Raw genomic sequence first — 127,423 nt, 5'->3', positions numbered from 1 at the left:
AACATGAACAAATGCTTAAAAAAAACCCCCAAAACATGAACAAATGCTTAACATAAAACTAATAAAAGAAAAGTAAATGAAAACAAGGGGGGATTGCATTCTTGATTATTTTTTGAAAATTCATAAACACTGATAGTGTTATTAGAGAGTGTGCTTTTTGAGAGCTTCCCATGTGCCAGGTATGATGTGGGGCACATGATGTACATCCTCATTCCACTCAAGTCTCACGATAAGTCTATAAAGCTGGCACATTCGATCTTTGCAATCTACCGGTGTTTAAGCTTTATCTCTATCAGGACCAGCACGCATCAGAGAGGGGAGCACACGGCACCCATGGACACGATCAGTGAAGCAAAGAGAGAAGTTATCAAGGGTTTCATTTTACTTGAATCTACAGTCAATGCTCATGGAAGTAGCAGGCCCAGAAATCAAAAACCTATGGCAACAGGCCCATCTGCTGCCCAATTTTCCCCCTTTAAAAGGGTCAAAGAGAAAATATGTCTTATTGAAAACTAAGGTGTGCCTGACCCAAGCCATGGTATTTCCCAACACTTCATATGCACATGGAAGTTGAGCAACAAATAAAGAGGGATCGTTCTTCTATGAGAGGCGAGGCTTGCTCACCTACGTGTCCCTAGTGGCTTGTGCTGTCCCTGCTCTGCCATGGCATTCTGTTCCCTGTTTTCACCGACTGAGTAAGCAATAGAGTGGTTACAGGTGTGGCCCAAGGTGAATAATCCTAAGACACAGCAGGCATGCTCCTATTTCAAGAGGATTGGTTGTTGATGACATCTCATGGGTAATAATAGAGTTGGAACAATTTAACACGTTAACAATAACTTGATTGACTGAGTCCTACACCCATATTTCTAGATTCTTTAAGATCGGGGACACATAGTAAGAATATTCTCTGCCCAAGAAGTTGTCTTTGAATGTACGGGAATCGAAAACAAATCAGTAAAACTCTGGTTTTTCAGGGCGAGTAACTGCAAGCAATCAAGCTATAACATTATTTGAACTGAAGAGTACCATTGGAAACCCCTCTGTGCCCAGTTTAAAAAGGATCAATGAAGATGGGTCACATTTGTTTATTAATATTTAGTGATTGATTTTTGTCATTGCTGCCACAGTGTTGGTTACCCTCCATGGGCACTCTAGGCTTCACAGAAGAACATGTTGCCTGATCCTGCATCGCCTTTATGGCCACTAGCATTCTAGGTCCATTGGTGTGGCTATTGTGTTCACCAACCTCTTTGAGGTGCTCTGCTATTTCTACTGGCTCTTGACCATGGTGAGCTTCTCTAGAGATTGGTCTTTCCCAATGGAATGTCCAAAGTCAGCAAATTGGAATTTTACCATCTTTTCTTCCAAGACTAATTTCTTCCTCTGGACTCCATTGCAGTCTATGGTCTATTCAATAGTCTTCACCAACATCATGGTTTGAAGGATAAATTCATCTGTTTTCTTTTTGCTTATTGTCTAGCTTTATCATGCACGTGTGTCCATTGAAAAGATCGTCTAAATCAGAAACATCCAGTCAATAAAGTGACATCCATGTTTTCCAAAACTTTAAAGAGGTCTTTTTCAGTAGACTTGCCCAAAGCAATACATCATTTGATTTATTGACTGTTGCTTCCATGGATGTTAATGTTTGATCCAATTTGAATGAGGTCCCCGATGACTTAATTTTCTCTCCAGTTATTAATTTTTGACCAGGGTGCCAAGACCATACAATGGGGAAAGAATTGTTTTTAACATCAGTGGCAGGACGCAGGAATATATATATATATATATGGCCTTTGGGATAAAATAATCTCTCTGATAGATAAGCTTTAAAAAGGAAAAATTGTATTGGTTGGGACTTAATAAATACAACATATCATTCCATATTTCAAGCAGATCAAGCAGAACTGTACAATTTAAAGGAAAAATATTAACGCTATCCTTGCTATGACATAGCAGTAACCTAATGCTTCTACACTGAACACATGCATTAGAAAGAGAGCTGATACTCTGGATTTAGATTGGATCAATTGGAAAAAAATGAATAGGTCATAAGGGAACCGAGGGATTTTAGAGTTCAAGGTTCAACTGAAGTGTTTATCACAGGCCTTCCAAGGTACATTAAAAGAAAAACTAAAATATCTACTATCCTTTGCTCTAAGACATTTAAAGGGATTATGGTTCAAAGGGGTAAAGAAAATTAAATTCAGATTCCATAAAAACCACGAATTATGATGGAAGGATAAAGATGCAATGCATCCGCTTAGCCTGGAGCAGAACCCACCTGGAGGGCTCACTGTTTAGACAGACAGTAGGCCTATTGAACGGGCATACCAGGGAGGACTACACTCCTCAGCACGACCCTCGCAGCTGACCAAGACAAAACTCAGAAGGCAGGGGGGAGCAGGAAAGGAAACACAGAGTCCGTGAGGGAAGTGAAAGAGCGCGGTTATGCACTGCAACTGATGCTATGAAACAAAATGCATACACATTGTTCTGTGGAAAGCCAACACGCGCCATACACCCCCCCCCCCCCCACTACAACAAAGCGTAGAAATCAAAGCAAAACAAGGAAAGAGAGCAAGAGATCCTGAGAAACATGGGCAGCTACAAAAGGGTGGCTCACCTCAGACAAAAGGAAGCTCATAGAGCCCAAGGTGAAGGTAACACAAATTTATGAGAAACATTTCTGAATGTCTAGACCCTGGAATCAACCAAAGAGTGCAGAAATGACAGAGGAATGAACCTGGTGTGCATTCTCAGAAAAAGTACAGAAAGAGCGTCAGGTAGCTGGTGAGTCTAATTGAGGATGCGTATGAAGTGCTGGATCACTAGGAGTTTACGAAGAACATGTCGAAACAAGGGAATCTAATTTCTCTTTGTGACAAGATTGCTTGATGGCAGTTTTATCTGGGCAAGGCAACTGGTGCAGGCTCTCGTTGCATCATGGAAGACAGAAGAGCCATGTGACCTTCCCTGACTCCTTGTGACCTGAAATTGCAACCTTAGCCTTCATTTGATGGCAGCACCCAAATCTCCTGAGGACTTGCAGTATCAAGTACCTGCTTTGTGCACCTCTGTTACCTGCAGAAAGTTTGAAAGACTAGGTCAATATCACATGATTAAGAAGTCCGATTGTTTTCCATAAATACCCTAGTGCTACCCTTACATTTTGGGCATACATATTGGAGTGATCTGATACACGTACTTTTTTCCTCTTGTGGTTTTGTGGGTATGTATTGTGTGGCTAGATTTATTGGCTAGCACCTGTGGGATCCATACTATCTAAAATCAGTGAGTTCACTTGGGATGAGCGAAGTCAATCATTGGCTCGACACACAGTTCTGTTACTTTCCTCAAAAGTCCAAGGTCACGGGATTGTGTTTTGTGGGAATAGCTTTTCCTTGAGACATTCCATTTTCTTTCTGGGACCATGTTTGAGCTATGGGGAACCCTCTGGATGACTGAGACCACCAGCCATTTTCTCTCTAAGAGGAAGAGCACACAGGTAGCCCTGATACAGCACAGAGTCCTCTTTCCTGCTCTGCCCCATCATCTCCTTCTCAAATTCATAGTCCTTCTCCAGCCTCAGCAGCCAACAGCCAAGACTCTTCCCAAGGCTCAATCAGATAAAGAGGTGTGAAAATAGAAAGTTTGCCCCACATTTCCACTCTTTCCCAACAATATGAGTGATGTCTTAATTCTCCATAGCTGCTATAAAATAAATAACACAGGTGGGTGGCTTTCGGAAACAGAAATCCATTTCTCTGTTTGTTCAGAAGGCTGAAAGTCTGAATTCAATCAGAACCCCGTTCTCATTCCATTTAGAATTCCAGAAGTCTGAATACAGGATACAGCTCTAGGGCAGTGCTTTTTCTCTGTGTCGGTCCAGGGGAAAACAGATACTTGCCGTTAATCCTTCCCTGGGTCTAGGAGTTTCTTAGAAATGGACCCTGGGCCCAAACAACTCTTTGTGGTAGGAGATCCTTTTGATTTCTGTTCACTTCTTACTTTCATTTATTTATTTTTGACCCAGATAACAGCCTATTCTTGAAGCTTGTTTACTGCCTCCTTAACCCAACTCTCTCCAATCCTGCCTCACTGACATCATCAAAAGCAAATGTCTCTTTACTGCCATTATATTGCCATTGAGTGGAGTTTGACTCATAGGGTCTCAATATGGACTTTTGGAGAATATAAATGCTTCTTTTTAAAACAAATAAATTTTTTTGGGGGGGCTAGTTCAACTCTTATCACAACGCATCCATCCATCCATTGTGTCAAGCACATCTGTACATTTGTTGTAATTATCATTCTCAAATCATTTGCCTTCCACTTGAACTCCTGGTATCAAACTCCTCATTTCCCCCTCCTTCTTTGCTCCCCACTCCCTCTCGAACCCTTGATAACTTATAAGTTATTATTATTATTTTGTCATGTCTTACACTGTCTGATGTCTCCCTTCACCCACTTTTCTGTTGTCCATCCCCCAGGGAAGAGGTTATATGTAGATCCTTGTAATCAGTTACCCCTGTCTACCCTACTTTTCCTCTACCCTTCTGGTATCGCCACTCTCATCACTGGTTCTGAAGGGTTCATCTGTCCTGGATTCCCTGTGTTTCCAGTTCCTATCTGTACCAGTGTACACCTCTGGTCTAGCCAGATTTGTAAGGTATAATTGGGATCATGATAGTGGGGTGGGGTGGAGGGGGAGGAAGCATTTAGGAACTAGAGGAAAGTTGTATGTTTCATCGTTGCTACATCGCACCCTGACTGGCTCATCTCCTCCCTGAGACCCTTCTGTAAGGGGATGTCCAGTGGCCTACAAATGGGCTTTGGGCCTCCACTCTGCACTCCCCCCTCATTCACTATGATAAGATTTTTTTGTTCTGATGATGCCTGATACCCGATCCCTTCGACTCCTCGTGATCGCACAGGCTGGTGTGCTTCTTCCATGTGGACTTTGTTGTTTCTGAGTTAGATGGCCACTTGCTTACCTTCAAGCCTTTAAGGCCCCAGACATGATATCTTTTGATAACCTGGCACCATCAGCTTTCTTCACCGCATTTGCTTATGCACCCACTTTGTCTTCAACAATCATGTAGGGAAAATGAGCATCATGGAATGCCAGTGTAATAGAACAAAGTGTTCTTATATCGAGGGAATAATTCAGTGGAGGTCCAATGTTCATCTGCTACCTTAATACTAAACCTATAAATATATGCACATAGATCTATTTCCTCATCATCATATATAAATATATTGACATATGTATATGCCTGTATTTAGACTTCTATAAATGTCCTTTGCCTCCTAGTTCTTTCCTCTTGTCCCACTGTCATGCTCAGCCTTCATTTGGGTTTCAGTAATTCTTTTGGTTACATTGCCCTTGAACAAGCCCTACTAGACCTCTTACACCCTCCTCACCACCGATTTTGGATCACTTGTTGTTCCCTTGTCCCTGAGTTTGTGAGCACTACTTCCTTTGCCCGCCCCCTCCCCATGTTCTCCAGAATCATCAGTCCCATTGTTTTCTCCTCCACATTGTTCATCCAGCCTACCTTATCAAGATAGACACACAAACAAAACAGAGCAAAACAGAGCAACAAAACAACAACAAAAAGTGACACACACACATACACACACAAAAGAAAAGAAAAGTGTGTAAATAGTTCAAGGTCTGTTTGTTGACCTTTAGGAGTGTTTTCCACTTGAGTCTGATGGAGTGCCATGCCCTGGCCCCAAAGTTTATTTTTGGTATTCCTCAGTACTCCTTGCTCTGCTCCCCTTACTGTTCTGTTGCACGTCCTGAGTGATTTGCCTCAGTGTTGTGGGGGCAGATCAGGTGCAATTCCCACACTGCACCTCCAGTGTTGTTCCCTGTAGGGCCTTGGGTCAGTGAGGGATGTGTCTTGTCATGGGGCTTGCCATATTGTCCTTTCTGTACATCGGCTTCTCTGAGCAGGTATATCGTTCTGAAGACTTGTTGGTCCAGGATGTGCTGAAGATAGCCTCATCTTTCTCCCATGAAGTGACTGGTAGGTATGAACCCTGGATCTTTTAGCGAGCAGTCCAATGTCTAACCCACAGCACCACCAACGTGCCTTCATTAACAAAGAGTTAGGGTTTAAAATACAAAGGATAATTACATCAGATAATAAAATGGAGGAAAAGTACATGATACTGAGAATCCTGGCCTGGGTACATTGACAAATACCTTTAGGGGATACAATTCCAAGCAGAGCTGTAAGCTCAGGAGGCACTGCCCACCCTATGTCCCCCTACAAGAACCCTGGGCCCTGCTATCCAGATAGTTCTTATCTTATGGGTCTGGATATCTGAACTGAGAGTGGTAATTATAGCAGATGATGTCAGTCTGTCACCCCACAATTCCCAAATTTATCTGAAGCTGATTACTGCTCCCCTCAAGCTCTTTTGAATCCACAGACAGAAAAGAAACACTTTATCCTTGGCAGGGCAGGGCTGAAATACATGGTACGTTGCTCCTCAGATCCCAGAGGTTTGGGCTCCAAATACACAGCATTCAGACATGCTTCCACCCTTCACTGGATGTCTCTCTCCCTTTCTCTCTTACTCCACCGGGCTCCCTCCACAGGGTCAGGTTCTAGAAACACGGCCTGCACCCATGGTTTTGCTCTCATCACAGTTTTACATCACTGTCATTTCCAAAAGGAGTCCTGGTGGCATAGTGGTTATGTATTGGGAAGCTGATCCAAAAGTCAGTAGTTCAACCCCCACAGTCACTCCTCAGGAGAAAGATGGGACTTTCTATTGCAGTAAAGAGTTACAGTCTTGGAAACCCAGGGGGAAGGTCTGCCCTCTCCTATAGCGTTGCTGCGAGTCGCTATGGACTCACTGGCAGTGAGTTTCCTTTGGTTGGATCATCTCCAGAAGGAGCGGGAGCAGGGCTCTAAGCTGTGGAAAAGAAAGGATGATAAGAAGGCGTATGTCAGGGTGCCAAAGACTTTGCTTTTTTGTTTGGCTTACGGCCCTTATTCCCTTCGCTTTCAAATGCAACACAGCAAAGTCTTGTCCTGTTTGGCCGCTGCCATGATGCCTGACTTAGGCTTTTATGAAAATGAAGTCGATCCCATAAGCCCACTGGGAGAGAGATGGGGTGGGGCCCATTCACGCAGAGTGATCGGATCACCTCCATGTGCAAAGTTTCTCCTCAGCTTCTATTTGGGGTGCTGACATACCCAGATACATTAAGCATTTGAGGTGTGTCTTCTTTCTAGGTTTTGTCATTGCAATCTTATTCCCAGATGTGTGTCACTGCTGGCGAAATCAGTACTGGCCCTAGAATTGCAACAGGGCGAAAGAGCCAAGGGGAAAAATGCGAGGGAGGGAGGTTCTAGCTTGTCTTTGGTGCTCTCTGAAGAATACTTGGAAAATTAGAAGGTCGCACCCTGTCCCCACCCCACAGTGAGAGACTCACTTGAAGGATGCCCGAAGCTGGACTCAGAAGAATTGTAGAACTTGCTAATAGTCACTTGTCAAGCTGTGCAGAGCAGTGATTTATGCTAGAAGAGTGGGAAAGAATGCTGATCTTCGTATTCCATTCCCAGGGACCTTGCTGAGGAGAAAGGAAGTTGGTTAAAGACGCAGAAGGAGAAGCTGGTTAAAGAACACGGTGGGAAGCTCCCCCAGCTCCCCACTCCTGGTGGGTATCTCTCTGGGGTGCAGTTGGTTAAGTCTTGGTTAAGATGTGTTAAGTCTTGGAAACACACACGTGTTTTACCCATGGTTCCAACACCTACATATCTGTTACAAGAAAACACTTTGAGGTGCAGATAATAAGGTCAAAAATAAAAGGTTTCCAGACCATTATTTTATATAAATTGGAGAACTCAACTAAGAGGGGAATGAATACCGTGGGACCCACTCCATTGGTGGTGACAAGAAATTTTTATGAAGAGATTTGCAAGGGTGGGAAATGATTCGGACTGAGGTAGGAAACAGAGAAAGCAGGAAGCAAAATGACAAATGTATCTATGAACTCCACTATGTATAAAGAGTTTTAGGGAAAAAAATGAAGTCAGGAATTTTGACGGGCTTAGAAAGTATTTGTATTTCTGAATTGTTATTTCCTAATATTTGCACTTTCTCCTTCAGCATTTTCCTGACATAAACCTCCTCTTGCCTTTAGATTTGTGCTTTCTCTTATATGAGTCTGAGGACTTACATGAAACGTCAGGTTCCCTTAGATGCTGTGATCCTCTGTCCCTCAGGGTCGGAGCTCCCTCACCTCCATTGCCCTTCACTCCCTTGGCATCCACGGATCCAGGATCGTCCTCCTGGAGCGGGGTAAGGTCTGCTTTTGTGATGTAACTGCTTGTTGTCTTGGCTGCTGGAATCATGACCTTCACTAGTCACGGCCCACAGATGGGCTTTCTTAGGACACGGAGAGAGCGTGACACGGAGAGAGCCTGACACGGAGAGAGCATGACAAGGAGAGAGTGTGACACAGAGGGGAAGAGCCTTCCAGTGGAAATCACACTGCACTACTTTTCTCTCAGGCAGCCAATCAAACCCCATGATTTTCGGAACGCTCAAAAACACTAAAAACCCAAACCAAAAAATACAATGACAAAAAACAAATGCATTGCCATTGAGTCGGTTCTGACTCACAGCGATGCTACAGGACAGGGTAGAGCTGCCCTTGTGAGTTTCTGAGACTGTAACTCTTTATAAGATGCGAAGGCTCCTCTCTCTCCTGAGGAGTTGGCTGGTAGCTTTAAACCACTGACTACCACTGAGTAACCACTATGCTCCTGAAAAACCCTAGAGTTGTGTTATTTTCCTTAAACAAATTATGCACCAGTAGTTTACGGTAATGCTTAACATCTGATAAGTTTTACAGGTAAACGTAATTCCACTGACATCGAGATGAATAGATGTTGATGTAGACGTAGTCATCCATATATATCTATGAGGGGGGCAGGGAAAAGAGGACGGGATAGAAGGATACGGAATGGAGGAGATGAGAAAGACAGAGATGAGGGGAAGGTAGGAGGGCGACCAAGGAGAGAAGAATGGGCAGAGTTGGGTGGGAGTTCCGTGGCATCAGCTTGCTCTAATATTGCCAATTGAACCACGTGACTTCAATTTGATGAGCATCAAGCACGTGACTGCCAAGTTCATGGAGGCTCAACGAGGTCGAGACGAAAAGAGAGGGAGGGCTTGGTTTGGTTCTGAAATGAGATGCCAGGAGAAATAGTCTTAACAGGCGAGCATGCGCAGTGAAGGGTCTCAGCGGAGCAGTGGCCGCATTGAAAAGGTAAAAGAGACACAAAGACAATGAATGATTCCTGATCTCCGACATCTCTTAGCTAGACTTGGCTCTGCCACACTCAGAACCCCAACGGTCTGTCACTACCAAGCCCGGTTATTGGTAAAGGTGGATTGGTGAAGGACGGGTTGCCAAAATCCCTGTTGGGTTTCACGAGTCCATTTACCAATGGTGAAAAGCGGCAGAGCAGCCCCACATTCAAGGGCAAGGAGAAGCACAAGTGCCCAGTCTGGACTGCCTGGCACCACTGGACCTGTCTTCCTCTCCAGCTGGGCGTGTGTAGGGCACCGGCGGGTGGTATGAGAACTTGGGGTTAGAGGCTTTCTGGTGGGGTGCTAAGGGAGTGAGAAAACAAATACAGGGATAATTGCTTTAATTTAAATCTGGTCCACTTGAGGAGCTTTGTGCATGTTGCTGCCAAGTTACCTGAGATTCCTGAGGACGCCCCTCCCTCCACCGTGTGCCTCATAGACCAGATCCTTTGGGGCTTCAAGGCTCTGAAGCAGAGAGCCAAACCTGTCTTCAGAACCCTCCCTGGGTGAGTTTGACTCACCAGCTGACGTGCTGAATGATTCTGACTCATGAGCATTATTTGAAAGTCACAGCGAGAACCCAAAAGGTGAATGGACTCCCTTGTGATGGGCAGTAACACAATTAGGAGGACGCATTGACTAAGGCTGCACTGGAGGAAACGACCCCCTAAGTAGAGCATGCTGATAGAGCCATTTTTTTAAACCTTAATTTATATAGCACTGTCAGCCAGACACACACACACACACACACACACACACACACACACACACACACAATTGCTTGGTCAGGCTAGCTGACCTCAAAGACTAGTCTTCATTCGATAGCGCTACTGTGACAGAAATAACTCAAGCGGGTGGCCATAGCAAACAGAAAGGAATTCTCTCACACAGTTCAGGGGGCTGAAATCTTAATTCAGAGTGCATTACCTAGGAGAAGGTTTCTGCCTCTGTGTTTTCTGGTTCTAGGAGGTTCTCAGCACAGGGACTCTGGTTTCAAAGGACATGCTATTTTTCCCTCCTGGTTCTTCTTTTTTGGATGCAAGCAGGTTCCTCTCAGCTTGCCTCTCTCTCCTTCTACCTGTTGTAAAGTAAAAGATGTTCCTCAGGAAATTCTCCTCATATCAGATCCAGGCTGAGATTGGATTAAACAGATCAAATCCCACCCTAACACCTTTGCGGTTGATTGATTTATCCTATCAGATCACATCCTGGGGTAATCATTCTGGATATGATTGATGATATGGCCCACCCAAATAAACACACATTTAGGGACACAGTTCAATCCCTGACAAGTCTCTGGTGCAATTCTGACACTTGAAGTCACGGATACTAGAGATACTGTCTTTCTTTAGTTTATTAAATGAGATTATGGATGCAAACTCCTTGATGATACTTGGGACCTAGTAAATGTTCAATTAACTCCCATTCTTTCTTCAGCGACCTGGAGTCCCTGGGCTGTGCAATGGTTAAATCACTTGGTTGCTAATAAAGAGTTGGAGGTTCTGGTGCTGAAGGGATCAGCGATCAGGCATCAAAGAACAAAAAATCATATCATTGTGTGCTCACCTTCCTGATACGATCACTGAAGACAAATGGGTGCATAAGCAAATGCGGCGAAGAAAGCTGATAGTGCTCAGCTATCAAAAGATATAGCGTTGGGGTCTTAAAGGCTTGAAGATAAACAAATGGCCACCTAGCTCAGAAGCAACAAAGCCCACATGAAAGAAGCACACCAGTATCAGGCATCAAAGAACAAAAAAAATCCATACCATTGTGAATGAGGGGGAGTATGGAGTGGGGACCCAAAGCCCTTCTGTAGGCAACTGGACATCCCCTTCCAGAAGGATTGTGGGGAGATGAGCCAGTCAGGGTGCAGTGTAGCAACAATGAAGCATACAACTTTCCTCTAGTTCCTAAATGCTTCCTCCCCACCCACTATCATGATCCCAATTCTACCTTACAAATCTGGCTATATCAGAGGATGTACACTGGTACAGATAGGACCTGGAAACACAGAGAATCCAGGATAGATGATCACTTCAGGACCAGTTCCAAGGGTGGCGATACCAGGAGGGTGGAGAGGGTGGGATAGAGAGGGGGAATCAATTACAAGGATCTACATATAACCTCCTCCCTGGGGGAAGGACAATAGAAAAGTGGGTGAGATGTCAGACTGTGTAAGACATGACAAAATAATAATTTATAAATTATCAAGGGTTCATGAGGAGGAGGAGCGGGGAGGGAAGGGAAAAAATGAGGAGCTGATGCCAGGGGCTTAGGTGGAGAGCAAATGTTTTGAGGATGATAAGGGTAACGAATATACAAATATGCTTTACACAATTGATGTATGTATGTGTTAAGAGTTGTATTAGGCCCCAATAAAATGATTTAAAAAAAAGCCGGAGGTTCCAATGCCTCCAAAATTCCCTTGAAAAAAGAGTGTGGTACTCTGTTTTCAATCAACTCTCAAACCCCAAGGAAGCACAGTTCTACGCGGACATGCGAGGGTCACCCCGAGTGGGAATATCAGCCAGTTCCACTCTGAAACACATGGGGTGGCCACCACTCACAGTCCGCTGGCTTACAGTGTTCTTTAGTGATTTAGCAAGCTTATGTAGTATTGAGCTATAGTCAGTGCCTGCTGTCATCATTTTTGCTTGTATAACCACATCACACCACAAACCACACCACACATACCACATACCCCACCCACTCCACCCCGCCCCACCACACACTGCCCCACCACACACCACACCACATCATCATATCACACCACACCACATACCACACTCCACACCACACTCCATCACACACCACACCACATACCACACTCCTCAGCACACACCAAGTTTTAGGCTTAGTGTTGTCATGTGTTGTCTGAGCATTGCTGGGTTACTTGAGTAACATGCAATCCTAAATTAAACATAGCCAAGTGGTGAATCTGCTCAGGTATCTGGAAGCCCAATGCCATGGAACACCAACAGCCAACCACAGTAAGCAAGGCCAGCAGGAATCTGGTGTTCAGGCAAGAAGACACCATCCTGATTTGGGTGTAGAAGACTCCCCTCTGCCAGCCTGTAGCGGGGCTGCAACCACATTAGGTGGCATGCAGTGTCAACATTTTCTCACTTCTTGCAAATCAGAACCACGGGCCAGACGCAAATTAAAAACAATGGGTTTCGGCATTTGGGGGAGGCATTCAGAGATAAAAATGAAGTAATTTTAAATCACAGTGGAGAGAAGAGAATTCACAGTGGATTTATTTCCTGTGCCTGTTCTTGGAGAACTCATGCTAATTTCCGTTGCTTACCATCTTGCCTTATGAAAATGATCTTTACTTGTTTCAGTTAGACTCTCGCCATAGGAGGGGACCCCCCGCCCCAAACTGGAAAAAAACTCTGCTGGGTGGAACTTTTATAGTACACATTTTTTCCTACACTCGAACACCAAGCAACTTGCTCTGAGTTAGTGCATCCAGCCAGTGGCATCGCCTGGGAAGGTTCCTTCTGGTCACCGTGAATTTTTTTTTCATGAAAGCAGTTTAACTTGAACCTCATTTTTTGTGATGGCCAATTTAAGAGACCAGCAAGTGGCTGTGAAATTTTGTTTCCTGCTTGGGAAAAAATGTTGCAGAAACTGTTGTGATGTTGAACACAGCTTAAAGGACAGCCCTATGAGAAAAACTCAAGTGTATGAGTGGTTTCCTCGTTTCAAAAAAAGGTGTAATGTCGATGAATGGATGAAAATGTCAACAGAATTCATGTACTTGTGCTGGAAGGCCAGCAATGGACCGTTGAAAAGATGGGGAAGTTATTTGGACTATCTCAGAGCTCAGTTCAGCAAATTTTAATGGAAGATTTGGGAATGAGATGTGTAGTTGTGAAATTTGTGCCTTGGATTCTGGCTGATGATGAAAGAATGTGTGAAAGAACAGCTCCGAAAATACCCAGTTTTCCCAAGGTCATTACTGATGATGAGACATGACGCTATTCTTATGACCCTGAAAGCAAACATCAATCAAGCCAGTGGAAGACACCATCATCACCTCACCCCACAAAGGCTCCTTAAGTGAAATCAAAGATCAAGACCATACTCATTTGTTTTTTTTTTTTTTTTTTGATGTAACGGAGATGGTACATTGGGAGTTTGTTCCACCAGGTCAGACTGTTAATCAAGCTTTCTATTTAGAGGTTCTGAAAAGACTGCATATGACAGTGTCTGACAGAAAAGGCCTGATTTGTGGTAGATGGGGGACTGGCTTTGCCACCATGACAATGCACCTGCTCTCGCAGCCATCTCAGTGTGCCTGTTTTTGTCAAACTTTCCCCAAAGCAATGTGATTTTTTTTTTAACAAAACAACCTTATCACCTTCAAAGTACTATCTGTTGTACTTAAAACATTTGACAAATGTGCCATTCCATCCTTGGAATCATTTTTCAAACTCATGTTTGGATGGTTGACAGCACCTCACTCATTTTTTTCTTCACCGCTTTTATGCAGTCAAACCCCTGTCCTTTCACGCCCTTCTGCATTCATGGGAACAGAAAGAAGGCACATGGAGCAAGGTCAGGAGAGTCAGGTGCATGAGGCAAAAGAGGCATCTGTTTTATCCAGTTTTTTTGGGGGGGGGGTGGTACCCCCTCGTATAAGAAGCTTATATTTGCTCTAGAGAAAATCCCAGTTGCTCTCTGGTGGATTCTGTGTCATGGTAGACCTGTGTTCCCTAGGGCTTTCAATGGGTGATGGTTTTGTTGGAAGCAGAGTGCCAGACCTTTCTTCCAAGTGCCTCTGTGTAAACTTTAATGTCCAACTTTTCAGTTGGCTTGTAAGCACATTATCTGTGTACATCATGCATGGACTCTTATAAAAGCAATATAATTCCTGTGTAGAATGTTTTCTTTTGAATTTACTTATGCCTAAATTTCTCTAGTCCATTGAATTTCCTCTGTGTGGGATTGGAGCCCAAGAAGTTAGGAAAGGAAGCCAAAAGGATCAAAAGGTCCTTAATCAAGTCAATTCCCTGACATTCCACAATTCCTGTCATGCTTCTCATTGGTGGCATAGTGGTTACATATTGGGCTGTGAACCACAAGGCCAGCAGTTTGAAACCACCTGCTGCTCCATGGGTGAAAGATGAGGCTTTCTACTCCCATGAAGGGTTATAGTCTGGGAAAACCACAGGGGGCAGTTCTACCCTGTCTCGTAGGTCACCATGAGGCAGAATAGACTCGGTGGCAGTGAGTGTAGTGTTTTGAGCTGCCAGTAACAGTGCTTAATATATTAACATCATAGAGTATTGAAATTGAAAGGAACATTGGAAGTTATTTGGAATTTGAAAACTTGTTGTTTTAGTGGTGGGATGCATACCTATCCTATAAAAGATTCTTCAGAAGCAGAATAAACACACACACACACACACACACACACACACACACGAATCAAGCAGGGGATGTTTGAGAATCTAAAGTCCCTTAAGGAAATAAATAGGTGAGCAGCTCCTGCTACCCAGGAAGCCAAACTGATAGACTTCCGGGTGATACTGGTTCCTAGTTGACTGCTTATTTGGTTCCTAGAAAATTTGTTTCTGCTTTAGGAAGTATTTCCTTCTCCCCTTCTTTCTCTCTGTAGGTCTTGATATTTCCATCCTCTGCTAGGCATTCAGTTATTCTAGCATATGATTACATTGTATTATTGATAGACTGTTGATCAAAAACTTTGATAAAGGCTTGGCACACTTTGCAAGTCCTATGTAATGAGTTACAGACAGAGTAGAAGAGCTTAGCTATTTAGAGATCATCCACAGCAATGCGCACAGGAAGTGCAATAGGCTTCAGTTTCTCTGTGTATCTCACACAAGCATTTGCACTGAAGGGTGTGGGGTAAAGACAATTATGAGCGTGCTGAAAGAAGCTTCATTTGAAAGAACTATGAACAGTTCAACAGAGTAAGTTGGGCCTCCACGCAAGTACTCCCTCAATGCAACAACACTTTGTTCTATTAAACTGGCATTCCATGATTCTCACCTTCCCGACACAAACGCTGAAGACAAGGTGGGTGCATAAGCAAATGTGGTGATGAAAGCTGATGGTGCCTGGCTCTCAAAAGAGATAGCATCTGGGGTCTTAAAGGCTTGAAGATAAACAAGTGGCCATCTAGCTCAGAAGCAATACAGCCCACATTGAAGAAGTACATCAGCTTGTGTGATCATGCAGTGTCGATGGGATCAGGTCAGACATCAAATAACAAAAAAGATTATCATTTTGAATGAGCGGGAGTGTGGAGTGGTAACCTAAAGCCCATCTGTAGGCAACTGAACATCCCATTAGTGAAGGGTCGTGGAGAGGCGAAAAGCCAGTCAGGGTGTAGTGTAGCAAGGATGAAACACACAGCTTTCCTCTAGTTCTCTAATGCTTCCTTATCCCCACTATCATGATCCCAATTCTACCTTAGAAATCCAGTTAGACCAGAGGATGTATACTGGTACCGATAGGAACTGGAAACACAGGGAATCTAGGACCGAAGATCCCTTCAGGACCAGTGGTGAGAGTGGAGATATTGGAAGGATGGAGGGAAGATGGGGTAGAAAGGGAGAACCGATCACAAGGATCTACATATAACCCCCTCCCTGGGGGATGGACAACAGAAAAGTGGGTGAAGGGAGACGTCTGACAGTGTAAATTATATATTTTCAAAGGTTCATGAGGGAGGGGGTGGGGGCAGGGGAAAAATGAAGAGCTGATACCAAGGGCTCAATTAGAAAGAAAATGTTTTGAGAATGATGATGGCAACAAATATACAAATGTGCTTGACACAATGGATGTACATATGGATTGTGGTAACAGTTGTACAAGCCCTCAGTAAAATTAAAAAAAATTTAAAGGGGGCAAAGCAAACAAACAAAAATTTAATTTGGCTGGCAATGTACTTGTTATTGGATTCCTACAAAACTATTAAATGATTTTTGAATATTTTGCCTGTAAATAAAATCTAGTATTTTAAAAAGAATCAAAAGAGGCACCTTTGCTGAAAGAAATACCTGCCTCCCCTTTCTTGTTTTCTCATCATCCCCCACCTTTCTTCATCGCCACAGTGGGAGGAGCCAAGGTTATATATTTCCATTCCTGAGAGGGTGTGGATGGAAACTTACCTGGCCAGCTGGTAGCAGCAACTCTGAAAGCAAGAAGGTAAATATTGGCACTGCCTAATAGATTTAACAATGAAGATTGCTCTTGATTTTAAAAGGACTATACGTTAATAGAACATGCAAAGAGATGTGATTCAAATAGAAAGATATGGTATTTTTATTCTCTCAGATATCTTTAAGGAAAGAGGAACTTTAAAAATGATGCCTTAAATCTTCTACAGTTGTGTCAAAACTTCTTAGGGCACTGCAGACTGACACTACCTTTAGCTTCTCTCAGGTCTATGCCACCTGGTGAGATTCCAGATGGGTTTTTAAAAAATGTGTGGGTCATTCTGTCCTTCACCTACTTGATATAGGTGTGTTCTCTCACTCAGTGGTTTATTTCTGAAATACGGAATGGTAGAATTGTCTAATCTACTTGCATATCTGTATTCCAAATGACACGAATTTGTATTTTGCAACATAAGTTGGAAAACACCTTTGATTATTATACCTTTTACAAATATGTCTTTGTTTTCAGATGTGGATTATCATTTGGCTTTTTAAATCCATAGTTTTTTTTCCTCCCCCAGCAGAATCACATTTTCCTATGTAAACTTTGAATTACATTCCTGATTTACTGATCACTTCAGGGAAATTATGAAGAATTCGAGGAGTCTTCCAAAAGTTTGTGGAAAAATGGGATCCAAAGAGGATGGAACTTTTCCATGAACTTTTTGAAGGCTTCTTGTAAGAATGTTTTGTGGCTATAGATTTTTTTCTTATTATTATATATGGAAAATAATTTTACTCACAGTACTTTGAATTGCTAGAACATCTGTCTAGCTTAAATGTGTACATTTTCATATAAAGGAGACCACATTTTAATAAAGTATTTCTAACAGTATAAAATGAACTGAAAGTTGATTCTACTATGCAACTTCTGTACCAATTATAGCTGTCAGCAGAATATATACTAATGTGATATGCTGCATTATTATTAAACATTCAAAGCATTAGAATCATTTATAGTGAAAAGGGAGTAGATCATAGCAAATAAGTCCTTCATGTATCTATTAATTGCTCTTACACGCCATCATTTATGATTGATCACTACTAATGGGATACAAATAAGAATAGAAAAGACGTAGAACCTACAATCAAGAGAATTATATTTGGGAATAAAATACAAAAAATAGTTATCTTACAGTATTCATCTAGTGCATAAGATAATAATAAGCAGAGTGTTGTTATTGTATGGTGGTGACTACTGAATCCTCAGGTGTGAGGAGAGGAGCGGAGAACCAGAGAGTTTTGTGCTAGTGGCAAAGCTAGAGAGAAAGAGAACTGGCACAATGGATGGTGTGTGAGTATCGACACTTCAAAAAGAGCAAAACAGGAAGAACAGGAAAAGAAAACAAATACCACCACCACCACACCACCATTTTTCTAAGAAAAATACACGAATCATTTACGATAATCACCCCTTTGGAAATTACCTTAAAAAGTAACATGTCCCAAGGAAGATTTCCTTTCTTATTAAAGAATGAAAGCAGATGGTCTTTTAAAACGGAATTCTAGAAGAATGTTGTGCCCAAAGTGTTGAGGTGGGAAAGGACATCAAAAAGAAAGTGTCGATGATTTCAGTGACGGAAGAACAGGGACCACGCTGTCCAACACCGCAGCTGGGAAAGTGACTTTTAGCAAATGTGACAAAGACATTTTATTGATATAATATGAAGCGTTCACAGTAATAAATCAGCAAGTAGTGAGGCCCCAATAGATAGTTTGCACACGGTCATAAGGAGATCACGGAGTGTGCAGCTTCATCTTACTTCTGTGCAGTGGCTGGTGGGTCTGACAGCTGCCTTGTGGTCAGCTGTCCAACCTTTGTTCCGAGTTATCAGCTTGGTTCCAGCTCAGAGCCCCTACGCACACAGAAGGGCAAGCCGTGCCCCCACACTGTTGTTATATTTGAGCTCATTGTTGCAGCCACTCTGTCAACTCATCTCATTAGGGGTCTTTTGATCATTTGAAAAGGAAAAAAATGGAAAATCGGTATTATTCTTAAATTCTGCAAGAAACCAGTCGTCGAAATCCCATGCAGAGCCCAGTTCTAGTCAGACCGACTTGCTGACAGTGGGGCATTTGGTAGCTGTGACTCTCAGACTAGCAAGCACATGGAAAAATACCGACCGTTGATTTGCCACTTTTGAAAGAGTGAAAGAACTCATCACTGACATTTTTTTCCATGGCTAAAGTAAATTCAACCCACAGCTCACTGCCATTGAGTTAACTCTGACCCCTGGGGACCCTCTAAGACACAGGCACGTTGCGTGCCCCAAACCCCCCTTTGTGGGGTTCCAAGGCTACGCATCTTTTTTTTTTGGTGACAATTTCTACATGTACGATTAAGTGACATCCTTCAAGTCGTGTTACCTCCTCGAGATCCTTTCTCAGATGACTCCATCTCCTTTATCTGAAATCCACTGCCCCGCCCCACCCCTGCTCCCCATGTAATCTTTTGAGTTGCCGTTGTCAATTCAATCGCACATAAGGAACCCTTTCTTTAAAAAAAATCATTTTATTGGGGGCTCATACAACTCTTATCATAATCCATGTATACATATATTTTAAATGGAAGCAGACAGCCTCATCATTTCCCTTGGATTAAGTGGTGAGTTTGAACTGCTGACCTTGAAGTTAGCAGCCCAAAGTTGAGACCCACTACTTCATCAGGATTCCAAGTTCCTTCTTTTCCTCCATTAGAAGTTAAATAGTGAATCACTTGGGAGACAGACAAACACGATACCAATTGTGTTGATATAAAAATAAATGAAGGTTCTTCTTTGGTTTCCCCTCTGAATGCAAATTCAGAAACCTCCTCCTGAACACTGCTTACAGAGCAAACAACAAGAACTTCACTGCCCTCGAATCAATTAGGACTCATCGGGACCCTACAAGAAAAAGAAGAATTGCCCCTCTGTGGGTTTCTGAGACTTTCTTTGGGGGAATAGAGCCTTGTCTTTTTCCCAACACCACACATCTGTGGTTAATAGGAGGTAAAATTAAAACCCAACTCAAACCAAACATGGTGCCCCTGAGTCAATTCTGACTCAAAGGGATCCTCAAAAACTCTTTGGGTTTTTGACGCTGTGAAGATGTACAGGAGCAGAAAACTTTGTCTTCCTCCTGCAGAGCCATCGATGAAGTCAGACTGTTGATCCTCTGGTTAGCAGCCTAACGCTCAATCCATCACTCCACTGGCTCCACCTGATACCAAGAACAGGAAGTATGAAATTATGTCAGTCGACCCCAATGTGAGGGAAAGTTGTTCCATGCAATCTTGGAATATCAATCTAGCTCTGTGATATATTTGCAATTAGAAGTAGATTTTTGAGTAAATGTTTTGTCTAGAGATTTGGCCTCCACATCGACCACAGGCATCTTGGGAGGCGCAGTTGGTGTCTGAGTTGTAGAAGCAGTTTGGGGTCGTGCTGAGCCTCTTGTGCTAGGAGGTCCAGCCAAAAATCCAGGGCTATTGGTGAGAAGTGCAAATGAGCCACAGACCAGTTGGAGGTGCCTTCCCATCCCATGACTGGGACGTGTGACGGGTTGGACATACACACGGTCCTCTGAGCAAAGCAGTGTCCTCTGGGCTAGGAGGCAGCATGGAGGAGGAGGAAAGATTATGGCTTTGAAATCAGGCAGAAGTTGAACGCAAAATGAAGAAAATATCCAGGGCACAGGATTTTCTTGAGAACTTTTGATACTCTGTGAAATGTTAGGCACAGCATAGGCACCAACTCAATGGTAGCTATGTTTATGAGGTCATCACAGGAGGTGGTAGGGCCAATTACTTACTGTGTCAAAATATGGTTGTAAACCTGTTTGAAAACGCTGATAACTAACTACAATGGATGATGTGCACGTTGCTCAAGTCATGGCTTATGAGGAAGCAGCCGGCATTGGCAATTCACCCTTAGACTCAGCCAAACAATGACTTCTTTGTTCAGGGTGATCCCAAGAGCAGAGGCAAAATACTTCCTGCCAATGTTGAGGGATGTGTGTGTCCTCACGGCTTCTGGAGACAAAATAACTGCTATGTTCAGTCACACACCCACAGTATATTTCTAAATAAATAGTTTATTGAAATTCCATCTACCTGTCATCCATCCATCTTCTATCTATCATCTATCTATATCCTGTTACTAAGTGACATTGAATCACATCGGATCCACAGTGGCCCCCAGGCACAAGAGAAAGAGACACTGTCTGGTTTTGTGTGGTCCTTACAATGGTCCCTCTGCTCACGTGCACTGCTGCAGCCACTGAGCCGCCCCAGCCCTCTGAGCGCCTTCCTCTTTTCCGCTGCCTCTCCACTTTATCATACTCGGGGTCCTTCTCCTGGGGTTGGTCTCTCCTGACATAAGATGAAGTAATGCATGTAATCAACTATATAAATACACACACAGATATAAACATATATCCCTGTTGGAACAGAGGCTCAGTGGCTTAAGGGCAGGCCTGCTAGCCCCCTCCAGCTGTTCCTCGGGAGGACCATCTGGCAGTCTGCTCTCATGAAGATGACAGCTTTGGGTACCTTGTGGAGCAGTTCGTGATGGGTTGCTCTGTAAATTCAAATCAACTCAGCAGCAGAGGGTTGGTTACATAGATACGTGTATTGTTCTGTGCTGCTAAATCACACCCTGTATGACTGAACAGAATGGCCCCCTTGGGTTTCGTAGGCAGTCATCCTCATGAGTGCACATCACCAGGTCTTTTCTCCCAAGATGCCTCGAGCGGGTTTAGTCTGCTGAACCTCAGTGTTGAACAGTGGTGTCACCAGGATTCCTCTCTCTCTCTCTCTCTCTCTCTCTGGTCAGATGCTTTGAGTGAGTCCTGACCCACAGGGGCCCCACGCAGCACAGAAGGAAGTACTGCCCAGGCCTGTGCCGTCCATCGTGTTGTCATGTTTGAGTCCGTTGTTATAGTGACGGGTCAATCCATCCTTTTTACCAAACCTCTCCTTTACCAAGCATGATGTCCTTTTCCTGGGACTGGTTTTTCCTGACAACATGTCCAAAGTAAGCATGAGATGTCTCCCCATCGCTGCCTCCAGGGAGCATGCTAGCTCTCCTTTTTGCTTGTTTTCCTCACATCCACTTTAGGTTCAATATTCTTTCCCAGCATCATAATTCATGTGCATCACTGTGGTTCTGGTCTCCCGATTCATTGTCTGGATTTCACACACATGAAACGTCTTGTGCAGCAGATTTGCCCAATTCAGTAAGATTTCTTGACTGCTGCTTCTATGGCCTTGACTCTGGATCCAAGCAAAATACGATCCTTGACAACTTCAGCCTTTCTCCCATATATAATTATGCCTTTGGCTACAATTGTGAGAATTTTTTTTTACATGGAGTTGTAATCCACACTGCATTCTCTGGTCTGTGATTTCTATTATCAAGTTTTTCAAGTCCTTGATTTTAGCAAGCTAAGTTGTGTCAGCTGCATATGGAAGCTGGTTAATAAGCCCATTTACAATCCTGATGCAGCATTTTCTTCATGTAGTCCAGATGTTTTACTTAATTGCTCAGCATGCAGATTAAATAAGCATGGTAAAAGGATACAACCCTGACAAACACTTTCCCTATGCTAAACCATACAGTAGCCCCTTGCTCTGCTTACATGACTGTCTCTGGGTCTAGGTACAGGTTCCACATGGACACAATTGAGTGTCTTCGAATTCTCATTCTACCCAATGTTATGCATAGTTTTCTGTGATCCACACAATTAAATGGTTTTGTGCAGTTAATAAAATACAAATCCTCAAGCAGAAAGAAAACATTTTGAAAATGATGATGGCAGTATATGTACAAATGTGCTTGATACAATGATGTTTGGATTGTTATAAGAGCCCCCAATAAAATGATTTATATATATTAAAAACCCCAAAGTAACAAAACACAATTCAACATCTTCAAGTCAAGATCCATTAGACATCAGTACTGCTGCAATTGTTGTTTACTTATCTTCAGCAACATTTTTTTTAATTTTAACAATTTATTGGGGCTCATACAATTCTTTTCACCGTTCATATATATACATACATCAATTGTATAAAGCACATCCATACATTCCCTGCCCCAATCATTCTCAAGGCATTTGCTCTCCACTTAAGCCCCTTGCATCAGGTCCTCTTTTTTTTCCCCTCCTCCCTCCCCATTCCCCCCTCCCTCATATGCCCTTGGTAATTTATACATCGTTGTTTTGTCATATCTTGCCCTATCCGGAGTCTCCCTTCCCCCCTTCTCTGCTGTCCCTCTCCCAGGGAAGAGGTCACATGTGGATCCTTGTAATCAGTTCCCCCTTTCCAACCCACTCACCCTCCACTCTCCCAGCATCGTCCCTCACACCCTTGGTCCTGAAGGTATCATCCACCCTGGATTCCCTGTACCTCCAACCCTCATATGCACCAGTGTACAGCCTCTGTCCTATCCAGCCCTGCAAGGTAGAATTCGGATCATGGTAGTTGGGGGGAGGAAGCAACCAGGATCCGGGGGAAAGCTGTGTTCTTCATCGATACTACCTCACTCCCTAATTAACCCATCTCCTCTCCTAAACCCCTCTATGAGGGGATCTCCATTGGTCGACACTTGGGCCTTGGTCTCCACTCTGCACTTCCCCCTTCATTTAATATGATATATATATACATATATATACATACATATATACATATACACATATATACACATACAAACACACACTTATATCTTTTTTTTTTTTGTATGATGCCTTTCAGCAACATTTTACTTGCATGTGATGGTAATAATATTGTTCAGTATTTTCCACATTCTTTTGGATCAACTTTCTTTGGAATGGGTCAAGATTTGGATCTCTTCCAGCCTGTTGTCCACGTTTCTTGGCACAGATGAGTGAATGCTTCCAGCACCGTTGTCATTTCCTCATTTGGCATTTCCTCAATTCCCTGAGCCTCGTTTTGTTGTTGTTGTTCATGTCTTCAGGGCAGTGTGGACTTCTTTCTTCAATGTCACTGGTTCTTGATCATTTTCTACCCTTTTTAATGGTTGATAGTCGATCAATTCGTTTTGGTGCAGTGATTCTGTGTATTTCTTCCATCTTCTTTTGATGCAGCCTGCACCACCCAATATTTTGCCCAAAGAATCCTTCTTGAATTATTTTTCTTTTCCCAAGCCAAAGACCAATTTTATTTACACATATTCCCAAGCACATGATCTGGGGCCAGGAGACAGGTCTGAGGGATGAGGAGGCTGAAGATCATAGTAGACCAAGGAGAGCAGAGTAGGGACAGCTAGGAGGGGCCTGGCTTTGAGTGTCCTTGACGAGCCCGCCCCTTGGTAGGCTGCTTCAACTCCTCTGAGTGCAGGCCAGGAGGGTGCCCTGGGAAGAAGCGGTGCGGGTGTGCTCAGGATTTGTACTTGGATACAGCCAGTCCGATGAGGCCAGCTAGTCCTGCCACACCCAAGGCCATGCCGCCAACCATGGCCATGCCCACCGGTCCATCTTTCTTCATGGCCTTGTCAATGAGCTGCTCCAGTTCCTTGGCCTGGTTGTTCTGGGGCTCCGTCTGCAGCAGCCCACGCACGTACCTTAGGGCCTTTTCATGTTCCTTGAGCCGGTAGTTCCCCACAGCCAGGTAGAAGACGTAATCCCGCTGCTCCTCCTTGCTTCCTTTGGGCAGCAGCTCCTCAAGCAGCTCAGTGCCTTTCCGGATGTCATCGTTATACTTGCTTCGAACCAGGCACTAGGCATACTCGAATTGGGTGCCCTTGGACACTGACCTTGCTGCCTGCTGCCTCCTCAGATTGAAATTTCTTTTCAAATCTCAGCTGGTCATCCTTAGACACCAGATCGTTCAGGACGGCCTCCATGGCCGCCGCCCCGGCAAGTCTTGCACCAGACACTACGGCGCCACCGTCTCCATCGCCCACCGACCGAATTATTTTTCTTCAGTTCTTTCAACTTTACATACGCTGAACATGTCCTTCCCTTTTGGTTTTGTTGCTCCGAGTGCGCGTGCGTGCGTGCACACACACGTATGTGAATTTAATGTGTAAGCAACACTCAATCAAGAAACTCCCATCCCCAGCCTCCTAGATGCCTCCTTCCTGCCTGGGTCCAGAGGGGTCCAGAGCCTCCCAGCTCATGAGAATAGACCGGCTTCAGTTATTCCCAGCCCCGGTGCAGTGATTAGGTTTGTAAAATCATCCGCGGTTGGAATATTTACCTGGACACTGGCAACTGCTCGGAACCAGGGCTTACTTTGTGTTTCCGAGTCAGTGTTTCTGCCCACCAGCACTCCCGCTCGTTCCCAGTCTCTTCCCCTCGCCCACCCCACGGGTAATTGCTGCTCTAACTTTGAACACAGCAGGTATTCCGTTTGCCAGTTTGGGAGCTTTGTACAAATGGAATCGACAGATGGGAATTTTTCAGATGTGTTTTCTTTCACTCAACACTGTGCTGTGACCACCGTGCACATTGTTAGGCACCGGCGGCAGGTGTATCCAATCTCATTGGGATACAGACCCCACTGCATGACTGAACCACAATGTACTTGGCACTTCTGCTGATGGTGGATGTTTCTGTGGGCAGTGAGTCTTCTCCATTATGAAAGTGCCGCATACGTCTTTAAACTGGAAAGCCATGTTACTATATACCCATGTATAAGCAGAGTTTTCAGCACATTTTAAATGCAGTTTTGTGGTAAAATTAGGTGTCTCAGCTGATAGTTGGACAGGCTTATACTTGAATATATACAGTCCTTTAGAAAAGATCTTATTCTTACATTTTATTTTTTTTATTAAACATTTTATTAGGGGCTCATACAAGTCATCACAATCCACACATACACATACATCAATTGTATAAAGCACATCTGTACATTCTTTGCCCTAATCATTTTCTTTTTTTTACATTTTATTAGGGGCTCATACAACTCTTATCACAATCCATACATATACGTACATCAATTGTATAAAGCACATCCGCACATTCCCTGCCCCAATCATTCTCAAAGCATTTGCTCTCCACTTTTATTCTTACATTTTAATATGATGATGATTACACAGAGATTGCTTCTCTTTATTGACAAGTGCTTGCAAACCCAATGGATTGACAGCGTGTCTGTCATTTAGTCATTGCTATTTTTACAGTAGTACAGGTACATCATGCTATATATATCGTGACACATTTTATATCGTTTCAAGTTGTGTTTTTATTTATTTAACAAATCGAAGGCTTATGACAATCTTGTGCCAAATAATCTCTGGCACCACTTTCCGAACAGTGTGTGCTCACTTCATGCCTCTGTGTAACATTTTGATAATTCTTTAATGATTTCAAAAGTTTTCATCATGCTATTTCACCTTTCAGCGACTCCACCAATTGTAGTGCAGGTATAATTGCACTGGGAAACCAAACAACATGTGTGCTCACGTGATAGAAGTAGTTCCTTTATTGCAGTGGTCTGGCACTGAACCTGTGCTGTCTCTCTGAACAGATGTAAGAGGATTTTTGGCAAGGACTAGCAAATGTACACATTGCTCTTGCTGCTGAATTTTAAAAGTTGAAGCAATCAATCAGAACCTGGCTTCTACTGACCACCTAAGCTATCTTGAATGATTACAGTGTTAAAAAACTTAAAAGAATAAAAGGTTTTTCAAAGTGCAATATCTTTACATTACATATTTAAATCTGTACTGTTAAAATAAGGCACCCTGGTGGTACAGTAATTAAGTGCTCGGTTGCTAGTGCTTTTAACTTATCAGGTGCTCGATGGGAGAATGATGTGGCAGTCTGCTTTTTAAAAAAATCATTTTATTGGGGGCTTGTACAACTCTTATAACAATCTATCCATCTACCCATTGTGTTAACCACATTTGTACATTTGTTGGCATCATCATTCTCAAAATATTTGCTTTCCATTTGAGCCCTTGGTATCAGCTCCTCATTTCCCCCGCCCCCACCGAATCCTTGATAATTTATAAACTATTATAATTTTTTTTTCATGTCTTATGCTGTCTGACATTTCCTTTCACCCACTTTTCTGTTGTCCATCCCCCTGGGAGGAGGTTATATGTAGATCCTTGTAACCGGTTCCCCCTTTCTACCCCAAATTCTTCCACCCTTCTGGTATCTCCACTTTCACCACTGGTCTTGAGGGGTTCACCTATCCAGGATTCCCTGTGTTTCCAGTTCCTATCTGTACCAGTGTACATCCTTGGGTCTAGCCAGATTTGTAAGGTAGAATTAGGATCATGATAGTGGGGAGGAGGAAGCAATTAGAAACTAGCAGAAAGTTGTACGTTTCCTCGTTGCTACACTGCACTCTGACTGGCTCGTCTCCTCCCGAGACCCTTCTGTAAGGGGATTTCCAGTGTGGCAGTCTGCTTTTGTAAGGATCTCAGCCTCAGAAAATTTATGGGGCAGCTCTGTTCGGTCCAATTGGACTGTTAAGAGTCAGAACTGATCCCACACAGGTGGGCTTGGCTTGGTTAGAACAGCTCAATATGGATGAGTGCTAGAACATTATTTAAGATTCCTTTGCCACTTCCATTTTTATCTCCCATCAACTTTGCATTACTTCCCGAGGCCCCCAGCACTCGTTCCATCTGTTGCACTATCTGAGCTGTCAGGTTGGGGTTTCACCACAGGCAAACCGTGTCTCATCCAGGCTGTAATGACTGGGGCGCATCATACATGCTTACTGAATGATTAGGTTACTGTCAGGATTAAGTGGCATGGTGCTTTAGGTGCTGGATTACTAACAGAAAGGTTAGTGGTTCAAACCCATTAACCACACTATGGGAGAAAGATGAGACTGTCTGCTGCCATAAAGATGGATAGTCTGGGAAAGCCTCCAGAAGGTGGTTAAGAGTCAGCATGGATGCCATGATTATGGGTTTTGTCCTTGTGGGATGACGGCTGCCAGATGACATCTTAATATAATGATTAGATATTAATTTTCCCCTAAAATCTGGACTTCTGTAGAGAGCCAGAAAAGATTTTCCAAAGACACCAATTCCCATGTACCCTTCCAATATTAGGAACAGCAAAAGCGGAGACTCAGTCTGTTCCATCAGGTTAAACACTGTTTAACCTGTTCTAGTCTGACCCTTATCGCGCCTCCCTTGGAAGGAGAGGCTGTGCTGCAGCGACACAGAACTTTAGTGGAAATTGGGCTCCAGGCTGCAGCATCGAGACAGAGAACACTCGGAAAAGGGGCTCTTTCTGCAGGAACAGGTGGAGAGTGCCTGGGGCCTGCACCCACAATGTGAGTCAGGATAGGACCGGATTTAGAACCAAATACATCACCAGTCAGTTCCAGGAGGAAGCAGGCCTGGGCATGGAACAGTCTTTGCCTTGCTTTGCCTTTGGCCAGCTGGGTGCTTGGGTGTAAGCCACCTCACCTCTGCTGGCCTCAGTTTTTCATCTTCAGAACAAGGGAGTTGGCCTACATGAGCAATCATGCTCTTTCCAAAGCAGCCAAGACTCTGAACACTCAGTTCTGGGTTTGCTCATGCCAGAAAGAAACACCTTTCTTTCCCAGTGCCAGCCACACAAATCCATGGAGGAGACAAGGGGCAAGTGGCGCCCACAGCTAGAAAATGTACATTTTGTTAGTTTGGTCTTTAAGTCCAAATCCTTGCTGTCCCTTCGATATAGTTCACTGCCAGGCTTCCTTTAATGTGGCTGTTACTGGCGAGTTGGTTACAATGTATAGCGACCCGATGTACAACAGAAGGAACCCAACCTGGTTCTGTGCCCTCCCACAGCTTTGATGTTGGCACCCATTGTTGCAGCCATTGTGTCAGTCCATCTCGTCCAGGGTCTACCTCTTTTTGACTCGCCATCCACATGCGAAGCATGCAAATAGCCAGACCGTCCAATTTGTCTTCTTTTCCTTCGATGGCAAAGGTTTTGGTCACATGCCAATCGTATATCTGCACTCAAGTCTTTCTTTGCAAAAATCAGATTGTATTTTGCTTAATATAAAATTAAGCAAAAGTCTGTGAAATCGCTCAGCTGAGACCATCTTTAATTTATTTGCTTTCTTTGCTTCTTTGTGTCACTTAATTGTGAAGGCAAGTCGTGGATGGTGGAGGTGAGAACAAGGGGTCTGGAGGGAGTTTGCAGTCTGTCTACTCTGTGTCTTTGTCACAGACCACTGTTGTTGCTATTAGCTGCTCCAGAGCCGACGGCTAGAGCAGGCCAATGAATCCATCCTCAGGGAAATGGCTCCATCACTTCAGCTGTATCACAGCCATTGAACACCCTCCGGAGTAACTTCTACTCAGCCACACATGAGGTTGCCAGGCGTTGGAGCTGACTTTTCAGCAACTGTTTTTCATGTTGCCTGTGGTCCGATGCCCTTCAGGGAGGGAGTTGAAGCAGATGCCTTGTAAATTCCCACCATCTTTCAAGACCTATTATTATCTCTTGACCAATATTGATGACCTACTAAGGTGACTCATGCCATGTGGGTTGCATATGAAATAAAGGAAGTCCCATTCTACGTGAAAATGGACTTCTATCTTGATCAACATCAGTGTGGATGTCAGCATCTCTATGTCAGGTTGGAGATGATAATAGTCTTGCAGTCTTTAATAATAACAACACACTGGATTATTCTGTACGATAGTATCTTGGGCATTTCAAAGGAGAGCACATTGACTTTCCTCCAATGACATTTTTTTCTGTTTCTGGTTTTAGCTTGTTACCAGTTTCACAATGGACTCCCTTGTTGCAGCAAACACCAAATTTTGCTTCGATCTTTTCCAAGAGATAAGCCAAAACGACCCTCAAAGGAACATCTTTTTCTGTCCTCTGAGTCTCTCTGCGGCCCTCGGCATGGTTCGACTGGGGGCCAGAAGCAGCAGTGCTGATCAGATCGATAAGGTGAATATCCACGGAGGTGCCTCGGTTTTCCCGGGCCCACACCTAAAGGGAGCTACTGGTCCCCTGCGAAGCCGGATTGCTTCCTGCACCTGGGGCTTGCTAGAGCCTGCTTCTGCCTCTGGGTTTCAGAGTTTTGCTTTCTACCCTTCCAAATTCTGTCATTTGTCAAGGTGCACTCCACTATGATGCCTCCAGTCTCCCTGGGTTTCCCAGTTACCTTCTACCTCTCTTTCTCTTTCTGCCTGCATGTTTGCCTTTCAGGCCATAATGATCACTAATACTATTTCCAGTACTTGGAGTCTCTGTATGTTTGCTTCCGTCTTTCAGGAAGTCAGTACTTCCTAAGCACTAATGATGGCTGCAGAGACTTGGCTAAAGATCCTGGCGTCATCTCGATCCCTCTCTTTCTCACTCATCTCGCATCAAATTGTCATAACATCCCATGAAAATTTCTTTTGAAATTTGTCCAGCATCTAGTCCCCTCTTACAGCCTCCTCTATCTAAAGCATCATTACCTTTTTAAATTAAATGCTGCCATCACCCGCTGATGGTGTCTTTGCTTCCACAGACAACCCAGCTTCTGGACTTTAAACGAAGTCTGCCACTGTTTCTAATCTGTTAAAAACTTCCCGACACTTCCCTAACAGTAGAAGCCTTGCAATTATCCATGAGGCTTTGAGGATCTGAATCCCTTAACCCACTCCTCGGCACTGCAATCCAGGCACCATCGTCTCCACGGCTTCCTTAGATAAGCCACACACATCCTCCCTTAAGGCCCTCCCTAGCGGTTTCCTTTGCTTGACTAGCTCTTCTCTGAGAGAACTGAGGGGCTAACTTGCTTTCTGTTGAAAAATTGAACGCAAGTCCACCTTCTTGTTAAAGTATACCACGTTCTCCTCATCTCCTGTTCAACTCTATCCCTTGACCTTGTCAACATCCCTCTGATCCTAGCTACTTTCCCCCTGCGCATGATTGGTTTCTTCTAACAGAATGCCTGCAGTAATTAATCACGGTATGTTTGGGTTGGTGCATGGTTTTCTCACATAACCTACTAGAGGGCAGGAGTCAGGTCTAGAAAAATGCTTGGCTCCTAACAGTCACCTAATAAATATTTGTAGAATGAATCAATGGGAGTGACAAGAACAAGCCCCAAATAAATTTTATGATACCAAGGTTGGCTTCTGATTTCCTTGAATCCAGCATATAGCTCACATGTTTATGCACAGCTATGGCTGTTGAATCCTCATAGAGATGAGTTGGATTAATGGATGAAGGCATTGAATCCTCGTAGAGATGAGTTGGATTAATGGATGAAGGCATTGAATCCTCGTAGAGATGAGTTGCATTAATGGATGAAGGCATTGAATCCTCGTAGAGATGAGTTGCATTAATGGATGAAGGCATTGAATCCTCATAGAGATGAGTTGGATTAATGGATGAAGGCATTGAATCCTCATAGAGATGAGTTGGATTAATGGATGAAGGCAGAGTTTGCTTGAGATGATTCTGCTTTACTCTGTAACTTTGATTTGATATATTATTATTTTCTTCGTCCAGTCATTAAAACAACTTTGGAATGTGGTTCACATCCTCCAGTTTGGGCTTCAGGTTCTTCTTTTTCCGGACACGTGGGTGTCACCTGCCAACACACCTGCTCTCCCATCTTTCTGTGAAGCTTTGGACAACTGGCCGTTGTTGTCCTTTCTCTCCTGCTCAATTTGATGCTCTAGATCAGTGCTGTCCAACACACATATAATGTGAGCCACATAAACAATGAGAAATATTTTAGGCACTATATTGAAACAGTGAAAATAAATAACTGATATGAGTTTTTAATGGTATATTTTATATAACTTAGTATATCCAAAACATTAATCTTATCAGCCTGCTCTGGGTATAAAATGTGGATGAGATATTTGAAATTCCATTGTTTTCTCTGAAACTCAATCTTTCAAATTCAGGGCGTGTTTTATACCTTTGTTGGTGGTGCTGTGTGCCGCCATATTGATTCCAATACATTTCCAGTCGGACTGGCCCCCTCTGCACACTCTATCAGGACACGCGTCTTGTGGATCCTCTGTGGAACCCACATGACATTTGATTCTTCTAGTTTGGTCACAGGCATCATTTCACGTGGTCCTGAGGGAGGAGCATTTGGTATGATTGTGGTTAGCTGTGGTGGAGTGGGCCCACAGCTCCTGGTGACCCCGTGGTAAAGGAACCATGACTCAGTCCGTTCCTGCACCATCACCTGGATCAGCTGTAGGTCATGACTTTGGAATGTAGAGTGGCAGGCTTTTCTCCATAATCTGTTTTAGTCTGTTAGGCTGGCTTAGACCTCTTCAGTCTCATAACAACCCCCAGACCTCCACTCACTGATGCGTGGTGGCTGAGCATGAGGTGCTGGGAATGGCCCTCTTGGAAGAGCATATCCCACTGAACCACCTCAAATCTAATGACTTCCCTTTTAGTCTACGTCCCAACCACAGACCGAAGAAAGCTCCACTTTGCTGTAAACCATTGGTTGTTTTGCTGGACTCGGCCATCCTTGTTAACACACTTTAAATATTCTTCTGTTCAGATTTCCTAGCACTGATATTGCCTGAAAGACCCCATGTCATCCCACACAGGTGCTACACTTCAATGAATTTTCCCAGAATGAGAACGAAGAGCCTTGCCCGAAGAGCAACACCCAGGAGGTGGTGGCTGACAGTGGTGTGGAAGGGCAGGAAAGGACGAAGGGGGCTCTGAATCTGCCGGTGAGTTCCACAAGCCACTGCCCCACATACCAACGAGCCAATACTTGGCTGTGTTTGCTGCCTGAAACATGACATCCAGTGAACAATGACTCCCATTGCAGGTCATCTGTCATTCCTTTCTGATCATGCAGCCTCGTATAGAACCCTGGCTTGAAACCAGTTTCCTAAAGAGCTGAATCTAGTATCTTCAGTTCATGATAAAGAAACATAGATGTTTTCCCCACGAACTCACCTGCTTTTCCAAGACACAGGTTCCAAAAGGGAGCCTGGTCCAGCATGAATGGTGGCGAGAGGGGGGCCAGCTGAGGGATACTTCTCAATCCCTCTAGCCTCACCTGTTTCCCTTCATGCTGAAAGCTGTCCTGGCCCTCAGGACTTTCAGAGGCCGTCTTCCAGCAGTTACAAAAGGATCTGCAGGTTCCAGGTCACCCTATCCAGAAAGCTTCAGAGGAGAATGGAGAGAAGATTGTCTCATACTCAAATAATTTTGAACATAGAGATAAATGGGAGTTGATCTTTAATATACCTAGCCTCCAGAAACTGTTCCCCCACCCCCCTACCGAATGTCTTGGTACAATCTAGGAGCCATGGTGTCTCAATGTGTCCGTCCTCCCCCTCCTTCTGAGCTTCCTCCCTTGCAAAGCAACATCACATCTCGTTATGCAGAATGTTGGTAGCTGCTGTCGAGTCTGCCTCCAGCTGACTCATGGGGGCCTGGTGCCCAGTGTGATTGGATCCTCGTGATCCACAGGGTTTTCCCAGCTGCTCTTTGGAAGGAGATCACTGGGTCTTTCTTCCTAGTCTGTGTTAGTGTAGAAGCTCTGCTGAATCCCAGTTAGCCTCCCAGTAACACACAAGCCTCCGCTGATGGAGCAGCCCTGGCCACCTGGGATGTGCACTGGCTGGGAAGTGAACCTGGGTGTCTCTCCTGGAAGCTGAGTGTCCTACCACTGGGCCACCGGCCCCTCTTCAGATAATGACATGAAGATCACACATGGCTTCTGCTTCTACTAGGCTGAGCCTTCTGGCGACGGGAGTGGAGTTCTCAGCTGCTGCTTCGGGAGGCTTCTCTCTAAGTTGGACCGAATCCGAGTTGACTACACTCTGAGTATTGCCAACAGACTCTACGGAGAGCAGGGATTTCCCATCTGCCCGGTGAGCTACGCAGGCCTGGGGATTAAAGCTATACCTCAGCGCACACTTGCGGTATTTTAAAAGGATTGAGTAGCCGGGTCACTTGCCTGCTGAAGGCTGTCCTGTGAACCGTGGAGGGGTGGGGGCGGGAGGGTGGGGTCCTGACCCACCTCTTTCTCTTCCACACCTCCCAGTTTCCTCCTGCTTCAGCCCACCCAAGTCTGTCGTGAGTGGCACAAAGGATCAGGGGACCCCAAATCTTCAGAGCATTCATGGGTTTGACCCTCTTTCCCAGTCAAAGTCTAGGTAGATGTACTTGGTAGCTCCTCTTGCAGTGGGCTCTCCTCAAGGGAATTCACTGAATTACCTTTTTTTTTTTCTCACTGAATTACCTTTTGTGCCACAAGCAGACCACCCACAATGAAACTGTGCTTGCTAGGCTACGAGTCAGAACCGACTCCTTGGCAGTGCACTTGGGCTTATGCTCCTGAGAACAGAATGGTGTAGTGGGAGGAGACGCCAGTCTGTCAAAAAAAAAAAAAAAAAAAAGCTGAGGTCTCAGGATAAGCGGCTTTGTGTCTGTTGTGACCTGTTTCCTATTCTGCCACTAGAGGGAGGCACAGCCTTAGCAATAAAAGTGAGGTGCGCCATCAGGGGCATCTAGAGCACACAGTTAGTTTGCGGGGAGGAGGAGCGGGACCCTGCGTTTGACCAAAATAAGTATATTCTCTTACTGTGGAAATGGGAGTTTATATGTTGGGTGTTAATTCTTCAAAAACGGTACAGTTAAATCTTCTAAGTTTCTTTTCTTCTTAAAAAAGCATGATTAATTGGGAGTTAATACATTTATCATTCCAGAGTTCAATCACAAGTTGAACTGTACAGTTGCTACCACAATCAGTTTCCACACATTCTCTTTCTTTGTGGACTCCTTGACGTTGTCTCCCTTTTACCCCCCGCCCCCCAGCCACACACTGCAGCCCCCGCCCCCCAAGAACCCTTATCCTACTTGCTGTCCCTATAGGTTCACCAATTCTGGGTTTCATATACTGAAGAACAGAAAAACATATGATACAGCTTCATGTCAGTGCCCTCCAGTGACATAACACCGCCGAGACACACCTTAATATGAAGGGACAAAAACAAAACAGAAATATAGAAAATTTGGATAGTTGCCTTGTGACCTCTCATGTCGATTGCCTCAGGAAAAGGACACCTGGCAGGAGAGGATCCTGTCTTTGAAACCCTGTTCTATTTTATGAATAAACACTCTATATTCTAATCTGTCAGTGCTTCTGTCTAATGAGTGCTTGGAATGACACCTCTGGGCGTCAGTGACAGGGATATCTTTCGCAGTAGGCTTTTGGGCGACTCCTGGTTGCCGTGCTGCTAGTAACTCAGCAATGGCACTTTATCACACTGCTTCCTGCTTACTCCGATGTCACAGGAATACTTGGATGGCGTGATTCAGTTTTACCACACCACGGTTGAAAGTATTGACTTCCGGAAAGACACCGAAAAATCCAGACAACAGATTAACTTCTGGGTTGAATCTCAATCACAAGGTAAGAAAGAAAACAGCACATCATGGCAGGAATTCCTGTACATTGAAAAAAGAAATCCCTCTAGTCCAGCTCTTCAGGCTGCTGGTCTGTCAGGGACCAGAGATGCCTGTGTGTGAACCAGGTTCAAAGTGGGTTCTACAGGTGTCAAGCAGGTTACAGGATGTAGATGCTGCTGCTACTGCATCTCCTTCAGGACTGCTACTCTTTCATGCCAAAGTTGAAACATCTGTCAGTCAAGTGCAGAGTCAGTACTTGTCTCCTGTGTTTTAAAAGAATCAGTAAAAGTTAATATTACAAAGAAATTCGATGCGTTTGAATTATGATGTTCGTGAGGAATATTGACTATACCACAGATGGCCAGAAGACCGAACTCTCCGGGGAGAGGCATAGCGAGAGTGCGCCTTACATGCAAGGCTGGTGGGACTCCGTCTCACATACTTTGGGCGTGTTATCAGGAGGGACCAGGCCCTGGAGAGGGAGATCATGCTTAGTCATATAGAAGGCCAGTGAAAAAGAGAACGGTCCTCCCTGAGATGGATGGACGCGGTGACTCCAGCAATGGGCTCCGGCACAGTGAGGGCTGGGAGATGGGCCCAGGACTGCGCAGTGGTTTGATTGGTTGGCCATGGTGTGGCTATGGGCTGGAATGGACTTGCCACCCCCTCATATCCACAGTAAATACGAGAGACAGACTGTGTGATGATTGCGTGTGTGGCAGAGAGTTGAAGCTGTAAGAGGGCCGTTCTGGCCTGTTGTACAGGACCTCCGTGAGGGGCCTTCTAAAGCGGCCACCTTGTGTGTCCCAATCCTACTTAAGATAATCTGGCGCCACCCTTGCCTGCAGGAATCCCAGCTCATCACAGTGGCCTGAGTGCCTGCTGAGGGGCCACTCAGGTGAGCCTTTCTGTGACCTAGCTTCTCTCAGGGCCCTCCGCCCCAATATGCTCCCTTTAACCTTTTCCTCGTTGCTTACTCCGTTTCATATCCCTTCCAGAAAAAAAATATGAGGGATCGTTGCTCAAGAATGACTTGGTGTTTGGCGGAATGCCCACCTTTGCCTGGTTGTCACCTGGCAGAGCCAGAGGCTCCTCACTGCTGAGGTGCCTGTCCTGAAAGCCAACAGGAACCACATGGACTAGGGGTCTGCTGGCAGCTACCTAACCACCTGGGCTCGGGACTAGCACCCTGTTCTCAGTAGGCACTCGTGTAAAACAGCGCAGCAGAAATGAGATGAGATCTTGCCTTCAGGGAATTTCTCCTCCGTGAATGGAAGTCATCCTCTCATAGTTCTCAAGAGCATCTTCCCATCTATAAGGTTCCTACCTTTGTTCCAGCGTTTGTAAGGCTTTCACCATAGGTTTGGTCTTCTTTTTATTTCTGCGGATTGGTCCCTATCTTAAAAAAATTTTTCTTTTTAGATCACACCAATTTTCAGTGTTGCCTGTCTCATTTGCTCATAGAATCAAAACTTATATTATCTAAAATCCATCCATTGAAATAGCTATTGTCCCGTCATATTAGGGATTCTTACGGCCTATCCCTTAGACTTACAACATCTACCACACAACAAAAAGAACACAGACCATTAAAACAACAAACTCTTTAGGTGAGCTGTGGAGAGTTTTGCACCTACAATCATTGTCTCAGTGTCTTCTGCTTATTTGTAATTAGCATCTAAATTCACGTTGCCTTAAAAAGAACCCATCCAAGTATTGATGCTTCTGGTATTGAACAAAGGGAACGAAGAGACGCTCGAGAGGGGTTCATCAGGCCAGGAGTGTTTTAGAAAGGTGGTTCTATCACACGATGAGGAGGGCAGAGGGGATATGATGAAGGTGGTCCAGAGAAGGTGCCATTGCAGAGGGCCAACAGGAAGGCACTGGTGGTTTGGCCTGGTTGGTCGTAGGGAAGGTGGTCAATGGGTTTGAGAGGAATTTGGAAGCAGTTGTCAGGGAAGGCCAGTAGTTGTGGGAGAAGGCCACGATGCTTGTAAAACGCAGAGGCAGCAGAAAAGAGGAAGACCCTCAGCAAGGTGGACTGGCACAGTGGCTGCAACAATGGGCTCAAACAGAATAACAGTTGTGAAGCTGGCGCAGGACTGGGCAGCGTTTCATGTTGGACGTCGAGACCCCATGAGTTGGAACGGTCTGGATGGCACCCAACAAGAGTGACCCCAAGCAGCCGTAGAACCAGGACTTCATCCAGATGTTTAATGACTGCTGGGGATGCTTTAAGAAGGACTCAGTGATGCTACGACCTAAACCTTTTAATTATTCAAAAATGCAAATCTGAGTCTATATTATTACTCATGCCTCTGAATAACATGTCTAAATTATCTTAATATAATGATGAAAATATGAGGGGTACCCCACCCCCACCCAAATGGATTTTTTCCAAAGCTATGTATTTCACTTTTTTCTTTTTTACAAAACAGCCTTATCACTTTCAAAGTACTCTTCATTGCACTTGATGCATTTGTGATTGTGATTCCATTCTTGGAAGCATTTTTCAAACTCATCTGTTTGGATGGCTGACAGCACTTCCCTCGTTTTTAATTCCCACTTCTACATCATCAAATCACTGTCCTTTCATGCCCCTCTGCATTCACAGAAGCTAAAAGAATTCACACAGTGAGGTCAGGTGAGTAAGGTGCATGGGGCAAGAGAGGCATGCTGTTTTTGGCCCCATACTGGCACATTGAGGTGGCTACATGAGCAGGTGCATTGTCATGGTGGAAAAAGCAGTCCCCCATCTGCCACACATTAGACTTTTTTTTGGTTGCACACTGCTATGCAATCTTTTCAGAACCTCTAAACAGAAAGCTTGATTAACAATCTGACCTGGTGGAACACGCTCCAAATGTACTACGAGTCGACATTTTTGTCCATTCAGGAAGTTGATGAATGCACAGAGCGAGGTTTGTCATCAATCAACAGTTCACCTGTTTTGAAACAAGAAACCCACTCGGTCACTTGAGTTTTTCCTATAGTGCTGTCCTTGTAAGTTGTGTTCAATAGGACCACAGTTTCTGTGACATTTTGCATAAGCAGGAAACAACATTTCACAGCTGCACGCTGTTCTCTTCAATTGACCATCACAAAACACAAGGTTAGAGTGAAACTGATTTTATGAAAAAATTCACTGTGACCAGATTGACCCTTCCCAGGCGATGCCACTGGGTGCACTAACTCAGAGTGAGTTGCGGGATGCTCACCTAGCAGGAAAAATGCATTCTATAAAAGCTCCACCCAGTGGAGCCTGTTACTTGTTTTTGTGTTTTGGTTTGTTGCCTCCTCATACATATACACATAGATGTATGTATGTACATAGAATCTGTGATTGATGCTTGAGATCGGAAATTTACTCAACAGTTCTTTCCTCCAGCAGCTTATAACAAAATCAAGCGTGATCGGTCCTTGGCAAGACATGCCATTGGTGTAAGATGTCTAGTGAGAAGTGTCCAACCACTCCTGTGACAGAGAACCAGAGAGGCACCTTGAGCTTTAGAATTGGCACCTCCCGTCCTGGGTGGTGGGTGTTCCTTCTCTCACCCCAGCTCCAGTATGACCACCCCCACCCAGGACTGTGAGTGGGGAATGACGCCCTTTCCAGCGTGGGTATGACAAACTATTATTTTTCACGCTGTCTACGTGAACGCCTTGGATAGCAGGCTCTTTTTTCTTTTAGGTAAAATCAAGGAGCTCTTCAGCAAGGACATGATCAGCAATGAGACCGTGCTGGTGCTGGCCAATGCTGTGTATTTCAAGGCCAAATGGGAGAAAAACTTTGACATTCAAAACACCATCGATGCGCCTTTCTTTTTGAAGGAGGTACACTGTTGGAACACATGGGTTTCTTGAAAATCCACGCCTAGTGTCCACTCAGAGTCATTTGGCAGTTGTGTATTTACATCTAAAATGTAGGTCTGCAGGTGGTGGCTTCTGTTTATAATAAGAACCTAAAGTTCTTGAACATTTTGGTGTCAGGCACTAGACTGAGCGTTTTCTAGCCGCACTGAAATGTGCCAGCCACCATTGTACAAGAAGCTGGTGGTAGGTAGGTTGGTTGGCTTAGTCAGGGGTGGGGGTGGGACTTTAGTCAGTGGAGGTGAGACTGTCATAGGTCAGCACTTCTGATCCAGAGCCTTTCCCATCTTAATGGCACTTTCAGGGGCGTTGGGGCCAAGAGGCTTACTAATGCTTTGTGAGTCTGTGAGTGCATCATGGCCACTCAGGACTCTCTCTCTGTCAACTGCAGAACGAAAAGAAGACTGTCAGGATGATGAACCAAAAGGGCCTCTTTCGAATTGGCTTCCTCGAGGAGCTGCAGGCACAGATTCTGGAAATGAGGTATACCAAGGGGAAGCTCAGCATGTTCGTCCTGCTCCCACCGGCCTCTTCGGACAACCTCAAGGGACTGGAAGAGGTAACGATTTTCCCATCTCTACAACGTGTTTAATGACAGACATTTAGAACACCACATTCCCTGCTACCTGTTGTGCTGAGGAAGGCTGAACTACCAGAGATAGACAAGAATATAGAAATCAGATATCCAATCAACTCTGACTATTGGCAGCACCATCCGGCCCCCCCCCCCCCACTTGTGTGTGCCAGCGTAGAACTGTGCTCCGTGGGCTGGTGCTGCACTGTATTTCAGAAATAGAGACCAGACCTTTCTCAGCAGTCTGAGAAGCCACTTACACCTCCTGTGTGGAAATCTAAAGAGGGGATTTTCACTGGAACTTCATAGCGTTTTGCAAAGGAATCAGCATGCTGAGTGGCTTCCTGTTGTCGTCGTTAGATACCTACAGGTGGGGTCTGACACGTCACAGCTCTATGCACAGCGGAACAAAACGCTGTCTGGTCCTGCACCATCCCCACGGTCATCGCGGTGTTTGATACCCTTGTGGCAGCCACAGTGTGAATTCATCTCCTTGAGAGTCCTCCTTTCTTTTCCTGACCTTCTACTTTACCAAGCAGGATGTCCTTTTGCCAGGGATGAGTCTCTCCTGATAACCTGCCCACAGTAGGTGAGGTAAAGACTCAGCATCCTTGTTCTAAGCAGCATGCTGGCTGGTTTACAGAATGGGAGGTCGCTTTCAGAATGTGAAGGTTCAGGTCCCCCAATGGATGAGCTGAGTGCTGCTGGCTGGGTGCACTAGTAATTTGCAGTCACAGCTCACTGGAGCCCAGGATGTTCTATAACTTCTTCTGAAGGGAGAGAGATTAGGTTGGAGGAGCTTTAAGTGAAATCAAAGCACTTAGCCAAAGACCCAAATGCTTGTTAACAAGTGTTGACATTGATTCAGTTGCTTTGGAAAACTTGGGCCTTCCTTTCAGGCCGTTCGGCTGATCCTGTGGCTGTTATTGGTTACATGGAGCCAGTTGTGAATCTGGCAATCCTCTGTGCCACGGAAGGTGGTGGCTGTTACTGCACCACCCTCACAATTGTTACTGTGTTTGAGTCTATGACTGAAGCCACGGTGTCAATCTACCTCATTGAGAATCGTCTCCCCCCGCACCCACCACACGCCGCCTGCCCTCTGACTGCCAAGCAGGATGTCTTTTTCCAGAGACTGGTCCATCTTGATAATATGTCTAAAATTTATGAGATGAAGTCTCACCATCCTTGGAGAAATCTAGCTGTATCTCTTTGAAGACATATTTGTTTACTGTCCATGGTTTCTTCAGGATTGTTCACCAATATAAGAATTGGAACACATCAAAGTTTCTTCTCTCTTCCTTACTCGTGGTCTAGATTCGCAGGCGTGTTTTGTGATTAAGAAGAACAGCATGGCCGCGTCAAGAACACCTTAGCCTCTTAACTGATATCTTTGCTTTTTAACACTTTAAGGAGATTGTCTGCAGCCAAGCTGACCCTAAATGTTATTTTTTTTTCTCCCCTGTAGCTTGAAAGTAAAGTGACTTATGATCAAATAATGACTTGGACTAGCTCTGAAAAGATGTCTGAAGAACAAGTGGTTGTATCCTTCCCCCAGCTTACCCTGGAAGAGAGCTACCACCTGAATTCTATTCTACAAGACATGGGCATTGTGGACATCTTTGATGAATCCAAGGCAGATCTTTCAGGAATCTCTTCCAGCCCCAACGTGTTCCTGTCAAAGATAGTCCACAAGACATGCTTGGAGGTGGATGAAGATGGCACCGAGGCAGCTGCAGCCAGCGGGGCAGTCGGTGCTACAAGATCAAAGACGAGCTATGAGACATTTAACGCCAACCGCCCTTTTCTCTTTTTCATCAGACACAACAAAACTCAAACCCTTCTCTTCTATGGCAGGGTCTGCTCTCCTTGAAAGGAGGATAGCGTCTCATATTGGGAGCTGGCGGAATATGGTAATGCGTGCTTTCCAGGTCATAATTCAGGTACCTGTGTAATTGCTAATACAGAAAGCTGACTGCATTGCTTTCACAGCTCCACCCTCTCTCCAATACAGGCCCCTGTCTTCTTCTTTGTCTCATTCTAAAATTGCTTCTCACATGAGGCCATTAGTTTTGAAGTGTCCTTGCTCCTTCCCTATCCTCTCCACCACCCACAAGTTTCAAGCATTCACATTCACCCCCGTTGACCTGAAGGCCAACACGATTCAGAATGGGGTTGATCTGATTGAAGTTACTTATGTTCTCATTAAAGGTTCTTGAAAGCTCATGAACCACTGCTGAGTGATGGCAAGGCCAGAAAACACTTTAATATAGCCAGTTAGAGGAAATGCTTCCGTGAAAGTCCAACTGTACTCCTACAGCAGTTTAATAGAGCTGAGACTCCTTCCTCTCCCTCCTCACCTTCATGGAAGATGCCCTGTGAGGTGCTTTTCACTTGGGAGGAAGCAGGACTTGGGATAAAGTCCATATAGCCCTCACTTTTAACAGGGCAGGAGAATGGCACTTGGCTTGTGAATTTGACATTGACCCAAGAGTGGTCAGTGGATTTACAGAGATTGGCCTCAGTTTTCCTTATTGAGTCCCACAGGGCAGCACCAACAAATACACCCTCTGTCCCACCTTCAACTCCTTCCTCAAGGTATTGCCATCTCCAATTATTCTTAACTACCTAGCTGCTGAGTTTGGGGAGAGAAGACTGCCTTCTCTATAAACTGATGGGTCCCCACTCCCCTCTGTATTCTTATTCTCCTGAATTCATTCTCTTAACACATTTTCTTTATACTCAATAAATATGACATGAAATAGTTACCTACTCCTCATTTATAGATATGGTTAAGTTCTAAATACCAGGTTGTTATGTGAAAATTGACATTATATGAAAATGGAGGATTACCACATCAAACCATGAGATGGAAGATGATCATTTCATTACATAATTGTCAAATGGCATCATTATATAACTGCCAAACCATTGAGAATCATGGACCAGCCAGGTTGATATATAACCCTAGCCATTACAGTCTCAGGCCTTGGTGTTTGTTAATGTATATATTCTAATACAGTGTGTTTCCCTTCTAAATGATATTTTACATCATGTACGACAAAGAACACTTTAGCTATAGATGGGCGAAGATTACTTAAAACGCAAACAAACGCACAAAGTGTGATTGCACCCCCCACACTCTGCAGACGCATGTAGGTTCCGAATTTTTCTATGTTCAAAATGAAATAAATGAGAAAAATGATAGGGTTATGAAAAAATATAGGGCCAAGTAAGGAACGGTTACACAATGCTACAGATGAGAAATAGAGAGTTCAAAAAAGATTTATGGCAAAAGAAGGGGACGAAATTTGAAAAAAAATCACAATTATGACATCTATGATATTTTAGCAAAAATCCATGAAGACAAATTGTCATCAAGCTTTAAGGAACTGAGTGAGAAATACAAAGACTGCTAGGAAATGAAATTGCATCTAGAGGCTGTAAATAGATGTTGGAGATGCTGATCATTTAACCACTCATTTCTTTCTTACAAACTCGAACCTTGTTGCAATGCATAGTAAACAACAAGAAGGAAGTTGCTAGATGTAGGTCAAGAGCAGAAAGTAAACTCAAACTTAATCATTGGCGCTTCTGAGAAAGAAGGCAGATTGATTAGCATGAATTCAATAGTCAAAGACACGATAGAAGAAAACTTTCTTAGACAGTCATATGATTATGCTGATAATTTTCCAAGAGAAAGAAATAAAAATAGAAATCTCAAAACCTTTAGAATGAAAGACTGAGAAAGTAATCTTCCTTGCTTTTAGGCAGACAAGGACACTTGGTAGGTTTGAGGGGAGGAATACATGACTAAGTAATCTGATATCCACTCAGCTTTTGGGTGAGAGCATGCTCAGGTATAACTGGACTGTGAGTGCAGGTAGGCTGTATTCTCAGCAACCAGCACCAGGCTGATATTACTTATGTTTCGTTGTTGTGTGCCATTGAGTTAATTACAGCTCAGAGCAATGATTTATAACTGAGTAGAACTGCCTCATAGAGCTTTCTAGGCTCAATCTTTAGGAACTGATTGACAAAGCCCTTCCCTCACAGAGCCAGCCACTGGTGGGTTTGAATTAAATGCCTGCAGTTTTGAGTAGAACCCGATGCAAAAAGGTCTATAAAGAAATTTCTTCTGTAAAAATGTGATTTCAATATGACAGTCAAAGGAAGAAGATAAGCTCCTCATTTTGAATTCTCAACATGCCCCAAGATTTCTAGCAGTATGACTCTTTCTTAAGCAACACACACACACACACACACACACACACACACACACACAGTGTTGGCTTAAGGCCTAGGGCATTTTAATATCCAGAAGAAGACTGTAGTCACCAACTCTTTGAATCAGATTATTTCCAAGTAACAGTAGTACAATGCTTCAGGACTAGGCTCCTAATCCAAAGACTGGTAATTCCAACCTGTCCAGTGCCTCTCTGGGTGAGAGAGCTGGTCATGTTTCTGCAAAGACAGCAGCTTGGAAAACCCGATGGGGCGGTCGGACTTTGTGACCTGGAACCTCTTTGATTTGGAGGAACTGTCTCGACAGCCCTTAATGCCATGACCACAACACTGCAATGGGGTGTTTGTGTCTGCCAGCATGGCCTAAAAACATTAGATGACAGGGCTTCAAAAAATTTGAAGAAAAATCCCATAATCTTTCAACTTTGTTTTTCCATGAATTTTTTTGAAGAACTAATATCTCAGTCATCCGGAGAGGTTGTTGTCCTTAGTTGTCATTGAGTTGGTTCATACTCATGGCAACATTATTCTTAACAGACGGACGCATTACCTGGTTCTGTGCACCCTGATCATTGTTGGTATATTTGTCCCCATCGAAGCAGCACTGAGGTGTTGTTGCTAGGTTCCTGCTCATAGTGACCCTATACACAACAGAATGAAACACCATCCCGTCCTATGCTAGCCTCACAATGATTAGGTTTGAGCCCATTACTGCAGCCACTGTATCCATCCATCTGCTCGAGGATGATCCTCTTATTCACGCCCCTCCCTTTACCAAGTGTGATGCCCCCTTTCAGTGACTGCGCTCTCCTGACAACATGTCCAAAATCTGATGTGAAGTTTTGCCATCCTCTCCTCTGAAGTGTACTTTATCTAGGACAGATCTGTTTGTTCTTTGGGCAGTCCAGGATACTTTCAATATTCTTCGCCAGCACCATGATTCAAAGGCATCCATTCTTCTTTGGTCGTCCTTATTCAATGTCCACTTTCCACCCGCATCTGGGATGATTGGGCCCAGTGCACCTTAGACCATCTTTGCTCTTCAGTACTTTAAAGAGATGTTGTGCTGCAGATTTGCTCAATGTGATGTGTTCTCTGATCCCTTGACTGCTACTTCCATGGGCATTGATTGTGGATCCAAGCAAGATACAATTCTTGGAAGCTTCAAATTTTTTCCCCGTTTGTCGCAAAGTTAGTTCAGCTATGAAGATTTTGGTTTTCTCTGATTACAACATTGAGTTGTCATCCACATGGAAGGCTGCAAATCCTTGATCTTGAGAGGCGGGTTATTATTATTACCCACTCTTCACACATGGGGAAACCAAGGCACAGAGGGTTAAGTTGCTTTCCTGTCACCCAGCTAGAGTGGCTGAACTAGAGTTTGAACTTGACGGTCTGACTCCAAACGAAGTCCAAACTCTTAGCTGCTATCTTATCCCCCCTAAAAGGAAATAAAGAATCTCAATGGCCATTTGTTTCCCTTTCTTTACTGGCAGAGATGAAGTTGGAGGGCATGGGTTTACCTGAGATAAGCAGTTCTGAGTGGGGGAGCAGGTCTATAGTTGAATGTTCTAGTGCTCTTTCAGATTGGAGGAGGAGGACTTGGGGGACAGAGAAGCATGAGACAGGCCACTAATGTGGCACCAGGTGGAGCATGGCAGTGGCAGCCGTGTTTCCCTGCCCCTGCCTTGGGCCCCACTGTGGGCTGCACAGGCAACTGCCAGTGTGCTTGTCTGCCTGAGTCATGGAGTCCTATCAAGATTTGCCTGGCAACATCGGAGAGGAAGAGAAGTTTGCACACTAGGTTTTTGAGCTACTAATATGCCTGAGGGCTCATCCAACCCCCTCTCCCAGCTGTCAATTGCCAAAAGAAGATGTGGTAGCCCCAAACAGCATTGGCAGACAGTCCACCAAGGAATCCCAAACACAAGCAAAAAGATTCAACCTAGAATCACCAAGAAATCCACCGCAATGAACGAAGGGAATCAGCCTCAACACAGTCAACAGGCCAAATGAGGGGCTTCAAAAACATCAACGGCATAATTAATGACATCCTTAAAACAAGAACAGGCCAGTATGGAAAGACTCATTTAGAGCACTTTGAGATAAAGTTAATACTTACAAAGGACCAGTAAGTGGTCAAATAGCCCAGTAAGCACAGCTGACGCGTCCATGGGAACCTGAGCTACCGAATTTGACAAAACACAGAGCCCAAGGATAATGAGTTCGGAGACATTTAAAAATCCCCCAAACAAACAACACATAAAGAAAATAAATACACATCCCAAGAATCATGCTTGATCGATTAAGAAGTCCCAAGATTCGTTAGTGGGTAATTCTGGAGGACAGAACGGAGAACACTGAGCTCAGGAAATACCCAAAGAGATAGTACAAGAAAACAGTACAGAATTGGAAAAAATCACGTATGCTTTGATGATAGGATTTTCACCAAACTATAGAAAATCAAGGGAAAAAAAAAGGAAATCACACGGAGATTCTTTGTGAAAGTAGAATATTCTAAAGCACCCGTATCTGTGGGTGGGTGAAATGGAAAAGCCACACACATACCCAGGGAGCAAGGTGCATGCTCTTGAAAAGACCTGAGACAATCCTGAGCTTTCACCAGGGGCAGGTCAACATATGACAATCAGTCTATGCAATACACCACCTTGATAGACCAAAGGGGGGAGGAGTCACGTGATCATCTCAACCGATGTTCATCAAACACGTGGTCTCAGCTAGAGACCAGCTGCAGTCTGACCTCAAGGGCAGCTCTGGGGCACACTGGGCTGCTCAAAATTTGTGCCTGGTGCAAGGGGGCTGCCCTTCCGATACCCTGAGTCATGCAGTGAGGAGTGAGCTGCTACACAGCTTCTCAGGCAGGTGGCTCCCACCGCAGTGAGCACAGTTCATCTGAGGAAAGGACAGCTGTAAATGATGAGCTGACATGACATCTGGGTGGCCACGCTCTGACCAGGAACGGGAAGCTGGTTAGGGTACTGACAACACCCATTGCCACATAATGGGCTAGCGGAAGGAAAATGTCCCAAGCCAGTGCCAGTTTCCGGCCTGCAGAGGTAGAGCCAGGACTGTGAGTTCAGGGCAAGGGCAGAGAACCTATCAGGACTGGGGTTAAACGACAAGACCATCCCTGCATTACTAACCTGTGATTTGTGGAGAACTCTTCGTACAGGCCCGTATAGACATCAGTTCCACGTTCATGGATTTAATGGACTCTCGATTGAAAATATTTGCAGGAAATATTTGGGTGGGGGTAAAACACATATAAGAGGTCAAAGCCATCTCCCAAAGGCTAGGGAGGAAGCACAAAGTGATACTCTCCGAGGATTTACCTGGTACAAGCTATATTACGTAACCTAGGGATTCTTTGAGAGGCACTCCGTTGGTGTGGTGGGTTAGACACCGGGCTGCTCACGGGAAGGCCGTGTGTTCCAATCTGCCAGCTGCTCTTCAGGAGAAAGAGGAGGCTGTTGGCTCCTGCAGGGAATTACAGTCTCTGAAACTCAGCAGAGGGTCACGACAAGTCAGAAGAGCCCTGCTGGTACTGGGTGTTCGAGGTGATGGAAAGTGTACAGGAGGATGCGCTAGGTTTTGTGCAAATACTAGGCCTTTTTAGGTAAGAGCCTTAAGCCTTTTGGATTTTGGCATCTCTGAGGACTTGGAACCAATCCATTCCATCAGACTATTCTTGCCCTTTGATATGATGCAAATTTGCCCTCACTTTGAAAGGCTTGAACCAGCCACTATTTACAAAGAATTCTTCCTCATATTTGCACATGAGGCTTTTAAGTCATGAAAAAACGCTAGAACCTTTTCTTAAATTCAAGAAATGATAAATAAGAGCTGTTTGGACCTACTTAAACTTAACTACAGATTCGATTTAGAGAGGCACACTTTAGGACATCTCGTTTAGTACTCAGGGATTGGCTGTATTAGTTATTTCGGAGAAACTGCTCATAGGCTTCATCTCATCTGAGGCTCATCCCAGGGAGCTTTCTATTTCATTGTCATGGAAACCACAACCCAGGAGGCACTGAACTAAGAATGTCTTGAAGTTGAAAGTGCAAATAGTTGAAACAGTGTTTTCATTTTTTTGATGTTTCAACATCAGGTCAAGTTTACATAACAATAAAGGGCAAGTGTGCCTTTTCCCTGAACTGGAGGCATGTTACCTGGGGACCTACTGTCTCAGAAGCCTGCGAACCGATGCTGCTGTTGCCAGGTGCCTTGGAGTTGGTTCTGGCGCACAGGGACCCCGTAGGCGCACAGCACAACAGAAAGAAACACTGCCCAGTCCTGTGCCATCCTCCCAATTGTTGTGTGTGTGCCCACAGGTGCAGCACCCCGTGTCAGTCCATCTCTCTGAGGGGGTTCCTCTGACCTTCTGCTTGACCAGTCACGGGTCATTTTTTTCCCCTGACGACTTGTCCAAAGCACATGAGAGAAGCCTCCTCACCTAGCTTTCAAGGAGTGTCTGACTTTTCTTCATTCTAGACTGATGGGTTTATTCTTCTGGCAATCCACAGTACCGTCAATGCTCTCAGCCAGCACCGTAATTCAACAGATAGGGCTATTAAAATGCAGCATTGTTGTTGATGGGAGTAGAAAACCCAATCCATCTCCCGCAGAGTTTCAAACTGGTGGTTTTGAACTGCCCACTCTGTGGATTGAAGGAAGTCCAACACGGAACTGCACCACCAGGTCTCCTTTCACGCTTTTTCAGGGTTAACACCAGAACTAACGGTTAATTCTTTAAAAAATCATACTTAATTTCATTTTTATTAAGACAATTCAAAACTGAAGTTAAATATTTTAAAGCTTTGGATTTGCTTAAAGAACCACAATAAGAAATTTGGGGTAAAGAGTAGGGGGGAAAGGGGGAGAGGAAGGGAGAAAGGGGCAACCGATCGCAATGATCGACATAACCATACCCCCCTCTACAGGGGGAATAACAACAGAGAACACGGGGGAAGGGAGACAGCAGTCGGTGTGAGATATGAACATAATAACAATATACAATCTATCGGGGCTTATGAGGATGGCGGGGTGGGGTGGGGGGGGGAAGAGTTCAATAGGAAGTAAATGTCTAGAGAAGAGTGAGGGGAACAAATGTACAAACATGCCTGATTCAGTTGATGTATGGATTGTGAAAAGAGTTGTTTGAGGCCCCAATAAAATGATTAAAAAAAATTGGGGGTGAGGAGAGAAAATTTTGATCCTGTGCTCTTACCCGTGACATGGCAGCTGGTGTATAGTGGGGGTGGGGGAACAGCTGTGGGGCCCCTTCTAGCACTTGGTGCTTAGCAACCAGCTAAATGGACACACCCTTTACTAGAGACTTCGGTGTAGACTAATGCTTGTGATCATTGTTTAAATGAGATAGTAGAGTCAGAGGGATGCTTCAGGGCTGGCAGGAGCACTGAAATTTGGACAGGCGTGTCCCTACTGAGTTTTTATTTTGTTTTTCAACACACACACACATGCACATATATACATGTATCGTTTTGTTACTGTTTTTCTAAGGGCAGTGAGCTTCTTAGATGAATGAATTTCAGGCTCTTAGCATGGAGAAGTTGGTCTGGAACAGGGAAGGTTCTCAACAAATGCCTACTGAATGATGAAAGCTAGAGATTTCCCAATTCATGAAGTACTTGAGAAGAAGGTGTGTGTGTGTGTGTGTGTGTGTGTGTGTGTGTGGCTTCATGGCCATACTTTTCTCAAACTTCCTCCTTCTTGTCTATTAAGATCATTTCCATTATTTCCTTCTTCCGAGTTGACATCCCTAAGCCATGCAACTGCTCAATGGGCTTTACTACGGAGAACAGGTGTGTCAGGATGTAAGTCTGCCTGTCTCAGGTCAATTCAGTATGAACTTAATTCTGGTTTTCATGAGGTTATAAACCATGGCTCCAATCTGGTGGCTCATTGCAATCACCTGGGCAATAAAAATATGATGCCTGGTTCTCACCCCAGAGATGCTGATCCAGTTGGACTGGGTTGGGGCCTGGTCACACATAGGTTTTAAAGTCTCCTAGGGGATTCTAGAGCCCTGGTGGTGTAATGGTTTCATCTTGGACTGCTAACTACTAGGCTAGCAATTCAAAGCCACCAGCTGCTCTTCAGCAGGAAGACAGGGTTTTCTACTCCTGTCGTGTCGCAGTCTCAGAAACTCACAGAGGCAGTTCTCCTCTGTGTGATAGGGTTGCAGTGGGTCGACAATGACTCCGTGGCAGTGAGAGGGGATTCTAATTCTAAGGGTGGGAATCACATCACAAAATCGTCTTTCCAGATGGCGTCCCAAATCATTAGGGATGAAGACCTCTCATGGATCTCATGCTGACTTGGGTCAAGCTCCTTTGGACAGGTACATTCTAACGATCTATTGACCAAGATGGAACTCCTATTTTTAATCTTGTTTTGGCCTCTGCTTTGTTTAGGTCTCTTCTACTTGGCTTCCTCTTTCAACAACAATGACAACAACAACAACAACAACAACAAACTTTCTAAGAGAGCTTGAACATGGCTTTAAACTGGTTCACATCAGTTTGAACCCCTCCAGAGAATGTTCATTTTCACCCCCAGAAATACGGAATCGAAATCTACATCGTCACAAGATTCCTGGGCGTCTTTATGGAATTCCATGTGATTCTAAGAAGCCTCTAAGACTTCTTATGTAGAGGAGAATTCTTGTCTATGGGGACGTATAAGACATATTTTTTTTAGGGGGATGCATGTTTTTCTGTATATGAAATCCAGGGTAGGACAATCTAAAGAGACAGTAACTGGATTAATGCTTCCTTGGGGGTGCGGCAGGGGAAGTCGGACACTAACAACAATGGATACAAGAAAGAAGAGTATGTTCTAATATTGATTGTAGTGATGATTGTCTAGGGCTTCTTGTTATGATTGAAACATGGAACTATACGACATGTAAAATTTATGCCAATAAAGCTGTTACTAAAAAGATTTGTAGGTCACTTGCAGAATCTGGTTAAAGCACAGATTTGGGTCCACCCACTCCTGGAGCGGAATTGCAAACACCCAGCAGGCGACTTCGAGCCAGTGTGAAGCCCTGACGTTGGAGGAGTAAAGCTTAAACTTTCTGCATCCAGAGACAGAGAGAGATGTCTAAGGTGTTTACTGTCTGAGCCACAGCTCCCAGCCCATGACTGGCAAGGTCAAGGGCACAGCTTCCTGGCCACAGTGGGGAGCAAAAGCCTTCCATTTTGTCATAAAGCTGCCGTACTCATTTTATTAGGGCGATTATCATTGAGAAACTCAAGGTTGTTTCACTGGAAATGCAGACTCTAATGAATAGGGAGAGGCAGGGAGCTATAAATTCAGGACTTCAGCTGCTCATTTTACATATGCTTCCTAGCACCCTGCCCAACTACCCGTCTGTCTGAATGCCAGGTAAGTCAGCCTGAGGCTCCAACATAAGGACTCCTGTGTATGGGGCAGCGATATTCATGGATCTGTGCTTTCCTTTTGGGTGGTTTGATTTCATTCAGTTCCTACCTGGCTGATCACACGTCTTCTTCTTCTTGGTTGACACCAGCTTCTTTCACTGTTCTGAATTAACCTACAGGCACTCAGGCACCAGGGGCTGAGACACCATCTGGCGTGGCAGATGTGGGGGTGCCTTCGCAAGGGTAGGCCTAAGAGACCCAGTCCCCCTAAGAGCGTGGGCTTTTCAGAAAATTTCCCCTGCAATAATCTTCTGCTCTATTAAGTAATTTTAAATTAGCTGGTGGTGGATAAACATAAAATAATGTTCTTGTTCCTTTTTGGTAAAAAATGAATTAATTTTAAAAAGTTATTTGTGTGTGTGTGTGTGTGTGTTTGAGAGAGAGACCAACTTATAGTGAAATCCTGCAACCCTATATAGCAACGTATAAAAACGAAAATCTTTCTCCCCTCGTGCCACCTCCCACCCACCACCTGTAATTCTTGGCCAGGCATGTGGCATTGCCCTTTAAGGAAAACTCAGCCCAAAGCAAGATGTTCATGTGGTTGTGGTTAGGAAGTGAGGCTCGAGAGAATGAATCACTCCTGCCGCCTCTGCATTAGGTTTGGAATCAACTGAGAAACAGAAAGTACAAGACCAGTGCACAAATGCTGTCTCTGTATTGTTCACGCTGCATCTGAAAGCACTGCTTGGACTCGAGGCTAATGGGAATTCCTTCCCCTCCCATGCCCAGTTGTAGGCAGTTCAGCTGGACAGACTGGACATTCCAGGACAAGGGACAGGGACGGGGGTGCGGGGGTGGGGTGGGTGTGGGTGTGGAGCTCACTGGTGGCGGCAGCCAGACTTCTAGGCAGGTTCTGACAGAGCGAGAGACCAAATACAACCATGGGGGCTTCAGTCCTGCTCCCTGGGGAGATGGGAAGTGGGAACCCTCTGAGGTTCCAGGACTCCGGATGTGCCTCCAGGAGGGCAGTCTGAGAGAAGGGGTGAGGGGGAGCAGGGGGAGGCAGCACTCGGTCTCTGAGAGGGTGAAAAGTCCTTACTTTTGGAATCAGAGTAGGAAGAGGGAAGATATCCCCTGAGGACAAATGAAACAAGTCCAAGCATCTGCTGCTCTCCAGTCAACGTTGACTTGTGGCGACCCCGGGGGTGTGAGCAGAGAGTGGTGTTCCACTGGTTTTCAATAGCTGGGTTTTTGGAAGCTGAATGTGGGACCTTTCTTCTGAGCTACCTCTTGGCGAACTCAGACCGCCAACCTCAGCTTGTTCACCGGTTGTGTCCCCTGGTACTCTCGCCCACCCGGAGCAGTTCGGAGGGGCAGTGGGAAGGGCCTGGCTGCTTTGACAGTCGCTGTTGCTATTCTAGACTTCTTGGAGATGACCATGGCTTCCTTCGGGGCGGCAAACACTCGGTTGGGGCTTGGCCTTTTCAAAGAACTGAAGAAGTCCAATGACGGCAACGTCTTCTTTTCTCCGGTGGGCATCTCAACGGCCATTGGCATGATCCTTCTGGGCACCCGCGGGAGCACTGCCCGCCAGCTGCAACAGGTAGGGCGGCTTTGCATGCCTATCCTTCTTCCAGGGTCCTCTGGCCTGACCTCTGCAGCGCTCAGCTTCAGGTCTGGGCCAGGACACCGAGCAAGGCAAGGGCTGAAGTGTCTCATGAGGAGCCTCTTCCCTACCCAGATGCCCTCACGCCCTCTGCTCCCAGATGCTGAAAGTCCTTTGTCCAGGGGCTGTGGAGTGGCCCTGTCTAGGTCATTAACCTCACAAAGAAAGCTAAACCAGGAAGAGCAGAAACTGCCAGGAGAGGCGACATCATCCCGACCAGGGTCTACACAAGAGGCCCTGGTTAGGGACAAATGACTAAGCCTTGGGCGATATGCTGACAAGATGATGGGTGAAACCCACCCAGGGGTGCATTTCAAGACAAGAAAGGAAACCCTCTGGAGCAGTCCTACTCTGCCCAAAGGCGCTGCCAGGAGCTGGGGCTGACTTGACGGCAAATAACACTACAGGGGTAGGCATATCACATCCAGGCATCAGCAACAACCCAAACCACTGTCCTGAATCAATTCTCCGCACAGTGACCCTATTTAAGGGATCGGAGACTCTAAGTCTTTTTTTTTTTTTTCAAAAGAAATAGCATAATTGACATGCACTTCACCTATCCTACAGTTTCCATCATCCTAAGAAAACATGTGTAGTCATCAGCAAGATTAATTTCAGAACACAATCTTCTCCTGTTCATGGTTGTTAGCTCTGATACTGTCAATCGGAACGGGAGCAAACAGCCTCCGCTTTCCGCCCGGGAAGGACTGGTGGTTTCAACCACCAACCTTGAGAGTCGCAGCCCATGCTTCCCTCGCTCCACCACCAGGGCATCGTTCTGATACGACACTGGAGATGGCTAAATGAATGCATGGGCATTTCGGTACAGCTCCTCTGAAGAGACCAGGGGCTGGCCCAGGGCTCCTCATGCTTTTCTGAGGGGAGATCAGAGCCACACATGTCCGCTCTCCCTCATGGACTCTGTGAGAAGTGTTCTCTGCTCTGTCCGCAGCCATAACACATTCTGTTTCTTCCAGGTGTTTTACTCTGAGGAAGATGCTGGAAACCCAAGAGCAACAGCTGAAGAGCAGGTGAGGGAGCGTGTCTTGAAACTTGAACCATGTGGTTGGCTGATGATATGTGGGCTTCCTGGGGAAAGGTCAGGGAAGAGGCAATTCTCCATTCCTCTTAGCAAGCTGCAATGATCTCCGTGGCCGAACAATGCTAAGGCTGTACATTAATAGCAAACCCTGAATGTTCAGAGGGAGGCTAGCGCTAAGAGCCGTGGATACACTAACCCCAGAGCTGGAGGTTCCAGCCCACTGAGAGGAGGACAATCCAATCTACTGCTGAGAAAAATCAGTCCCTGAACACCCTGTGGGGCCCAGGACCACTCTGACCCACAGGGTCGGCAGTGGTGAGAACTGACTGGAAGCCACAGGGCTTTTTCTGGATTGTTACGCGGCTGCCCTTGGAAGCTGTGAACAGTTAACACACTTCACTGCCAACGGAAAGGCTGGGAGTTTGAGTCCACCTGAAGGTAGCTTGGAGGAAGGGCTTGGAGATCTACTTTCAAAAAATGACTTGGTACTGACTTGATGCCCACTGGTTTTTACTGTTTAGACACTTGACTGACAAGGGCGGTGGCCACTATGATGCCCACTGGTACCAGTCCAATCGCATGAGAAGCTGCCACACTAGAGTTGGATGGGTTTGGGAGCTACACCGACTTTTGTCCAACTCCTGGTTCAGTCACTTAGCAGCTATGTTACGTTAAACCAGTTGGAAAGTGCTCTCTGTGTTTCTGGAAAGACAGTAGATCGTCTTGAACACACTGGAACGCACCTCTCGGTGGTAGATATCTTTGTGGTCAGTCGGCTCTGCTGGTGACAGTGAATATTATCCCTGCCCATCTCCGTGGAGTTGATTCCAATTCATAGAGACTGGAGAGGGCAGCATAGAATTGTCCCTGTGGGTTTCCGAGGCTATAAATCTTCACAGGAGTAGAAAGCCTCATCTCTTTCACTGATCTTCTCCTTTACCAAACAACAATAACAACAACACAAACACGCACACACACCCCATTGATACTATATTTATACAGAATTATTAATGCAGGGTAAATGACCTGGAATGTCTTCCAGTTGAGGATTTGCATATCGCTTACCAGCATGAGCATCTGCTCCCAGTGGAGAAGGGAGTAGAGTTCATGAGTCAGAGCTGAGCCCCAGGGCTTGGTGGGGGCTCTCTCTGTCCAGCTCCTCACCAGATCCTCATAAAATCACCATTCCAGTCCCCTGGCTGTCTCATAATCCTGCGGGGTCAACTTTGGGCAGCCCACGTGGAGCCCCAGATGTCCCTTCCAGGGTCTGTACAACAGCTCTGGTCTGAGAGCCACTGTGTTCTCCAGCTCCGAGAGTGCAGTGCCTCCCTCCCCAGTGTGGAGGCCACACAGCTACTGGGAACATCAGAAAAAGGAACAGTCCTTGGACAGATGCCCCTCTCCTGGGTGGAAAACTTAGTACCCATGAGCCATAATCTCTTTTACTAGACAAGGAAACAGATGAATAATGTGATTGTCCCCAAGACAGGCAGCGCATGTCCAGATTTGATGATCACATGCACTCAGAATTCAGAACCTGGCTTTATACATCGATTGTGAAATCAAAGCATGCATGTAAAAAGTATAAGGAGTTAGGCAACCAGCCCCTTTAGCCCGCTCCCCCCCAGGCCTCAAAACAAACCATTACTGAATCAGCTGAGGTCCCTCAGTCCCCATCTGGGCCACACCCCATTTTCTCCCCAGAGGACATTCCATTATCCTCAATTTGGCATTCTTGATTTTCCTATACTTGGTTTTTTGGCTATGAGCACACATTAACTTATTTGTTAGAATATTCCTTCCTTTGATTTTTTCATTTATATTGACAAAATTAATCTCTTTTTGGAGGGATGCTTGTTGTTCTAGCTCATTTTCACAGACGTTCATACATTTATCCCGTTGAAAGGACAAAAGTACTGCTCCCTTCTTTTTCTTCCTTCTTCTATGACAAGACGGAAATGAGCCTTTTTCCCCCTTCTCCTTCCAGTTGTTTGGGAGTAGCTCACATACCATAATAGCAGTGAACTTAGTTTCAATTTTACTTCCCCCCTCTGTAACCACTCAGACCATGCTTACATCTGATGGGGAAGGAACTGGAGGGGTTTTAAGGTTATGACCCTCCTGTCTCTCTCTCTTTTATAATGAATTATTTTTCCTTTCTGTTTGTGTAGTATAACACATAGGAAGCAAAACATACTAGACACAGTCGCACGACCTGTCACATCAGGACAGGAGCAGCATCCCAGTAATCCCCGAAGTATGTGGCTCCTCCTCCTTCTTCATCTTTTTTTCTTCTTTCTTACCTGGAAGTCTTTTCCTTTCATGTAAAAACAATTTTTCTTGTTTTCAATCCCTTATAATAAGGTTATCATGAAATATTTATCTTTACGAAGTTGACTGACTTTGCTTGACATAATGTCTTACAATTTTGTCTCTGTCATATGGTGTACATCAGTCTTATCATTGTTTTTCAGAAGTGCCTAATATTCATTCCATTGTACGTATATGCACCAGAGTTTGTGTGTTTGTCACAGTTGGGCTTTCCACTGTTTCAGTATGTTTGCAGTTGTAGACACTGTTGTGACCAGCGTGGGTGTGCTCACAGCCGTTCACATTTTGCTCTCTAGTTCTTTGGAGTATATCTCAAGTCGAGGGACTGCGAGGCCATGTGGGGTTTCTATTGGCGTTTGTTTAGGGACGCTCCATCCTGTTTTCCACACTGGTTGCATGATCCTGCAATCCCACCAGCAATCAGGGGTGTTTCAACCTGCCCACATCTTCTCCAGCATTTGTCATTTTGTTTTTTAAATTTTTACCGAAAGTGTCAGTGTCTTAACTTTTATTTCTCTTGTAGCTAATGACCAAAGGCATTTCTTCATAGGATTGTTGGCCACTTGAATGTCATCTTTAGTAAATGGCTTATTCTTGCTTTTTATCCATTTTTGATTGGATTGTTTGTGTGTTTTTCTTATCAATGTGTTATAGGCTTTTTAAAACAGATTTTTCAAATTAGCTCTTTATCTGATATATCACTGCCAAATATTTCCCTCCAATCTAGGGGTTCTACTTTGATTCTTTTGATGTACACCAATGTCATAATTTTAGAAGGTCCTAGTCCTCTTTTTGTTTTCTATAGTGTTGATACTTTTCATAACACTTAGTAGTGTATTTATGCCTTGTTTCAGGGCCCGTAAGTTTCTGCTTATTTTATCATCGATGAGCATATGGTTCTAGGGTTTATAGTTAAGTCTTTAATTCATCAGTTTACTTTTGCACATGGTTTGAGGTATGAGGAATGAGACAGGCTTCATTCTTTTGCAGGTGAAAATCCAAAAATTCTAGCATCATTTATTTTGTTTTGTTTTTCCCTTTGCGTTCTCATAGCATGTTTCTTTAAAGGATTTTTAAATAAATCATTTTATTGGGGGCTCTTACAGCTCTTATAGCAATCCATACATCAATTGTTTCAAGCACATTTGTACATATGTTGCCAACGACATTTCCAAAATATTTTCTTTCTACTTGAATACGTGGTGTAAGCTCTCTTTTACCCACTCTCCATCCTCTGATTCTTGAAAACCCTTGATAATTTATAAATAATTTTATTTTCATATCTTAACCATCACTGTTTCTGTTGTTTGTCCCCACTGTGTGTGTGTGTGTGGGGGTGTTGAATATCAGTCTTGGCGATCAGTTCCCCCATTCTCCCCACCTTCCTACTACCCTCATGGTATTGCTACTCTCATTATTGGTCCGGAGGGGCTTATCTCTCATGGATTCTGTGTGTTGAGAGCTCTTATCTGTACCAGTGTACATGTTCTGGTCTAGCCAGATTTTTAAGGTAGATCTGGGATCATGATAGTGGTGGGGGCACACGGGGAAGAAGCATTAAAGAACTAGAGGAATGTTGTGTGTTTTGTCGGTGCTACACTGCATCTTGGCTGACTTGTTCCTTCCTTGTGATCCTTCTATGAGGGGATGTCCAATTGTCTACAGATGGGCTCTGCGTCTCCATTCTGAGCCCCCTCGTTTGAATAGAAATGGTTGTTTGTTTTGGGTCTTCTGATGCCCGATACCTGATTCCATTGACACCTTGTGATCACACAGGTTGGTGGTCTTCCATGTGGGATTTGTTTGTTTCCCTAGCATCATTTATTGCAAAGGCGATCCCTTCCCCATGGAATGTGTTTTTGCCCTTTATAAAATAATCAGGTGTCTGTAGGGGTTTGGTTATATTTCAGAATACGCTGTTCAAACCCATTGGTCTGCATATCCACCCTTGTACCAATACTAAGCTGTTTTGATTCCCATGGCTGTATATGAAATGACTCTACTTATTCAAGCCTCTTAGTTGATCTGAGTGTTTCTTTAGCCACGAGCTATCCAGCATGGTAGTTCTTCAAGTGCCTTCTGAACATTTGGGTTGGAATTAGTTCAAATTGAGATGTGCTGTTAGTAGATTTCAAAGATGTGGTGCCAAAAAATTGCAAAGTATCTTATTAATTTATATATATAGTATTGATATAATATATGCTTGCCATATTGATACATAAAATATTGAAATGATGACATTCTAGATATCATGGGTTCAATAAACTATATAACTAAGCCTAGTTTCATCTATTATTAAAATGGAGTTACTAGGAAATTTAAGATTATACACGTTGCTCACCTGCTTTTACTATGGAGAGAGCGAGTCTAAAGTCCTGTCTGAGAGGTAGGCTCTTTGACTTTATCAACTCCCCCACTCACTGTCCTGAGTAGATTCTGACTCCTGGGGACCCTACAGGACAGGGTAGGGCTGCTCCTGAGGGTTTCCAAGATGGAAACTCTCTATGGAAGTAGAAATCCTCATCCTTCTCCTGAAAAGCACCTAGTTGTTTTGAACTGCTGACCTTGGGGTTAGTAGCCCAATGCATGTAACCACTAGGGCTCCCATTGACTTTATTCAATATTATCAAATTGTTTTTGTAAATATATATATATATATATATATGTATATATATATATATTCCCCTTAGCAATAAATATCAGTGCATTTCAAACATTTATCTAGAGAGAGTGGGCCTTAAAATACTTCTGATATTATCTGTCTATATTTTGTTTTAGGTATTTTGTTATTGATTTCTAACTTAAGAATGTGTTTTGGAAGGAACCACTTCTTTGAAAGTCGTTAACACTTGCTGTATGGTCTAGCATATGATCAGTTTTCATAAATATTCTCTGCATGATTGAGGAGAATGTATATTCTCTCATGGTTCTTTACAGGGTTCTATATATCACTTAGAGTACAACTTGCTTATTTTATTGACCAAGCTTCCTACATTCCTTTCACTAATTTTGCCACTTTGATTGTTAGGAGCGATACTAAACATCTCCCACTCTGACTGTTGATTGATTATTTCTACACATTCCAGTTATCCCTTGGTCTATTTTGAGGTCATGTTACTTGGTGTATTGCATTTTTAAAATGTCATCTCTTTCTGGTAAAGTAAATGTTTTTGCAATATTAGTCATATTTTGGGTTTCAAGCATTTTTGTTGCTTATAAATATATCTGTGCAAGTCTTTTTTGACTGCTGTCTTTTTCTGGCATATCTTTATCTTATATATTTGACCATTTTTTGTTTGTTTGGACTTGGTAATCTTTTTTGTCCCTTTTTATTGTTATTCTGAGAGATTTTAAAAATATTTTTATTGGGGGCTTGTACAACTCTTATCACAATCCATACATTCAACCATATGTCAAGCATATTTGTACATTTGTTGCCATCATCATTCTCAAAAAACACTTTCTTTCCACTTGAACCCTTGGTATGAGCTCCTTATTTTACTCCCTCCCATCCCCACCCTCCCTCCCTCACGAACCCATTATAATTTATAAACAATTCTTTCTTTCTTTCTTTCTTTATTTATAAACAATCTTATTCTGTCATGTCTTACACTGTCCGATGTCTCCCTTCACCCACTTTTCTGTTGTTCATCCCCCAGGGAGGGGCTTATATGTAGATACTTGTGATCAGTCCCCCCTTTCTCCCCCACCTTCCCCTTCCCCTCCTGGTATCACAACTCTCATTATTAGTCCTGAGAGATTCATCTGTCCTGGATTCCCTGTATTTCCAGTTCTTTTCTGTACCAGTGTATATCCTCTGGTCTGGCTGGATTTGTAAAGTAGAATTGGGATCATGATAGTTGGGGGTGGAGGAAGCATTAAAGAACTAGAGGAAAGTTGTATGTTTCATTGATGCTATACTGCACCCTCACTGGCTTGTCTCCTCCCCGCGACCCTTCTGTAAGGGGATAGGTCTAGTTGCCTGCAGATGGCTTTGGGTCTCCACTCTGCACTCCCCTTCATTCACAATGATATTTTGAACATTCTTATGGTTTTAATTAAATGTACGTGTTTAAAAAATGAAATAGAAAATATTCTTGCTGGAAATTTGCCTTTTAATGGGAAAGTTTAGTCCATTTACACATATTGTGATTGCTGATGTGTTCAGGATTATCTCCATTAGGTATTTGGGAGGTACTGCTTCTATTGTTCTGTGGAAAAGTCAGTTTAACTGGCATTTCCACAGGGGCTTATCCCTCTCTGACTACATTTAATGTTTGCACTTTGCTTTTGTTACTCCTGAATTTTACTATGATGTGTTCAGATGGGCAGTTCTTTTTTAAAAAAATTATAACCTTGATTTACTGTATGTTTTTAATCTAAAAATTCATCGTTGCTGTTGTTAGGTGTAGTGGAGCCAGTTCTGACTCATAGTGATCCTGTGCACAGCAGAACAAAACACTGCTCTATCCTTCACCATCCTCACAATCATTGCTATGTTTTAACCCATTGTTGTAGCCACTGTCTCCATCCATTTCTTTGAGGGTTGTGTTAGGCTGGGTTGACTAGAGAAACAAATCCAGTGACACTCACATATGTGCAAGAAAGAACTTTATATAAAGAACTAATTATATATCGAGATAACATCTCAGTCCAGTCCAACTCAAGTCCCCAAGTTCAATACTAGTCCATAAGTCCCTCTTCATTCATGCAGAATGCAGGAAGATCACAGGCTGGTGGGTGCAAGGTCTTGTGGATCCAATGGTGATGGCACTGGCAGCCATCAGGGTCAGCCAGCAGGAATGTGAAGGCAGAGAGAGGGAGGGGAGTTTCCCAAAGCCTTCTTTATGAAAGAGCCACAACAACAAGAGGCATCATTGGGCTGTGACCTGATTGACATGCTGCACTCCACCCCTACATTTTAAATATCTTCAAGTTGACATGGAATTATGTAAGTACCACAAGGCTCTTCTTTTTTTTCACTGACCCTCTACTTTAACAAGCATGATGCCCTTCTCCAGGGACTGGAGACCCTCTCCTGACAATGTGTTCAAAGTACATAGGACAAAGTCTTCCCTCCTTGCTCCTATGGGGCATTATTCCTTGCCTCTCTAGGACATTCTGGCTGTATTTCTTCCAACACAGATTTGTTTGTCCTTTACATAGTCCATGGTATTTTCGACATTCTTTGCCCAATGCCACAGTCCAAATGCATTAATTCTTCTTTGGCCTTCCCTACCCAGCGTCCAGATTGCGCATGAACTTGAGCCCGGGGGGTGCTTGTTAGCCGGGAAGTCAGGACAAGTGATTCAAACACAGCAGCCATTCTGTGGGACAAAGACCAGACAGTCTTCTCCCACAAAGATTTACAGCCTTGGAAACCCTTCCTGGGGCTGCTATGACTCAGAATCAACTTGATGGTTATCAGTGATGAAAACCCATAGGTTTCATCAATTCTGGAAAATTCTTAATCACTTAGTTTTTTGAGTAATGCATTTTCCCCTTCTTACCTCTGTTGTCCTTTGCAAAGATGGATAGAATTTTGAAGTTATTTCCTAGATTCGTTCACTTGTTTGACATATTGTAAATTATTATTTTTGGCGCCATATTCTAGAAAAATTGTCCAGATCTAGATTAATTCTTTTATCTGGCAGTGTCTAATCTACTTTCTAGGAGCTTGGGTGGTGCTGTTGGGTAAGTGTTGGTAGTTCAGATCCACCGGCTGCTTCATGGGAGAAAGATGGAGCTATCTGCTCTCATAAAGATGCAGCCTTAGAAACCCTACATAGCTTTGCTGTGAGTCAGAATGGACTTAATAGCAGTACGTAATTTACTGTTTATCCACCCATTGAATTTAAAACTTAAATACTTATATTATTTTGCATCTAGAAGATCACAGTTGATCATTAAACCTACATGACCATTGCTGGCAGCAGCTTGTCACTTAGTCATATTCTCAATGTCACATTTAATCATTTCCTATTAATATTCTCAATATACTGATTTAAAAGTGTGGGACTAATAATATCAACATTTACATTTCACGTAGGTATAATATAATGTTTGGTTTTTTTCTTTCTTGATTCATCATATGGAGTTTGTTTTCTCGTGTTTGTGATGTCCAGAACTCGACTCCTATTTGGCTGATAGCCTATGGAACTCCAGAGAAACCTTTCTAATAAAGAGCACTTATTTTCTGGAATAGGTTCCTAAAGTATTACCATTCTAGGGTCACTTCATAGTTCTAAGCTTCCTTGGAGTTTCTCAGACTACAGAGATGTCATGCAGACCCCAAATCCATTTGTAGCAGACCTTCTCCCCCGCTCCCCTTTTTCCATTTGTTGGCCAACTCCGTCACAACTGACCCAATGGAGATATAATCTCACAGCATCCTTCTCTTTATATCAGTTATTATTCCCAAAGGCTCTCACATTTTGATTTGTACACACCCTGTCTTCATCAGCCTGAGTAGATATTGAATCATCCCAAGTCAGTCAGAGCTCACAATAGCCAGGAGACAGCTCCAAGGTCAGAGTCAGCCTCAGACATTCTGTTCAAGTGACAGACTTGTACATTTTGCGTGGGAAGGTCTTCAAGTGCTTATTCATTAGTCAGAAGATCAAGTGAGTATCGGTTATGTGTCAGGAATGAGTCTTGGTCCTGGGAAACTGATGGGAAACAGAGATCAAAGAAACAGGCAAGTAAGGCCCTGGGTCCTTACTCTGGAGGGAGAGGCCTTTGAGTTGACAGGGCGATGCGAGTAGATGCTCAATTCAAGCTACGTTGCCTCTCTCTTTCCCCAGTCTTCCGTGAGCCACCACGCACCAGTCCCTCTGTTTCAGGGGAGCGTCGGGTCAGCTGGGTCAGCCGGGGAATGCTTCTCCACCTCAGTCAGGAAACTCTTGGATCGCACAGTGGAGTGTGGAGAAGAATGTGTATAGCTTCTTTCCTCAGAGACATGAGTGAAATGTACTTCATCTCAAAGTGTAGCGGTGAGAACTGACCCTTGACACCAGCAGAAGTCACTTTTCTCATCTTGTCTAAAATAGACATTTCCAAGCCCCACGGTGGCCGAGGATGATCTGGGGCATCATGACACTTCTCAAGAGCTTCAAGTTTTGTGAGGAGCAAAAAAAAAAAAAAAGTCTGGTGGAACATTTACAAGTTAATTTATGTGTGAGATCAAAACTGGGAGATGAGTCAGAGAAGAAAGATCTCTGATGTGGGCCGGCAGAGAAGACTTCTTCGTGGAGCGCAGTCTACCTTTAATGTCCACAATCACACGAGTTGCGTAAATGCCGCCTGTCATCTGGGGGCCTCATGAGGAAGCTGTCAAACCAAGGTGTTTAGGTCCAACAGCCGTGTCCATTTGGGGAAGAGCCCAAGCTTTGTTTGGTCAGGCTAACCCATTGAGTTTCTGTTTTGGTTTTTAAGACCGAGAAGACAGAAACAATACATCTGCAATTACAAAAGGTGTTAACTGAGATAAACCAGCCCACTGATGGTTATGAGTTGAACATTGCCAACAGGCTATTTGGAGAGAAGACATACCTCTTTCTTCAGGTAAGTTTTGTGTTGTCGACTATGTCCAGGAGCTGTATTTGTCAATGGCTGCCCACAGTGGGCACCCACTCTGCCCACATTCCTGGTGTCTCTCCCCACTACCCTGCAACAGACTGTTGGCTTGTTTCTCTCCTGTGGACTTGAACCTGATCTCTGCCTCAGCCACGTTCTAAAACTGTGCATGGTGATGTGCTCGGGCTCTGAGTCCCTGCTTACAACATTAGTCACACGGAGGTAAGCCACCTTATTTACGACGCTGGCAATCGATACACTGACTTTTCGACACTTCCTTTCCTGCTTCTCTTAAAGAAATACTTAGATTATGTTGAAAAATATTACCACGCTTCTCTGGAACCTGTGGATTTTGTGAATGCAGCTGATGACAGTCGAAAGAAGATTAATTCCTGGGTGGAAAGAGAGACACATGGTAGAGTATGAGTGTGTCATTCATTCTAAGAACACTTCCTAAGTACCTGCTGTGAGTAAAACCCTGTGCCTGAGCTGCATGGGATGCCAGGGTGGAAAGGCGTTGGGAGGAGGCTCCAGATGGGTTTTGCTGGGAAGGAAGGGTACAGAGGGGAAGGCACCTCAGATGGTTTAGTGGAATGATCTGCCTAAACGTGCAGAGACCCAAAGGAAGTCAGGGTGGGCGTCACAGGAAGCCGAGCACATGGAAACGGCCGTGAGTTCTTGGTACGTGATGGTGGGTCACAGTAGCTTGTAGCTGCTAAATCTGGGCTCAGGCTTGTCTGGAGTTCTCCTCCTTTCTTTTACAGGCGAACCTTACTCCCTGAACCCTTGTTCTGGGGGAGAGCTGCAGCGTTCCATCAAGACCACCTTTGCTGCCCCTTGCCCCAGGGCCACCGGGGCTGTTCTTTCAGGGAAAGGACAATATTTATGCTCATTTACAGCAGAGAACTTGACAAAGCCCTCAGCCCCCAGCCAGATCCCAGCGCCTTTTTGTCCCCCAGTGTGAACCTCACACAAAAGAAGTATCAGAAAAGAGTGTTGACATGTAGATGCATTCTGGGGAGCAATAGTTGAGAGCTCAGTGTCTGAATTTCAGAATACCTTTTTAATTCCAATTGTCCTGGAAATGCCTGTTATTTCAGAATGAATTAAAATGAATGCTTATCCGAAGGCATAAACAAACAAACAAACAAACAAACAAATAAATAAATGAAAAGAAGTAGAGAAAAGTGGGGCTCTAGCAAAGAGTGGACCGAAGGTGGTATGGTCTTCAATATGTAGTGTGAGAGGGGCTGAAGACACCTAGTCATGAGAAAGCCAGTTCCTTCCCTGGGGACAGAGTTGAGTTGCTCACCACGGCCAGCCGATAGAAACCACCAGCTGCTTCATGGGGGAAAGATGCGGCTGTCAGCTTCTTTAACGAGCTACAGCCTCAGAAACCCAAAGTGGCAGTTCAATTCTGCCCTACTGGGTCTCTATGCGTCAGAACCGACTCACTGGCAGTGAGCTTAGTTTCGTTTCTGAATTTTTCTAAATGCCCGGTGGTGACTCTCTAGAATGGGTAAGAATTATATTAACACTCACCGTGTACTTGTTAATGGAGTCCTAGTGGCGCAGTAGATTAAGTGCTGGGTTGTAAACCACAAGGTTGATGTTTCAAACCCACCAGCTGCTCTGCAGGAGAAAGAAGAGGCCGTCTGGTCATGGAAAGCTTTACAATCTCAAGAACCCTCTACAGGATTGTCCTGAGTCAAAATCGACTCAACGGCAGTGGGTCTGGGTGTGTGCTAGGCACCAGAGAGTGTTGTAGGCACCTTTCGTGTCTGAAACCATTCCTTCCGTTCGACGACTCTATGAGGGAGGCAGGTTTTGGTTCTATTTTACAGTGTGGAAACTGAGGCACAGAGAGCTGCAGTAACTGGTGTAGAGGGCACCAGTAACTGGTGTGAGGGCACCAGCTAAAAGGCACTTCTGGAGGCTAGTAGAGGTGCTGTGACCCCAGAGCCCCACCTCTTGCCCAGCACACGCTCTGCTCTCCACGGGCTGAGTGCCAGATGGAGGGAGACACTGGGGCACCAGTTCTTCCAGCACGCCCTTTGTCAGCCAGACCTGTATATGCTGACCTGGCAGAGTAGTCAAAGGTCACTGGACGCTCTGCATCACACCTGCCCTGCACATCGCTTGTCGTTTGACAACACCACAAAAGTTCATTGTTGTTGTCGTCCCATTGGCAGAAAAAATCAAGGACCAGTTTCCAGCTGACTCCCTAGGCAGCTCGACCAGGCTGGTGCTGGTGAACACGGTGTACTTCAAAGGGCAGTGGGCCCAGGGCTTTAAGAAAGAAGACACCCAGGAAGAACAATTCTGGCTGAATAAGGTACGGTCCTTCTTTATCCAGGGATGTGCTGGCACACAGGGTGGAGAAGCTAGACTGTGTTCAGGCAGAAGCGTAGCTGCACTGCTGCTGTCAACTGCCACGGGGCTAGACCCCACGCTTGACCACGCTGTCCGCTGTGGAAGGAAACAGCCCCTGGTCCTGGATCCTTCCTACAGGTTTTTTGTTGGCTTAATTTCAGAAAGAGATTGTTAGGCCTTTCTTTTCAGTCATTCTTAGTCCGGAAGCTCTGCCGACACTTGTTCAGCACCCTTTCAACACATCAAGCTCCCCTTCCAGATGGGTGGTGGCTGAGCAGGAGGCATGGTGATTGAATCCAAGCCCCTGGCACGGAGGGCAAGAATTTGATCTCTGAACCACCCCTTCCATTAACAACCGAGAGCAATGGCCACGACTTAGAGAGCCTAGAACAAGAGACCTTTCCTGCTGGTTGCTAAGACCTGCTGCTGGTTCTTGAAAGGCTTGTCTTGTGTGTGACTTCAGGGGGAGCTCCTTCTTTGGGGGGGGGTGCCTGCTTGGTGATGGGGAGCCCCCTGTGACTCCTGGGTGCCCCGCCGTGTGTTGCAGAGCACGAGCAAACCCGTGCTGATGATGAAGCTGTGCCACTCCTTCCCCTTCGCCTCCCTGGAGGACGTGCAGGCCAAACTTCTGGGGATTCCATACAAGAACAATGACCTGTGCATGTTCGTGCTGCTGCCAGACGCCATCGACGGGCTGCAGAAGGTGAGCCTTCCTTGCCCCAGACCTGCTTCCCTGCCCTCGAACTTTGAGTCGCAAGGCTTGTCCTGGGCGAGTCTAGTGACCGGGTTTCCACGTGGGAGCTGCTGTCTGGCAGGGACATGAGGAAAGTCTTTTTAGGTACAGCAGCTGCTCAGGACGGAAATCGCATGGTCTCAGGCTCCTGGAGAAGAAGCAATACCACAAGTATTTCAGATGAGCTGAAGTGCGTCTTTAAGATCACACAGGTGTTCCAAAGACCACTGACCATTTTGGGGAATGGATGGTCCATATCAATGGACTCCCCCTTTCACAGAAAGAGGGAGAGAAAAAAGAGGAAAATCACAGCAAATTTTACATTCTGTTCACTGGACTCATGAGCCTCCTGACTTATTTCTTCAGTTCTCTGTTTGAAGCCCAGATTAAGTGAGCCACTTTCCCATTACAATATTAATGTGGCTATTATACCGTGCTTATGAAATCAGGGAGCTTTGTTTCAGATTTCCCTTCTGCTTGGGAGATGTTCGTCCTTTGATTCTCCCGAATGTCTAGGAACCTCAGTCTCTTTTCCTTTAGAAAATGGGCTTCATCATGGATAAGAGACTGTATTATTCAACGATAAGAAGTAGTGTGTGCGTGTGTGTGTGTGTGTGTGTGTGTTTGTGTGTACAGTCTCTAACAGGTCTGAGACATACAATGGGTTCAATAAATGATAACTGTTGCATCCTTCATTGAATGTTGTATTCTTACTGGATTCCAAAATAGTGGAAATTATTTTGGGACAATGAAATGACAACCATGTCCACCAGTATGAGAGCTTTCAGAGTATTTAGACCATTGACCCCAACTCCCCAGTTTGGGGAATTATACTAAAGAAATGATTCACCAAAAAAGAGAGAAAAGACTTTTCTAAGCCCTGTGGGTGGTTTCAGTATTAGATACAATAGAGCACCCGGTTTTAAGTGCAGGAGCTCAGATGTTGTATTTTTTTGTTACTGTTCCATGTGATGGGAAGCTGTCATAGTCCCTGGCAGGCACTAGGCATTGGTCCCATGAATGAATGGACAAATGGTGGGTGAAGTGCAAATCACCTTGATGGCAGTATCACTTGCCAGTTGGAAGACCTTTAGTAGAGGTCTGCAATCGAGTGAAAAAAAGTGACATCAAATAAAATTGGCCATCCATGGTGATTGCAATGATGCCCAAAGTCTCTGTAGACACAGTCTGTTCATCACCCTCCTCAGAGTATTGAGCCCTGCTTTCCCCGAGACTTCTGCAGCTAGAAAAATATGTAGGTTGAAGGTTATTATTGTTTGTTTTTAAAATGGTATACATTTTTGAATGATAATATATATTTTGTACTTAACAGATATATTTTCCTACCAAATGGGGATATTTTGGTAAAAACTATGCAGTTTTTAATGATAAAAATAAATGTATATATAGAGGAAAAAGAGAGGGCGAATAGGAGAGAGAGATAGAAAGAGCGAGAGCAAGAGACCATAGCTTTACACAAATAAGGTGCATGTTATGTGTCATTTGCAAACCGCAGACCACCCCTTGCACCATTAGGCTCCTGCTAGTGCTGTCACATGTATGTACACAGTGTTCACATGGGCATGTTGTTTGCAAAACAAAACCCAACAACCCAACACAGCAGTAACCATCAAATGATGTCTTAGGATTGGTAGAATAAGAAATGGTCTGTTCCCTATCATTAAAAATTCCTCCAATGCCACTGGGGTTTCATACACACAGAATACTTAGACAGAGAACCACGTAGGACAACCACCTGTGATGTCAAATGACAGTGCAGTGAAATACAGCTCCTACTTCGATTCACTATCCAAAGCAGGGCAGGGACCCTCTTCTTCTTCAGGGTCACTGGGATATCCATAGAATCATTCGTGGGCCATAAAAATTGATCAACTTAAAACAATTTGCTCTAATATTGGGACAAGGTATGATACTCATCTCCCTGAACCAATGGGTGCATAAGCAAATGTGGTGAAAAAAACTGATGGTGCCTGGCTATTAAAAGATATAGTGCCTGGAGTCTTAAAGGCTTGAAGTTAAACAAGAGGCCATTTAGCAGGGAAACAACAAAGCCCATGTGGAAGAAGCACAGCAGCCTGTGTGATCATGAGGTGTCCATGGGAACAGGTATCAGAAATTAAAGAAAAACAAGTAATCATATTGATGTGAAGGAGCATGGACAAAGTGGAGACATAAAATAATTGGACAATCCCTCACAGAAGGGTTACATAGAAGGGGTAACATATTCAGGGTGCAGTTCCTCTGTCCTCAAGATCTTTAATATTTCATCCCCCCACTATTATGACCTTAGTTTTGCATCACTAACCTTGCTAGACTGCGATATACACTTGTAAAATCTAGATCTTTTGATGTATGAAATCCAATATTGATAAACCCCTCAGAATTAGTAGTGGGAGTAATGATTCCCTGAGGGCATAGGAAGAGAGGGGAAGGAAGAGGGAAGGGGGAACTGACAGAATGATGAATGTATAACATCACTTGAAGGGAATGAATAACAGAATTATAGGTGAATGGATACATTGGATAGTGTATGCTATGGCAATATATACACATACATGATATTATATAAATATAAGATAAGTATATATATAAGATACGACAATATACACACACATATATGTGAACATATATAATATATATAGTTTATTAAGGGTCCATATGAGTAGTAGGATTGGGGAGGGGGCATAAAGGCTAGCTGATATCAGAGTTCAAAGAGATAGAAAATGTATTGAAAATGATGATGACAGCAAATGTACAATTTATACTTGCTCTAATGGAACTATGGATTATAGTAATATCTGTTTCTTTGTTTTAAACCTAGATTGTAGACCAAGTCAGCCCTGAGCAGTTGGTGGAGTGGACGAACCCAGGGCACCTAGAGGAGCACAAGGTCAGCCTGCACCTGCCCCGCTTTGAGGTGGAGAACACCTACAGTCTGGAGGAGCCGCTGGGAGCCATGGGGCTGGAGGACGCCTTCAGTGAACTCCGGGCCGACTACTCGGGCATGTCTGCCAGCTCCAGGCTGCATGCTCAGAAATTCCTGCACAGGTCCTTTGTGGCGGTGACCGAAGAAGGTACTGAGGCGGCTGCCGCCACTGGGGTGGCCTTCAGCATCTCGGCAGTCTCTGGTTATGACAGCGTCCACTGTAATCACCCTTTCCTGTTCTTGATCAGGCATCGTGAGTCCAGCAGCATCCTTTTCTTTGGCCAGTTTTCTTCTCCCTAGAAGTGCCACTTCCTTGGCGTGGCCCCTGGCGGAACAAGAGGACACTGGAGTATCTCTAGGGGCAGGGACGCAGCCTGTTGTTGGTCACACATTTGTTTCACATCTTATACCCCAGTCTGGTGGTCCACATCGGTGACTTAGCGACTGGGAGTCCCCGGCGGCACAAATGATGAAAACCTCATTCACTAGACGGACAGTTGGAAAAATGGAATGTTGGTGCACATCTAGTGCTTCTGAAGCTCCTGCCCCCCCTTCCGCCTAGCACCCTGAGCACAGGTTAAATCTGCACATACAGTGTTGCTGTGAGTGACTTCATTGCAACCACTGCGGGAACGACAGCACTGATGTGTGTGCTCATTGTTTGCATGGGTATCAAAGGGTCCTGTCTGACATGTGCGAACTGAGTCAAGCCAAACAAGGCATTGGATTCACTGACAGTCTTCCTTGGAACCTATGGAAAGTAAATCAGTGTCTTGGAGCTTTGTTCAAGTCTCTGCAGTAAAGAGGGTGGATTAGAGGTTTCCAGGGTCCCTTCAGTTCTGAGATTTGGGGATAGTGTAATACAGGGAGCCCTGGTGGGCAGTGGGACTAGATGGCTACTCCCAGAGCTGGTGGTTCCAACCTACCAGTTACTCTGAGGGCGAAAGATGCCCAGTCTGCTTCTGTAGAGTCCAGCCTCAGAAGCCCTATGAGACAGCTCTACTCTTTCCTAAAGGGTGACTATGAGCCAGAAATGACTGGGCGTCAGTCAGTGGGCTTGGTTTTTCGGTGAATAATCTGCAAGTAAAATTAAATAATAAATCGGTCAATTTGTGTCTTATTTCATTATTTCCCACAGATCCTGTGGTCAACTGCATACAGAAAAGAGCATTTAGAAACAAGCTAGCAAAACATAAATGAGAATTTAAGAGGCAAGAGATGAGACAAAATAAAACCGATAGAAGGGGAATTCCCATACTTTCCCCATTCTGACACGCAAAAGACAAAAGGACATAAAGAGTGTATCAGACAGAGGAGTCCTGTACGACCGTTCTGCATTCCAGCACAGTATGGTGCTCAATTCTATTTGATAATTAGAAGCAAACGGGGTCCCGATGGAATCCAATGTGGTAGCCAAGCAATGCTTGTAGGCTTTGGGAAGTACATCTTTAGAACAGCTTTTGGGAGCACCTTGGCTTCTTCCCTGTTTCACTCATACAGTCCTGGTTGTTCTGGGAATAGGGAGTAGGTTCTTTCTTGGACCCGCTTCTGAAAGGCTCCGAATCTCTCCCCCATGCTCTATCTGTCTTGTGGGCATGCCTCACTTTTTATTAAAAATCTTTTTATTAGGGGCTCATACAACTCTTATCACAATCCATACACACATCAATTATGTAAAGCACATTTGTACATTCATTGCCCTCATCATTCTCAAAATATTTGCTCTCCACTTAAGCCCCTGGCATCAGATCCTCATTTCCCCCCTCCCTTCCCACACTCCCCTCCTTCATAATTTATAGATTATTATTTTGTCATATCTTGCCCTGTCTGACGTCTCCCTTCATCCACTCACTTTTACTCCAGTTTTGTTTTGTAGTAAATCTGCGCTTGCTCACTCTTGGGTCTCTCAGGAGCATTTTAGTTTTTTTTCTCTCACATGGTGTCTGGATATTTCTTCCCAAATTTCATGAGCAGGCATTCGCCATCACAAGCATTATCTTCTGTTTACTATGCTCTCTCTATTTTAATATATGAAAATCATTCATGGCCGTATGTTGATTTCACAAGCTCTCATCTGGAGAAACAATTCTTGTTGCAGTGGTCATTTCGGGCATTCCTGATATCTAAAAATGTTAGTTGTGATTTTTACTTCAGGTTTTTCGTCCTTACTACCTCTCACAGATATGATGGGCTAATGTCTAATGCCATGTTCCGTAGTCACGAGGAAAGCCATTTGGGTTTCCTCAGCTTAAGCTGCTGGCCTTTGAGGGCTGAGGTATAGGTGTACTTTCTTAAGTTCTGAAAATATCAACTCCTGGCATGCATGCTTTCAACATTATTGAGGTAGCATATTTCCATGCCCCCCACGCTCCCAAGTTTTTCTGTGTGTAGAAATGATGGCTTTAAAAAATGATCTCATTTACATAGCATATTGTTATGTTTTTAATTCTACTTAAACTCTTATTAGTCTGAACACCCAGATTGGCATTATTAAAAAAAATTCCTTCACCCCACTCCAAATCAATAAGCTTGAGATTCCATCCGTCTCCCCAGAGTTTTCCTATTTAGTGTTTTTCTCAATTTGTTCTGACCTTTGCATACTAATACAATTACAGTGGCAGAGATTTCCCACAGTGAGTCGACTCAGAAAGCAAGGGTGGGAGTCATTGATTCATATGGCCACTGTTCAGACATTTTTTGGTAATGTATCTGCCTAGCCATCAGTTTGGCGATCGATGAATTTACAGCTCCATTTCTTCTCTGAAAAGGTCTATGATGGCCAGCCTTTTTCACCTACTGTTCCTTTGAGACTGGAAGACATCTGCCTCAAGTTCATAATATCATTTCACTGTAGAACCTAAAATGATTTTGACTTTTTACCGTCTATTTTCTGCAAAAGGAAATAACAGAATTTGCTTTCTTTGGGGGTTATTACGAATGTTTGGCTACAGGCTCTTACGGAACCTCCGTCACTCCATCACGGCCATGAAATGGATTCTAACTTCTCAAGATCCTACAGGCCAGGGCGGACTGCCCCTCGGGGTCTCTGAGGCTGCCAGTCTTCACAGGAGCATGAAGCCTCAGCTTGCTTCTTAAGAACCCCCAAAACCCTTTTGAACAATAAAACCTACTTTCAAGTGACCAGTTCTTATGCTTTGCAGCCAGCTGACCGTCTTATAGAGGACTTCATCTCTCAGACGCAGAGGGTGGGAAGGCACTTCCTTCTATCGTTACTGCCAGTTCCTCTCATCCTCTCCCAGGAGTCCTCTTCACCCCTGGAAGTGGCTGGAGGCAGTGCTTTTTCCTGACTTTCATTTGGCATCCTTGTGACCTCTCAGGTATGCCAGGATCAGCCAGACATCATGTTCTCCACCAAAGCCCGAATTCCAGTGCCTGGCCGTGCCCTTTCAAGCTTCTAGACCCCGATAGTGCCAATCTTCCACTTTGGTCCCCAGCCCCAGGGTGAAAATTCCTTGATTTGGCGCCTCACGATACCCTCACACCTATTTACTTAATCCCACATTTTAAATTCTCTCCACTACAAGACCCAGTGTGGACTCCACAAGCAATCTGGGTGGGGGAGTGGGTTACACATTGGGCTGCGAACCAAAATGTCAGCGGTTTGAAACCACCAGCCAGTCTTTGGGAGGAAGGGGAGTCTGCTTGCTCCTGTAAAGATGTTCAGCTTCAGCCATGCAGAAGAACAGTTCTAGTGCTTCTACAGGGTTGCTATGAGATGGAATCCACAGATGACCAGGAGACAGACTGGGTAGCTCATGCAAGCCCATGTGGTTTATCATGTCTTCACACAATGGGGTGGACTGTTCTTAAAAAAATAGTTTTATTAGGGGCTCATACAACTCTTATCATAATCCATACATACATCAACTGTGTAAAGCACATTTGTACATTCATTGCCCTCATCATTCTCAAAACATTTGCTATCCACTTAAGCCCCTGGCATCAGATCCTCATTTTCCCCCCTCCCTCATGAACCCTTGATAATTTATAAATTATTATTTTGTCAAATCTTGTCTTTTCCGACATCTCCCTTCACCCACTTTTCTGTTGTCCATCCCCCAGGGAGGAGGTCACATGTAGATCCTTGTAATTGGTTCGCCCTTTCCAACCCACCCTCCCTCTACCCTCCCAGTATCTCCACTCACACCACTGGTCCTGAAGGGATCATCCGCCCTGATTCCCTGTGTTTCTAGTTCCTATCTGTACCAGTGTACATCCTCTGATATAGTCACATTTGTAAGGTAGAATTGGGATCATGATAGTGGGGGAAGCAAGCATTTAGGAAATAGAGGAAAGTTGTATTTTTCATTGTTGCTACATTGCACCCTTACTGGCTCGTCTCCTCCCAGAGACCCTTCTGTAAGGGGATGTCCAATGGCCTACAAATGGGCTTTGGGTCTTCACTCCGCACTCCCTCCCCTCATTCGTTATGGTACGATTTTTTGTTCTGATGATTCCTGATACCTGATCCCTTCGACATCTCGTGATTGCACAGGCTGGTGTGCTTCTTCCATGTGGGCTTTGTTGCTTCTGAGCTAGATGGCCACTTGTTTACCTTCAAGCCTTTAAGACCCCAGATGCCATATCTTTTGATAGCCAGGCACCATCAGCTTTCTTCGCCACATTTGCTTATGCACCCATTTGTCTTCAGCGATTGTATCATGGAGGTGAGCACAAAATGATATGATTTTTTGTTCTTTGATGCCTGATAACCGATCCCTTTGGCACCTCATGATCACACAGGCTGGTGCGCTTCTTCCATGTGGGCATTATTTCTTCTGAGCTAGATGGCCGCTTGTTTACCTTCAAGCCTTTAAGACCACAGACACTTTATCTCTCGATAGCTGGGCACCATCAGCTTTTTTCACCACATTTGCTTATGCACATATTTGTTTTCAGCGTTTGTATGGGGAAGGTGAGCTCACAATGATTATTTTTTTGTTCTTTGTTGTCTGCTACCTGATCCCTTCAACACCTCATGATCACACAGGCTAGTGTGCTTCTTCCATGTGGGCTTTGTTGCTTCTGAGCCAGATGGTTGCTTGTTTACCTTCAAGCCTTTAAGACCCAAGATATTCTTTTGATAGCCGGGCACCATCAGCTTTCTTCGCCACATTTGCTTATGCACACATTTGTCTTCAGCAATCATGTTGGGAAGGTGTGTATCATGAAATGACTGTTTAATCAAGCAAAGTGTTTTTGTATTGAGGGAGTACTTGAATGGAGGCCCAATGTCCATCTGGTAACTTAATACTAAACCTATAAATATATGCACATAGATCTATTTCCCCATCATCATATATAAATATATTTACATATAGCTCTTTCCTCTATTTCCTTTTACTTTCCTTTTGTCCCACTTACATGCTCAGCCTTCATTTGGGTTTCAGTAATTTCTCTCAGTTACATTGCCCTTGATCACTCCCTAACAAGCCTCTCACCCCCTCCTTGCCACTGGTTTTGAATCACTGGTTGTTCCCTTGTCCAAGGGTTGGTTAACACCACTTCTTTTCCCCTACCTGCTCCTCTCCCATGTCTCCTGGGAGCCATCGGTCCCGTTGTTTTCTTCTCCATATTGTTTAATGAGTCTATCTTATCTAGATAGACTTGCAGAGAATAATATGCACATAAAAACATGATAGTGCCAAGCAAAGTGACACAGAAAAACAAAGCGACAACAGCAACGACAACAAAAAAGCCAATGACATACAAAATCAAAAAGAAAGAAAGAAAAGCTTGTAAATAGTTCAAGGTCTGTTTGTTGACCTTTAGGAGTGTTTTCCCGTTGGGTCTTATGGGGCGCAACACCCTGGACCCAAAGTCTATTTTTGATATTCCTTGAGGATTTCCTTGTTCTGCTCCCCTTGCTGTTCTATTGCACTCCCTGAGTGTTTTTCCTTGGCGTGGTGGGGTCAGCTCGGTCATACATCCCACACTGTGTCTCCAGTGCTGTCCCATGTAGGGCTATGAGTCAGTGCAAGATGTCATATCTCATAGTGGGGATGGCCATGAGGTCCTCTCTGTGCATTGGCTGCTCTGAGGAGGACTATTTTCCCCTGAGCTTGGCAGGCCAGGGTGTGCTCCACTCCTTTCCTCTCCCTTCATTTGCTTCTGCTTCCGTCTGGGTGTGGTAGGTTGATTACTTTTCCCCACCAGAAGGACTATTGTCATTCTCTGTGGCACACCCTTCCATGGTGGGGGTCAGGCTGGTTCTGGTTGGGGCCGGCCATATGGTCCAGCATGTTTATGGATTCCTCCATGTGTTACATTGCCCTCCTGGTTTGGGGCGTCATGGTGGGGTCTGAATGCACATTCCTATTCTTTAGGGACATAACCAATATTCTCCCCCTGGGGGGGTTAGTGCTCTGTCCCCCCTCTCCCATCATGTCATCATCTTAGTTTCTGTCCACCCCCATTCTTTCTCCTCCTTCCTCCTTCCCTCTTCTTTATGTTGGACTCACATGTACCTCCCTGGGTGTGGTCTGATCTCCCCCAACTACCTATGCCTTCACTCATTTATTGTGAGATAAATGTCTATTCTATTCCTGCCATCCTGATTGCACTTACCTCAGGGGACTCATGTTATACCTGTCCTTTTGAGATTGGCTTACCTCACTTAACATGATTCCTTCCAATTCTTCCCATGAAATAAAGTGTGGCATGTGATCATCCATGCTTTACAGTGCTGTATAGTACTCCAGTATGTGTATGTGCCAGAGTTTACTAATCCACTCGTCTATCGATAGAAACTTAGACGGTTTCCTAGTCTTTATGATTGTGAATTTCACTGCAGTAAACATTGGAGCACAGATGACTGGTCGCGTTTTATTTGTTACCTCCTCTGGGTAGATCAATTTCCATTTTCCTTAAGTATCTTCATATTGCTTTCCACAGTCGCTGTACAAATCTACACGACCACCAGCAGTGGAGGAGGGTTCCTACTTCACCACAGCCCCTCCAACACTTGTTGCTCTCTGATTTGGGCTAGCCTTAGGGGTGTTATGTGGTATCTCATGGTTGTTTTGATTTGCATTTCTCTTATGGCTAATGGGCTGGAACACTTTTTCATATGCTTGTTGGCCATATGGGTCTCCTCTCTACTGAAAATTCTTTTCAGTTCTTTTGCCCACTTCCTTAGGGGGCTAACTGTTTTCCTCTTTTTGCAGGCGAGGAGGGTGTTATAGATTTGAGTAATGAGCCCTTTGTCTGATGCGTCGTTACTAAAAATCCTCTAATCTGTGGGTTGTCTTGTCACCCTCTTGGACACCAACTTTTAAAGTCTGAAATACTTTAGAAAGTAACTGATCTATTTTCTTGTTGTTGAGAACACAGAGCACCAGCTGCACCAGATCAGTAGTGCTTATATGTACAACTCAGAGACTTCAGTGACATGCCTTGAGTTGTGCAACCATTTCCCCTCCCCCTTCTTAGGGGGTCCTCCACCTTTGACATGAGCTCCCTTCCCCGAAGGTTTCTGTCTCACCTTCCAGGCTGCTGTTGTCCTTTTGACCCCATATAGATCATTCTTGAAAGTGCATAATGCTCAAGGCAGATATTTTTTACTAGCAATCTAAACTCTGGTTTCTCAAAGGCTTTAAGGTATATTTTTGGCTTAATGCTTAGAGATAAGCTCAGGGTAATAGTTTTGGGAATGCAATAAATTATCTTATATGGTTTCTATCCAAGACACTTGCTTTTATTTATCGTGATGGTATTTAAAAGTTATTTCTAATTATTTGGAGAATTTCAGGCCAATAGACAGAAATTAGTAGAACAATAAGTTTCAACAGATGTTTGCATTTTTCACCATGGCTTCAAATTCTCTTTTAAAGGCAGAGATGGTACAGATACAGTTAAGGCTCTGCCCTTCCTGTTGCTTAGTACTGGAGGATAATAACTATAGCCACTCTTAGTTTATCAATGTTAGATTCCAAAGACAAGGTTATTATGTGAAAACAGGCATTAGGTGAAAAAGAAAGATGGCCACCAGACCACCTTTGGAGGTCTGGAGGACGAATTCATCATTAGCTAGCTGCTGAATTATTTAATCACATCATGGTCAGACTGCTAAGGATCATGGCCCAGCCAAGTTGACACGTCATCTTAAGAGCCAGTATTACCGTCCTTCCCCTTTCAATATTTGTCAAGGCCAGATTAATGTTGCGAACGCACACAATAGCGAGGAAAGAGATTTTTTTCTTTATGGTATTTGGAAATGTGAAAAGCTGGTAATGAGATAGTTGGCCAGAGAGGAGTGGGTGGGGTTGGTAGGTGCCGCTTTTCACCCGAATCATGCCATTTACTTTCACTAAATACACACGACTCAATGGCTGTGGACACACACACACACACACACACACACACACACACACACACACACATCCCCGGTGGTACAGCAGTGAAGTGCTCAACTCTGAAGCAAAGGTTTGTGACTTGATCCCACCAGCTCTACAGGAAAAGAGCTGGTGATCTACTCCCTCCACGATGTCAGCGAGGAGGCCTGAGGGCAGATCTGCTCGGTCTCAATGAGTGGGAATCCACTCGGGGTCCCCAACAACACAACAGTGTGTATGCAGACGTATGGATATGGAGGTTTTTCAAAAAGTTCGTGGAAAACTTCCATTATCTTTCAATTCCAGTTTTCCAAGTTCTCTGAAGCCCTCTTATCTGCATATAGCCATAGACAGTATGAAAATTCTATCGACAGCGAGTTGATTGAATCGTCGAGGACAGAGTAGAGGTGCCCTGCAGGGTCTCCAAAGCTGCCAGTGTCGTGGAAGCAGCCTGCCTCATCTTTCTCCCAGGGAGGGCCTGGTGTGTTCAAACCACTGACCTTTCATGTAGCAGCCGAGCACGTAAGCATAATGTCACCAGGTATTAATTACCAGGTAAACAATGCATAAAATAATTCCATGCTCTAAAGCTTCATATGAATGTTTTCTTCTGCAATTTGTTTAAATAAGCTAAGTTTATGTTGGAGATTTATCCATTTTGATAAATGGAGACATAGTTCTCTCATTTTAACTGCTGTGTGGTCCTCTCTCATGATGCGGTGACCAAACCCACGAAGGACCTGACTTCTTCCCTGTGAGGTGATGTGACCTAGGCAAACTGAGTCTATTCTTCCAGGCAGGCCAGGTTAGCTGAAGAATGAATTTATAATATGTTTTTTATGGAACATGCTAGCCTTCTGCTTTTTGCCTTCATTACATTGATATCATTTCCTCCCAGTAATTGTTAGTAGCTTGCGGGCTGAAATTTTGAATCTACTGAGTTGTCTGTTAAGGTTACTTCTGAGAGTCTCTCCAGGTTTTTGGTCATCACAATCGCCCAGTATCTTAGCAGCATTTCCACTGTCTGTGAGTTGAGATTTTCATTTCTGGTAGCATAGTCACTGGCAGGAAGGAAGATCTTGCGGGGAATAGCTGTTCCACGGATGGGGAGGGCAAACACCGGAGAGTGCGGCAACACGCTGTGGTATAAGAGAAGCAATTGGAGCTAGAGGAGGCAGCAGTCAGGCTAAAGGGCCCACAATTTGGTCATGTGTAATTTTGACCAAATACCTGTGGTCAACTGAAACTGGTTCATCTTTAAAAGTTATGTGTTTATGATGATACTCCCTAAGGGTACATTTAATAAGGTTGGGATTAAACAGTAGTGTGATTTTAATACATTGATTAAGAATTTTCAAAAGTGGGTCAGGGCTAGTATTTTGGAGAATTTATTGAGCGGCACTTTTCCCAATGCTCAAGGAAGCAGGAATGGCGTCAAAGGGAGGGACAGAGGTCCTAAGTTTCCCACATTCATAAAGTCCCTGAGGAATTGGGACCAGATACCTCCACAAGCCAAACCAGTTCTACGGCTTCCAACCATCCCTCCGATGGCCAACGCTCAAGGCAGGGAAGGGAGGAGTTGTGTCATTGCTACATGAGCAATACTCCTTTGGAAGATGCAGTGGGTTAACTGCAGAAGGGATGGCCATACCAGCCAAGAGCAGGGTGTCACCAACACATGGCCCACACAGGGTCTTCAGGGTGCTTGCCTCACCTGCTACAGGGGTGAACGTCCCCATTCTCCACAACCATGACCAATTGTTCAAATCTCTTTCTTTGGGTTTACTAGTGTCCTCCAGGGAGCTGGGCATCCTAAAACCGTTCCAAGCCTACCACTGGGGAAAAGTCAAGTGATAGCGTTTGACAACATTCTATATGACAGAGCTGCTGGTGAAGTCCTCACTGGTGCCAATTGGTTGTCAATCTGGTAGGGCCACCCATCAGAGTAGCAAAGGGTCACAGGATCCAGGCCTGGCCAACCAGGTGAATTAGATTGGGTTTGGTACGGACTCAAACATCACGACAATTGTGTGGATGGAGCAGATTTCACTCTACTGTTTGTCTACAGGGTCACTCTGAGAGGAAACGGACTGGATGCTCCCAAGCAGCAACAACCATCTTCATGCCTTCCCTTACAGTCATCTGTCCACAGTGCGGGAGTGTGGCCTGGGGTCTCTTTAATAAAGGTGGTGAGAGAAAAACGAGCGCTTGGTTGCTGAAGGTATGATCCAGGGATTCAAACCCACTGGCCATTCCCTGGATAAAGATGTGGCAGTTTGCTTCCATAAAGATTGCAACATTGGGAGTCCTAGGGGAAGTTCTCGTCCAACCCACTAGACAGCAGTGAGCCAGAATCAATTGGATGACAGTTCATTTTTGGCATGGCAGTTGGCTTGGTAAGATTTCATGGACATGTAATTGCAAATGGTCCAACTCGACATATAAGAATGTGTTTACAAAGGAACATAATTTGCTTAATCTTGGAGATAAACTCTGAGCTCCTCCCCTCCCCCCCACACACTCCGCTCCACCGAGGTAAGAAGACCCAGGATGACTGGATAGGATGTAGTTATTTTAACAAGTCAGTTGAACACGGCATCACCAGGACCTCTATGGTGCAAGGATTTGTGCAAGGCTTTTCGTCAAGTGTAAACTGGTGCTGTCGGTACCTTCTTGGAGAGTTATCCGCTTTTGAGGGCAGAGCACCGTAGATGAAGGGAGGAACTGTGGGAAAGGTGCCAACTGTGACTGAGAGAGTGCCGAGGGAAAGGCTTCCTAATGACGATGCTGGAAGCAGACTATCTGAATTTGAGTCGTGCCCCAACCCTTAAGAATTGTGTGCCTTTTAGGGAATCCAGGGCGGATGATACCTTCAGGACCAAGGGTGTGAGGGGCGATGCTGGGAGAGTGGAGGGTGAGTGGGTTGGAAAGGGGGAACTGATTACAAGGATCCACATGTGACCTCCTCCCTGGGAGAGGGACGGCAGAGAAGGGGGGAAGGGAGACTCCGAATAGGGCAAGATATGACAAAATAACGATGTATAAGTTACCAAGGGCACATTGGGAGGGGGGAGCGGGGAGGGAGGGGAAAAAAAAAGAGGACCTGATGCAAAGGGCTTAAGTGGAGAGCAAATGCTTTGAGAATGATTGGGGCAGGGAATGTACAGATGCGCTTTATACAATTGATGTCTGTATATGTATGGATTGTGATAAGAGTTGTATGAGTCCCTAATAAAATGTAAAAAAAGAAAAGGGGAAAAAAAGAAAGAAAGAAAAGAAAATGATTAGGGCAAAGAATGTACAGATGTGCTTTATACAATTGATGTATGTATATGTATGGACTGTGATAAGAGTTGTATGAGCCCCTAATAAAATGTTAAAAAAAACCACAAAAAACAACAACAAAAAAAGAATTGTGTGCCTTTGATCAAGTCATATCATCTTTCTGGACCAAAATGTCCTCATCTGTCAAACGAAAAGAGCACCCACATGCTAAGGAAAGTGTGTGGTCCTTAGTAAATGCTCAATACTTAATGGTGACTCACTGCCACGCAGTCTAGTCTGACTTTTTGGCTACCCTCAAGGACAGAGTAGAATTGCCCCTGTGAGTTTCTGAGACTTTAAGTCTCATCTTTCTCCCATGGAGCTGGCTCATGGTTTTGAACTGCTGACTTTGTGGTTAGCAGCTCAATGCTTAACCACTTCACTACCAGGGCTCCTATAATAAATCATGATAATAACAATAAAATAACAAGTGCCAATCTTTTTTTATAACCCTGTGCCTCTCTTCTACCCCTCCCCTTCCTGTTACTAGTATTATTTTTAGTAATAGAATAAAGTGATTTTATTAGCTTGTGTCCCAGAAGGAAAGAAAGGACACATTTAATTGGAAGTTTTGAAGAGACTTTGTTTTTTTATATCAGCTTTTTATTTGGAATAATTTTAGATTCAAATAAAAGCTTAAGAGCTCATCCATGGAGTTCCAATATCCCCCTTACCTAGTTTCAGTTTTTCCTACTGTTGTCATTGTACATCACATCTAAGAAACCAGCATTATTAGTACATTACTGTGCTAGGTAGAAGGGAGCCTGGGGGTGGCATAGTGGGTTATGCATTGAGCTGCTAACCACAAGATCAGTAGTTTGAACCCTCCAGTTGCTCCATTGGAGAAAGATGAGTCTCTGTACTCCAGATACATTATAGTCTTGGAAATCCATAGGGGCAGTTCTATCTTGTTCTATAGGGTTGTTAGGGGTTACAATGGATTTGATGGCAATGGGCTTGGTTTGGCTGCGTGATAGGGAGAATAGCAAGATGACTCCAAAGTCTCTTGGCCCTTGGAACACAAATGCCTTCTCCCAATTATTCAACCAAACACAGATGGAACTGTAAAGGGAAGCGATATGGAAAAGTCTCTGTAGCGAGAGTGAACAGCAAGACCATATGACTGTTTTCAGGGAGTTGCAGAAGAGGGGAGCACAGCACAGGAAATTTTAATAAACATTTCCAAGACAAGTATATTGCTTTAAGTAAGATCCCAGGTCCCAGAGCCATGGTTCTAGATGTACTGCAATCCAGCATCAAGAACTACCGTCTAAAACCAGGGACATCAATTAGACTTTAACAGACAAAACAAAAACCAAACTCTTTGCCATCAAGTAGATTCTGGCTAATAGCTACCCCATGTGACAGAGTGGAACTGGCCCAGAGGGCTTTTCTGGGCTGACATCGTGCTGACAGGAGCAGAATGCCAGGCCTTTCCTCATCCCACCCTCATGACCACTGTCACCCTGGCTCAAAACATAGGACCTCCTGTTATGATAAGATCTGCTTCCTCTATCTCTTGTTCTACCCAGTTATGCCTTCCCTAATTCTCCATCCCCTTTCAGTTCTCCTTACTATCCCCACTGCCATTAAACATGTTTTCCCTCTCTGCCTCATGGAATTTGTACTTTGCTAGTTGTCATGATACAGTTAAGAAGGTGTATGTTGAAAACCCCGATGGAGTGAGCACTGCCTGTGGTCTTCAGAGCTCCCCCTGGCCATCAAAGTCACACTGCTGGTGTCTACACACCCAAAACCAAAAAAGACAGAAGGGAACCCAAGATTCCAAGAAGAAAGTATGTGACAGGGTTCACAGTGTGCATGAACTATGGCTTCATGTACCCGGAAACCCAAAGAACTAGATGGTCCCAAGCTGCTGGCACCTAGGTTTCCTATCAGTATCATGAGATATGGGCTCTGCTAGAGCGGGAGAAAAACTGGTGCGGAACTCAGATTCTTACAAAAGTCCAGACTGACTGGACCAGTTGAGACTCAGGGGCTCCCCAAGGTTTGTCGCTGGAAGGTGCCATCACGTGGATTAGGACTCAGTGACTCCATCCACAGCAGAACCGAGCCGTTCCTGGTCTTGTGCTGGCCTCGTAGCTACTTCTATGTGGGAGCCTACTGTTGCAGCCACGGTGTCAGTTCATCTCATTGATATTCAGGGTCTTCCTCTTTTTCACTGGCCTTTTCCTTGACCAAGTGGGATGGTCTTTTCCAGAGTTGAAAAGCAGGGTGCTACTTTTGGGATGGGAGACATGGCAATTTTCTTTTTTTTTCTTTTTTTCTTTTTTTAATTTTAACAATTTATTGGGGCTCATACAATTCTTTTCACAGTTCATGCATATACATACATCAATTGTATAAAGCACATCTGTACATTCTTTGCCCTAATCATTTTTTTCTCTTTTTTTCTTTTACATTTTATTAGGGACTCAAACAACTCTTACCACAATCCATACATATACATACATCAATTGTATAAAGCACATCCATACATTCCCTGCCCCAATCATTCTCAAGGCATTTGCTCTCCACTTAAGCCCCTTGCATCAGGTCCTCTTTCCCCCCCCCTCCCTCCCCATCCCCTTCTGTAAGGGGATGTCCAGTTGCCTACAGATGGGTCTTGGGTCCCCAATCTGCACTCCTCTTCATTCACAATGATTTGATATTTTGTATTTTGATGCCTGATACCTGATCCCTTCAACACCTCATGATCACACAGGCTGGTGTGCTTCTTCCATGTGGGCTTTGTTGCTTCTGAGATAGCCACTTGTTTGCCTTTAAGACCCCAGATGCTATATCTTTTGATAGGTGGGCACCATCAGCTTTCTTTGCCACATTTGCTTATGCACCCATTTGTCTTCAGCGATTATATTGGGTGGTTGAATACACAACGATTTGATTTTTAGTTTTTTGATGTCTGATACCTGATCCTTTTGACACCTCATGATCACACAGGCTGGTGTGCTTCTTCCATCCCCAGGGAATACCAAAAATAGACTTTGGAGCCAGGGCTTGGCACGCCATCATATTCAACCAGAAAACAGGCCAACAAACAGTCCTTGAACTATAGGGTTTTCTTTTCCTTTATTGTCATTGGCTCTTTGTTGTTGTTGTTGACGGTTTTGTTTTCTTTTGTTGCTTTGTTATATTTTTGTGCATGTTATTACCTCTGCACGTCTGTCTAAATAAGATAGGCTGGATGAACAATGTGGAGGAGAAAACAACAGGACCGACGGTTCTGGGGGAATATGGGAGAGGGGGAGGTGGGAGGGGGGGAGGGAAGTGGTATTAATAAACCCAGGGACAAGGGAACAACAAGTGATCCAAATCGGTGGTGAGGAGGGTGTAGGAGGCCTGGTAGGGTGTGATTAAGGTTAATCTAATCAAGATGAATTATTGAAATCAAAATGAAGGCTGAGCATGATAGTGGGACAAAAGGAAAGTCAAAGGAAATAGAGGAAAAAGCTAGGAGGCAAAGGGCATTTATAGAGGTCTAAATAAAGGCATTGAGATAGTTAGTTTATTGTGCCAACCTGGCCGATAAACAAAAGTGGGGTTAATTGAAGGGCAGAGAGATAAATGGCTGGTGAGTCTTGCCTTTCTTGTCTCTCGCTCTTTGATCATCAGACCAGTGTGCAGCTGCCTTGCTTGTTCTGTGCCTCAATTTACAGGCTACACTACCTGTGGGATGTCTGTGTTGCTATAAATTAAGGTCCCTTTAAGACTGCATGATTGGATTGGAATTTACATCTCTTGAGATGGGGACTGACTGTTGGTGACCTGGCTGACAGTTGGTGACCTGCTTTGCTGTTTGCTGCCTGCGCTGGGATAGCCTAGCTCTCTCTACAGAGGACTACCTGGTGGCCCCCAAGACTTGAAGGACTGCCAGTGTCTCACAACTATCTCTCGAGAGTGAGTTGCATTGAGCCATTTGTACTGCTTTATGATTTAACTATTCATTTCTTGTATTATTTATCTATCTATCTGTATATAACTTAACAGTTCATTTCTTGTGTTATCTATCTATATATCTTTATATATAATTATATATATATGATTATTAGCAATCTGGATTTGTCTCTCTAGAGAAACCTAACACAGGCATGTACATATGTAAATATATTTTTATATGAGGATGGGGAAATAAATCTATGTGCATGCATTTATAGGTTTAGTATTAAGGCAGCAGATGGATATTGGGCCTCCACTCAAGTAATCCCTCAATGCAAGAATACTTTCTTCTATTAAACTGGCATTCCATGATGTTCACCTTCCCGACATGATCGCTGAAGCCAAAGTCGGTGAATAAGCAAACGTGTTGAAGAAAGCTGATGGTGCCTGGCTATCAAGAAATATAGCATCTAGAGCCTTAACTACTAGAACATAAACAAACAGCCCTCTAGCTGAAAAGCAACAAAGCGCACATGGAAGAAGCACACCAGCCTCGGTGATCACGAGGTGCCGAAGGGTTCAGTTACCAGACATCAAAGAACAAAGAATCTTATCATTGTGTGCTCACCTCCCCGATTCGATCGCTGAAGACAAATGGATGCGCAGGTTCACTCTTAATCTGAACTGACTCCATGGCATCTAACACCATTTGTTAATGTAATGGCCTGATAGCAGTACACCTTCATGCAATCCTCATATCCTCTTTGATGTCATCAGAATAGAATTTTACTTCTATGCACGATATAGACTCCACACTGCATTGTTATTATTTTTGCTGGAAATAGTCAATTATCTTTTAAAGGTGAGCCAAAAATACCATTTACCAAAATGTGCCATATATTTACCCCTTTGCCTATTCTTGATGCCTTGAAGAATACCCAAGTTTCTATCAGGTGTCATTTCTTCCTGCCTGAAGGAGCTTCATGCAGGGGATTCAGGGAACCCTTTTGACTGGAAGGTGCCTGGGGATACACTATGAGACTTGGTTTGAGACACTGAATTCCATGACCGCAACATGAAGCAACCAACAAACATAATTTCAAACACCTGAGGCTATTTACATTTAAATTAATTTAAACCAAAATTACAGTTGCTTTGTTTATTATCGATTGGTATCACCACAATGACCCGGAAACGTGGCTACCGAAAGTGACAAACATTTGTGATCTCACGTCTGGGTCCCCAGTTGAGGCTGATTGGAGGCCACTGGCTTGGGGTGTCTTGCGAGGTTTCAGCCAAGCTGCCAGGCCAAGTGTGTCACTGTATCCTGTACAGCTGTTTTGTGAGGGAAATACAAAGCATTCCATCTCTGGTAGTTATAAGTCAGGAATGGGCAGATCAAAAGATAAAATTCATGGAGGGAACTAGACTACATTATAAATATTAACACATACATGGGTGGGATGTTTGCCAGATCAGGTGTTTGGGGTGAAGAAAGTTGCTTGGTAAGGTAGAGTTTCTAAACACCCTTAAAAGGCTACAAACAGACCCAAGAGCCCTGGGGCTATAGTGGTGGACACTGGGCAGCTAGGGGACAGCTGGGTGGGGTCAGGCTGTCAGCTGTTTGCAGAAAAAAGACATGCCAGTCTGCTTCCACGAAGATTGTAGTCTAGCAAACCCTAGGGGGCAGTTGGACTCTGTCCGCAGGTTGCTGTGACTAGGAATAGACTGTTTGGAAACCCGTTTGGTCTTTCAGTCTACAAACCTGTCCCATCGCCTTTCCCATCCCAGTGACTCATTCTGAGTAATCCGGAGATGCTCTGCATAGAGAGGGGAGGATTCTGGGGAGGCTTTGGAGCACGAGAAGAGAAGCCCACACTTGAAGAAGATGTGTCTCTTGGGGTGTTTTGTAATGCTGATAATGATTTTGGTGAAGGCTTATGCAGACTAATGCCCATTAGGTAGGTAGTAGTGTTTAAATGTTTCATTGTGTTTTTGGCGAAAGCGTACACAGCAAAAAATCAGGTTCCTATTCACTAGCTTCTACACAACTAGTTCAATGGCATCGATTCAGGATGTGGCAACATTCTCATGATGCCTGCTCCGGTTTCCATCAACCTGTCTTCGGTATTTCTCTGCCTTCTGCTCTTGGCGTTAAAGGATTTGTTGACTACTTGGTCTCATGGATGGCTAGGAGCGTAGAACTCATGGGCAATATTCTTTAATTTGGAGCTAACTTGCTTATTATGCTAAAAGGTGACTTCGGGGGATAGCGTTAGGTTACGGCTTACAGAATTTTTCCCGTGTTGGGGAAGCCGTCATGGATTCCTCCAGCCTTAACTGGTTTATTCAGTCGGGTTTTCCAAGTAATTTGAGGTTATGCTCCACATCTTTCTCCCTTTGGTCAGCAGCTATCTACTGTGGCCCTGAGCAGGACTTCCAGCGGTGGTAGCTGGGTGACACTTACTTCTTCTGGTCTTCGGGCACAGAAGGTCTAGGTTCATGTGGACAATTAGTCCTGTAGGTTTGTTTTGACTCTCCATTCTCTTTTGCTCGTTTCTCTTTCTCTGAACTAGCAGGAATCAATAGTTGTATCTTAAACTCCCCCCCCCCCCACACAGCTTTTAAGGCTCTAGCACTACTCACTAGTAAAGGATGTCAGGTATAAACCTTATGCAATATACGATGTCAATTGATTGAATTATCCTGTGAGACGGTTGCCCTGAGCATGAAGACAAGGAAATAAATCCTGTGACATGAGTGATCAGACCCAAGAAGTGTCAGTACCAGCGACTCTTATTTGTTTCATTATGTATACATATATATGCTAGATAGGTGCACACAAACACACACAGACACAGATTCCTGGTGACGATTCTGTGGTTAAGTTCTCAGCTACTAACAGAAAGGTTCAAGGGTAGAACCTATGAGTGCTCCATGGGAAAAAGACGTAACAATCTGCTTCCATAAATAATTATCATCTTGAAAACTCAAACGGAGCAATTCTACCTATAATTCTATGAAGCAATTCTATCCATTCAAATCGTGTTACTATGAGTCAGAATGGAACCAACAACAATGAGGACACACACACTTGCCTGTATACAGACACAGACACATTTAGAGACACACATGGCTTTTGGTGACTGTCATTGCAAAATTCTATATGTTATGTTGTTATTGCTGCTGCTGGTGTTGCTAGGTGTCATGAAATCCATTCTGACTCACAATGACCTAGTGAGCAACAGAAGGAAGTCCTCAGCCATTCTCATCATGGTTGTTATTATCATTTAACCCGCTGCTGCAGACCTTGCGTCCATCCATCTCAGTGAGGGTCTTGGTCTTTTTCATGGACCTTCAACTTCACCGAGCACTATGTTCTTCCCCAGGGACTGGTCCTTTTTAATAACATATCCAAAACAGATGAGGCAAAGTCTTGCATCTTAGATTCTAAGGAACATTCTAGTTACATTTCTTCCAAGACAAGTTTGTCTGCTCTTTGGCAGCTCATGGTAATTTCAATATTTTCCATCAGCTCCATCATTCAAACGCATCAGTTCTTCTCCAGTCTTCCTGATTCACAACCCAGTGTTTACTTGCCATTGTTGTTGTTGTTAGGCGCTGTCAAGCTGGTCCTGACTCGTCGCGATCCTATGAACAACCCAATGAATGACACACAACCTGATCCCGAGTCATCCTCACGATACTTGTTATGTTTGAGTCCATTGTTGCAACCATTGGGACAATCCATCTCATCAAAGGCCTTCCTATTTTTCATTGCCCCTTTACTTTAGCAAGCAGGATGCCTTTTTCAGGGTCTGGTCTCTCCTGACAACACGTCCCAACCACTGAGTGAAGTCTCATTATCCTAGCTAAGCTAAGGAGCATTCTGGTTGTACTTCTTCCCAGACAGATTTGCTGGCTCTTCTGTAGTATTTGCAATTTTCTTTGCCAGCACCATCGTTCAGGTGCATGATAGTCTTCCTTATTCAATGACCAACTTTCACATGCATATGAGGTGACTGTAAAAACCATGGTGTGGGTCAGGTGCACCTTAGTCCTTAGAATGGCACCCTTTGGTCTTCAACACTTTAGAGAGGTTTTGCAGCAGATTTTCCTAATGAAATACATCACTTCATGAGTCTTGATTGTTGATTTGATCACAGTGAAATCCTTGACAACTTCCAACTCTTCTCTATTTATCACATGCTACAGCATTTACCGAAACATGCTTGGCCTTATGTCTAATAGGTAGATTCTTGGGGTTCAGTAATTTGCCCAGTGCCAGCCAGCTAGTCAGTGAGGGGTTTGGGATTTAAATCTAGAAAATCTGTGGTTTAGAAACATTGATTTAAAGAAATCTAAAGGGACTATATTATATGGCTTCTTAGCTAAACGTAGTTTCCAAGTAAACCAGGATCAAGGCCTGTAGTCATTCTGATGATGGCCATGACATCTGTGTTCTGACAGCTATGACACCAATAACTGTGGGTCATTAACTCTTTAGCCTATCGAGTACAGTATACACATTAGTCAAGTTTATTCTTCCATAAGATGAGTGGAATAGCAATACCAACTAAATTCATTTTAAAATAAGGAAACAAAGCTCAGAGAGGCTTAGTAAACTGCCCAACGTCACCGATACCCTTAGAAGCGAACAATTCCAGATGGACACCATTGCACTTTGTAATTCATTGATGTTCAGGTCTAGTTCCTTGCTTATGGAAACGACCCCTTTCGAGTAGTCACAGGGAGTCAATGTGCTGGACACAGAAGCATTAAGTCAGCAACGGATCATTTAAAAAGATCACAACTGCTGAGCGATTGTTGGAAGGAAAATTGTTTGTTAGTTGCCATCAAGTTAATTACTGATTACTGGTGACCGCAGATGTCGCAGAATTGAATTGCTCCTTGGGATTTTCTTGGCTCTAATCTTAACCGAAGTAGATCAGTGATTTTACCTCTGTGCAGTATTGCTGGTCAGGTTGAAACCACCACTTCTAGGTTAATAGGTTAGTCAAGCACAAAGCGTTTGTGCCATCTAGTGACCTGGAAGAGACATTACTCAAAACTCTCACTGCCACTGTGTAGATTCTGACTTAGAGAGCTCCTTCCTGCTGGTTCAGTGGTGAAGTGCTGGACTGCGTCCATCCACATGGTGGACAGTTAGAAACCACAAGCAGCTCCGTGGGAGAAAGACTAGGCATTCTGCTCCCATAAGCTATAGTCTCAGAAACACAATTGTTCACTATGAGCTATGAGTCAGCATTGGCTCAATGGTAGCGAGTTTAGTCCAGAATAGGAGCCCTGGTGCTGCAATGGTTGCACATTGGGCTGTGAACCACAAGGTCAGCAGTTTGAAACCACCAGCCGCTCCACAGAGAAAAACAGGGCTTTCCCATAAAGAGTTACAGTCTTGGAAATCACAGCTCGACACTGTCCCATAGGGTTCCTATGAGCCCCATCCGCTCGACGGCAATGACTTTGATTTTAGGGTAGAATAGAAATGCCCCTCCCGATTTTCCAAGGCTGTAAATCCCCGCAAGAGCAGAGAGCCATCTCTTTCTCCCCAAGCAGCTGGTGGGTTTGAACCACTGACTTTGGGAGTAGCAGCCTAAAGTGTAACCCACTACGCCCCCAAGGTGCTCTCATTGGGGGTCATCTATTTAATTCCTTTACTTGAGTAGTGAGAAAAGGAAACCAAAAGATTTTAGCAGCATAAAAATGTAACTGTGCAGTCACAACAACTCTACTATCCACCATGAACGCTTTTCACTTTAAATCAGTATAACTACCATGAATTCCACTCTTTCTAGGAGAAATCTCTTACCTTTTTTTTCTCTCCCAGCTGCCAACTACCAATAGAATCCTTCACTCGCTTGTTGCCAGGTAAACCAGTCAGCTCAACTGTGGTTTCTTACCTCTGATCATAGCAGCCTGGGGAAAAGGGAGCCTGGGGCCATGACTCCCAGAGGACTTGACTTCCCATCTCCATCCCACTAGGTTGAAGACCACCAGCCTGTGTGCTGAGCATATTAATCATATAGATTGGAGGAAACTTGGATAATAATTCAGTGAGTATCAACAGATTCATAATGAATTCAGCTAACAGGCTATTTAAAAGTCAACCCTTTCCTTCCTCTAGGTCAGTATGTCGATCTTCACACACTAGCCATTGGTTCTATTGGTTCCCAGTGAAGTGATAGAGATGCTTAGCTGACAGAGAGAGGAGTGGTCCTGGAGTAAGATGGGCAGAATTCAGTGTATTGTCTGTTGCTTTATCCATTGATGATCAAGACCCAGAGGTCTAGTTTAATTCCATCCGATGAATACTTCTTGAGGACCTGCTACAGAGATACTTGGATGACTAAGATAGTCCTTACCCTGAAGTGTATATACATGGCAGTTGTGGGAACAGGCATGTAATGAGACAGTAGCTACACAAGAATGCCAGGTCTCTGGAAGAGTCCTGCCTCTAGTGCAGGGTGGGAGAGGAACTTGGCACAGATAAGGAGTGACAAGGAAGACTTCCTGGAGTGGGACTTCACCTTAGTTAAGTCCACATGTCTGAACTGTCCTATGTGATTGTCAGTTACTGATTCAAGATGGTGCTACATCCAAGGCATGATCAATTGTCAGGGAGCATCTTGCTGGATGGCTATGTTCACAGAATACATTATAAAAACAAACAAACAAATTCATGCAATTCAGTTATCTCCACCCCCAACAAACCTACAGATGGAGTAGAACCGCCCCGGTGGGGTTCTGAGGGTGTAATCTTTTTTAAAATTTATTTTAAATTAATTTTTTTTACATTTTATTAGGGGCTCATACAACTCTTATCACAATCCATACATATACATATACATACATCAATTGTATAAAGCACATCCATACATTTTTTGCCCTAATCATTTTCTTTCTTTTTTTAAAATCTTTTTATTGGGGCTCATAAGGCTCTTATCACAATCTGTGCGTACATCAAATGAGCAAAGCACCCTTATACATTCGTTGCACTCGTCACTCTCATAATTCACCTTCTACTTGGGTTCCTGGAATCAGCTCGGTTTCCCTTTTTTTCCCCCATCCCCCTCTCTCCCCGATCCCACCCCTGGTCCCTTGATAGTTTATAAATAATTATTATATCTTATCTTACACTCCCCGGCGTCTCCCCTCACCCGCCTCCCCCTTGACAATCTCCCAGAGAGGAGGTTACACATAGATCTCCGAGATCGGTTCTCCCTTTCTACATGCCCTTCCCTCCTGGTGTCGCCTCTCCCACCGCTGGTGTTGAAGGGTTCGTCTGTCCTAGATTCCCTGTGCCTCCAGATCCCCACTGCACCGCTGTACATCCTCTGGTACAACCAGGTCCGCAAGGCAACGTAGGATTGGGGTCATGATGATTGGGAGGGGAGGAAGCGTTCAGGAACTAGAGGAAGGTTTTGAGTTTCATTGTTGTTACACTGAACCCTGTGTGGCCCATCTCCTCCTCCCTACCCCTCTGGAAGGGGTGTTCAGCTCTCTACAGGTGGGCATTGGGTCCCCATCATGCACTACCCCTCTTTCACGGTGATGTGATTCTCACCACCACCTCACTTTTGATGTTGGAGACCTGGCCTCCTCTGTCCTTCATGGTCACCTATGTTGGTGTGCTGCTTCCGTGTGGGCTCTGTTGCTTCTGGGCTAGATGGCCGCTTGTTTGCTTTCAAGCCTTTAAGTCCCCAGACGCTATATCTCTCAGTAGCCGGGCACCATCCGCCTTCTTCACCACACTTGCTTATGCACACTTTCGTCTTCAGCCATTATGTGAGGAAGGTGATCACACAATGATTGTTTTTGTTCCTTTGTATCTGCTACATGGTCCATTCAACACCTTGTGTTCGCTTAGGCCGTGTGCTTCTTCTCTGTGGGCTTTGTTGCTTCTGAGCTAGATGGCCGCTTATTTGCCTTCAAGCCTTTAAGACCCCAGACGCTATATCTTTTTTTGATAGCCGGGCACCATCAGCTTTCTTCACCACATTTGCTTACACACACGGCTGTCTTCAGTGATCATGTCGGGAAGATGGGTATCCTACAATGGCTGCTTAGCAGGGCGAGGTGCTATTGTATTGGGGGATTATGCATGAGGAGGCCCAATGTCCATCTGCTACCCTACTACTGAACCTATAAATATATGCATATAAATCTATTGCCCCCATAAACATAAATATATTTACATATGTACATGTCTGTAATTAGGCTTCTCTGTATGCACTTTGCCTCCTACTCCTTTCCTCTATTTCCTTTCGCTTTCCTCCCGACCCATTACCATGTTTGGCCTTCATTCTGGATTCAGTAGTTCCTCTCAGTTACCTTGCTCTTGGTCACTCCTGAGGGTGTAATCTTTTAGGGGATTAGAAAGTCCCATCTCACCCATGGAGGAGGTGGTGAATTGGTACTGCTCGTGGTTAGCAGCCCAACGTGTGAGCCACTACACCAGGACTAGCTTCTGCCCAGGAGACAATTATGACGTGCAACAAGCCTACAAGACAGCAGAACTGCTCCTTTGGGCTTCTAAGATTTTCAGTCTTGGCAGGAGCAGAGAGCTTCATCTTTTTATCTAAGAGTAACTGGTCAGTTGGAACTGCTGACCTTGCAATTAGTAGCGCAATGCACAACCCACTCTCTCACCAGATCCCTCGAAGGAAAGGTTGGTCAAAGGAGAATGGGTGTTGTCGGGACTGTTGCGCCATCTACACACGGTGGCTTTGTTTTTTGGAAACGTTCATTATTTACCCTGGGAAACACATGTCCACTTGGGGGAAAGCCTGACCTGTTTTTATTATTTCTCATTGGTCACCAACATCTCCTTTATGATAGTGTTTACCTCATAAGAGACACATAATAAAGATCACCTCTCCCAGATTAGATATCTGAGGGGCCCTCTTCCTGATAAAGCATTAGCAAACAGGAGCCTCTTGCTGAACGCATGCATGAATCTCGAACCTGATCAGCAACTCACATGCAAATCGTCACTCTCGGGAAGGCTCTTTGATTGAACCAGCATTGCATAAATGCACTGAAGACGTTGAGAAGATTTCATTTCAGAGAGTAATGTGTTTCTGACCTAGTCTAGAGGCCAGTAGTCCCCTAGAGACTAAGTCCCATGACTGCCTTAACTTCAACCAGGTCTCCCAAATATACGCCCTGCTCTCTTCTTCCCAGAGCCGCCCAGGTATCTCTCTGGTTTCTACCATGAGCAGCACCCAAACTGATCATCTCATTGGCTGAGTGATTTGTGCATAAGAAAAATCTATTGACTATCTCCTAATTTTGAGCTATGATTGCTAAAAGTGAAAGACCAATTTTAAGAGAATATTAAAACCACCTAAAATGAATCAGACGCAAATGGTCTTTCTTTCCAAAACAACTTCTAGATGCCTATAACATTCTGTGACGGTAATAGCTGCTTCACTTCCTAAGACCAGGAATTGGATGTTAGGTGCTTGTTCCTGCTCCCAAGGTCTCTGTACTGAGTCTTGTCATGCTTCTAATAGAGGGGATCCCAAAGCAAACCCTACCTCCTGCCGTTGAGTTGACTCCGAGTCCTCACGATCCTGTAGAACAGAGCTGATAGGAACAGCCTCGTCATCTTCTGGCGGAGAGGCCAGGGGGTTCAAACTATAAGTCTTTTTGTTGATAGTTCAACATTTAACCCAATGCATCACTAGGAATCCTGGCAATACATTTGGAGCTGGGGTTTCCAGTACTTGGGTCAGAGACCTGGGCTCTAGCTGTCCCAAGGATCTGCGTGTACCATAGCCTACATCAGTAATAAATTTCTCTGAAAATGAGTGTTTGGTAGTCAGGTACCAAGCCCCAAGTTCCCTGAGGGGATATCTGGTCCTGATGTTATTCCATTCCCTCTGCTGCCCCCCATCTATCAGAACATGGGTGTAAACATTTCTTACTAAGATGAAACCTTGTGGTTTCTCTGTTCCACAAGGCATCAGGGGATGACCACAGAACAGAACTTCCTCCCTTGTATGTGGCACTCACCACCCACATTTCCTTTGACTATCCAGTGGCAGGATTCTGGTGGGAAATCCCTTCTCTTTATAGTCATGGAATGTTGCATTGACAGTATACTTCCCACCTACGGTTAGGGCAATTGATAGCAGTCCAGTTATCACAACTGTTCCATCTAGTCCACAAAATTATGTAAAACAATAGTCATTAAATCCTTTCCATTCTATTTCTCTCTGAATTCATAGCATGGCATCACTGTTTCCAAGTTTGAACCAGTGTGAACACACGATTGGAAATCATAGTTACCAGAGCCACTCACTAGAAGTGCAGTGTAGGGAAAGATCATCTATCTTTGTAGAGAGCTATAATTTGATATGATTGCAGAGTACTCTCTGTTAATTATATATATTATAAAATAGTTTGTTGACATGCACTGCACATATCATACAATCTAGTCATTCAGTCATATTAAGGACTGTTTTGCGATTATCACCACAATCAATTTCAGAACATTTTCCTCTCACACTCTTTGTTGCTTGCTCGTCATTTTCCCTAAACTTCCCCTGCCCTCCCCCTAGGTAATTATTATCTAGTCACTGTCTCTATAGATTTGCCTATTCCGGATTCATACAGAAAGTCACACGAAATACAAACAAGATGTAAACAATAACAAAACAACTAACATCAATGAGTAGACAAAACAGAGAAATCTCAACATATTAAAAACTGAAACTTTAAAATGGGGCGAAAGGGAGCTCAAACGATAAGGTATTAATTACACTGTAAGCTAACCACCTCTGCCACCATTGCCTTTCCAATGCTCTCTGTGTGGCAGTCAAGGCTCTTTCATTGCGGGACTGTGGGCAGCGGGAACTCACGGGAGGGTTATCCATGTGCAGGCCCTGCAGGCGGATTTTCAAATCCTGCTGTCATTCGTAGTCTTCTATGAACTGGCCGTTCATAATTTAATTCCACTGCCTCCTTTGGACTTGGATTTCTTTTTATTTGCAATGCATGGATGATGTGCTTCTTCCATGTAGACTTAATGGATGCCTTACCTAGATGGCTGCTTGTTTGAAGACAAGCTTTCAAAACCCCGACACTGTTCTTTCTGATAGCTGGGTACCATCAGGTTTCTTGACCATACTTTGCTATAGCCTCATATCTTCAGTGACCTCTGCATGAGGGCAAGTTCCTCCTCTATACAAGTGCTGTCATACACTATATGCAGATATATTAGTTTCTGCTTTCACTTAAAAATACACGCACAACTTGATGACCTTTCCATATCAGCCAATAACGAGTTTCGGATGCACCTGTTACGTTTTTGAGTATTTGCATTGTTGCACGGATACATTATAATCCACTTCATTAGCTCCTTGCTGATGAGTACAGCGGTTGAAGTCTAGAATTGTTGCTACTAAGAAGTTGGTTGAAATAATCAGTGTTCAAAAGTCCTCTGGCACATGTAAGAAATAACTGTCCTGAGAAAACTCTGGCTCAGGGGAATGTGGAGTGATTGTGTTGACAGCAATTGTCAAATTGTTGTCATCCACCCATTGCACAAATGACCACTACTCTAAGAAGTGTGTAGACGGTCCTGTTTTTCCCGATGTCTTTGGCTATTTATGAAGGCCTCTTTAATGCTTTCACATGTGTGCCTGTCTCTGGACCAGCTAGAGCATCTCCCACATATTAAAATCCCGCTGGATTTGGCCTTCCTGCAGATCTCTGGTTTTTTTACCTTGGTCAATATCCCTATGTTCAGTCTTTTTTTTTTTTATTGATAAGGAAAGTGTTTTCTCTATTATGGACACTTGCCTGTTCTCACCTTATTGTGTGTGACAAATACGATCCCAGTTTGCCATCTGCCTTTTGTTTTTGCTTGTTACCGTGCTTGTCAAAGACATTTCAATAAAATATGTGTCTATTGAATTTAATCACTCTCTCAAACAGCTTTTATATATATTCATTTCCCTTTGCGACTGGCAGGACACTTAAGGAACTTTTTGATGATGTACAACATGTAGATTATCTCCTCCATTTTGTTTCCTTCTGCCACTCTTATGTTTTATTTCTCAAGACATTAAGTATTTTCCATAACTAAAGTCAATTGGATAAATCGAGTAAAGTTTAAATAAACTGACTCACACACAATATAACCCATGGGTTATTAGATAGATAGATAGATAGATAGATAGCTATCCTGTCGCAGCAATATCATTTATTGAGTAATACATTTTCTCCTGTTATTTGAAATGATGAATTTATTATAATCTAAATTGCTAAACCCACCAAAGTCAGTCTTAATACCCATCTTATATGTATATATTTTATGCTCTTCCTTATAGCTCCATAAACTATTAATCAGTTATTTAAAGTTTCTTCTATGATAGTTCAAATGTCCAGCTCATCCCTGAGTCTGATTTAATGTATAGGTTGGGCTCTCTGGACAGTGGGCTGCTTCCCCCTATTTCTTTCTCAATGCATGTGAGTGCTATACAATTACATTCTAGCCAGAGCTTGAGTTAGGATTTTATTGTGACTATGATGACATTTACCAAAGCTCTGACTTTAACTTCTGGGACCCAGCCTGACCGTTTGCTTCAGCTGGAGACCTCGTTGCAGAAGGTTTGCCGGATGTTCTTGCTTCATTGCTACCTCACCTCAGGGGCTCTCCCTCTCCTTGTGCAGACTCACCTGGATGTGTCCTGGCTCTGCTTTGTTTCGGGCCTGCCTTCTGCTCTGTGTCAAGGATGTGAGTAACTTTGCCTTCAGACAGAGAGCCTTGTAAAGTTGATTCTGGCAGATGCTATTAAGTTAAAGAGTAACACCTCATCATTTGATCTACCTTTGGATCCCTCTTAACGTTGTTTGAAATTTCCATATTTTCTGCTTTCTTTTTAGTTTTTCAATCAACAATTTATACATATTTTGTTTGATAACATTGGTTATAATACCCAAAATGGAATATATCTCCACAATCAATTTTAGCACATCTTTTTCTGTCTTGTACTCATTGTTATTAGCTCCTCGTTTCCCCCCAACATCCCCTGACAAACCCCCTCAAGTGCCAGTCCCCTCAAGAAACTATTAATCCAGTTACTGTCCCAATGGATTTACCTATCCTGGATTTCATACCCAGAAAAACATACCAAAAATAAATAAAATAAAATAAAACAGAAAAACCTCAATCAAAAAGAAAACTGGAAATATTAAAAACTACAACAAATTTAAAATGGGAACCCAGAAGGTAGGGATGCTGTAGTAAAATGTGGTGAAGAAATTAGATGGTGCCCGGCTCTCAGCTAAAATAGCGTATGGGGTCTTAAAGGACAGTCTCCAAAGAAGCATCCAGCTAAGTGAGATGCCGAAGAAGCACATCATCATCAGTCTCCTTAGGATTGTAAATCATATTCTCCGACGTTGAAGGAGAGAGGATTACCAGAGTGTAAACTGTATGAATCCTGTTTGCAGAAGGCTGTGGAGGACAGTGGGAGCCAAGATTCATTTGTGGGAACTACATAGAAATACGCCTGTGGTGAACCTCCTCTGTCCACAATGGAGGGGTGGGAGGAAAACGGTTACTAAACAGAGTGCATTGGAGAGATGGGCACAGAAGATCAAAGGCTTGAGAGACCTGCCTTGAACACTTTTCTCAGTTGATCCTCTGATGCTTGCTGAACCTGATCCGGTTTTCAACATTTTCTCTATTTTGGTTTTATTTGTTTATATTAGCGTGATTCTCAGAGGTGTTATGTCATTGGGGATCACCCTCCTGAAGTCATGTTATGTATATATTTCTGTTTTTTGATATGGGAAACCAGGGACAGCAAGTGGAATAAGGGTTTCGGTGGGTGGGCCATCGTGGTGGTTTTGGTGGGCGCATGGTAAGGGGAGAGAATGCCAAGTAGTCCATGAGGAAAAATAATGTTTGGAAACTGATTGTGGTAGCACTTGTACAATTTGGCTTGACATGATTGAACTATGGAATGATATGTATATGTATATGTATAATGCCTATATTTATACCTCTACCCATATATTTGTCTCCTAGTTATTTCGTGTTTCCTTTTCTTTCCTCATGTTCCACTATCATGTTTGACCTTCATACAGCTCTCATTAATTCCTCGTGGCTACGTTGCACTTGATCAAATCCCACCTGACGTTCTATGATCTCCTCACCATTGATTTTAGATCTCTTGTTGTTCCCCTCTCCCTGGATTTGCTGGCTCCCCCCTTCCTTTTTACCACTTCCCTTTCTCCCCTGCTCTCCCAGAGGCATGAGTCCCACTGTTTTCTCTTTGGGATTCTTTTAATCTTGCCTATCTTATATAAATAGATGTAGAAAAAGAAGAAGGAGAAGGAGAAGGAGCCACCTATAAGTGTCCAGGTCTGTCTGTTGAACCTTATGTGTGTTTTCTGATCAAGTCTGATGAAGTGCCAAGTCTTAATGCGGTGCCAAGACGCTCCCTCTGAGGTTGAAGTCTATTTTCAGCATTCATCGCTTTGCTCCCTTTGCTGCTCTGTTGTGCTCCCTTCGCATTTCACCCTGGTGTGTATGTGTGGGTAGGGGGGGTAGGGTTTGGGAGGGAGGGTCAGATCTGGCACAATTCCCACACTGTGTCTCCAGTGCTGTCCCTGCAGTGCTATGAGTCAATTAGAGGGTGTAGGGGCTCATGGTGGGGCGAGCCCAATGGTCCTCTCTGTGCCTTGGTTGCTCGGAGTAGGAATGTCATCCTTGAACCAGTGTGTCGTTCGCTTTCTCACGATCTCTCTTAGTTTGCTCCCCTATGGTCTGGGCAGACCTGACCCTCTCCCCAGGCTGTATCCTCAGTGCTGGCCTCTGTAGTGCATTCTTCTGGGGAGGACATTGACCTCACAGGGATTGGGGCCAGGCTGCAGACCTGGTAGTTCGCTGCTTCATGCTACCAGTACGTTGCCCTCAAGGCTTGGTGCCCCAGGTTGAGGTCTGAACCCTGTCTCCCTTTCTTGTAGAGACATGAACAATATATTCCCTTGGATGGGTTAGTGCCCGGTTCCCTGTTACCCCAGTATCCATGTCCCCCTTGTCTTTTCCTCTCCTTTTTAGTTGGCTGCCATATGCACCCCTGGATTTAGTCTGACTCCTGCCGGGGGCCTGAACCTTTCCCGGGAATTTATGCATTTAGAGAATTTTGACCTATGCCTCGTGGGCTTTTTAAGCTTACCTCAGTGAACCAATGTTGTACTTGTCCTTCTGTGCTTGGCTTATTTCACTTAGCATAATTTCCTCTACCTATTTCCATAGGAAAATGTACTCCATGCATTCACCATTGCTTTTTGGGGATGCATAGCACTCCATTGTATGTATGTACCATGGTTTTTCTAATATATATATATATATATATTTATCCATTAATGAAAATTTAGGTTGTTTCCAACTCTTTGTGATTGTGAACTGTGCACAATGAATACTGCAATGCATATGCTTGACTATCGTCTGTTTCTTACTGCTTCTGGGTATGTCCCTTACAGGGGGATTGTTGGTCACGTGGTAGTTCAATATCCATTTGTTTTAGGTGTTGCCAAATCAATTTCCACAACGGTTATACACGCCTACAACTCCACTAGTGGTGAATGAGAGTTCCTATCTCACCACACGCCCTCCAACACTTGTTACTCTCTACATTTTTTGAAATGGGGCTATCTTTGAGCTTATTAGGTGGTATCTCACAGTTGTTTTAATACGCCTTTCCCTTATAGCTAATGATTGGAAACATTTTCTCAAATGTTTATTGGTCATTTGGATTTCTGCCCTTGTGAAACTTCCATTCTGGTCTGTTGCCCACCTCCTCATAGGCTGTTTGTTTTTTTCTTATTGTAGGCTAGCAGAGCAATGTAGATTTTACTAATAAGGACTTTGTCTGATGTACCATTGCTAAAGGTGTTTTCCAGTTTGTGGGCCCTCTTATTCTTTTGGCAAATTCTTTTGATGTACACAGGTATTTTATCTTTCGTATATCCCACTTGTCAATTTGTGCTTCCTCTGTGTTTGTGTCTTTCCCTATTCTGATAGCCTATGTATTCCGCATGCCAAAGTTCTTAGGTTTGTCCCAATTTCCTCATTAATGTTTCTAATAATTTGGGGCTTTACCTCAATGTTCTTGGTCTATCTTATGTTTATTCTTCTATATGAGGTGAGATCAGTGTCTTGATTCATTTTTTCTGCAGGTAGATATCCATTTTCTCCAGCATCATTTGTTGAAGAGGGCATCATAGTTTCATTTAATATTTTTGGTGCCCTTACCAATGGTGAATTGTCTGTAGGCTGAGGATTTCATTTCTAGGTTTTCAGTTCTCTTCTATTGTTCTGAATAGCTATCATTATACCAGTAATGTGCTGGTTTGACCTCTGTGGCTGTATAATAGGTATTAAGTTAGGTAAGCAAGCCTTCTGACTCTGTCCTTCTTGAGCAGTTCTCTGCTAATTCTGGGCTTCTTCCCTCTCCATGTGAGGTAGGTAGTCAGTTTTTCCAAGTCTTTGAAGAAAGATGTTGTTATCTTTATCAGGATAGCATTAGATTTTATCTTTTCTATATTGAGTCTTCTGATCCATGAGCATGGGATATTTTTCTATAAGTGGAGATCAGTCTATCAGTCTTGGTTTCTTGTAATAGTGTTCTGTAGTTCTCCTCATACACATCTTTTTTTATTCAGATATGTTCCTATATATTTCAATTTGTGTTTGGCTTTGTGAAGGGTACTACTACCTTTTTGATCTCCTCTTCCGTGGACTCATCAGATGTATACAGCAATCTGATAGACTTCTGCTTGTTGCTCTTGCATCCTGCCACTCTGTCATATTCCTCGATCGCTTTCAGCACTCCTCTTGTGGAGTTTTCGGGGCTTTTCATATACAAAATCATATCATCTGTGAATAAGGATAGTGTCACGTCTTCTTTCCTCAGATGAATACCTTTAATGTCTTTCTTTTGATGTCTTTATGTTGTTAGCTAGGACCTCCAGTATGATGTTAAATAAAAGTGGGAACAAAGAGCATCCTTGTCTGGTCTCCCTTTTCAGTGGGATTGCTTTCATCTTTTCTCCATGGACTACCATGTTGGCTGTTGTTTTTTCATGTATAGCTTGTATTATATTGAGGACATTTCCTTCCATTCGTACCATTTTGAGTGTCTTAAACAGGAATGGGTGTTCTATGTTGTCAAACTCTTTTTCTGCATCTATCTATATTATCATGTAGTAGCTGTTCTTGAGTGGTCTGGGCTCATGGCGGTTTCAAGTCTCTCATCATGGAAGAATGCTTTCGACCAGGTGAATCTGAACATTGATGGAGGCTAGGCATGAGAGGAGAAGCTCAGAAACTGAAAACTGTTGCTTCCAGGGAGACTAGATGGAGACCTTTCTCCATGGCAGTTTCCCTTCTCTCCATCTGTGCATGGAGAAGGTCCCCAGTTCCTCATTGTTCTTTGGAACACTTGGTTCCTGGCAAGGAATGAGGAGATACAAACTCCCCTTGAACCTGCAGCTCCTGGAGACGCAACACTCTTGCTAGCTCACACTTAGCCTTTAGCAATTTGTTCAAATGTTACCCTGAATTCTTGTTACCTGCTTGCACAGCTCTCTCCAAGGAGAGTGTGTGCTCAGCTCTTCTCAGGGGGTCCTTATTTTTCTTAGGTTTCAGGCTACTGGACTGCCCTGGCTTTCTGATGGACTCCATGTTCTCTGGGTTACCCAGATGATTTTTTGTTGCTAGAACAAGAGCGTCACTCTTTGCAACTGTCTGCATTGTAGCAGAAACTGGAAGGCGTGTACTGGTCTGGGCCACCCACCGCTCTTGCACACATTGACCAGATCAGGCCCCAGAAATCTCCTGCTGATCCCGTTCACACACCAGGTTCTGTATCTATTGTGGTGGGGAAGTCATGCCAGGTTTGTATCCATGGTAAGGGAATGACTGTGGAAAAAACACATTTTTTTTTTGCAGTGTGTGTGTGATCTGTTTTGTGTTTTCACCTTCTCCTAACAAGCAACATCACTTCCTGCTTCTCTTGTCACTTCCTCTGAACATTTCTGGTCAACCTCAGGTGCCCCTAGTTTTGGCAGTTTTTACATGAGTTTGGGTGACAACAACTTAAACTTTATTGAAAATCAAATTTTACTATATTTCTTTGTTTCTTGTTTGTGTGTTTCCTAAGAAGGGAAGATGCTGACACATAGCCTTGTTCACTCTGGGGAATGTTGTTTTACTCTCCCTTCAGTCGCCAAACAAGTTTCTGGTGTATAATTTCATCCGAGAACTTAGGTAGCAGGAAGAGGTTCTTACAGTGACTAGATACCATTTACAAAATGATTCCCCTAATGAAGCAGTCAATTGACATCCTGGCTTTGAAATATGTAAATTAGACATTTGTGCGTTTGAGTAATTGGGAACTCTTTTCCATAAAACATTCCAGGTCCCTTTCAAATGACCCCACCCCAGCCCAACCCACCCAGTGTTCCCAGTCCGTGGTGATATCCTTCCATGCAAACAGTGGGATTGGAGAAAGAGCCAGGTAATTTACTTTCCAATGCAGTCTGCCTAAGGCCAAAATTATCTACATGCTTGATCAAGGATCAGAAGGAATTCAACGTGAAGCCTCTACTCATGGATTTTGGCCTTTCAAAGCTCAAACGGAGCCCTCGTGTTGCAGTGGTTATTAGTTGGGCTGAATCTACACGGAAAGCAGATCAAAACCACTAGTCACTCGGTGGGAGAAAGTCACTCTTCTCATCTTTAGAGTTACAGTTTGGACAACGTACAGGGCCAGTTGCACCCTGTCCTATAGGGTGGCTATGAGTTGACATCAATCTAATGGCAGTGAGAACACTGAAAGAAGCTCATCTCTTAGGACTTTTGTCTTTTTAGCTACTTAAATAAAGAGAATTGTAAAAATAATCTTGCACATTCCTCCCCAAATTCTATTGGCCATCACCAAAACCCACGCACCAAAACCATTATTTTATAGTCAGGTTTAAATCAGAAAAGGTGTTTGTTTAGGCTGTATCTTCTCAGCATACTTATTCAAACTGTATGCGGAGCAAATCATCAGAGAAGTTTGGTGATGTGGAGAGAATGTGAGAGTAGGATTGGAGGAAGGCTTATGAACCACTTGTAAGATGCATATGACACCAACTCGCTTACTAAAAGGGAGGGAGTTTTGAGACACCTGCTAATGACGATTAAGGATTGCACTCTTTTTTTTTTTCATTCTTCTTTTTTTTGTTTGTTTGTTTTAAACGTATCATTAGGGGCTCATAGAACTCTTATCACAATCCATACATATACATACATCAATTGTATAAAGCACATCTGTACATTCTTTGCCCTCATTATTTTCTTTTCTTTCTTTTTTTTCCTTTTATTTTTTTACATTTTATTAGGGTCTCATCCAACTCTTATCACAATCCATACATATACATACATCAATTGTATAAAGCACATCCATACATTCGGATTGCAGTCTTCAGTATGGATTACAACTCAAAATCCTCACTACTGGACCATTAGTTAATATATTGATAAAAGGAGAAAAGATGGAGACTGTCAAGGATTGTGTCTTGCTTAGATCCACAACCCATGTTCATGGAAGTAGCAGTCAAGAGATCAAAAGACGCATTGCATTGGGTGTATCTACTTCACAATCCTCTTCAGAGTGATGAAAAGCATGTCTGTTACTTTAAGGCTCCGTTGTGCTGACCCAGGTCTTGGTGTTTTCCATTGCCTGATATACATGCTAAAATTTGGACATTGAATAAGGAAGGCCTAAGAAGGTTTCATGCATTTGAATTGTGCTGCTGGCGAGGAATATTGAAAGTACCATGGACTGCCAAAGGAACAAACTAATATACCTTAGAAGACATATGACCAGTTTACTCCTTAGAGACAAGGATGGTGAGACTTCATCTTCCATATTTTAAACATCCTACGAGGAGAAACCGGTCCTTGGAGAAGGACAGCATGCTTGGTAAAGTCGAGGGGCAACAAAAGGAGGAAGACGTTTAAGCAGATGGGTTGACATAGTGAGGGAAACAGCGATGGGCGGAAGCATAGTAACAATTAGGAATTTCGAACCAGAGGAGGAAGTATTTCAATCTGTTGTGCATAGGTTACTATGGCTAGCGATCAACTTATTGGCAACTAATGACAACAGAAACAGGACAGAGCTGAACCACACCCCTGGGTTTCCAAGAGAAAGTCTCCCTGGTGATGGTGTGTGTTGGCCAGCGGGCTGCCAACTTCCAGCTTCAAAGCTACAAGTATGGAAGCAGACACGTGCCTTGTTGTCCTTTGGAGGGACTGGTGGGTTTGACCTGCTGACGTTTTGGTGGACAGCTGGCACTCTAACTACTGTGCCCCCAGGATTCCCTCAATTGGCATTTCCTCACTACAAAGGGTCCGTTATCTAATTCTAATGGAGGGCAAGTCGGACATAAAGAGGGGATTGTGTCTAATTGCTCTAGCAAGAAAAATACATTTAATTCCTTTCCACTCTAAGTCCTCCTCTCCAAAGCCAGCGTCAGGGCTAGAAGCTGGGCCTGACTAAGAATCTGGGCAGTCAGTGCATATTCCTGGGTAGGTTGGCTTATTTTCTGAAGGTCAGTTTCTTCATTTCAGAATGGGGCTTTGTAATCAGGGGCTTGTGATGTGCCTGTTATAGAGTCCAGACAGTGGCCAGCCTCCAGCTGTTGTCTGCAGGAGCAGTGGTGGCATCCTTCAAGATTATCACTCTCTAACTTTAGCGGCACACGGAATCCAGGCGACCCCACCTCAGTCATCCCTTGGTAAATCTCACCCACTGTTTTCTGGACTCGGAGGTGAACCTGGACTCCAGAGCACAGAAGCACGGCCCTGCCCTGCCTGATGACGCTTCCTGTTGGGTTTATGGTGGTCTTCTCGAGCTAAACCTTCATGAAGTTGAGCACAGGTGTGCATCCATCCTAAGCTCTTGTAGGGCGTTTCTAGTTCTGACTCACAGACTAATCTGTGATTTGAAAATATCCACTTTGGATCCTGTATTTATGATGCACTGGGCATTTCCCACTCAATTTTAACCTCACTGCCCCACCCAAAGCCTGTCACTGCAGGAGGTGTTGGCAGAAGAACTGCTTACACATTTACATCTATGCAAACTTCCTCTCCATCCCTCCTTGAAGAGATCACCAGAGACTCAGGGACCTTTGCAAGTGCTTACCTTGAGTTCCATTTTGGTCTTGCATTTGTGTATTTGGATAGCACCCCCTGCCCCACCCACCCAAACAAAGACACACAGAACAACCCTGTGCTCCATCAGGGACTTGCTCTGGAGAATATGGGGTGCAGGTGGAGGGATAGGCTCTAGTACTGCCGGTGTGCCCATCTCCCTTTGGTGGAAGTAGGGCCCCCAGGATGTCCCGGACCTGCTGCTTCTACCATACTCTAAGGTCACTGGTGTGCATGCGCACGGAGAGTGGGAGCTACAGAGCAGCATTCACGCTTCCCTCCTCCACCATGACCTGCCGCGAGACGACGGGCCATATGTGAATGCCTTGCACAGATTCCAGCTTTGCTTTTCCTAAAATGTCTGTTCGTTAAAAATGTAGAGGCAAGAAAACATTTTTATGGAGGAAGTAATTACAGAAATGACTAGTCAGTTCTAATGAAACACCATCATTTCCTACAAAATTTCAGATGCCGCCAGCTTCTGGTTTTGAAAGGGACCTTGAGTCAATATGTGATTAAGTATAAACACACAATCTTCTGTTCACAACAAAATCTTCCATCCCCCTGTTGTCGAAGGCACACCCTTGGATGTGTCTCTCATCCTCTGCCTCTCCCTTTTCTCACATGTGATCTCTTGCCAATATCCCCTGCCTGTAACTTCCTGCACATGGCTCCACGGGTCTTCTTCTTGCCCTTTTGTTCCTCAGGAGGTGATCGCCTCCCACTGTGCCCCTTGCCTTCTTGGCACAGAGAGAGGAGCCCTGCCTGGCAGGAGAGGTTAAGTGATCAACCATTCGGGCAGTGCTTCCCAAGCTTCCTAATGCTGCAACCTTTTAATACAGTTCCTCATTTGTTGTGACCCCCAAACATAACATTATTTCGTTGCTACTTCATCGCTGTTAGTTTGCTGCTGTTATGAATCATCATATAAATACATATCTGATATGTAGGATGTATTTACATCATTACAAATTAAACATAATTAAAGCATAGTGATTAATCGCAAAACATGTCATTATATATTGTGAAATATTGATTTCTATTGACAAATAGTTGAAATTTTGTCTTGAAGCATGGTGTAGCATGGGTCACAGTCTTCAAACCGCGTGCTCTTCGGTGGGCGTATCTGCATGGGACAGACCCGCCTGGAGAAGGATACAGGAGTGGTGTCTGGGTTCCTAAGACTATCAGAAAGATGTGTTTTCTGATGCTCTAAGTGACCTCTGTCAAAAATCGTTCGACCCCCAAAGGGTTTGCGACCCACAGGTTGAGAGGTGCTGCATTAGGGGAAAGGTTTGCGGCTCAAGCCTATCCTGATGTGCCTTGGAATAAAGGCCTGGAAATCTTCCTTCAACAAATCACGGCTATGACTAGGAGTCTATATGTCGGGCTGCTAACTGTGAGGTCAGCAGTTTGAAATCACCACCTACTTCTCAGGAGTCAGGTGAGGGTTTCTACCATTGTAAAGTGGGCACTTCCACCCTGTGCTAGATGGTTGCTCGGCGGCAGAATCTACTCAATAGCACTGCGTCTGGTTTCTCAGGTTGGCGGGAAAACCCTGCGAAGTGAAGCTCTACTTGAGATTCTTCCAGATTCCACGAGTTGGGGTTCACTTCAGAGCAACTCCTCTACTGGCTTGAGGCAGCTGTGTCTCTCCAAGGGGTAAACCCAGTCATGGCGTTCCCCCCTTTTAAAACCACCCACCCACAAAATCTATGGTGAATTTCTATTGCTTACAAAAGAACAACTTTATGTTGTGATTTGGGTGAGAATAGGTTTTCCAGTCAACAGTTCACATACATGTCCTTTGGTGACTTGGATACTCCTCTTCCCCCTTTATTCTGGTCCTGACCATTCCCAGTCCTCCTTCTCCCTTCCCCACTCCCTCTTCCCTTTGTTGCCCTCTCCTTCCCTAGGGCACAGGCATCCCTTTGATTTCCTCTAGCTGCTTGGACTAAAGTTCACTCGCTGTACCGTTCCCTGTCTAGGCCAGTCTGTGGCGTGGCTGAAAGCTATTTTTGACTACAAAATCCTTCTAGTGCTGGCCTCCCACTACTTATCTGGCCTCATCCTTTTCTACCTTTATAGTGAAGTTTTCTATCTACATGGTTGATGTATTCCCAAGTTGCCTTTTCCCTGTGTGGTGGAACCCTGGTAGTCTGTTTAGAAAGAAAATAAAGGTAAGCAACAAGTAGTCTTGGTGAAGCATTTAAGGATCTAGTGTTTTTTGCGATGTTCTTAGGAGTCACAAATGGAGTCTTGTTTCAAATTTAAGAGCAGATACTCACTGCCACTGAATGATTTTGACTCACAGCGACCTGATTTGGCAGAGCAGAACGGCCTCCCCTCCCACCCAAAGATTTCTGAGCCTATAACTGTTTATGGAAGTAGAAAGCCTCATCATTCTCCTAAGGAACAACTAGTGGTTTGAAACCATTGAACTTGAGGTTAGCAGCTTGACTCTTAACCCACCACACCAACAGAACTCTTCCTAAGAGCAGATGTAGTGTTGAAAGAGTCCTTTATGCGTTCTTGAAATGTGGTATTTTGTTCCAATGGGAATATTCATCGGGGAAAAGGAAACCACAAGCACAAAAATGGGTGTGTGTGTGTGTGTGTGTGTTTGTGTGTGTGTGAAGAGAGGTTGACAGATCTATGGCTTTAACCACTACATCCTTCGGGGTGGCGGAGGGATCACAAAGGATAATGATTGAAGGAGAATCTGTAGTTTCTAGAATTGATTTTACTTCAAGAAAACTGAGCTTTTCAACATGTTGTGAAGGGCTAGCAGCAGCTAGGGGGAAACAATTCTGCCAACGAAGAGAAGGCTGTTGGTCTCGTTTTGCTTGATGAAGAACATGAAAGGGTGGTCGCAGTGGAAGGGTTCATAGTAGGGTAAGGACATCGGGACCGCTACTACGCCCGTGGCGGCTGCTGCCTCGGTCCCCTCTTCACTCACCTCCACAAAGGCTTTGTGGAGGGCCTTCGACAGCACCAGGTCCCTGCCCCCTGTCATGCCGGAGAAGTCAGCTTTTTGTGGGCTAAAGGCATCCACCATGCCCAGGGCTGTTAGCATGGTTCTGAGACTATATTCATCCTCCACTCTGAATCGGGGTAAGGACAAGTCCACTTTGGACTCCTTCATAAATGAGGGGCTCGTCCACTTCAGAAACTTTTCTACAGTGAGTGTGTCTTCAATCTATAACAATGGAAAAAAGGAACAGACATGAATATTCCTAGACACACAACACAGCATTGAATCGAAGCGGTGGAAAGTTTTTAACGATCAATGTGAAATGCAGAAGACTCCTCTAGCAGATAGATGAATGCATGATGCAATTGCCCTAAGGCGCTGTGGAGTTAGTTCGGGCTCATTGTGATCTTAAATGCAACAGAAAGAAACACTGCTGGTCCTGTGACAGCCACACAATTGCTGTCATGTTTGAGCACACTGTTGTCGCCACTGTGTCATTGCATCTTCTTGAGGGTCTTCCCCTTCTGCAAAGACCCTCTGCTCTTTCTTAATGACAAACCACTGCCATCTAGGTGACTCAGATTAGAAGGACCCCACAGGAATGTGGAACCACCCTTTTGGTTTTCTAAGGCTGTACTTTTATGCAAATGAAAGCCTTATCTTTCTCCCAAAGAGAGCTTGGTGCTGTACTTGCACTTAGTAGGCCCAGGATATAACTCTATGCCACAGTCCTGAAATGTAGCATATATGGCATGTTGTATACATATGCAAGAAGATAGATCTTATTTGTTGTATATACAATATATACATGTTACTAATATATGTATACACACCATATGTACTCACATTATAAATTATGCATGTAACTACTATATATAACACATATGATTTATACATATATTATGCATGTATTATAAAGCATTGATGATTTTATATATATGATGCCTGTGTACCTGAAAGGGCTTAAAAATTCATGGAAAATTTCCTGGATCTTTTAGTTCTATTTTTCTATGACCTTTTGGAAACCCATCATATACACAGGAAAACATTCTGAGTTCAATAACGTGCCCCGCACAAGATTAGTGACAGTCCTAACCCCAAGTCCCTGTGACTGTGACCCACTCAGAGGGAAGTGTGTCAGGTGAGGACAGAGGCTGAGACTGCAGTGAGACATCGATCGGCCAGGGTCGCCAAGAATTGCCACCAGAAGGGGACATGAGATGCTGGATGAAGCAGGGGTTGAGGATGTTTTCTTGGGCCTTCCAAAATAGCATGGCCTACAGACACGGTGACTTGGACTTTGGGCCCCATAACTGTGAGGTCACACATTTCTGATGTTTTTGCCCCCCACTTGTGACACTTTGTTATGGCGACCCTGAGTACAAAGATCCCTTGTATTGAATAATTTTATAATGAATTCTATAATCACTATTCCTTTTGCCCACCGAGTACTGAGTGAACTATTCATTTTTATGTTGCCTCTTTATATATATATATATATATATATATATATATATACATATATATATATATATATATATATATATATATATGATCGTGCAAGTAGAGTTTGCACCTTATTTGTTTCTTTTATTTTTTTGCATGACATATTTGTAAATTTTCCCTACAGTTCTGTCTATCACTTTCAGATATATATACAAGTTGCTTTCTTTTACTGTGCCAGGTTTCCCTTAATAATTCCCTGTCAGGCTGTGTGCAGAGAAGCAATGGCATGTTCTATATTTAAGCTCTGCCATCTAACACTTCCAATTGGCAAGCATTGGTTCCAAAACAGCCCACACAAGCATCGCAGTCCCAGGAAACATGGCCGCAGACTGAAAGGTCAGGTTTACCTTCCGGAGTCCATCGACTTCATTTGGCAGCAGCACAAACATGCTGAGGTCTTTGCCTCTGTAAGGTATTTCCAAGACCTTGGCTTTCACGTCATCTAGGAAGGCCAAATTAAAGGAATCCCTTTGCTTCATCATCATCACTGATTTGCTAGTGTCCTACAACAAATAAATATGGTAAAACAAACAAAGAAAGGGAGGTATAAGATTTTAAAAAGTTAGTATTATTGAGATACCACCATACTCTTTCCTCCTAAATGGTCACAAGGGAACTTGAGACTCAGGGACCAACATGTTGTCTTGGTCCTTCAAGAGATCCTCAAAGATGAGCCAGAGAAGAAGTATAGCTTCAACAAAGTCATACAACCAGGAGGAAGCAAAGTGTAAATTTTAAAATAAGTTCAGAATCTTTTCTTCTAAATCATGCTTGCATATTGATGTTCATTGTCCTTATCCATATACAATATTTTTTCCAAGTATAAATTCCATAAACGTTTTCTAGAATAACATTTTGAGATTATTCTTGGTTAGGTTGCGGTGTAAAACTTTTTCAAGAAATCTCGAGCAAATGACATCACAAGACGATGACAACAACAAGTAAAACACACAACAAAGTAACCATCATGAGACATTCCATTCTCTACCCATTGTTCCTTACTCTACATTTTGAGTTAGAAAATCAAAAAGGAAGAAAACACGCAGCATATCTTAAACAGAAAAACTGAAGAAAAAAAATCAAGCCTAGAGGTAACATAATGTGTTAGTCTGGGTAAACTAGGGAAACAAATCTACAGAATCTTATAGATGTATAAGAGAGAGTTTTATATAAAGGGTAAGTGAACATTAAGAAAGAATCAAAACTCAGTGCTGTTGAAGTCCATAAATCCAACATTAGCCCATATGTCTGACGCCAATCTACAAAATCCTCCTCATCTCACAAAAACACATGCAATGGCACCAACTGTAGGAGGAAAGCCAGATCATTGAGTGTGTAAGCATCTAAGTGCTGGCAGCGTGCTCCAATGGCTTCTCCAGGGTACAGGGCTGACGTCTTGCAGGAAGTGAGCCTTGAGAGCTGAAACAGGGAACTGGCTAAGGCACCTGCACCTTGGTCTGACCATCACAAAGTAAGAGACCTGAGAACTAGAAAGGCAAGGCTCACCGAGCCATTTATCTCTCCAACCTCCAATTAACCCCACATGTGTTTATCGGCCAGGATAGAACAATAAAGCTCAATTATTTCCAGTTACATATTAAAAGATTCTATGGGCAAAATATTCAGTGATACAGGAAGTATCAAAAGACGATGGAGGGAATACACTGAGTGACCGTACCTAAAAGAATCTGTTGACATTCAATCATTTTAATAGGTGGTATTTGAGCAAGAATAGAGGTACTAAAAGGAGAAGTCCAAGCTATTCTTAGCCTGAATCAAGGCTCCAGATATTGATGGAATACTAATTGAAGTGTTTCAGTAAGCTGATGAAGCACTGGAGGCACTCACTTATCTATGCCAGTACATTTGGAAAACAGCTACTTGGCCAATTGACTGGAAGAAATCCATATTAGTACTCATTCCAAAGAAAGATGATCTAATAGAATGCATACATTACAGAACAATATCACCGACATCACATGAAAGTAAAATTTTGCTGAAGATCATCCAACAACGTTTGAAGCAGGACTTTGACAGGGAGTTGGCAGAGGTTCAGGGTGGACTCAGAAGAGGATGTGGAACCAAGGCTATCATTGCTGATGTCAGGTAGATCTTGTCTAAAAGAGGAGAATGCCAGAAGGGTGTTTACTTGTGGTTCATTAACTATACCAAGGCATTGGGTGCTACGGATCATTAAAAACTACTGTAAGGCTTGAGGAGATGGGAATTCTGGAAAATACAATTGTGCTCATGTGGAACCTGTGTACGGATCAAGAGGCAGTTGTGCAAAAAGATCAAGAGCACTTTGCATGGTTTCAAATCAGGAAAGGTGTGCATCACGTTGTGTCTTCTCACTAAACTTCTCATTTATAGGGTATGCTGAGCAAATAATCAGAGACATTTGATTACTGAAGAATGTGGAAGAAGAATGTGGCATCAGGATTGGAGGAAGTCCTATTAACTACCTGCGATATGCATATGAAACAACCTCGTTAGAAGAAAGTGAGGACATGAAACACTTGCCAATGGAGATCAAGGATTGTAGATTTCAGTACGGGTTCCAAGTCAATGTCAAGAAGATCAAAATCCTCACAACAGGATCAACAGTTAACATCATGATAAACAGAGAAAATACAGAGGTTTCAGGGCCCTCATCTGGTTTAGACACACAATCAATGCTCAGGTAATCAGCCATCAAGAGATCAAAGTACACAGTGCAGTGGGTCAATCTGTTGCCCCACACCTTTCAAAGGTTTAAAAACAAGGATGTTACTTAGAGGACTAAGGTGTGCTTGATCCAAGCCATGGCATTTTCCATTGCCTCATATGCATGTGGATGTTGGACATTGACTAAGGATGATTGGGGATAAAAAAATCAACACATCTGAACTATGATATTGGTGAAGAATATTTAAAGTACCATGGACTGCCGAAAGAAGACACAGGCGTGTCTGGGAAGAAGTACAACCAGAATGCTCCTTCGAAGCAAGGACGGTGAGACAACATCTCATGTACTTTGAACATGTTGTCAGGAGAGGCTGGTCCCTGGAGAAGGACATCATTGTTGGCAAAGTCGTGGGGTGGCAAACAAAGAGGAAGAGCCTGATCAAGATAGATGGATGCAGCAGCTGCAACAATGGGCTCAGACTGAAGAACAATTGTGCAGACGGTGAGGGAATGGGTGGTGTTTTTCCCTGTTGTACACAGATTGGGTAGTTGTGAGCCAGAACTGGCTGTAAGGCACCAAACAACAACAACAACCGACTGCTGTGCATTCTGTGAGGCATGAACGTGAAGTTAACACCCAAGTTCACATAGTTACATTACATTATGTAAGCAAGATGTAGACTAGACCTTGTTCTGCCAGAATTTTTCCTCTTCTGTAATTTCTTTTTTAAATTTACGGTCCCACTGCCCTTTAAAATAGATGGCATTCACCAGGACGAGTATGGTGGATGAGCTGAGGGAATCCTTAGGGAAGAGGTCCTTGATTTTTCCTGTTAAAAAACAAGAAGAAAAGTATTACCCTGATCTGCCATGCAAGCTTTACGTGGTTTGCCTGGAAGATATTTTGCAAGTGGTCGTGACTGAATATAGATTATTCACTGGACTGACCACTTTAGGAACTCAAGAGTCAGCAGTGTCCCAGGGGCAGCTTTCTTTGTGGTGCCAGCCAGGTAAGAGCCCATCCCCGTTGTGACTGTAAAGGTCACCTCTGATTGTGATGGGAAAGACCAGGGTGATTTCTATGGGCGATTTCACACATACTGAAAAAATGATACATAGTATGACGTCTACCATCTGAAACAAATGCCCTTTGCTGTCAGACACCACTCCCTTGGGAGGGGGAGGGGGCAGGGGCATTTTCCTACTATTTGAAGTCTGAATATCTGCTGCTCTTTTTGGTTGCCTTTGAGTTGATTTCACCCTAGGGCATCTCTCTCTCTCTCTCTCTCTCTCTCTCTCTCTCTCTGTGTGTGTGTGTAGTAGAACTGCTCTGTAGAACTTTCAAGGCTGTAACTTCTTTGGAAGCAGACTGCCTGGTCTGTCTTTTGCAGTTTGGACCACCCCCCCTTTGGTCTCATAATAGAGAACCTGACTGCTGTTTTATATCATCGAGCTCATCTTGGATTCTTTTAAGTTTGGTTCATAGCAGATGGTGGAGATGTAACCATGTCCCCATGATGGAGACTTTGTTGTGCTCTCAGCTTTGAGGGTCCTTGCTGGCATATGGATGGAGATGTGAGTGGTCCAAGGACAGTGACAAGAAGAGCGATTTATAGGAGAATTGCTTGTTTTCTGTCTATAGGGGGAAGTCAACCTGCTGGTAGAGTAGTAGGTTGTATGTTCATGTGCAAACTGCAAGTTCAGCAGTTCAAAGCCCCAGCTGCTCTTCAGGGGAAAGATGAAGCTTTGTACTCCTATAACATTTACAGCATTGAAACTCCATAGAGGCATTTCTACTCTGTCCCACAGGGTCTCTGTGAGTAGGAACTGATCAGATGGCAGTGAATTTATTGAGCATTTTCTTCAAAGGATCCAGATTCAGAACCGACGGCTCTGATTTAAAGAAAAAGATGTGAATCCAAGATGAGGGTTAGAGGAGACTGGGGAGCCACCAAGATATTGTCACCTGCATCCATGTGCACCTTCTCCCCACTAGAGCTTCCATGTAACTGCCATCCTCTGATCCTCTCGCTTTCCCCACTATTTTTCAGTCTCCCACCATCTTCAGGGCTTTCCGCATCCTCTGTGCTCAGCCCTATCCTTTGGACTCTGAAGCATCCATTTCCACAGTCCTCCCAGCCTCAGCCCTGTCACTGCTGGTCCACACGCAGCATCAGGCACAGAGCTGTACCTGCAGTGGGTGCTTAAGAAATGCTTCTGTGACGAGCAACCCACCCTCACCTACCATGTGTTTGCTTTTCCACCCAGGCATTAATGTCCTGTCGGCTTTTTTCTGCATCCTTTCCAAAATCAACTGCTTCTGCACCGGACTGGTAAAATTTCTTAGCATCATCCAAGTATTTCTTTGAGATGGGAAGAAAGAAATGAGTAATAAATGGATCAATAGAGCTAAATGAAATGGTTTCAAATCCCAGCATGATATAGGAAACAGGCCTGGAGACTGGGCAAGTGATTATCGAATGCTCCATGCACATGTTTCTAGAGATGTGATGTATTCGCATGAAAGGACAGGGAAGGCTGGATTGAGAACGGAACACTAAAGGGCAGTAACATCTGTAGAAAAGCCGGAAGAGAAGGGGCTTCAAAAGTCTGAAAGTATGGTTTGGCTTAAGCATTCGTTTTCCAGGGGTCGTTCGAAATGTTCTCATCTTGCCTTATCTCTTCCACCCGGGAAGTCAATAGTTCCCTGTATTTCCCAATGTTCCCAAGCCACACTCAAGTATGCCCATCCTATCAATATTCAATTCATTACATATTTCTTGAATCATTCCACACCAAATTTTATTCCATTTCTGTGTGCGCTAATTGGTACTGGTACATTAATGACACAGCCCAACCTCCCCTCTGACTTTATGAGATAACCCATAATCCATCCTTTCTGGGTAGATTTCCCGGTCAGTTCCATGATAGTTCAAAAGGCCATTACCATCAACTCAATGCCAACTCAAGGCAACCCATGTGTTCATGAGTTGAAATGCTCCATTGGGTTTGCTCAGCTGTGACCCTGATGACCCAGCCGTGCTTTATCCTGCAGGGTGGCCATGGGTTGGAATGGACTTGAGAGTTTCCAGCAATCACTGCACCATCTTTACAGGGGAGGATTTGTTGGGCATTTCCATCACAGAGCTGCTCAGCAGGTTCAGAGCATCAATCTTTAGATTATGGACTGATTTCAAACTGCCAGCACTAACCCAAGAGTTCCTGCCCGCTGATTCTCATTCATAGCGAGCCCACAGGAAGGCGTTTAAGTGCCCTTTGGGGTTCCTTAGGTCGTCAATCTCCTTACGGGAACAGAAAGCTTCAAATCTCCTTATGAGAACGTAAATCTCCTTATGGGAACAGGAACTTCTGGTGAGTTAGAACTGCTGACCTTGAGGTTTTCAGCCCAATGTCCAACTCATTACTCCATGAGGGTTCCTACACTGGCCTCCAGTGGGCCGCAATATATACAAGGACCTGAGTCTCGTGGGTAAGCACTTCACAAGTGAATCTACTGGTTTTCTCTGACCCCCTCTCTTCTGTAGGACTCAGGAAGCAGGTGAGAGGGTTGGAAAGCCCCGTGAGACTTACCTGAAGCAACTTGTACTTTTGTTCTACATAGAGCCTGTTGGCAATGGTCAGCTCATAGGCGTCAGTGGGGTCATTTAGTTCAATCAGAAGCTTTTGAAATAGTGAATGCACATTCTCTTTCTTCGCCATCTGCTAACATCAAACATGAAGTTTATTCAATTACCCTGACAAGGTAAAAAGCACACCCATGCCAAGTCTACTACATCTACATCTAACCCTCGGGAAGCTTTGATACTTTGACACTTGGTGTTTAAGCTCCTCCTTCTTGCTCTATCTGACATGATCTTCTCTGTTTTGAATGCCCAAGGAACATAATGCTTTCAGCTGCTGAACTATCCTTTCACATGTGCCATGGATAACCCCAGCCTTCCAACCAAACTGCACGCTCCTTAGAGCAAGGTCCATATTTGACTCCTAGCCGCCACTGGGAAGGTGGCTCTCTTACCGAAAGGTCAGATCTCATCATTATGTTGTGACACGAAGCCCTGCCACACCCATTCAATGATGCTATCCTCTAATTCACATTCACCGTGATTTCCTCCTGGGCGAAGGCTGCCTCCTGAGTGAAGGAACAGCAAGTGCTTGGGGTGCTTGGGTGAGGCATTCCCACAGAGCTCAATGGGACATTCTCAAGCTGCTCCATAGAGGAAGGCATAGCACTCTCCTATCTTTGTAATTTATTTTGTTGAGAACACAATTTCTCATCCTTGACACAAACGATGCGATGGGCTTGTGCTCTGAGGTGTTGTCCTCTGCCGGGCATTTCAGGATGACTCGTGGCGTGTGTGCCCTTCACACTCTTGATGCCAGTAGCACCCATTCACCCCAGTTATGACAAAAGGAATCTGCCTTCAGACACTGCCCAATGTTCCCTCATGGGCCCAAAGAGTCCCTGGGAGAGAATCAGTGGTTTAGAGTATTTGATGGCAATGATATTAGTGTCACGAGTGTTACGCGCTTAGGTCAGTCTTGATCTAGACTGTGAGGTCCTGCCGTGTCAGTACCAAGTTTTCTTTACATAAATCCCCAGGGCAAATTCAGCTCCTGCCATGTGGTAGGTACCTAACAGATGCTGTCAGATTTGAAATGGGTCTTATACCTATGTGATGAAACTTTGTCCCAAAGTCTCTACTGATGGCAATGTCTGAAAGACAGTTGATTGCGGTTAGCTACTTGCTGGACAAGGTTCATTGGAAAAGAGCGTCAGCTCTTCAGAACTGTCAGGGCGTCTCCTTTTGTGAGAAACCAGCTAGTCAGGTCCTATGTTAACCAGGTTTTTTTTCCAGTGTGGATATCACAGTGACTGGTTGATGGTTGTGTTGTGGGTAGAATGTGGGTTTTCTAAAGATCTTCTGTTAGGTCTGGTTCGTTAATCTTGGGGATCTGTGGCCTCTGGATTACTTTGAACTTTCCTAAGTAATTGTGGTTAGGTATTTTCCACCTTGATTCTTCAAAAAGCAAGAAAAATAAAAAACAAAAACGCTTAGCAGTCTAGAATATGTAGCTGACCTTCCCTAGGACTATTTTTGTTTCTCAGAAATGTTCCAATTGAGAGCAGACAAGTGGCCAGTTTATTTGAAGAACCATCCCTTACTTGTAAGTACATTTTTGTGTTAGTGCTCTGCGTACAACTATTGTTTACCCCTAATCTACCTGACTTTCAACAACTCACGGTCATCTAGTCAATTCTAACTCATCATGGCCCTATGGGACAGAGTAGAACTGTCCTGTGTGTTTCTGGGGCGGTAAATCTTCAAAGGATCAGACAATCTCATTCTTCTTCCTCTCAGCAGCTGGTGGGCTTGAACTGTTGACCTTTTGGTCCGCAGCCCAGGACTCCAACCTGACCCTGAACTGTTACACATTCAGGACCGAGAGAGTTTCCAGTTTAACATGGCAGCTCTTCTTCTGACCGCTGGGCTTCTGGAAGGAGCTCCCTGGGGCTCAGAGCAGTGAGGAAGCTGGGATTTGAACCCAGAATGTCTGTCTCCTATGCTCTGGCTCTTCAGTACAAGACTGAGTATCTTTCTGTTAACCAAAAATAGGAAGCCAACCACTCTGGGTTACCTTTGGAAATCTCTTAACAATACATGACTCAAAATGTGAAGAAAAAAAAAACTCCCTACAAAATTTTCTCAGTTTCCCCAAAGTTCCTTCCCAAATGGCCGTTTCACACTTTTGGTGACATTTCCCTCAGTTTTCCCCCTGACCTCACTCTCCCCCAGTGGAGATCTGTCAGTCTAGTCCTAGAGCTATGTGACTCACCTGCCCTTTTGCAGTGTCTGATGAGGGGCTTCCTGAGACCTCATCAAAGTGGAGGACCTGGAGAGAGGAAGTGGGACAAGAGAACTGTACTCTTAAGATCAACACAAACATACAGGTGCATAAAAATGCCAGTGTCTTCTCTCTTTGGGAAAACAAAAGCCACAGGAAAGTATGTCACTGGCCATTTTAAAAAAACCATTTCTTTGGTCACCTCTCTCCTGTGGGAAAAAAAGATTTCTCTCACATTGTAAGACTTAGGACACTGCTGTCAGGGAATGGTAAATGATTGTCAAGTTACCTCCCTGGAGGCAGTCTAGGCCCACCACAGGTGGAGCCAACTCCTTGCTGTTAAGGACAATGAGCTTCTTCTCCCTAAAGGCTTGCAGTCATCACTTTGGTCCCTATAGGTGGGGTTTACTCCCTACTGATAATGGTTTCTATAGTGAGCCAGGGAACAGGTCAAACCAGCTCAGTGGTATCCAAAATTAAGCTCCCTCCCTGAATCTAGGATCCACCCATCTTGTCACATGTGTACCCCAATACCTCCCCTTCCTATTGCATGGATACCCCTAGATCACCCCGCTCCCATTACTGTATTACCTATAGCACACCCTTTCCTGAGACATATGTCTTCACCTCTAATTAGGGACTTGCAAGTCACCAGAGATTTAAATGCCTTGGTTAGCAATAAATCTCTCTCTCTCTCTCTCTCTCTCTCTCTCTCTCTCTCTCTCTCTCTCTCTCTCTCTCTGTTTTTTTTCTCTCTCTCTATCTCCACTTGGTCCACCAACTGAGGCTTAAGTGAGCATGCTACCCTGAAATGTGTCTCACTCCTTTATTTCAATCTCTTCTATCTCTCATGCTCTCTATGACTTTACAATGATCTTTACTTATTATTAATGTACAATTGTGCCTACCGGACCATGGTGATGTGTTAGGGGCTGGTCTAGCCTGATACCCTGCCTTCCTCTTTCTTTCACTGGTTCCCATCATTCTTTCGGAGTAAACACCTGCTAATGTTTCTCAGGTCTCTAAGTCAAAGGATCCCCTCTCTCAGAAGGCTTTGCATTTACACCTCCTCTCTGATGATTGGGAGAGTGTAGAAGGCCAATCTAGTTCCCCAACAAAGTTTAGGTCCAAACCAGGAGATACATGAGCCATTTGGGGAGGGCTGCCGTATCTAGCCCTCAGGGTTCTCCCTTCAGAGAGGCTGTCTGTCCGGTCTCCTGCGTGAACCTCCAAGCCCACCACCTGGCCAGTGAGGTGACAGAGCACAGTCCACCCCAACAGGCAACCCTACTACAAGCCCACACCTACCTTCTCCATTTGTAAGGCCGTGGAGTTGGCTGCACCTAAAGAGACCATGGCCAGAGCTGAGGAGATGCTTAGTGGGGAACAGAAGATGTTACCCTCCTTCGACTTCCTCATCTGTTGGAACATATCAAACCCAAAGCGGGTGTTTGCCTCACTGAGTGACTCCATGGCGTCCTCGGGTGGTTCGGAATCCTGGGAAAACATCAGATACATTTCCTAACGGCTTAACTGAACAAAACATTACATTAAACAGAATTCATCTTAAAGGAGAATGACTTATACCTGGAGTGGGTCAATTTTGGCAAGGACTAGTTTTCTTTTTCACTTTATAAGACTTTCACTGTGAAAATGGGTGGATTCATATTGAGCGATATTGCTATTTTTAGAAGAGCTGACACAGCAAGGTGTCTCAAACACCCCCACTCCCTCCCCACCCTGACAATATCCCTGGAGAGACCTCAAGTATTCTCTTCAAATTCCCTGCCCCCAAAACTTTGTGGACCCAGAGTGGCCCTAGAGGACCGGGTGGAACTGCCCCTGGGGGTTTCCCTGACCATCGTCACTCTTTACGGGCTAGAATGCTTCATCTTTCTCCCATCAAGTGCTTTCTGGGGGCTGTTGAATTAAATCACCTTGGGAACCACGTGGAAACAGATGGCAGCTGGGCAGAACTTGCAGGCAAGCAGCACTGAGAACCAAGGTGCAAGGGAGCTAAAAGCCACACAAGAGCATGAAAACCCATATCCTGGAACAAGTGGGCCAGTTGGGCATTGAATCTCCTCCAGAAGTTGTTTTACATAAAATCTAGGTCTGGCCATGGCCCACCACGTAGAAAGAAGGAGGCTTTCCCATGAAGGACCACAGCAAGAAGGTGTGACATCCCATAATAAGCCCTACCGGCCGATACCAGAACCCCCTGCCTCCAGGATCCATCTTGAAGAATAACTGTTCATGCATCCTGTTAGTACAACTAAGCCTTAGATTTGTCCCACTTTTAAAAAAACGTTTTATTAGGGACTCTTACAACTCTTATCACAATCCATACATACACCAACTGTATGCATCTGTACATTCTTTGCCCTCATCCTTTTCAAAGCATTTGCTCCCCACTTAAGGCCTTTGCATCAAGTCCTCTTTTTTCCCCTCCCTCCCCGCTCCCCCTCCCTCATTGGTCCTTGATAATTTATAAATTATTATTTTGTCATATCTTGCCCTGTTCGATGTCTCCCTCACCTCCTTTTCTGTTGTCCATCCCCCAGGGAGGAGGTCACATGTAGATCCTTTTAATCGGTTCTCTCTTTCCAAACCACTCACCCTCCACCCTCCCAGTATCGTCCCTCACACTCCTGGTCCTGAAGGAATCATCGGCCCTAGATTCCCTGTGCCTCCAGCTCCTATCTGCACCAGTGTACATCGTCTGCTCTATCCAGACTTGCAAAGTAGAATTCGGATCATGATAGTTGGACGGAGATAGCATTTAGGAACTGGAGGAAAGCTGTATTCTTCATCGATGCTACATCGCACCCTGACTGACTCATCTCCTTCCCTAGGCCCCTCTGCGAGGGGATCTCCAGCGGCTAACAAATGGGCTTTGGGTCTCCACTCTGCACTTCCCCCTTCATTCACTATGGTAAGATTTTTTTTTTTCTGATGATGCCGTATACCTGCTCCCTTCGACACCTCGTGATTGCACATGCTGGTGTGTTCTTCCATGTGGGCTTAGTTGTTTCTGAGCTAGATTGCCGCTTGTTTACCTTCAAGCCTTTAAGACCCCAGATACTATCTCTTTTGATAGCCGGGCACCATCAGCTTTCTTTGCCACATTCACTTTCAACATTTCGATATTGCTTCTCTTTTTCCTTTTCTTCCTCCTCCCCCTCCTCCTTTTACTTTATTACACTTTGCTCATGTGGAGATTCTGTGCCTCTCCTGATCATTCTTGGTCAGTAGAAGGCAGGAACCCTCCTTTCTAAAGCTAGTCTGGGGACAGTGCTGCCCCTTGCCACTGAGAAATGACTCGCTCCCCAGAGCGGCATCCCATCCTATCTTTGCTTCCTCACTGGCTGTTCTACGTCTGCTAGGAAAGGTTTGACGACCAATGTTGAGGCAGTGATCCTGGAGCACTGCATCCAGCCAGCTTCCAAGGAGCCCCTTCTCTGCTTCCCACCAAGGTCAGGCAGTGTCCTCTCTGAGCTACCAAGAGGCCATGTGTCGCTCCAAAATAACGAGATTAGGTAAAAGACAAAAATTCAAAGAATCAGCTAGTTTAACTTTGCCAGGGCAGAGTACAGGAAATTCAAGCACATGGAAGGAGATCATTGCAGGATTTCAAACATAGTGCTGTTACTATTTTACAAAACCAACCCATGTGGCTAAGCCGGGGGGTTGGAAGCACTTACCTGTGTTCCTGGAAGAAGCTGAGTTGGGCAGGGAGCTGGCAAAGCTGTGTGTCAAGAAGGGTTGAGACCCTGAATATATATGCCTGGCTCCTTACTGCCTCTCCCATAGGGATGGTATTTCAAGTAAATCAGCTTTTGATTTCTCAATGCAATTAATCTAACCCTAGTGACATAAGTATTTATAACAGAAGGCACGTATGACTGTACTTCCTTTTACAGCTGCTGAAAATTCCCTTGTCTCAGCTGGGGAAGTTGGGTTCTGATCACGTAGGACACATCACACAGTGGGGTGGTTTTGTCGACACCAATGAGCTCAACGTTCCAATTCCAGCTTACTCACATTCCCTTGTACTAGAGGGTAAATTTCTGAGCACTGAGTGTGTGGAAGGCTACAGTTACAGGGGAAGCGCTAAGTCTATTTATGAGTCTAGATGTAGATTCAGACGGCACTGAATTCCTTCTGACCATCAAGCAGCAGCCTGCATAGGTTTGCCCTGGGGCAGAGTACATTAGAAAGTGCGTTGCTATGGCACCTCAGAGAGGCAGGGCACTCTCTCTTAAGACCTTTCCTGGGCATGCTCCTGATCAAACTTCTGGGTATTAAGTTCGCATGGTCATCAGTCACCCCTGACTTCCTTGGTTGAAGGAGCCTCGATCAATCCTGTAAGCTCTGTCTTGAACATCTTGCATGCCTTATGCATCTCTTTCCTCACTTCTCTGACCCTGGTTGACACTGTGATGTATTGCTCTGCCACCAATTATGGTTTTGTGACATTTTTTTGCCCTCTCATGTCCTATTTAAGTCTCTGTTTCTCTGTCAATCCTTGGATGCATTACAACCACATGCTAATGATATCCCTGATGATGTATCTGTTTTTGTGTTCTTTGGGACTTAATAAATGTTGTCCTTACATTTTATTTGAGATTTGGGGTCTCTTTGGCAGCCTAAGGTATTATACACTGTTCCTCGCCCTCCCCAGACTTCTCAAGAAATCTTTCTTGTCTTAGATGTTGAACAATCTTCAAGGTAATTTTGAGAACCCAAAAAATGCTCACCCTTTCTAGTTGGAATTCCTGACATGGACTTTTGGGCACAGTCTGTGAATTCCAATGAAATTATTCCCTGTGGAAGTTACATAATTTAATGTCAACTTGAAGATGTATAAAGAGTAGGGGGAGGTATTCTACCTGTCTGTCAGGTCACAGTCTGTTTTTGCCTCCTTGTGGGTATAGCTTTCCTCATAGGAAGGTCCTGCAACCCTTTCCATTTGCTTTTGCATGCACCTTCCTGCTGCCCAACTCTGGTTGCTTCCAGAGCCCTGGAGATGCATCCACCATTGGATCTGTAAGATTTAGCATCCACCTGCTGAGATATCACTGAATGTATGGGCTAATATTGGACTTATGGATTTGAGTTGGATTGCAAAGGGGTGTTTTCTTGATATATAATTTCTTCATGATATAAAGGTCTTTCTTTCACATATAAGAGTGTCACTGGATTTGTTTTTCTAGTCAACCCCACTCAACACATTCCTGAGAATTATTAATTGTTATTAATTATATAGTTCTATTTATAAGTTCGAGCTATGAGGAGTTGTTCCAGTAAAACACAGAAAACAGAACTTTGCCTTTCCTAAAGGCTTTGCTTCGGTAGGACTCCTTCCTGTGACCTACCGATTCCAGATGCGTTCCTGTTGACGATGCTCAGGAGAAAGCTGCTTTATCTCACTGAAGGGAACTAACAGGGCCATTTTCAATGGTGGCTTTCTAATTTTTCAGAACCTTGAAAAGTGCATTAGAAAACAAATCATCGTGGTGCTGTGATCAGGCATAGCTCTGTCAGCTTGGCCTTCCCTTTAGTGCACCTGTTTCCGATTCCTGGGTTGGACTTCAGGGCCCACTGCCTGGACAGAAAGAATAATGACCGGAGCTGAGGCGGTTCTTTGTGTCCCCTTGTTGAGGCCATTGTTGCTGGGGCCCCAGCCATATTCACACACATGATGTTCTTCCAGGTGACATGATGTCAGTACCTGGTTGCTCACTGGGAGAAAGATGGAGCTTTCTACTTCTGAAATGAATTTGAGCCTTAGAAACTCCCGGGGCCAGTTCTACCCTGCCCTGGAGTGTTGCTGCGGGCTGGCATCAACGTGATGGCAGTGCGTTTTCTTTCTCATTTCGTTGATGATTCTTGGACTCTGGCTTGTCTTTTCACTTTCCCCCCAGGGTCTCTCACAGAGCAAACCTTTTACATTGTAGTGAAGGACGTTGAAAATAATGTGGACTGCCAGAAGAACACACAAACCTGTACTGGAAAAACTACAGCCAGAAATCTCCTTAGGAACAATGATGGTGAGACTTCATCTCATGTACTTTTGGCATAGTATCAGAAAAGAGCAGGCCCTGGAAAGGATATTATGCTTGGTAAAGAGCAGGGTCGGGTAAAAAGAGAAAAACCAACAATTAGATGGATTAACACAATGGCTGCAGGATTTGATAGACACCAATGGAAAAGATTCCACTAGCTGAAGTACTCACTCATCTATGCCAAGAACTTTGGAGACAGCTATGTGTCCAACAGAGTAGAAGACATTTTTATGTGTGCCTAGCCTCCTGGACCCCACAAACGCTGACCCAACAGAATGGAGAAAAGTTGGAAAAAGATATCATTAGTATCACATTCAAGTAGAATGACGCTAGTGATATTTAAAAATGGTTCCAACTGGTCATCAGCCAAAGACTGCAAGAAATTCCAGCCAGCATCAGAAGAAAATGTGGCAGAAAGGATATCACTGGTGACGTCAGGTGGATCTTGGCTGAAAGAAGAGAATACTACAACCCAACTACCAGGATCCGAATTCTCCCTCGCAGGGCTGGATAGGGCAGAGGCTGTGCACCGGTGCATAGGGGGCTGGAGGCACAGGGAATCCAGGGTGGACGATACCTTCAGGACCACGGGTGTGAGGGGCGATGCTGGGAGAGTGGAGGGTGAGTGGTTTGGAAAGGGGGAACTGATTACAAGGATCTACATGTGACGGGGATGGACAACAGAGAAGGGGGTGTAGGGAGATGCCAGATAGGGCAAGATATGACAAAATAATAATCTATAAATTATCAAGGGCTCATGAGGGAGGGGGGAGCAGGGAGGGAGGGGGAAAAAGGGGGAAAAAAGAGGACCTGATGCAAAGGACTTAAGTGGAGAGCAAATGCTTTGAAAATGATGAGGGCAAAGAATGTACAGATGTGCTTTATACAATCGACGTATGTATATGTATGGATTGTGATAAGAGTTGTATGAGCCCCTAATACAATGTTTTTTTTAAAAATAAAAGAATATCAAAAGATGTTTCCCTGTGCTGTATTGACTCTGAAAAGGCAAGCTCCAGAAAGCACTGTGAAGAATGGAAATTCCAGAACACTTACTTGTGCTCACGTAGGAACCTGTACATGGACCTAGAGGAAGTTGTTTGAATAGATCAAAGGAAAATCAGCAAAGGTGTGTGTCAGCAGTGCCTTTCGCGACACGTTTTCAATTTGTGTGCTGAGCAAATCGTCTGAGAAGGTCAAATGCAAAAGAAGAATACAACATCAGGATTGGAGGAAGATTATTAACAGTCTGTGATATGCAGATGACACAACCTTCTTGCTTAGATTGAGAAGATCTTGAGGCACTTGCTGACGAATATCAAAGAAGCCTTTTATCCATCCTGGCAGCCACTGTGGCAGTCCATCTTGTTGAGGGGCTACCTCTGTTTCACTGACCCCCTCCACCCCCATGTCACCCAGCATGATGTCCTTGTACAGGGACTGATTGGTTTTCCTGATCACATATCCATAGACTATGAGGCAAAGTCTTGTCATCATGCTTATAAGGACCATTCATCCCGGAAAGGTTTGTTCCTTCTTCCGGCAAGTCCACGGTATTTCAGTATTCTTAACCAATACCAGGATTCCAATACATTGCTTCTCATTTGGGTCATTGTCCTTGCTTCTGATAAACATTGAACTAAAAAGACTAAACGCAAATGAGCTAGATTCTCCCACAAGATAGCTGATTCTACCTATCCGCTGCTAGCTTGATAATAATCATCAAGTAATGCTCATTAAATCACGTGGGTGAGTAATTTGACAGGCAAAGACATCAAGTGTTCTTAGGATCCATGTGTCAGAGTTCCACATTGGTTCTCTGGACAATGTTCAGGAAACCTGGGCCTTTATTTACAGAAAA

At 44.1% G+C, this 127,423-nt stretch overlaps 3 protein-coding genes and 1 pseudogene across 5 annotated transcripts; 2 read left to right on the top strand and 2 right to left on the bottom strand.

Annotated features, from left to right (window-relative positions):
• Positions 1-23,922: 23,922 nt before the first annotated feature.
• LOC142427969 (mitochondrial fission 1 protein pseudogene) lies at positions 23,923-24,388 on the bottom strand (annotated as a pseudogene).
• A 4,858-nt stretch (positions 24,389-29,246) lies between these two features.
• On the top strand, positions 29,247-41,185 carry SERPINB12 (serpin family B member 12). Of its 2 annotated transcripts, none has more exons than XM_075533249.1 (7): positions 29,247-29,414; positions 32,045-32,113; positions 33,188-33,328; positions 34,755-34,872; positions 38,560-38,702; positions 39,130-39,297; positions 40,781-41,185. In XM_075533249.1, exons 1-7 carry the CDS (start codon positions 29,247-29,249, stop codon positions 41,183-41,185), a joined length of 1,212 nt encoding a protein of 403 aa, XP_075389364.1. The 2 variants fall into 2 exon arrangements, with proteins under 2 accessions (XP_075389364.1, XP_075389363.1); XM_075533248.1 differs by having other exon boundaries at positions 32,045-32,173.
• A 10,690-nt stretch (positions 41,186-51,875) lies between these two features.
• SERPINB13 (serpin family B member 13) lies at positions 51,876-70,756 on the top strand. The gene is made up of 7 exons (XM_075532985.1): positions 51,876-52,593; positions 53,634-53,687; positions 63,464-63,592; positions 63,902-64,019; positions 65,797-65,939; positions 66,525-66,680; positions 69,553-70,756. The coding sequence occupies exons 1-7, from the start codon at positions 52,423-52,425 to the stop codon at positions 69,955-69,957; spliced, it is 1,176 nt and encodes a 391-aa protein (XP_075389100.1). The 5' UTR covers positions 51,876-52,422; the 3' UTR covers positions 69,958-70,756.
• Positions 70,757-109,205: 38,449 nt separating this feature from the next.
• On the bottom strand, positions 109,206-123,355 carry SERPINB3 (serpin family B member 3). Of its 2 annotated transcripts, none has more exons than XM_075532932.1 (8): positions 123,199-123,355; positions 120,803-120,991; positions 119,486-119,542; positions 117,221-117,352; positions 115,875-115,992; positions 114,317-114,459; positions 111,310-111,465; positions 109,206-109,681 (listed from the first exon to the last, which is right to left on the bottom strand). In XM_075532932.1, the coding sequence occupies exons 2-8, from the start codon at positions 120,965-120,967 to the stop codon at positions 109,277-109,279; spliced, it is 1,176 nt and encodes a 391-aa protein (XP_075389047.1). In that variant the 5' UTR covers positions 120,968-120,991; positions 123,199-123,355; the 3' UTR covers positions 109,206-109,276. The 2 variants fall into 2 exon arrangements, with proteins under 2 accessions (XP_075389047.1, XP_075389048.1); XM_075532933.1 differs by having other exon boundaries at positions 109,207-109,681; positions 117,221-117,349; positions 123,199-123,354.
• Positions 123,356-127,423: the final 4,068 nt, after the last annotated feature.

The sequence above is a fragment of the Tenrec ecaudatus genome, chromosome 15 (genome assembly GCF_050624435.1).
Source record: "Tenrec ecaudatus isolate mTenEca1 chromosome 15, mTenEca1.hap1, whole genome shotgun sequence".
NCBI classification, from domain to species: Eukaryota; Metazoa; Chordata; class Mammalia; order Afrosoricida; family Tenrecidae; genus Tenrec; species Tenrec ecaudatus.
This window is presented reverse-complemented; position numbering and strand designations above follow the sequence as displayed.

Coding starts and splice junctions, on each gene's coding strand:
- SERPINB3 (XM_075532932.1), bottom strand. CDS start 120,967: ATGGAGTCACTCAGTGAGGCAAACACCCGCTTTGGGTTTGATATGTTC. Junction 119,543..120,802: donor CGGCCTTACAAATGGAGAAG/GTAGGTGTGGGC, acceptor TCCTCTCTCCAG/GTCCTCCACTTTGATGAGGT. Junction 109,682..111,309: donor AAGTCGATGGACTCCGGAAG/GTAAACCTGACC, acceptor CCATTGTTATAG/ATTGAAGACACACTCACTGT.
- SERPINB12 (XM_075533248.1), top strand. CDS start 29,247: ATGGACTCCCTTGTTGCAGCAAACACCAAATTTTGCTTCGATCTTTTC. Junction 38,703..39,129: donor CGCCTTTCTTTTTGAAGGAG/GTACACTGTTGG, acceptor TGTCAACTGCAG/AACGAAAAGAAGACTGTCAG. Junction 39,298..40,780: donor ACCTCAAGGGACTGGAAGAG/GTAACGATTTTC, acceptor TCTCCCCTGTAG/CTTGAAAGTAAAGTGACTTA.
- SERPINB13 (XM_075532985.1), top strand. CDS start 52,423: ATGACCATGGCTTCCTTCGGGGCGGCAAACACTCGGTTGGGGCTTGGC. Junction 53,688..63,463: donor GAGCAACAGCTGAAGAGCAG/GTGAGGGAGCGT, acceptor TTGGTTTTTAAG/ACCGAGAAGACAGAAACAAT. Junction 65,940..66,524: donor AACAATTCTGGCTGAATAAG/GTACGGTCCTTC, acceptor CGTGTGTTGCAG/AGCACGAGCAAACCCGTGCT.